The sequence below is a fragment of the Sceloporus occidentalis genome, unplaced genomic scaffold (genome assembly GCF_023333645.1).
Source record: "Sceloporus occidentalis isolate IW3139 unplaced genomic scaffold, rSceOcc1.0.p SCAF_5, whole genome shotgun sequence".
NCBI classification, from domain to species: Eukaryota; Metazoa; Chordata; class Lepidosauria; order Squamata; family Phrynosomatidae; genus Sceloporus; species Sceloporus occidentalis.
Window position 1 is genome coordinate 185,457,900 of NW_028316985.1, and position 143,741 is coordinate 185,601,640.

General features: G+C 43.2%; 6 protein-coding genes across 9 annotated transcripts; 1 reads left to right on the top strand and 5 right to left on the bottom strand.

Moving 5' to 3' along the window:
- Positions 1 to 5,411: 5,411 nt before the first annotated feature.
- On the bottom strand, positions 5,412 to 29,493 carry LOC149313284 (vacuolar protein sorting-associated protein 16 homolog). The gene is made up of 24 exons (XM_089526412.1): positions 29,370 to 29,493; positions 28,048 to 28,136; positions 27,148 to 27,239; positions 26,699 to 26,827; positions 25,052 to 25,196; positions 23,635 to 23,750; positions 22,883 to 23,005; positions 22,354 to 22,409; positions 20,926 to 21,015; positions 20,209 to 20,303; positions 19,768 to 19,844; positions 19,307 to 19,438; positions 18,681 to 18,808; positions 17,355 to 17,390; positions 15,742 to 15,850; positions 15,482 to 15,616; positions 15,150 to 15,258; positions 13,964 to 14,061; positions 12,068 to 12,175; positions 11,776 to 11,853; positions 9,505 to 9,674; positions 8,349 to 8,445; positions 7,366 to 7,469; positions 5,412 to 6,779 (listed from the first exon to the last, which is right to left on the bottom strand). The coding sequence occupies exons 1-24, from the start codon at positions 29,420 to 29,422 to the stop codon at positions 6,644 to 6,646; spliced, it is 2,505 nt and encodes an 834-aa protein (XP_089382538.1). The 5' UTR covers positions 29,423 to 29,493; the 3' UTR covers positions 5,412 to 6,643.
- A 2,826-nt stretch (positions 29,494 to 32,319) lies between these two features.
- LOC149313285 (uncharacterized) lies at positions 32,320 to 75,822 on the bottom strand. Of its 4 annotated transcripts, XM_089526413.1 has the most exons (11): positions 75,681 to 75,822; positions 65,520 to 65,587; positions 56,481 to 56,680; positions 51,670 to 51,825; positions 45,422 to 45,501; positions 43,152 to 43,387; positions 42,741 to 42,909; positions 41,309 to 41,359; positions 38,167 to 38,407; positions 36,226 to 36,969; positions 32,320 to 35,402 (listed from the first exon to the last, which is right to left on the bottom strand). In XM_089526413.1, exons 4-11 carry the CDS (start codon positions 51,782 to 51,784, stop codon positions 35,170 to 35,172), a joined length of 1,869 nt encoding a protein of 622 aa, XP_089382539.1. In that variant the 5' UTR covers positions 51,785 to 51,825; positions 56,481 to 56,680; positions 65,520 to 65,587; positions 75,681 to 75,822; the 3' UTR covers positions 32,320 to 35,169. The 4 variants fall into 4 exon arrangements, with proteins under 4 accessions (XP_089382539.1, XP_089382541.1, XP_089382543.1 ...); XM_089526415.1 differs by lacking the exon at positions 65,520 to 65,587; XM_089526417.1 differs by lacking the exon at positions 51,670 to 51,825.
- A 4,528-nt stretch (positions 75,823 to 80,350) lies between these two features.
- On the top strand, positions 80,351 to 92,177 carry PCED1A (PC-esterase domain containing 1A). The gene is made up of 8 exons (XM_089527142.1): positions 80,351 to 80,411; positions 82,203 to 82,298; positions 83,471 to 83,550; positions 85,090 to 85,322; positions 87,606 to 87,756; positions 88,552 to 88,798; positions 89,946 to 90,182; positions 90,853 to 92,177. Exons 2-8 carry the CDS (start codon positions 82,226 to 82,228, stop codon positions 91,080 to 91,082), a joined length of 1,251 nt encoding a protein of 416 aa, XP_089383268.1. The 5' UTR covers positions 80,351 to 80,411; positions 82,203 to 82,225; the 3' UTR covers positions 91,083 to 92,177.
- Positions 92,178 to 94,240: 2,063 nt separating this feature from the next.
- On the bottom strand, positions 94,241 to 99,801 carry NAT8 (N-acetyltransferase 8 (putative)). Its single transcript, XM_089527143.1, has 2 exons — positions 99,692 to 99,801; positions 94,241 to 96,662 (listed from the first exon to the last, which is right to left on the bottom strand). The coding sequence occupies exons 1-2, from the start codon at positions 99,705 to 99,707 to the stop codon at positions 95,968 to 95,970; spliced, it is 711 nt and encodes a 236-aa protein (XP_089383269.1). The 5' UTR covers positions 99,708 to 99,801; the 3' UTR covers positions 94,241 to 95,967.
- Positions 99,802 to 102,570: 2,769 nt separating this feature from the next.
- On the bottom strand, positions 102,571 to 107,106 carry LOC149313288 (putative N-acetyltransferase camello). The gene has a single exon (XM_089526418.1). The coding sequence runs from the start codon at positions 107,031 to 107,033 to the stop codon at positions 106,368 to 106,370; it is 666 nt and encodes a 221-aa protein (XP_089382544.1). The 5' UTR covers positions 107,034 to 107,106; the 3' UTR covers positions 102,571 to 106,367.
- A 9,124-nt stretch (positions 107,107 to 116,230) lies between these two features.
- On the bottom strand, positions 116,231 to 141,781 carry LOC149313289 (putative carboxypeptidase X1). The gene is made up of 14 exons (XM_089527144.1): positions 141,427 to 141,781; positions 136,555 to 136,653; positions 130,926 to 131,035; positions 129,905 to 130,044; positions 129,156 to 129,240; positions 126,326 to 126,476; positions 124,769 to 124,857; positions 123,324 to 123,447; positions 122,786 to 122,982; positions 121,102 to 121,281; positions 120,213 to 120,510; positions 119,185 to 119,324; positions 117,262 to 117,364; positions 116,231 to 116,806 (listed from the first exon to the last, which is right to left on the bottom strand). The coding sequence occupies exons 1-14, from the start codon at positions 141,779 to 141,781 to the stop codon at positions 116,544 to 116,546; spliced, it is 2,334 nt and encodes a 777-aa protein (XP_089383270.1). The 3' UTR covers positions 116,231 to 116,543.
- Between the last annotated feature and the right edge of the window lie 1,960 nt (positions 141,782 to 143,741).

Sequence of the window (143,741 nt, forward strand, 5' to 3'; positions counted from 1 at the left end):
TCATTGCAGAAGACTTGCCCACAGGGAATCATTGCAGAAGACTTGCCCACAGGGAATCATTGCAGAAGACTTGCCCACAGGGAATCATTGCAGAAGACTTGCCCATAGGGAATCATTGCAGAAGACTTGCCCATAGGGAATCATTGCAGAAGACTTGCCCATAGGGAATCATTGCAGAAGACTTGCCCATAGGGAATCATTGCAGAAGACTTGCCCATAAGGAATCATTGCAGAAGACTTGCCCATAAGGAATCATTTGCAAAAGACTTGTCCATAGGGAGTCATTGCAGAAGACTTGCCCATAAGGAATCATTGCAGAAGACTTGCCCACAGGGAATCATTGCAGAAGACTTGCCCACAGGGAATCATTGCAGAAGACTTGCCCACAGGGAATCATTGCAGAAGACTTGCCCACAGGGAATCATTGCAGAAGACTTGCCCACAGGGAATCATTGCAGAAGACTTGCCCACAGGGAATCATTGCAGAAGACTTGCCCATAGGGAATCATTGCAGAAGACTTGCCCATACGGAATCATTGCAGAAGACTTGCCCATAAGGAATCATTGCAGAAGATTTGCCCATAAGGAATCATTTGCAAAAGACTTGTCCATAGGGAGTCATTGCAGAAGACTTGCCCATAAGGAATCATTGCAGAAGACTTGCCCACAGGGAATCATTGCAGAAGACTTGCCCATAGGGAATCATTGCAGAAGACTTGCCCATAAGGAATCATTGCAGAAGACTTGCCCATAGGGAATCATTGCAGAAGACTTGCCCATAAGGAATCATTGCAGAAGACTTGCCCACAGGGAATCATTGCAGAAGACTTGCCCACAGGGAATCATTGCAGAAGACTTGCCCATAGGGAATCATTGCAGAAGACTTGCCCATAGGGAATCATTGCAGAAGACTTGCCCATAGGGAATCATTGCAGAAGACTTGCCCATAAGGAATCATTGCAGAAGACTTGCCCACAGGGAATCATTGCAGAAGACTTGCCCACAGGGAATCATTGCAGAAGACTTGCCCACAGGGAATCATTGCAGAAGACTTGCCCACAGGGAATCATTGCAGAAGACTTGCCCACAGGGAATCATTGCAGAAGACTTGCCCATAGGGAATCATTGCAGAAGACTTGCCCATAGGGAATCATTGCAGAAGACTTGCCCATAAGGAATCATTGCAGAAGACTTGCCCACAGGGAATCATTGCAGAAGACTTGCCCACAGGGAATCATTGCAGAAGACTTGCCCACAGGGAATCATTGCAGAAGACTTGCCCACAGGGAATCATTGCAGAAGACTTGCCCACAGGGAATCATTGCAGAAGACTTGCCCACAGGGAATCATTGCAGAAGACTTGCCCACAGGGAATCATTGCAGAAGACTTGCCCATAAGGAATCATTGCAGAAGACTTGCCCACAGGGAATCATTGCAGAAGACTTGCCCACAGGGAATCATTGCAGAAGACTTGCCCACAGGGAATCATTGCAGAAGACTTGCCCACAGGGAATCATTGCAGAAGACTTGCCCATAGGGAATCATTGCAGAAGACTTGCCCATAGGGAATCATTGCAGAAGACTTGCCCATAGGGAATCATTGCAGAAGACTTGCCCATAGGGAATCATTGCAGAAGACTTGCCCATAAGGAATCATTGCAGAAGACTTGCCCACAGGGAATCATTGCAGAAGACTTGCCCACAGGGAATCATTGCAGAAGACTTGCCCACAGGGAATCATTGCAGAAGACTTGCCCACAGGGAATCATTGCAGAAGACTTGCCCACAGGGAATCATTGCAGAAGACTTGCCCACAGGGAATCATTGCAGAAGACTTGCCCACAGGGAATCATTGCAGAAGACTTGCCCATAGGGAATCATTGCAGAAGACTTGCCCATAGGGAATCATTGCAGAAGACTTGCCCATAGGGAATCATTGCAGAAGACTTGCCCATAGGGAATCATTGCAGAAGACTTGCCCATAAGGAATCATTGCAGAAGACTTGCCCACAGGGAATCATTGCAGAAGACTTGCCCACAGGGAATCATTGCAGAAGACTTGCCCACAGGGAATCATTGCAGAAGACTTGCCCACAGGGAATCATTGCAGAAGACTTGCCCACAGGGAATCATTGCAGAAGACTTGCCCATAGGGAATCATTGCAGAAGACTTGCCCATAAGGAATCATTGCAGAAGACTTGCCCATAAGGAATCATTGCAGAAGATTTGCCCATAAGGAATCATTTGCAAAAGACTTGTCCATAGGGAGTCATTGCAGAAGACTTGCCCATAAGGAATCATTGCAGAAGACTTGCCCACAGGGAATCATTGCAGAAGACTTGCCCATAGGGAATCATTGCAGAAGACTTGCCCATAAGGAATCATTGCAGAAGACTTGCCCATAGGGAATCATTGCAGAAGACTTGCCCATAAGGAATCATTGCAGAAGACTTGCCCACAGGGAATCATTGCAGAAGACTTGCCCACAGGGAATCATTGCAGAAGACTTGCCCATAGGGAATCATTGCAGAAGACTTGCCCATAGGGAATCATTGCAGAAGACTTGCCCATAGGGAATCATTGCAGAAGACTTGCCCATAAGGAATCATTGCAGAAGACTTGCCCACAGGGAATCATTGCAGAAGACTTGCCCACAGGGAATCATTGCAGAAGACTTGCCCACAGGGAATCATTGCAGAAGACTTGCCCACAGGGAATCATTGCAGAAGACTTGCCCACAGGGAATCATTGCAGAAGACTTGCCCATAGGGAATCATTGCAGAAGACTTGCCCATAAGGAATCATTGCAGAAGACTTGCCCATAAGGAATCATTGCAGAAGATTTGCCCATAAGGAATCATTTGCAAAAGACTTGTCCATAGGGAGTCATTGCAGAAGACTTGCCCATAAGGAATCATTGCAGAAGACTTGCCCACAGGGAATCATTGCAGAAGACTTGCCCATAGGGAATCATTGCAGAAGACTTGCCCATAAGGAATCATTGCAGAAGACTTGCCCATAGGGAATCATTGCAGAAGACTTGCCCATAAGGAATCATTGCAGAAGACTTGCCCATAAGGAATCATTTGCAAAAGACTTGTCCATAGGGAGTCATTGCAGAAGACTTGCCCATAGGGAATCATTGCAGAAGACTTGCCCACAGGGAATCATTGCAGAAGACTTGCCCATAGGGAATCATTGCAGAAGACTTGCCCATAAGGAATCATTGCAGAAGACTTGCCCATAAGGAATCATTTGCAAAAGACTTGTCCATAGGGAGTCATTGCAGAAGACTTGCCCATAAGGAATCATTGCAGAAGACTTGCCCATAGGGAATCATTGCAGAAGACTTGCCCACAGGGAATCATTGCAGAAGACTTGCCCATAGGGAATCATTGCAGAAGACTTGCCCATAAGGAATCATTGCAGAAGACTTGCCCATAAGGAATCATTTGCAAAAGACTTGTCCATAGGGAGTCATTGCAGAAGACTTGCCCATAAGGAATCATTGCAGAAGACTTGCCCATAGGGAATCATTGCAGAAGACTTGCCCACAGGGAATCATTGCAGAAGACTTGCCCATAGGGAATCATTACAGAAGACTTGCCCATAAGGAATCATTGCAGAAGACTTGCCCATAGGGAATCATTGCAGAAGACTTGCCCATAGGGAATCATTGCAGAAGACTTGCCCATAAGGAGTCATTGCAGAAGACTTGCCCACAGGGAATCATTGCTTCAGTTCCTGGAGCAGCAGAAAACAAGCTTGCTCCATCCTCGATGTGGCACCCCTTCCAGTATTTAAGCAGGGTTCTCATGTCCCCTCTTCACCTTCTTTTCTCCAGGCTAAACATCCCCAGCTCCATCAGTCACTCCTCATAGGGCTTCATGTTCCAGACCTCTCACCATTTTGCTCACCCACCTCTGGACACGCTCCCGCCTTGTCCACATCGTGCAGGAATTGTGATGCCCAGAACTGGACATGGGATTCCAGGTGAACAGATTCTCCAGACTCCAACACAGATTTTCTTGCCTGAGCTTCAAAAGAGATTTTGCCTATGCTGAGCTGACCTGGGCAACAAGGTACAGCACCTTGGCAGCTCCTTTTAAGTCTAAAACCCAGAGCAGACTCACTGCATGTGCCAACGCAGACGCCAGCATTGGCTGGAGGGACAAATGCTCTGATGTTCTTAGGCTACCGTTTGTGCCTGAATAACACAGCTGTTAAGCGGAGAGAGGACAACTGTAGAACCCATTTGCAATAAAAGACAGATTGCTTACATAGTTTGCTGCATCTAGCTGTTTCTGGCACCTTGCTGTATTGGAGGAATACCTGGTGAATTTGTTGTTGTGTGCCTCCAGGTTGTTTCCAACTTATGGCACCCTAAAGCCACCCCATCACAGTGTTTTATTGGAAAGATTTCTTCAAAGAGGCTTTCACCTTGCCTTCCTCTGAGGCTGAGAAAGTGTGACTTGCCCACTGGGTTTCCATGGCCAAGCAAAGATTCGAATCCTGATCACCAGACTCCAGGGCTCCAACTGCTACACTATTTTGGCTTTCAAATCCTTGAATACAGGATATGATTAAAATTAAGAACCATCATCCGGAAATAACCTCTTGCACATCCTGAACCACAAAAACATAAATTATACATACATTCCTAGACAGTCTAAAGAGCTGCTCCTGGAAGACATTCAAGCCATTTGGCTTAAAACTGCTAGAGGAAACGAATCCTCTTGTTCATCTCCCAGTCTGCGGAGCGGCAGGAAAAAAACCTCAGAGATATCCAACCTCAGTCCCAATTTTACTAGAAAAGCAGAATAAATATATAAATAAGCACAGTCGGCCTCCCTTATTCATAGATTCAACCATCCATGGCTTGAAATATTAAAAGTATAGATGCAATAGGCTCTTGGTATCTGCTGAGATTTGGTACCCCACAAAATCCATGGATGCTAAAGTCCCGCTGAATACAATGGCATAGTAAGATGGTGTCCCTTACAAAAAATGGCAAAATCAAGGCTCACCTTTTGGAATTCATGTATTTTTTAAAAAATATTCAATCTGTGGATGCTTGAATCCATGAATAAAAAATACAGGGCTGTGGAGGGATGACTGTATATAAATTCCAAATAGGAAAGCTTGATTTTGCCATTTTATATCAAAGACACCATTTTACTGTGCCACTGTATTTAATGGAACTTGGGCATCCATGGATTTTGTGGGGTCCTGGAACCAAACCAATGCAGATGATGATGATGATTTATAGCCCACCCAATCATTAGGAATCCAGGTGGGTTACAACAGTAAAAATAGCCCACTGTAAATAAATAAACAAAACCACCCATCATCTCTTATATCAGAGGCAGGAAATAGAGGCCACAAGTCTTAAGAAAGAAGTCGGATGTCTCCAAGGATCTGAACAGGTTTTTAATGGTTTCCTTCCACAAAGAATGTTCTTGCTTTGCAAATCTACAGGTGACAACCAGTCCTGGAGAGACGTTCCCAGTGCAGTTAGGCTCTGTTTCAAGAGGGCAGCTTTGGTCCAAAACACACTGCAGAAATAATCCAATTTGAGACCACTTTAACTGCCCTGGCTCAATGCTAGGGAATTCTGGGAACTGTATTTTTGTGAGACATGTCAGAGAGCTCTGGTGCTGCAATAAACTACAGTTTCCAGGATTCTCTAGCACTAAGCCTGGGCAGTTAAAGTGGTCTCAAACCGAATTATTTCTACAGTGTGTTTTGGTCCCTTTAAACTCAGCTTTTGCCCCCTGCAAAATCAGGCTTGAGATGCTCCCCACTCATAGCTGAGCATCCTTTCAGCCCCTCCGTTTGCAGATTTAATGCCTACCCAAAGGACAACATTAAAGTCAGAGAAACACCATGTTAGTTCTTCTGCAAAGCAATGCAAAGGCTGCCACAATCCAGGCGCACAAATTTGGGTGCTGTGAGGAGACGCAGGTGGAAGGAAAGTTATGAGAAGGTAAGGGAGGAGAGGCAGATGATTTATTTTCTCTAGACAGGAGGGTCAAGGTGAGAAGAAGGGGACCCAATAATTTGGTGGAGCAGGCAGCAATGCCCAAACTGGCTTCCAGGTTTTGGACTTCAGCTCCCAGAATCCGTGACCATTGGCCAAGATGTCTGAGGCTTCTGGGAGCTGCAGTCCACAACCCCTGGAAGACCAAAGAGCTTGGGAGCAGAGGAACCAAACTACAGTACAACGGTGTGTGGGTTTGGCCCTATTGACTTGGAAGCCATGGAAAGGCGGGGAAATTGGAACAATATGGTGCAAACTGTCACAAGAAGGGGAAAGACATAGGTGATGGAAAGAAAATAAACGAGAAAGGGATGATTGGGAGTTTATAACACTTTTGCACAAAAAGCTGTCCATCTGTAGTCAGTGCAAATCTGAAAGGAGAGGGGAAGGCAGGAAGGCAGTGCCACTGTGGCCAAACTTCTCCCCAGCAATCCTGTCTTTGCAACAAGCCAACGTTTTGTGGCATTTCTGCGTCAATGATCTTGCTTAGAGCTGGGCAGCTGCACAAATCTTTTTCCAATCTCAAGAAGGCAACCCACAACTGAACACCAAGCCAGACAGAGTTCCAACTGAGGATTGTGAGAAGCGTCTGTGAAGTGTGTTACTTCTTTCCAAGCTGAGCCTTGGCATGGTTGATCTTGGCAGTGATGGTGGCATCGTTGCATTTGGACAGGATGAGGTTCATCTCGGCCTCGCTTTTGCGTTCAATGGCAGCCTCTGTAGCTTGGTTTAGGTCCCTGGAGCCAAAATGGAGGGAGAAAAGGCAGAAAAAATTAAGAATTATCAATGAAGGCAACACCAAAGAGTGGGAGGGAGGGGGCATCACTTGGCAAAGGAGTGGCATTTTATATATTCAGAGTTATCTCTAGACAAATTTCAGTAACCTTAATTCAGTTAACCTCACCAGTTGGCATTCAGTGGAGAAAGAATGGGCAAGGTGCATGCAAGGCACTAGGGCCATTCTGATGCTCCCATGCAAAACCAAGGAGGGTTGCCTAGGGGAAATGAGGGCATTTCTGACACACACACACCACTGGACTAGTTTAGGCACAAGAAAGATCCCTTTTAAATCAGAAGGGATTTCTGATCACTTTCAAGCCAAATCCCCTGCACTCCAAGACCTTCATTACCATCTCCTTCTCCTGGGAGCCAGCCTCTCCCTGCCCACAAATTCATGTGGGCAATGGAAACCAAAGAGGAGCCATAACAAGGAACATGTATTGGGGGGACAGGCCATCATGATGGATAACAAAAGTGCAGGCAAACTGAGCAAAGCCCCATGTGAGATGGGCAAAGCAGCTTCTTTGTGGACATAGAACCTACCCAACCAAGAGGAAGGCCTTCACTCTTTGCTCTGGAGCAACACGGGGAGCAAACTTCCTGGCCTCATGGCGGTTGTGGTGCTTCATACAGATCTCAACAAAAGGCTGTGTGAGAGAAAGAGAGTATCACAGACACATTGTTTGCAACTACCATACCAACCCCCCCCCCAAAAAAAACAACCCTGAATCCAAGACCCATGGCACCAATTACTGAATGGTCAGTTGACACTGAACATGATTCAACAGTGTGTTGACTAATGAGTCAACATTAGGAGGAACTTCCTGCCAGTAAGGGCTGTTCAACAGTGGAACACACTCCTTCGGAGTGTAGTGGATCCTCCTTCCTTAGAGGTTTTTAATAATAATAATAATAAATAAAATTTTTATTTATATCCCGCCCTTCTAAAAATCAGGGCGGCTTACAACATGGGTTAAAATACAATCAAAACACATCAAGACAAGAGTTAAAATACAAAACAGTAATCATACAGAAAAAAACCAACAAAAGCCCCATAGCCCATCCTCTTGGCCACGGAAGAGGAGGGAGGCCCACAGGATTTTATTCGGGGAATGCCTGTTGGAACAGAAAGGTCTTTAAATCCTTCCTGAATTGGGCCAGGGTGGTAGACGAGCGGAGCTCGGTGGGCAGCGTATTCCAAAGGGCTGGGGCAGCTGTGGAGAATGACCTCCGTGTAGTGGAGGCCAACCTAGCCCCAGGCACCTTCAGTAATCGCTGCCCAGACGTTCTGAGGGTGCGAGGCGGAAACAAAGGCTGGATGGCCATCTATCGGGGATGGGGTTGGACTGGATGACCCTCGTGGTTTCTTCCAACTCTATGATTCTATGATTCTGTGTGATGCAGCAGTTAAAATGCCAATATGATCCTAGGCTGCATCCAAAGAAGTGTAAATAGTTGTGCAATGGAACCAATTGCCTACAGAAGTGTGGGGCCTCTTTCTATGGACAGATTTCTGCCCTTCTTACCAAGTATCCGATGGGGGACTTTTTTGATTTGGAGAACTTCTCCATCTCTTCCCAATCTCCTTGTTCAGCCAGGGCATTGATCTTCAGCCACCAGAACCTGTCAAGGCAAGGAACGGGGAAGCATTAGAGAGCCATACCAGCTAGAAGCATGGAAGTATCTCAGGAAACTTCTAGTTCCCTATTTGACCGAGCTGCAATTATTGCCAAAATGTGAGTTTTTAAGATGTTTCTCTCCCGATGGATCAAGGTGGGGAACAACAGCAATTACAAAACACACAGCATCAGTTAAAACACATATCAAACTCCTTTAAGATGGCCATCCAAGTTCTGTTTAAATATCTCCAAAGAAGGAGATTTCACCACTCTCCAAGACAATCTATTCTATTGTGTGACGATTCATACAGCTAATTTTAAAATTTAAATTTAAAAAGGACAAATGAGATACACACATATGAAAACAATCCTCATTTAAAATACAGTACATCATTTAAATGCACTGTTCCAGAAAGTTATCAGCAAAGTGGAACATGTCCAGAGAAGAGTGACCAAGATGGCCAAAGGTCTGGAAACCAATCCTTATCAGGAATAGCCCAGGAAGCCAGGTGTGTTTATCTTGGAGAAGACTGAGAGTTGATATGATAGCCATCTTTAAATATCTGAACAAATGTCATGCAGAAGATGAAATGAGATTGTTTCCTGCTGCTCTAGAGACTGGACGAGAACCAATGGATTCAAATTACAAGAAAACAGATTCTGCCTAAACATTAGGAAGATCGTTTTGGTTGTTAAGATTCATTTGACAGTAGACAGACTGCCTTGGAGTGTGGTGGACTGTCCTTCTTTGGGGGCATTAAAACAGAATTTGGATGGACATCTTTTAGGACTGTTTCAGTAGCGTATTCCTGCATGGAAGGAGTTGGACTTGATGACCCTTGAGCTCCCTTCCAACTTTAGGATTCTATGATTCATCGCCCAACTTGGTGAAAACACAAGCACAAAAGTTATGTGCAACTTCATCAAAATAGTGGGTACTTAGCTGCCAAGCCCCCATATTTCAATCAGTTGTCACATCTCTCCATCTCAGGGGCAGAAAACCTCCCTACTACAACCATTAGCCAAGGCCATGCTCCCAACCATCTCCCATATTCCCTCTGACCTTTTGTCGGGGATCTTGAAATCCCGATAAAGCTGATCAGCTCGCTTGTGGTTCCCCTCCAGGATGAGGTTGTAAACAGTGTCATGGAGGGAACAGTCCAGGTACGGCTTGTCAAAGTCATCCTGGAGGCGCCGCTGAAAGCGAAGAAGCTTGATCTGGTCTTCTGTGGCCTGGCGAGGAGGAAGAAGGGGAAAGAAAGCAGTGAGACCTGAAATGGGAGCCTGCTCTTCTGGTTGGCTTGACAGAGCACAGGTTATGCTACTCATAGGGAAACCGTCATATCAGATTCATGCTCCTCAAGGATTAATTGGCAAGGACAAATTCACTTTTCAATGTCAGCCCAAATTACACATACAGGTTGAGTCTCCCTTATCCAAAATGCTTGGGACCAGAAGCGTCATGGTTTTCGGATTTTTTATAAAAAGATTCTGGAATATTTTCATACAAATAATGAGATCTTTTGGAGATGGCACCCAAGTCTAAGCATAACATTCATTTATGCTGCATATACACCTTATAAACATAACTTGAAGGTAAGCATATACGTAATACTTTAAATAATTTTGTACATGAAATAAAGTTTGATTTCACTGAACCATGGGGGGGGGGGGGGATGTTTGGGCCAAAATCCTGATCCTTCTCATGGAAAAAACCCTGCTAAGCACCCAAAGAATGCAAGGCCTCATTCCCACTACCTTTTACATCGGATCATGATTTGGTTCGAACTGGTTCAAATGACCCTGGTTCCCACTTAATCAAAATGCACCAGACCCATTTAACCCACGTCTTTTTGACACTGATTTTTTTCCACTTCTTTTTCGATAAATCAAATCTGCACAAGTCTGAACCAGATGTGGATTGGAATCGATTAAAATTTCCCCTTCAGCTGGCTGAAACCAAATCATTTTGAATCTATTCATTCGTGAATGAGAACCACAAGTGGGTTATTTTAATGACAGAAAATGGGATCGGGCAAATGTAGTGTGAACCATGGTCCACTGTGGAATCAGTCCATTGATTCGGATCACACCCCGGTTTATCTGCATGTGGGAATGGGGCCCAAGGGTTTTTCTATCCCGAGGACCTCTTGGTGCTCAGAATAGCTGCCCTACCAAACCAAGATTTTCTCTGACAGTATGATATTTGCTATTTGAAATGATGCCACATGGAAAAAAGAAGCAAGCTTGTTTTCTGCTGCTCCAGAGACTAGGACATGAACCAGTGGATGCAAACTACAGGAATAGAGATTCCACCAAAACATTAGGAAGGACTTCCGGGTGGGAAAGCTGTTTGATAGTGTAAGATGCTCCCTCGGAGGGTGGTGGAGCCTCCTTCTTTGGAGGATTTTAAATAGGCTGGATGGCCATGGTGGGAATGCTTTGATGGTGTCTTCCTGTACAGCAAAATGGGGTTGGACTGGATGGTCCTGGGGGAGTGTCTTTTCCAACTCTAGGGTCCAAAACATACTGCAAAAATAATCCAGTTTGAGAACACTTTAACTGCCCTGACTCAGGGAATCCTTGGAATGGTAGTTTATTGTGGCACCAGAGCTCTCTGAGAAGAGAAGGGTAAATGTCTCACAAAAGTACACTTCCCAGAATTCCTTAGCATTAAACCAGGACAGTTAAAGTGGTCTCAAAACAGATTATTTCTGTAGTGTGTTTTGGATCTAGGATTCTATGACACTACGGTGTCTTAAAACACCTGTCTCAAAATCCTTACACTGGCTGCCATTTAGCTTCTGGGCGCAATACAAAGTGTTGGTTGTTACCTTTAAAGCCCTACACGACTTGGGCCCAAGTTACTTGAGGGAACACCTCTCCCTACACAATCCGCCCGCACCCTCAGGACAACAGGGAAGAATCTATTAGACTACCCAAGGGTCAGACTAACAGCTACTTCCAAAAGAGCATTCACAGCTATGGCCCCCAGGTTATGGAACAATCTGCCGGAGGAGATCCGTCTCATCACGACCCTAGATGCCTCTAAGAAGGCACTAAAGATGGACTTCTTCCGGAGGGCATACCCACCTGGCCTCCTATAAAGAACTTTAGGAAACCCCACTTTGTCCGCTGCCCTGCGATTACTGTAATTGAAATTTTTATACTCTGATGTTTTTATGATATGTATTTTAGACATGACTGAACCCACTTCGATCCGTTGGGAGAAGCGGGAAAATACAAATAAACAACTTCTTATTCTTATTCTTATTATTAGCCTGAAGGGCAGAATCCTTAGCTCAACACACAGAGAGACGCCTCTGGCACTTGCCTTGGCTGCAAACTCATTCTTCGCTTTGTAATACTCATCCACTGCATTCTGCAAACTGGATACACGGCCCTCGATCCGCTGGGGAAGAAAAAAAATAGGCGTTTATCCTAGGCTGGGAAGAATCACTGGCATCTTTCCTGGCCTTTTGTTACCCACTAAGGGACCGCTTTGGCAGAAAGGTAGTCAGTGCAGATAGTTTCCTACTGTCATTTCTGAGATCTAGTGACGTTAGCTTCTGCCACAGCATCTCCGGATGCCCTCCATCTTCCTGCTATGCTCCGAAAGCACCCACCTTCTCATTGACGTAGCTGGAGCGCACATGAAAGTTGCCAAGTTCTTGATGGTCATCGTCTTGGTTGTAGAGGTCTTTGAGCGTGTCCAGTTCCTGGTGCTTGCAGAACTGAAGGAGAACAAGTAGAGCTGTTAAGACACATGCAAGGGGAAGACAAGGCCTTTCTTGTGGTGATGGGGGGGGAGGTCCCATGAATGATACAGACTATGAGTTCATCACACGGGTGCAGAAACGGGATTTAAAAGGTAGATAAAACCCCCGCAAAAGATGGTTGATTTGCACACATGTCATTGTTAAACTTGTGTTAAACTGAACGCAAAGTAAACAAAAGCTGCTCCTTTTTACTTTTGGGATTTTCCGAAAGTAAAAAGGAGTGGCTTCTGTCTACTTTCCCTCCTCTTTCCATTCAGGTTAATGTTAGTTTAACAATGATGCCACGTCAAAGTCAACCCACTTTTGAAGGGTTTTTTTTACAACTTAAACTCCCAGTTTTGCAAAGGATTTCCCCCCGTGATAAACTCCTGTGTAATTATAACACTTTGATACCATTTTTAACAGCCATGGCACCATCCTATGCAAACCTGGGATTTGGAGTTTGGTGTTACCAGGGTTTGAATCCCTACTTTCCGATGGAGACCTACTGGATCAGCTTGGGCAAGTCATACTCTCTTCATGAGAGAGTATGAGAGCCAGAGAAAGGCAAAGGCAAAACCCCTTTGATCAAATCTTGCCAAGGGTGCATCTATGTTACACTGTAGAAATAATGCAATCTGACATTTAAGTGCTGCAGCTCCATCCTGTGGAATCCTGGGATTTGTAATTTTACAAGGTCTTTAGCCTTCTCTGCTACATATGCATAGAATTACACTATGCAAGCACCATGCAGACAGGGATGGGCAACTGTCAGAGGCTAGGGGTCTTTGTAGGACTGCCCTCTTCAGATGCACCATTTAAGTTGGGGATAAGTGGGACTTTTTTGCTCCCAAATGCCCCAAAACACCCTCCAGGGTGCATGGAGACTATTTTCAGCTATATCCACCCCCCAGCATCATTGTATGCCTAGGAGACACCATTTTTAAGAACAGGAAATTGCTGGAGACCATTTCACATTCACTTATTCTTTTTAAAAAGGAGTCTCCTGCACCTAAAAATAGCTCAGGAATGCCCCAAAACATCCTCCTCCTCCTCTTCCTCTCATTATCCAATGGTATTTCAAATTTGTTGTCTGCTATACTATATTTTATTGTTTGAATGCTAAGATGTATTAATATGTTTCATGTTTAATTATTTTCGTAGAATATATGCCATAGGCAGGTTTACTTATCTATTTTAATTGATTGTATGTACAGTGCTGTCTAAATTTTCAATGCTTTATAAATAAAGCTTAATAATAATAATAATAATAATAATAATACTGCTTCTCCCCCAAAAATTGGGACTTAGAGCAGCTTGCAATTTAAAAGAACAGTACAATAAAAACATGCAAAAGAGAACATTAAAACAGAATTAAACTATTACAGGATTAAAACAGACCATTCTTTCAAAGAATAAAACACAGTGAAAAAAGATAAAAGCATTTAAAATCACTTAAAAACAGTACACTCTAAAACAGTACAACATCCCCAGCCCCATTCTTTAAACATGGCAAATATCATAGAATCACAGAATCGTAGAGTTGGAAGATACCCCAAGGGCCATCCAGTCCAACCCAATTCTGCCATGCAGGAACTCTCCATCAAAGCATCCCCGACATCCCACAATTAAAAACATTTTTATTAACATTGTTTGGGCCTTAGCCCAGCCAGCTATAGGATTGCCACTCATGCTTTTGCTGTTTATTCACCCCACTTTGGGTTTCCTTTTGTTTTCCCAGGAAGAGACAGGACGAAGCCTCACCTGCCGATAGAGGCTCATCGCAACCGGCTGGTTCTGCAGGGTCATGAAGAAAGCGCCACGGTTGAGTTCGTTCTTCAGGTGCAAGATGACGGTGTACACTGGAAAGGAAAAACAGCCACCAGTTAGATGGCTAACAATGTGCCGAATCCTCCGCCTGGGGACAGGATGGAAACTGCCACTGCTATGGCTTCTGAGGAAGAGAAGAGCAGCCAGCATTTGCTGGGCATAATCCCTTCCCATCTTCCATCCCCTTTTCCTTGTCTTTCCTCTATTTTATACTGTAAGCCTGAGGGCAGGGGACTGTCAACTACAGGTTGAGTCTCTCTTATCCAGAATTCCCAAATATCCCAAAACGTTTTTTCCCTGGGTGGCCAAGCTAGTGACACCTTTGTTTGCTGACAGTTCAATGTACACAAACTTTGTTTCATACACAAAAATATTTTTTTAAAAAAATATTGTGCATAAAATTACCTTCGGGCTTTGTGTGTAAGATACATGCAAAAGATAAATGAATTTCGTGTTCAGACTTGGTTCCTGTCTCCAAGACAGTCTTTATCCCAAATATCCCAAAATCTGAAATCCCAAAACACTTCTGATCCCAAGCGTTTCAGATCACGGAAACTCAACCTGTATTTATATACTACTTTGGGAGCTTTTTGGGGTGAAAGGTGGGGTATAAATGCTCTAAACAAACAACAAATAACAAACAAATATGCTCTGAGGTCCCACACACACGGAGGTTAGAAGGCTTTAGGTGATTTTTGCAGGTGCAACTGGCAGTTGTCAGCTGTAGTATTTTCAAAAAGCAAGCAAAGAGGAATCCTATACATCGGGGTTGGGAAAGCACAGCTGGGGACTACAGACAACCCCCACAATCCACTTTTCTAGCCTCCAAAGACCAGTATTGCCCAGCTGCAGCTCTTTTCTTGTCCCACCTGGAAATCTCTGGTCCTCCCTTGTGACCACATCTGCATCTAAGTCCTAACCATGACCAATCCTGCTTAGCTTCTAACATCAGACCAGATATGCTCAGAGTTGCCCACTTCTGACCTGCTCCTCAAATGTGCTTTTTTTTTTAAACCCACAAACACAACTCTGCCAACTTTTACCCCGACCAGAGGAGCCCCATCCCCTGCTGAGACACACAGAAAGGGACATGCAAAACCAAGGAGGCTCGCCTCTTTACCCAAGTCGGTGTCTCCACTCTCAATGGCTTTGCTCAACGCCAGCTGGCTCCTCTTCATCTTCAGCAGCAGAGGGACCTGCTTCCCAGATCTAGGCTCATACTCCAGAAGCTGCAAGAAACAACCACAGTGAACTACAGCACATGGCAGGAAGTGCACACCTTTACTACCCATGATTCCCCTTTGCTGCCTATTACTGTCCCATGCATGATAAAGCATTCAACTTAAGCCTTCAACTTCACATTGTCCCCTCCTTGTTCCCAACTTCTCACCAAGCATCACCCTGTAGCCAAGTATAGATGGCTCTCAGGGCCACCCCAGCTAGGCCTTGTACCTTAATGGCCAGCTCTGTCCGTCCGCAGTCATATGCCCGAGCAGCGATCTCTGAATATGAGATGCCAGGGGTATCACCCAGTTTTTGGTTAATGGCCTGTGCAACTTCTTCATCAGACTTGTCTTTCTGCTGTACCTGTTTTAAATAAATGGTAAAGAAAAGAGGCTAACAGCATTTCTGTATTTGCAGAACATTTTTTTTAAAGGAGAAAGAGCATTTCAGACTTCTGTTGCAAATAAATACTTGATCTCTGTGCTTACCTTGTAACAAGCCCAGTGAGCCAAGATTCGGCTGATGCCTTGGAACTCAGAGAGACGCAGGTACTCACAGATCTTGATAGCAACCGGGTAAAGTCTCCGCAGAACCAGCCTAAGGCATAAAAAAATGCAAAGGAACCAGTTACACTTTTGTGTTATGGGCATCAAAACAGTGGCTGAGTCTTCATGGAGGAGATCCCTATCAACAGCTATTTTCCAAAACAGAGCCTCCATCTTCAGGGGCACTGCATCCCTGGCTTGCATGCTAGCAGGGCAGTATAGACACTCTGCATTTAAAAGGAGCTATCCAAGGTGCTCAACCTATTTGGGGCTTAGAGCTCAGTACCATGGGCATCTACTTAGATGTTTGGACTACGGTAAATCTCAGGGCTGTTTCATGAGCTCACAGCTTTGAAAGCTAGCAACATATATTTTGAGCAGTTTGGTTTGCCGAATAAAGGTATCACTGTTTTGTGGATTCTGGATGATTATTATTATTATTATTATTATTATTATTATTATTATTTTGGAATACCTGTATTTGCATATATGTATATTATTTATTTATTTAGAGTATGTACACCCAGCTTTTCAACCACAAAGGCTCTCAAGTCTTGGAGATGACACCTAAGATGAGATGAGACCTAAGTCGAAACACAAAATTCATATGTTTCATATATACCTTATGCATATAGCCTGAATAATTTTGTGCATGAAACGAACTTTGTGAACACTGAACCATCAGAGAGCAACAGTGTCACTGTCACAGTCACTCATGAATAAAGTTTTGGTTTGGGGGTGATTTTGGATTTCAGCATTCCCGATAAAGGAGTACATACGTGTGCGCGCACACACACACACCATATATACTTGATTATAAATCAACTTCATGTATAAGTTGAGGACAGATTTTGGGGCCAAAATTATGGATTTTGATATGGCCCATCGATAAGTTGACGGTAAAACGTAGGGGTAGGTAATGATGTAAGGGACAAGGCAAAGGAAAACAATGCCAACAAACTTACAAAGTTCCAGCAGGCATAACTATTTGTGCTCATAGTAAAGGCTGGAGGGATGAGAGAGTAGAAGAAGGTAAGTGCTTCCAGGGCGGATTAAACTCTTGCCTTTCACTAGGTGATATGTGTGTGTATAATATGTGTGTGTGTGTATAACACACACACACACACACACACAACCAACTCTGGGTCAGCTTATCCACGGGTCAATGTAAGTACTGTACTTTAAATCATGTGTGTGTGTGTGTGTGTGTGTGTGTGTGTGTGTGAGAGATTTAATGTACAGTATTTACATTGATCCATGGATAAGTTGATTCAGGTTTTTTGGGGTCAATTTTTTAACCTAAATTTCTAGACTAATACATGAGTATATGAGTAATATATACATTCATATGTGTGCGTGCACACACACATATAGAGAGGGGAAGGAAAGAGTAATTCAAACATAAAACTATGTAATACAATGCTTAAACAAATTATCCAGACAGTAATACCAAAATAAAGCAACATAATACAAAACAAACTGACCAAACATATGCATCTAAGATATACAACATTATAAAAACAATATCCAGCTAAAATTCCACATGGAGGGGTTACCTGTCCAGTAAAACCTCAGTGGTAAGCTGTCGGTATCTGCAAGAGCTGTCAAGGGCAAAGTCTGCATGGCAGCGCTGGTGGTGCTCAGAAGTGCTTTAGAAGACTGCCTGGCACCTGTTGCTGTAGCATAGCTATGAAGGGGCATCATAAAGTTTTAATTCTCATCCTAAAAAATTGACAGAAAAGGTTTTTTTTAATTTGTAGTTGTGAACTTATCTCTACATAGTCACCATCCAGATTTACACATTTTTCCCAGTGTTTCCTGACCCTCCGAATACCGTTATAGTAGAAATGTGCAGACTGTGCCTTACAAGGATTTTACACTTTAGTCACATCTGGCACAACCTGTCACAAAAGAACAAAGGACGCAATGAGCTGATTTCCTCAACATCATGCACTTAGGGACCAATGATGACACTGACAAAATGTCATCAAAATACCATAATAACTTCTGGGTGATAATCTTCATTTTATGATACCCGCTGTAAAGCGCAATCTGCAGACTTCTATAATATCAGGTATTTGGAGGGTCAAGGAACACTGGGAAAAATGTGTAAATCTGGATGTTGACTACGTAGAGATAAGTTCACAACTACAAATCAAAACAAACTTTCTGTCAGACTGCTACTCCACTACGAGAGACATTGCAGTCTGGGTCAGCTAGAAAAATCAGCAGTAGCCGAACACGTTATAAACCATCCTGGACATAAGATGTGGTTTGAAAACACTGAAATCCTGGACCATGCCCACAGCTATCAGGTCAGAAAACACAGGGAAGCCATTGAAATCCACAAACACCTGGACAACTTCAACAGGAAAGAAGAAACCCTTAAAATGAACAAAGTTGGGCTCCCAGTCCTGAAAAACACCAAAACCAGGACTCAGTGAATGCAAATGCAAACCACCCAGGGTTAGGGGGATTCCTAGCAGACAATGGATCATGAAGTAAATGGTCACCTTGTAGGCCTTGCCATTCAACAACAGAATAATACACAGATTAACATGTAAATCCCTTTCAACCAACAGTATATATACCCCACTCAATTCCATGCCAGGATTCTCTGAAGATGCCCAGCCACAGATGCTGGCAAAATGTCAGGAATAAACTCTTCTAGAACACAGCCTCATCGCCCAAAAAACCCTCAAGAAACTATGAATTCTTTCTGCAGTGTAAAGGCACCCACCAACTAGAAAAACAATCAGCTGGAGTTAAATGGTGCTACAGTCACAGAGGAAGGGACTCCCAAAGCCCATCCAGTCCACCCTCCTTCCAGGAAAGCAATCCACAGCTGACCTATGATAATACTCTCTGTGAAAGAAGGATACTGGTCAAAGCTGAGAGGGATGCCGATCTGGTAATCGCGGATGGCGTTCAGCACCCGAAGGTCTCGGCACGTCTCCACAAAGCTTTCCGGTGGGAACTTGTCAATGAAGCATTTCCCAAAGGAGGCCGCCTAGAGATATACGGGAGAGGAGAAAGAATGAGGTGATGCTTGCCATTGCCTTCCTCTGAGGCTGAGAGAGTGTGATTTCCCCAAAGGATCTTTTCTTCTCACAATCATCCTGTGAAGTAGTCCAGAAAGTGAAAATGTACGATGGGCCAAACTGACCCCAGGACCTGACCCAATACTGCTCTGTGTAAAAATCCAAGCGAAAAAAGAATCTCTACCAAAGACTGAAGATTAGAAAATGAAAATCTATGCTATGAAAGAAATGGGCAAGTTAACTGCAATATTAAATAAAAAAAGATGTTGACAAATGGGAAAGAGAAGGGAAACCTGTGACAGAGGGAATAGAGGGAAATTAAAGTAAAACTAAGAAGGGGGAAACCAAAGGGAGGAGAAAAAAACAAAGTTAAAATGACCGAAAATGGGGAATTTAATAAAGATTAAAAGATAAGAAGTAAAAATCCAAGAGCAACCCTTGAGGAGAGGCTGTCTTTTCCTTCTTACCCGGAGAAGAGACTTCTGGATTTCTGGCTCGTGTTCGTAGCTGGCGGCTTCAATGCATTGCCTGACTGCTTCAGGGAGCAAATTCTGGTCCTTGATCTCCCGCAAATATTCATCTGCCTTCTGGCTTTCTTTCTGCAGGGAAAGAAGACATGGAATACATTAGGCTTTTTCAGGCTGTGAATGCAGGCAAGATGTAATTATCAGACAGTCAGTGATAATCACACTGAGCTTGGAAGAAACATGTTAATGTGTTATTTAATGTCATGGGTTATTTTGGGGAGTAGCAAGGGCATAATGACATAATACTAATAATTTTTAAACTTCTCTACTCTCTTCTCTATGTAGCACAGCTGGGTTATGAGCTCTACAGAACTCAAAAGCATTAGCCAGGCTGACTGATGGGTTTTTAGAGTAAAGTAACTTTTCCAAGCTCTGCTAACCAGAAAGCAACCCCTTATTACCTCATACTCCTTCTGAGCCTCTAGCAGCAAAGCTCCGGGTGCCATGGAGGCGATCCTGAAGATTTCCTGGCTGGCCTCTGAAACAAAAAAGGAACTTTGTTTTCTGCTGCTCCAGAGAATAAGACCTGGAACAATGGATGCAAGCTCCAGGAAAAGAGATTCCACCTCAACATTAGGAAGAACCTCTTGACAGTAAGAGCTGTTCAATAGGAACATACTCCGTTAGAGAGTGATGGAATCTCCTTTTTTGGAGGTTTTTAAGCAGAGTCTGGATGGCCATCTGGCAGGGGTGCTTTGATGGTGAGTTCCTGCATGGCAGAATGGGCTTGGACTGGATGGCCCTTGGGGTCTCTTCCAACTCTTAGGCTTCTATGATTCTATGAACGTTTGGTTGGAGTAGCTACCTGAAAGCCTCAGGATGGCTTCTAGCCATCAACTCACCTGGAATCTCGTGAAGGAATTCATGGGTCGAGCGGGAGAAAATCCGCACACCATCCAGTTCTGGCACAAGGTATGACTCTTCATCCAGAGGGTACCTGCAATAAGCATTAAGGAATCCCCAAATAACACAAACCTGGCCTATACAACCCCCAGAACCAAGGAAATACAGTAGGCCCTTCCCTTACGCAGGAGGGGGGATCTGTTCTGGAAAAGTAGGGAAATCTGCACATTCTCGCACCCCATTGCAAACAATGGGGTGTCTGCTTGCGGCCTGGGGCAGTGCACATGCCACCGGCGCACACACCAATTGTCGCAGGGCTTCCGCATAAGCTGGAAGCCGTGTATAGTGTGTCCATGTATGGTGCAAGAGCGCTGTATAGGATGATCCCCATTGGATCACACCCAAGACCTGTTTGGACCAGGTCTTCCTACAATGACCAACAAAGTACCTCTAAGGAGCCCTCAGACAGGTAGGAATCTTCTCTTGACAATTCTTTAAAGCAAATAGACCCCACAAGACCCCACATAGAATGTGGAAGCTCTACTCTGGCCATGCTGTCTGGGACTGCTGGGAGTTGCAGTCCAACAGTATCTGGAAAGCTGGATGCTGCCCAGCCCTGTCCTTGGGAATGACTGCTGCATGCAAATGCACACACACACACACAAAACACTCCGCACCCATTCCTCTACCGACAAGGTATTCTTTTGCAAGGATACTGAATGCACTGATCTCCTTTCCCAGCCACCAGGAGCCGTCGATCCCAAGCCATGACCACCGCACGCTGCTTGCTGCGCGACCGTGTACACCTGTCACACAAAGTGTCATGAATTATTAAGAGACACAACACTATCTCCGCAAGGGTATGGATATCCACTGGGCACTGGCTTTCTCCCACATTTCAAGAACCACTGTATCTTTGGGGGCTGTTTTCTTTATCACCATTGCATATTCATGAACAGTGTGCAGTTTTCAAGACAGGAACATAATAGGGATAGAAAGAATACAGGTTGGGTCTCCGTTATTCAAAATTCCAAAATATGAAATATTCCAAAACCCAAAACATTTTAATGGCTGGTTGGGACACTGACGGCTTTGCTTTCTGGATGGTTCAGTGTATACAAATTTTGTTTCATGCCCAAATTATTTTAAAAATTATGTATAAAATTACCTTTAGGCTACATGTTTAAGGTGTATATGAAATATAAATGGATTTCATGTTTAGAATTGGGTTCCACCTGCAAGATATCTCATGATGTATGTATATGCAAATACAGGTATTCCAAAAGAAATTCCAAAATGCTCCTGGTCACTAGCATTTTAGTTAAACAAAATTCAGCCTGTACACATATATGCTCAAAGTGGTCAAAAATCAGGATTTTTATGAGTCTAGCTATCCTGATGTGGAAAATCCTGGACAAGTGAGATTGTTTAGAGTTTGGGACTTAGTCAGCATGAAAAATGCAAAAGAATGATCTGTTTGCAGAAGACAGGATTTTCATGCACTGATGTTTTTCTGTGCAGAAATCAAGTTTCTGGCACAGAAGATAAGATATCTGTACAAATAAAATAACTGTTCTTCTCATTTGTTTTCATAACTTGTTTTATGTGTGGGAAACTAGATTCCAAGCAGAAATGTTATTTTCTGCACGAAAACAAAATGTTTTCTGTGGCGGAGACTTCTTAATTTTTATTTTCTGTTTTCTGCACACGCAAAAATGCTTGAAGGCCAATGTGAGCTCTTGGAAGGAGATACTGTTTTCTCTGGCAGCCGAAGCCCAAGCTGTAGAGCGCTTTATAGGTATGTGTCAGCAAATAATCCAGTAGCCAACAAAGATGCTGCAAAGGGGAGTGATATGCCCCCTATAAATTTGGAATCCAGATGAAGACGCCCGCCATCTTCCCCAAGGATACTCCCACTGCTGCATTGGCTTTGAACCTCCCTGGGTGCAGGCGGATTAAGTTTGGGCCCTCTGGAAGAAATGAGTCAGTTTGCGGCAATATTCCAGCCAACTTGCATCCTAACATGGCAAGGATGGAAGAGGAGGTAGAAATGGTGAATCCTCCCCAACTGTCCCAATGAGGCCCTGGGACCCTGAACAGAGGATAGCAAGCCACAGAAACAAACTTGTTTAAAAAGCACTCACCAAACCATCTGCTTTGGCGGAGCTCGAAACTCACAGTTGAACTCACCCAGTTTTTCCTGTCAAAAGGGAGAGGAATAATAAAAGATGGCCAGTGATTTCCAAACTTTTGGACTTCAACTCCCAGAAGCCCCAGTTAGCTGGGCCAACTGTCAGGCATTCTGGGAAGTGAAATCCAAAACATCTGGTGGACCAAAGTTTGGGAACCACTGAGCTAACCCAAGAAAAGGATGCTCTCCAGGAGGGGACTTTCACATTCCACATTTATAGCGCTACCATTCTGCTTTAATTGCCATGGTTGCAACCTATGAAATGCTGGGATTTATAGTTTGGTGGCAGACTTGGAGTTCTCTGGACACAGGCCCTCTCTCCTGGAAATTTCTCAAGTACTTTGACAAGTAAGATGGAGCCACCCGTCTTCTTCCCAAGCTTTCAAAAAGCACCATTCCCAAATGCTCAAAAAGACTCACTTGGAACAGACATACTCCAGGTGGAATCTGTAGGAGGCTCATCAACCGAATCTGATGCTTACCTTTAAGTGGGACCTCCCCGTCCAGAGGTATCCGGTGTCAGTGAAGAGGGCCAGGAAGCGGTAGTTAAAAGAGACAGCCATCCGTAGATAGGAGCCTGCCTGCGGACTCAGCCCAGGCAAAGTCTGCAAGCATAAGAGGGAGAGAAACAAGCCCTGTCCTTCAGCCTTTTCCGTCCAAATCCCATGTCTCCATTATCTTGAACTCAAACATGCATTAGCTGCCCAGGAGACCTTGGAGAGCAGTAATTCCCCAATCAATCAATCAATCAATCAATCAATCACTGTCAGGAGGCCTTAGCAGGCTGCATGCACACACTGCATAGCAATGCAAGCTGAGTCGCCTTTCTCCAAAATGCTTGGGACCAGAAGTGTTTTGGATTTTGGAGTTTTTAGATTTTGGAATATTTGCATATTTTGTTGTTGGTGTGTGCCTTCATGATGTTTCTGACTTACAGCAGAAGCCTATCATGGGTTTTTCTTGGCAAGGCTGGTTCAGAGGAGGTTTGCCATTGCCTTCTCCTGAGGCTGAAAGAGTGTGACTTGCCCAAGGCCACCCAGTGGGTTTCCATGGCCATGCAAGGAACCAAACCCTGGTCTGCAGGGAACTACAAGCTATGTAAAAGCAGTGGCCATGCTACCAGGGGATTATGGGATTTGCAATCGAACATACAGTTTCCACCAGTGCTCCCCAGGCAGCACAGGGCCTCACAATCCTTCAAGGGTTCTTAAGCACCCCACATCTACTCACGCACCACTAGGGAGCAGGTCGTATTGTCCAAGAGGTACAAATCTTGCCCCACGGCAAGGAGGATGATGGTCACTCTGTCTTGGCACAGGACTGTCCAGCAGGAGGGAGGTTTCTGAAGACCTGGGCATGGAGGTGGGAGAAGAGATTAAACTTCCACTGGCACTCATCTGATCTGCCTGGAGTCAAATTTTAATTTAAACCCACTCTGAACAGTTCAATTAATGTTCTCTGTGGTTTTCATGTTGTAAACTATCATTATGCAAAGGGATCTTGTAGCACCTTTGAGACTGAGAAAAAGATCTTGTGGACATAAGGTTGGTCTACAATGTGTTTAGATGCATGGGGTGAACTCAGGAAGGACCTTTGTAATCAGATTGGATGAGTAGCCATAGAAATGCAAAAGTAGTGGGTATGGTGATGAAATGACCAGTTCAGTTTTAAATATGGTTATTGAGGGACAAAGGCAGAAAGAAAGATGTGGCCTAAGGCCAGGGTGCATAGATGGCAACACAAATGGTCATATGAACGGACCATACGGATTGTTACCTATTTCCCCCGCCCCCTTTTTATTTTTGCAAAAGCTTTTGTGGATAAAAAAGCAGCTTCTTCAGATGCTTGAAGAGTAAACACTCAAGTATATCAGGTGTTATTATTCCTTAGCAAGCCAGCATGGTATAGTGTCCATCACTTCAGGGACAATGGATAAATTGTTGTTACTGAGTGTGTTCAAGTTGTTTCCAACCCTAAGGCAAACCTATCTTGGGGTTTTCTTGCCAAGTTTCTTCAGAGGGGGTTTGCCATTGCCATCCTCTGAGGCTGAGAGGATGTGACTTGCACAAGAGATGATATGGCCAAGCGGGAATTCAATCCCTGATCTCCAGTGTCATAGTCCAAAACTGAAACCACTGCACCACACTGACTTCTAATAAACAAATACTTTAAATAAATGAATAGATGGAGCCCTCTTAGCCAGAAAGAGCTAAAGTTATCATTTTCTGGAGTTAACAACAGTATCTTATAATGCAAGGACAACAGAACATTGCAGGTGCCCTTTCGCGCTGCAGAATTATAACACTACCATTCCACTTTAACTACCACGTCTTCATCCCATGGGATTTGTAGTTTGGTGAGGCAGTAGAGTTCTGTGGCTTGGAATTCTAAGTACACCGCTCTAAACCGCAAACCCCAGGACTCCATACAGTGGACCCATGGCAGTTAAAGTGGAGTGATAGAGCCACAGTTGTGTAGTGAATGAACGATGGAGCTCACTTGCCTATCATTAGTCCACAAAGTTTTGCAAACTTACACATGCTTCCAAAACTTATTCACTATGACAATTAATTAGCATAAATAAAATGCACAGATCTGTGTCTCAAATGATGCAAAACAGGAATGGAAGGGACAGGGCAAGGCAGATTTACCTGGCACCTCGGGCAGCCGGCGGAGCTTCAAATCGGCAATGTTGGTAGTCATGGTGAAGCGGTGTGCCCCCGTGAGAATGGCCACGCCGGTCCCATATTCGGTGTGAAACACTTTGGCCTCCAGCACACGGTTCTGCAGCACTTCCTGGGAGAGAACAAGAAAATGTTTTTTAAAATATAGAAATTCCAAATAGCAAACCTTGATCTTGCCATTTTATACAAAGGACTCCATTTTACAATGTCATTGTATTTAATGGGTCTTCAGCATCCACTGAATTTGATATCCACAGGGAATCCTGGAACCAAACCCCAGTGGATACCAAGGGCCCACTGTATATAACTAAATATATAAAAACCCCTAAATAGGTTAAAAACAGAAACCTAGGATTAAGATGACCATTACACATTGAAATCAACCAGACATAAAATTAAAAATACACCAATTTAAAATTTCAAGTTTAAAATTGACTGGGTAGTCCTGCTGGAACAACTCATAGCCATTAAATAAACTATAATTTGAAACGGTGCAGAATTACAACCAGCTTAAAAGCCTTTAAACGTAAACAGAACAAATAAGGGGGAAAGTACGATCAGCTCTCCATATCCACGGATACTTTATCCACAGATTCAACCATCCAAGGCTTGAACGTACTATGCCAGTGTATTTAATGGCACTTGGCATTCATGGATTTTGGTATTCCTACTTATTATTTTGGGCTTTAACAGGTGGGCTGGGGAGATGAGGTCTTTCCCCTCCAAAACACTGGTAACTTCCAGGTTTATTTCTGTGTATTTTGGTCCAAGATTTGGGGACCATGTGGAACCTGGTGTGGCCCACAGCAATTCCTGAGGGTTCAAATCTGACCCAGCTCTGTTTGTTCTAAAATAGCTATGTTCCAAGGAAGGTCTCAGTCCCAGCCTGACATTCAGTCTTCTTTACAGCTGATGTCCAAAGGAAAAGAGTTGTGAATTGACATTAATCCTTCCAGATTTAGTGGCATCACTAGGGTTGGCATCATCCGATGAGGTAACTCATGGTGTCACCCACCCTCAATTCTCTCCTCCTATCCTACACCACACAGAATCCTTAGTAATGTTTGTAATACTAATGTTACTCATAAATCGTCATTCCTGTACATCGTGGGATGTCAATCTCCTCTGACTAAATCTTGCAAAGAAATCCCCATGGTAAGTTTGCTTTAGAGTTTCTATAAGTCAGAAACGACTTCAAGGCGTTTGTTATTGTTGTGTGCCTTCAAAACATTTCCAACTGATGACAACCCTAAGACAAAACTATTATGGGTTTTTTCCTGGCAAGATTTGTTCAAAGGGGATTTGCCATTGCCATCCTCTGAAGCTGAAAGAGTGTGACGTGCCTGAGGTTACCCAGTAGGTTTAATGGGCAAGCTGGGAATCAAAACCTGGTTTCCAGGATCGTAGTCCAATGTTCAAACTACTATGACATGTTGGCTCTCTGTAATGGCAATTACAGTATTTTAAGGGGATGCAGGCAAATGCCACAGCCTGTTTCTGCCAACATGTAGATGTTTGGGGAGCAATGGTGTCGTAACATTGGGGTGGCACCTGGTGTGGTCCTTACTCCCGCCACTCCTAGTGATGCCCCCATCCGGACAGAGATTTACTCACATTGCCCATGCTGAAGCACTTCTTGAACTCGCAGAAGAGGCTGTAGACAAGGACTGAGCCATCCTCCTGGACGCAAAGGAGGTCCTCGCTGGTCGTCCAGCCAAGGTGCACCGCTGGGCTGTTCTTCCACTGTTGTCAAAGGGAAGACAAACGCACACATGTTTCATCATGCGGCACTCCAACTACACTGTATGACTTTGACACCACTTTCACTGCCATCCAACATAAATCTTGGATTTGTGGTTTGGAGAGGCATCAGCCCTCTTTGGCAGAGAAGGCTCAAGACCTGGCAAAACTGCAAACTCCAGGAGTCTGTTGGACGGAGCTCCAGCACTTAAAGTGGCATCAAACTGCATTCTTTCCACAGTGTAGATGCACCCTCTGAAGACCTTAGCAAAATCTCCTGGCCTTTGACACACATAATATTGTGTTGGGGCGTCTTCACTTACCGGGATGCTGGCTAAGAGGACCCCGGATGAAGTATAGATTTCAAGAGGAGGACGGGAACTGGGAGATTTCTCTTTCTTGGTTTTCAGTAACGCTAAGAGAGGGAAAAAAGACCCACAAAAATTAGGTGAGAAGCCGAATCCTTTAGTGAATATTTATGTGTTTCCTTACTTATAAATGTGCTGTTGTTGCCGGCCTTCAAATAATTTCTGACTTATTTTAAAAAAACAATTTTAATGAGAATTAAAAACAAACAAAACCATGCAAACGCTAATACAAAAACATACACAGATAAGTGACTACATGTTCTTTTGCATTAACTTAGGCCTTTTTTCTAATTATTTCATGTCCATGTACCATCCATCTCTCTAATATATTCCTTCTCTTACTTAACCCATCTTGTTCGTGGAATTTTTCCCCCCAACCTTTCTTTTTCTTTCAAACTTTCCTCCTTTCATATCTTCGCTTTCCTTCCTTCCTTCCTTCAACTCTAAAATCTACCTTCTTCAGATCCCTTTTTCCCACTGACTCATACGTTTCTGTCGACATGCAATAGCCTTCTTTTTATATTTCTTTTCCATTCTGTATTTACTTTCTCTATAGCATGTAGTGTAGTGTTATAGAAAATATATAATAGGAAATGTACATATTTTTGTACAGGTAGGTACTGTGCAGGGAGGCCTGTTAAGTGGAGAAAGAAGATCTATTAAGCGGAGAAAGGCGGGATATAAGAAAATAATAATAATAATAATAATAATAATAATAATAATAATAATAATAATATACATTTTTTTAAAATAACAGACACACAAATATCTCTAAATTCACAAACATATACACCGGCAGTCAAAGTGGTCTCAAGCTGGGTTATTTTTGCAGTGTGGACGCAGACTATACCATACCGATGGGTCCTCCGTAAGGAGCAGCGGCAACCAAGCAGTCCTGCAAGTCTTCCTTCAGGTTCCAGCCCATGCTGTAGAGATCTAGTTTCCTGGAAAGGATTGGAAAAGGAAAACATTAGAGAAAAACCTGGAGGAGGCAGAAAAGGCTTTCCGGCAGGTTTTGCTGGTTTAAACCAGGGGTGCGTCTACTCTGTAGAAATAATGCAGTTTGACACCCCTTTAAGTGCTGTGGCTACATCCTATGGGCTCCTGGGATCTGTAGTTTTGATGTGCCAAAGAGTGCTGGCGCATCTACACTGTAGAAATAATGCACTTTAGCACCACTTTAAGTGCCACATCTCCATCCTACATAACCCTGGGATCTGAAGTTTTACAAGGCCTTTAGCCCACTGTGCCAAAGGCGACTGGCGCATCCACACTGTAGAAATAATGCAGCTTAGCACCATTTTAAGTGCTGTGGCTCCATCCTATAAAACCCCAGGATTTGTAGCTTTGCAAAGTCTTTGGCCTGGTGCCTTGCAAAACTACAAATCCCAAGGTTGTGTATTTATTATTATTATTATTATTATTATTATTATTATTATTAAGCTTTATTTATATAGCACTGTAAATTTACAATTTAGCGCTGTATGTCCAATCAATTAAAAACAGATAAAATAAACCTGCCTATACATTCCACGAAAATAATTAAATATCATACATATTGGTACATGTCAATAAAATATGTTTCAAGCTGGTGCCAAACTGCATACTTTCTGTTTTTGGGGTTGTTGTTGTTGTTGTTGTGGTTGCTTATTTAAAAACTTTTAAGTGGACACATTGTTACCAAAAAAGAAGACAGGCCTGATACAAAAAGGATAAATAAATGAGACATTAAACTAACATGGAATTATCACATTAGATATGACTTTGGGGATTAAATCCCTCAAACCTTCTTAAATTTGAGTGACACATGCCAGAGCCATGATGGGAGTATATAGTTCCTTCTGTGTCATTTAAAGCAACTTCATATCAAGATTTAACTTTAAGGGGGGAATAAACAAACTAATTTTTTGTTTTTGCAACCCTGGATGGTTAATAATAATAATAATAATAATAATAATAATAATAATATAAAGGCCTGGGAGGAGGAATTAAAAAGGGGGAATTGCAAAAAATATCTGCAGACAGAGGGTGAAAATGTGGGATTTGAAGAGGGATGCAAGCCTGGGTGCAGCAATGCAATGCAGATATGCAATCCATAAATGCAATTTAATTAAATGCAATTAAATTTTTTTTAATGCAGTGCAGAAATGGTGGGGATGCATGAGAAGGACCCTGACCTGTAATAAGCTGCTTCCCCCAAAGGATCCCAGTTGGCTGTATAGCAGTCCATCTTGCTTTGGTCAGAAAAGGAAAAATCCCCTTTGCTCTGGCTCCATAGACCCAGCTGGGCTTCTCTTTCTCCTAGGCACTTCCGCCCTTACTGCTCCAAGGCAAAGTGAACAAGGTGAAGCAGTGGTCGCCATCTTGTGTAAGGGCAAAGCGAGAGCTCCTTTGGCTCTCTGCTGCCATCTGGGGGCAGGAGGAAAGGACCAAAAGGCTTAATGCATTATGCAAGTCAATGCAAAAACCTATGTGCATGGGGAACACACATCCTCCTTTTCCCGGACATTGTCCTACATTCCAGATTTCTGCCCGGGGGGGCATTCCAAAATGCCCTCCATTTTGAGAAAGACTAAGAAACATGAATTTATATTTAATACAAATATTAATATAATATAAATATATAATATATAATATAAATATTGTATAAATATGAGTTTTAAGCATGAGATAAAGATAATTTCTGTTCAGGGTAGTATTCCCAGACATTACTCGATTGTTATTTGATGTTTATTTTAGTCTTTGTATATTTTTGTTGCAATGATATTGTGTATCAATTTTGTATTATATTCTGTTTTCTAGAATGTACACCACATTTGTTTTATTTTATGTACAGCCTTTATAAATAAAGTTTAGCAACAACAACAACAATAATAATATTTACAGTGGTGTTTTGAAGCTTTCGTTTTGTAATAATGTCACACATTTTTCATGAACGTCCTACATTTTGTGGCGCCTTGTCCTCCTTCCAAAATGTCCTCCATTTTAAGCAGGACTAAGAAGCACCCATTTATCTTGATGTGTTTTTAGCTTTTATTTTGTAATGCCACACATTTTTCATGAACGTCCTACATTTTGCGGCGCCTTGTCCTCCTTTGCAGTTAGGACACCCGGTCACCTTGACCAATGGCTGCAACCATTGTGCCTCTGGCCCTTGACCTCAATGCAGATGTCCTCCTTTTCCAGGACAGGCCCTACATTTCAGCCTTCTGTCCAGGAGGAATTCCAAAATGTCCTCCATTTTGAGCAGGACAAAGAAGCACGAACTCAATACAGGGAGACCAGACGTAAGACATTCAAGAAAAATGTAGGATGTTACGAAATAAAAGCTATAAACCCTCACTTAAGTGCAAATGCATGCTTCCTTCTCATGCTCAAAATTGACATTTTGGGATTCCTCCTGGACAGAAGGCTGAAATGGAGGACATGTCCTGGGAAAGGAGGACATATCCTATCATCATATTTATCTGTTAATCCACTCTAACTTTAACTTAAATATTGTATTTTATCTTTATAAATACATACGTGTGTTACATTTGTAAATCAAGTTAGTGTTACAACCACCTTCTATATGTGTGTGTTTTGTGCCCTCAAGTCATTTCCAACTCATGGCAACACTAAAGGCAAATCTATCATAGTGCTTTCTTGGCAAGATTTGTCCAGAGGGGTTTTGCCATTGCTGACCTCTGAGGCTGAGAGAGTGTGGCTTGCCCAAGGGCACCCAGTGGGTTTCCATGGCTGTGCTGGGACTTGAACCCTGATCCTCCGGGTGGGAGGATAAGCAAAGAGGATTTGTGTCTGTTTCGAGATCATTGTCTGTCTGGATGGTTTCTCATTTGCATTTGCCGAGTCCTGCTTTTGGTGTTCTTTAGGACTGGTTGCCAAACTTTATTTACTTTGAGGGTTTCTTCTTTCCTGTTGAAGTTGTCCAAGTGTTTGTGGATTTCAAGGGCTTCCTTGTGCATTCTGACCTGATAGTTGTTGGCATGACCCAGAATTTCAGTGTTTCCAAAGAGCATTTTGTGCCCAGGATGGTTTATAATGTGTTCTGCTACGGCTGATTTTTCTGGCTGACCCAGTCTGCAGTGTCTCTCGTGTTCCTTGATTCTGGTTTGCACACTGCATTTGGTGGTCCCTATGGAGACTTGTCCGCAGCTGCATGGCATGCGCTTAACTCCTGCGGCTGTGAGAGGGTCTTCCTGGTCCTTGGCTGAGCGAAGCATTTGCTGGATTTTCTTGGTCAGTTTGTAGACCATCTGGAGGTTGTGTTTCACCAGTTTCCCTATTCTCTCTGAGACTCCTTTTGATGTATGGTAAAAATACCTTCCCTTTGGCTGGTTGCTTGTCTTCTGGGTTTTCCTGGGCCTGGCAGCCCTTCTGATGTCCGAGCTGGAATGACCATTCGCCTGTAGAGCCCAGTCCTGGAAGATGAATTGCAGCACCTGGACTGGGCTCTGCAGCCGAATGGTTGCTCACAATGGGCCTCTTTTTCCTTTCGCATCTCTAGCCATGGGCATTCCCTTATTGTTTGTTGTTAACTGCCCTCAACTTGATCTTGACTCATGGCGACCCTCTGGATGAGACATCTCCAAGACGCTCTGTCCTCCCCTGCTCTGCTTAATCCCTGCAACCCCATCAAACCCATAGTGGCCTCCTTAATAGAGTCCATCCATCTGGTCTGTGGTCTTCCTCTCTTTCTGCTCCCCTCCATCTTTCTCTGCATTATTGTCTTTTCCAATGAGTCCTTCCTTAGATATGCCATCTAAAGAAAAGCTTATAATAGTTTTCCTTTCAATTGTTACCCATTTTGTACATTTTAAATTGTGTTTCCACAATTTTTTTGCCAGCTAGTGATAGGGATTTGTTTCCCCAGATTTTGCATCCATTTTAGCACATTTTCTTTGATGGTTTCTTCATTTAATTCAATATCTAGTAGTTGATTGTTCATTGCTTTTAAATCAATTTCACATGTATTTTATAATTGGGAGTGAAGCACAACCGTTCTCATGATCCCAGCCTCGGTTCTCTACCTGTGAAATGGGCACAAGTGAGTGGCAAGGACAAGCTGATCAAAAGACCCAACCCTCCAAAGAGGCTTTTCTTTACAAACACATTTTTATTCTTTACATTCAGCAAAAGAAACACAACCATCGAAAGCAGAAGAATGTCAATTATTTCAACAAAGGAAGAAGAATATAAATAAACTTCACTGCTTCCATATGGACCAAAAAGGCAAAAAAGATGGTTTACTGGGGCGAAGCCAAAGGAGGATGGGACGGAAATAAGGATGTTTGCCCTCCCAAGGGAAATGGCCTTTGTCCCCAAATTTCTAGCATTGCATTCACTTGAAACTTTAGCCAAAATATAGCTTAGGCATCCAAAGAAATAGGACAGTCAATGTTTCTAAATAGGAACAATCTCTTCTTCTTCTTCTATTTATTCATATCTCGCCCTTTTCCCAAAACTAAAACTCAGAACAGCTTAACCTATTAAAAAGCCATCCAATTAATATCCTACAAAGTGATATGTTAAAATAGAAATAAATTACTATGGTATTAAAACTCCCTTAGTAATTTATTTCTATTTTAACACATCACTTTGTAGGATTTAATACTAAGGTATTAAAACTCTGCAAACAGAAGAGTTTGTTCTAGAGACGAATATGCAGAAATAATCCAGAAGAGCACCACTTTAACGGCCATGTGTCCATGCTGTGGAAAACTGGGATATGTAGTTGGTTGTGGCACCAAAGTTCTCTGAGAAGAGATCATTTCTGAACCTGGATCATTTCTGCAGTGCAGATGCTGCCAACGTCTCACTCTGCAATGCTAGAAATTGCGGGATGAAGGATATTTCACGGAGGAGGCAGAAATCTTATTTGGAGAGCTAACACTGTCATTTTTGACCTCCCCTTGTACCCTAGTGGTTTGATAAAAGAAGGCTGGTTTTTCACCTGGAGGGTGTTAAAATACATTCAGACCTAAGCCTAATATCTATTTCAGGCAGTGGCCACGGGAAAAGGTCACTGGCATGGGACCCACCGGATTGTGGTGAGTCTCTTTTATCCAAAATCTAAAACTTTGGGAGCAACAACATAAGTCGTGCAGTGTCTACATTTGCAAGGTTGGAGAGGCACATGAGGTTGGAAATCTACTGCTATTCCAATGCAACTCTATGGTCAACATCTGCCAGAAGTTGACCATAGAATCATGCTGGAGAACCTACAAATGCCTAGAGAAGTGTTTTCTCTAGGAGCGTCCAAGTTCTCCAGAACAACTCTATGGTCAACTTCCCACAGAATTGCATTGGAGCACTTACCGAGATTCCTAGAGAGAACATATTAATCAAAACCACAATTAGTCAAAGCCGCAAATGTGGAGGGCCAACTGTATTTTTTTCCCCTAGGAGAACACATCTCTAGGGATCCTCCATCACAGCTTTGTGGCAAACATCCATCAGATGTTGACCGTATAATTGCACTGGAAGACCGACAAATGCCTAGAGAAGTGTTTTCTTTAGGAATCTCTATGTCCTCCAGTGTGACTCTATGGTCAATGTCTGGCAGAGTTGGGCTGGAAGATCTGGAGATTCCTAGAAAGAACATCTTGATCAAATCCATGAATAATCAAAGGCGCAAAAGTCAAAGCCTCAAATGTGGAGGGCTGACTTTCGTCAGTTCCCTTATCCAACATAAAATGGTGAATCTCCAGCCACCCATTTTGGCATTTAAGGTGGTCATTGCCTGATCATTTGTTCACCAGGAAGACAGGGACGGCGGGCATATATTCCAAAATCCAGAAATATCGAAAATCTGAAATACTTCTGGACCCAAGCGTTTCAGATAAAGGCGTCTCAACTCATATCTCTCTTTCCCTTGAAGTGTCGTATCTGGAGACTCTAGTGCAAAAGTTCATTTGTGTGTACACTCATGTTTCTCTGCAGGTTGAAAGCCACAGGTAACAATAGAGAGAAGATTAAGGCACTTAAAATGGACTCCTTTCTCAATAGTCTATGCAATGTTTGTACCTGGCCAGGGGCTAGCAGGTGGGTTGCAGCTTGCAAACCAATTCAAAAGGCACCGTGTGTCATGTCTTACCCCCAGGATTGCTTCACTCTTTTCCCATCTCAACTATTAATAATAATAGTATTTATTTATAATGTCCTTTCTGCCAAAGGGCAGAACATCAAACGTGCATCACCAAAAACAGGCAATAAAACACAACACTATAAAACGCTCAAAAATACTCAAATAATATAATATTAAAACAAACTCCTCATCAGTCAACCTATTCCACGTAACTTTTGAACCCATAAACAGGCCTGGACTTGGGTGTCAAGCCACACTGCAGAAATAATCCAGTTTGGCACTGCTTTAACGGCTCTGGCTCAGTGCTAGGGAATCCTGGGAATTGTAGAGACGGTTAAATATCTCACAAAACTGGATTATTTCTGCAGTCTGTTTTGGCACTTAGCTGAAGAGGTCAGAAGAAAGCACAACTCAAATACAACAGGATTAGATTTTTTTGGGGGGAGAGTCTAATTTCTTAGGGCTTATCTCCTTTTTGTTCCAAAACATTTAACCCTTGATAAGGGGTGTTTTCATCCAAGAAAAGCAAACAACAAGGATTTTATGCCACTTGCATAAAAATCCTTCTCTGCATATCTGGACCAAGCCTCCATCCCAAAGAATTATGGCAAAGTGATCTTGCCTCTTCAGATGGGAAAAATCAAGGATAAAAATTCAAGTTTTGCAATGGCACAGGAGCCCAAAGAGTCTTAAAATGAGAGATACTGCAAGTGGCAGACACTGCAAGTCCCATCACCAGAGGCACATCCTTCAATCCCAGCTGTAGGCCAAGGCTTCAAATTTGTCCACTTGGTGAGCTGCAGGGCCTCTATGCCCACAGTCAAGACTGGGTCCCATCTGGTCTTCCCGGCACGCAAGATGATAAGACGTCCATGGCCAATGGGTCACAGCTATGAGTGGTAGGGAAGTCTCCAAGGGGGTTTCGCTGACCGTCGGGGATTTCTGGAGCCATTCTGAGACCTCTTGTAAGGAAGGTTGTTGCGTTGGCGATAGGTGACAAACCTTTCCTGGCGCCCACCTCGGGCTTCTTGAGGTGAGCTGTATGGCGAATAAAGGGAGCCCTGGGCCATCTGATGGTTGATGGGTCCAGAAGAAGGTGGGAGAAAGCCGTTTTGATGAATTTCTGTTGGAGAACAAGAGAGAGATGAGTGAGAAGGTGCAGCAGAAGGCTTGTGCACAAACTGCCCCCATTCCTGGAGATGTTTTCCCAAACTGGGAAAGGGCAGAATGTAAATACAACAATAAAAAAGTAAAGTGGGCTCTCGCTATCCATGGGCTTGCCCTCTGCGAATTTAAGTATCTGCAGACAGCAAGCCCCGCTGCTCTCAACTGGGACATGTATGCGGGGCCATATGCATGCCGCGTCATCATTGGGGACAACAGGACTTGAGGTCCCATGTTTTTCCTTATTTGCAAGGGGGGTCCAGAAAAACCCGCCACAGATATAAAGGGAGGACTGTAGAATCATTGGATTATAATCCCTCCACTAGGGTTAGGGGTGCAGGACCCCTGTGAAAGTGAGAAAACTGCAAAACAAAAAACAAAACAAAACAAAACACAACACTGTTTTATTTTAGAACCAAAGGAAAGCTCCTTTAGGAATAGCTTTAGATCCTCCAGCACAACCCTATAGTCAACTTCTACTAGAAGCTGACCAGAGCTGCCCTGGAGGACCTAGAAATTCCTAGAGAGAACACATTGATCAAACCCACAAATAATCCTCAAGTCAAAGCTACAAACGCAGAGGGCTGACTACAGTGTGAAAGGGAGCTCCTGTTCTGTCCTTTCCTGCTCCGTGCTTTCTGGAGGATTATGATGCCCATTTCCGGCATGTTTCCTGCTAAGCCTTCTGAGAAGACCCTCCACAAAAGCCAGAAATGCACATACCCTCAGCGCCAACATCCTCCTTCCTCTCTCACCTTCTTTGAGAGGGAGCAAGCACTCACCTTCCATAGGGCAGCAGGGGCTCTGTTGGGCTCCGTAACCCTCCGCAGACCTCCTGCCTTGCCAACCATTTTGCCCAGCGTAAGGGGAATTCTCTGGGTACGGCCAAGGGCCAGCATGGGGCTGGAGGCCATGGTTGTATTCCAGTTCCTCAGCCCCTTGGTGAAAGCTAACATCGTCTTGGAAGCTGGGATCATTGCTGGGGGCGTATTGCCCTGGGTGCAGAGGGGCTCCAGGTTCACACGGATATCCCTCCTCGTGATCGTAGCTGGTATCATACTGAAAACTGGAAATGTTGGCTGGACTGGACCACCTAGGATAAGGTGGGGGGCCATGCCCTTTCATGAACCTGTGATTGTAGCTGCCATTAGGCTGGAAACCAGGACCGCTGCCAGGACTGGGCCAGTGAGGATGAGACAGGGGGCTATTCTCATTTGCGTACCCCTCCATGAACCCAGAATCATAGTCACCATTCTGTTGCAAACGGGGATCATTGCCAGGATTGGGCGTGCCATGGTAATGAGGGGGCTCATATCCAGACCAGTCTCCAACCCCGCTGCCATTGGAGTAGTTGTCTTCGTGGCCAGGATCCCACTGTTCGTAGTCATCCATAGGACCATTATCATAGATCACAACATCTTGGTTGAAATAAAGATGGTTGTCGGGACTGAAGCCATTGTTGTACGGCAAGGATGGTGTGAGGGTCACAAGGTGGTGGGGGTAAGCTTTCACCATTCTCTTTTGCGCTGTTCATTGTAAGGACAAGAAAAGGAGGAAGAGAGAAAAGGAAGAGGATATTATTTCAGAGTTGGGGTAGTTCTCCAGTCCTATAGACCATAGCAGCTGGTGTGTCAACCAGGAACGGTAAATCCTGGTTATGGACGGTAAATGAAGGGTACGTATATAGTTTTACTTTTATAGTTTTATTGTATTTTTAGCTATTTTAACATGTACTGTCTTTATGTGATTCTATCTTTTGATTGCTAGCCCCACACAGATGACCACCCCAGATCTAGTGTATGTTATTGGGATATAGTACCATTGTCCTAATATCCAACGGTATATGTCTGTTCTCTCAATAGCAAATCCAGATAGATAAATGGGTTTTACTCCTGTATATACAATTACAACCATACTAGATGTAGCTGGGGGATTGTGGCAGTTAGGGAAAAAAGAAAGATATCCCACAGTCAGGTCTGGACCCTTGGAAGATGGGAGGTCAAGATTTTAGGAGTAGGTCTTTTGTAAGTGGTGGAAAGCATGAATTATACCTCTGAATTAACAGAACAAACACCCAGAAGGATAGACTCAAAATGTGGATGTTTCAGGCAAAAAAAGCTGTGAAATACTGTGTATAGATCTGGTCGTGGTACTTGAGGAAAATAAGTGTAGAAGGTATTATTATAGAGTTTGGGAGCAGTTTCTTCTCAACAAGCCCAAATACTTCACTTTCCTCTGCAGTCCCTCTAAAAACTGGCGACTGGAAATGATGAGATACCATCATCTTGTTGACCAACATAGTCACAATTTTGAGAGGGGCTGCCAAGTAAAATGGAGGTATAAGGGGGGTCATACTCGAGCATTCCTTGCCTTAAAAAGCCCTATGAAATCAATAAGGTGACATACACATGCACAATCTTGGGGGTTATTTTTGCCTTTCCCCCAAAACATTTAGGGGGAGCCTTCTGCATAGTTTGGGGCAAAAAATTAATACCCAATATTAAAAGAAAAATTTGGCAGAGGGGGTGAGGGCTGGAAAACTGAGTCCCAAAGGAATGCAATTTGCCCATGGAGACATTGCACAAGTAATTGTTTAACATCATTTGGAACAATCTCCCGGTTTTGAAAATTTAATCCTGAGCGAAGCATGCCTCCATCCCAGCTTTGAAGCATCCTTCGTCTCCAGCTCTGTTGTTTTTCCATCTGGATCCCCACCAACTCACCTAACTGAGGCCTCCTCTTCTTCAGTTTCACCCCCCAGGCATCAGCCATGTGGGTCAGGAGCAATTTGGTGACCCAGCGGTGGACATACTTGCTCCAATGGATCCCATCTTTGGCATGGTGGTCCTCCAGGAACCGGACAGAGTAGTGCAGGTCCAGGACATCAAATCTGTAGCAACAGGCCAGGCTGGCGCTGTAAAAGTTGGCTTCGATCAGATCCCTGGGAGTCGATACGTCTGAATGCTACGGACAAGGAGAGGAGACAGAAACATGAGAGGTTGCTGAGACAGCTTTGGGTTTTATCAAGTCCAGAAATGGGTGTTCATAGAATCATAGAGTGGAAGAGACCACAGGGGCCATCCAGTCCAACCCCCTGCACAAAGCCCTCAGAGCCTGGTGGAGTCTCCTTCTTTGGAGGTTTTTAAACAGAGGCCTCTGTTTAAACAGAGGCTGGATGGCCATCCGTTGGGGTTGCTTTGATTGAGAGTTCCTGCATGGCAGAATGGGGTTGGACTGGCTGACCCTTGGAGTCTCTTCCAACTCTATGAATCTGTGATTCTACATTTCACACTGTCGATTCCATGTTTAAATATTTGAGTGCTGGAACATGTGAGCAACCAAACTTGCAGAGATGCGCACAGATGTGGTTCTGTTGTGTGAATGACAAACCTGGAATGCGCGAGTGAGGTTACTTGCTAAAAAACAACGACGTCCGAATGACCCCTGAGGCACCACCACGTAACCTGAACCAGAGGGGCAGAAGTGACTGGGCACAATGGGAGGAGTTGTCTAAAAATAAACTGTGCCCCACTGCTGGAAAATTTCATGAATGAAGAAGCAACATTTACTTCAACTGGCTAGAATTATACTGGCAACTGTCACCCAAAGGACATTTTCAGCGGCCGCCCCTGAATTGTGGAATGACCTGCCAGGAGAGATTCGAAGCTAAACATGCTGTTGAATTGAACACAGCATTACAGGCCTTTCTCTTCTGCTAGGGCTACCCAGCTGATTTCCAACTATGGATTTTAAATGGGCATTTTTTACATTTTATTTTACAATCAGCCCTCCTTATCCACTGACTTTTTATCAAGCATCCACGGATTGGAAATGTTTTCTAAAAATATAAATTCTAAAAAGCAAACCTTAATTTTGCCATTTTAAAAAAGCATCACCATTTTACGGTGCCATTCTATTTAATGGGATTTGAGCATCCACGGATTTTGCTACCCCCAGAGGTTCTGGGAACCAAACCCCAACAGATACCAAGGGCTCAGTGTAATTTTACGTCTGGATGATTTTAATAGGTAACCGTCACCTTAATCCTATGTTTATGTGTTTTAGTTTAAATGGTTGCATGTGGTTAGTTCTATATAGTGGGACCTTAGTATCCATCCACTGGGTTTTGGTTCCAGGGATGCCTGTGGATAACAAAATTTGTGGATGCTCAAGTCGCATTATATACAATGGAGTAATTACTACTACTACTTTTACTACAGTGGGCTCTTGATATCTGCTGTGGTTTGGTTCCAGGACCCCCCCCCCCCCCCGCAATGATGAACAGACATACAAACCAGCCAATCACCAGCCAGATTTTAGTATGTAGTTTTTAATCTTATACTGTATAATCTTGTTTTTAAGGGGGGGGGGGTTAGTATGTATATATGGATGTATTTTTTGTTCGCCGCTTTGATTGCCTGGCAAAAAGCGGGATAGAAATAAAAATGTTATTTTAATTATTATTATTATTATTATTATTATTATTATTATTATTATTATTATTATTATTAGCCAATCAGGTGCTGACTGGGGAATTTGAACACTCCATGAGGAGGCACACGGTTTGGGGAGTTGGAGTTGTGAGAGGACAGTTGGGGATCTGTGTGGTCCAAGAGTAGACAGGGTTCTGGGAGCTCCAGAGGGAACTGTTAGTTAGGGTTTGGTTTTCAGAGCAAGAGGGTCTGGCTATATCCAGAGAGGGACCGTTATACTTAAAGCCCAGAAGTGAGGGACATACAGAGGTAGAGTCCAGTGTTGAGGGACTCCATATACACACAGAACTTCAAGAGAGGGAGTTGCCGTGGGGGTCATATCCTGAGGGACATTTAGCCTTGGTGGCTTGTACAGGTTTAGGAAAAGAACCTAAAGATAAGGACAGTGTGAGGGTCCTGGATGTAAGTTTGTTAATTACAGCAGAGAGTGTGGAGAAGTTAACTAAATCTGTAACTGGATAAAACTAAGAAAACAATATCTGAAAGTAACAAATACACACACACACACACACATCTCAATAAGCAAAACACTGTTTAAACCTTCTTATAAATAAAGTTTTATCCCTATTTCAAATAGAGGCTTCTTTGACACCTGAATATTAAACACGCTACTAAACACTAAGAGTCTGGAGTGGGCTGTCACATAATTTGGTGGCAGCAGTGGGATCAAAACCCCCAGGTGCCTGTCATCACAGAAGTGGATTGTGGTGTGGAGTTCGTCACATATTTTTGGTGGCAGCGGTGGGATAAAAAAGGCCCAGGGTTCTGTCGTCAATGAAACTTAGTGGTGTGCTTCCCACACCCCCATGGATACCAAAATCTGTAGATGCTCAAGTCTCATTAAATACAGTGGCATAGTAAAATGGTAAAGTAGCAAAATAAAGGTTTGCCTTTTGGAATGCATGCATTTTCAAAAATATTTTCAAACCACAGATGTATAAATCCATGGATAAAAAAATCCATGGATACAAGGGGCTGAGTGTATTGTATTAAATCTGTTTTGTACCCTGCCTCAAGCCCTCCCTTCTATTAACAATAATAGAAATATCAACAACAACAGGAAAACTCATGTCTGGCTGCACCCTCCTCTCTATTGATAATAACAGAAATAATAATGATTATGGTAACTCTTTAATAATGATAATAACTCATTAATAATTATAATAATAATACCTGGAGCACCCTCCTTTCTAATAATAATAATAATAATAATTGCAGGAAAACCCTTACCTGGAGCATCCTCCTGTTCTGGACTTTCTTTGCCCTGAACCCCACATCAGCATTGCTATATTTGGTACCCCTAACTCCCCAACAATAATAGAAACAACAACAACAGTAACAACAATAATAATAATTGAAGGAAAACTCTTGCCTGTATATTCTTGCCTGTAAACTCTTGCTTGGAATTGCAGGGAGCCTCTTTCTATAAAAAATAACAGAAATAACAAGGGTAATGATAATAATAATAATAATTTATGCAAGAAAACTCTTACCTGGAGACCCTCCATTCTATTAACAACAATAGAAATGATGAAGGTGATGATAATTTATGCAGGAAAATTCTTGCCTGGCAGCTTCCTCCCTTTCTGAACTTACTGTTCCCAGAATTCCACACTGGCACTGCTCCATTCAGAAATAACAACAACCATAACAACAATAGTAATGATCATGATGATAATAATAATAAATAAAAACTTTATTTATATACCGCCCTTCGAAACATCAGGGCGGTTTACAGCAATAAAACTACATTCAATACAATACAATTTACAATTTAAAAACAATACAATTAAAACAATAAAAGAACTTGTGCCAAATTGTAAGTTGCTAACAGAGGGGGGAGGGCTCTCAGGGGAAGTATCAGGGGTAAGCCTGTTTAAAAAAGAACGTTTTCAGCCCCTTCTTAAATTGGGCCAGGGAGGTTGCTGAGCGGAGCTCGATGGGCAGCGAGTTCCAGAGAGTAGGGGCCGAGGTGGAAAAGGCCCTTCTGGTGGTGTTGACTAATCTGGTCTCTGGAACTCTTAGCAGATGCTGCCCATGATGGTGATGATGTATGCAGGAAAACACTTATCTGGAGCACACTCCTTTCTAGTATGATGATGATTATTATTGATAGTAATAATAGTAATTGTAGGAAAGCTCTTGCCTGGCAGCACCTTCCTTCCTATTAATAATATTAGAAAGAAATAACAACAAAAACAACGACAACAAGAACAGAAAGCTTACACATGTGAGCTTACATTGTAAGCTTACACTGTGGCTTAGGTCACGGATAAGTGGCATGAAAATGTACTTGCTTTTGGAATAATAATAATAATAATAATGTTATTATTTCTGCAGGAAAACTCTTGCCTAGCAGCACCCTCTTTTCTATGAATAATGATAGCAATAACAATTTGCCCCGATCGCATTTTCTGCCCTGTAAAATAACCCACTTGTGGTTCCCGTTCATGAATGACTCAATTCAAAATGGACCTGCTGTAGCCAGCCGAAGGGCAAATTTAAATCGATTCCGATCTGCATCTGGTTCACACATGTGCAGAATCGATTTAACCAAAAAGACGCGGACAACATCGGCGTCAAAAAGACGCGGGTTAAATGGGTCTAGTGTGTGCCCCCCTCCCTTGCCGAACCGCTTCAGCAATTTGATTTAAGTGGGAACCAGGGTCATTTGAACCGGTTCAAACCCATTGGGATCCAGTTTAAAAGGTAGTGGGAATGGGGCGTAAGAAAGTCCTCCCCTGGAAAGGATCTCCCCGAGGGACCTCCTGAGCATCGGCCAAGTGCTGGCCCTCCTTGCTTACCGCGAAGAAGCTCCCCCGGGGATTCTTGATAGGCATTGCTGTGTTCCAGATGATAAGGCAGCTGGGAGGCAGGATGGCGTTCAGCCGCTCAAAAAACTTCTCCAGGTTCTGCCGGTATTCCCGGAAGGCCTTCCGAAGAGGGGGCTCCGTGGGATGGCTGTCATGGTACCTGGGGGAAAGGAGAAGCAACCACAGTCTATTAATATTTTACTCTCAGTTCTTTGTTTCTAACATATTCATATGCTTGTATTAACGGACTGTATAAAGCTATGTACAGAGTCTATTTTTGTTAGTCCTTCCTCAAAAGAAGCCACTTATACTCTCATTCTACTTTTCCCTTTTTCTCCCCCTTCCACTCTTTTCTTAATCTTCTTGAGAGCGTTAGCTATTATTATTATCCCGAATCCTTACTTGTTCAGGTCCCAGAGGCAAGAATTCATGATGAGGACATCTGGAACCAGCCCCTTCTCCAGCCCCGTTTTGAAGTCATTCAAGATGGTCTCCATATAAGCCGAAAAAACCCGGGTGATGAAGTAGAAACGCACCAGATGGTGGCTGGTCTGGTACTGCCGAACCTCAAGGTAATTGTTTCCACTGTGCAGCCCTTCAAATTCCATCCGCGTATCATTTGCAAATGTCTCCTCACCCTGCAAGGAAAGTCTTGTGTCATTCACAAAGTCAGTCTTTGATTTCGTATGCAGTACCTGGATGATACCTTGTTATCTTGATATGATAGCCCTGTATATGTGTTTGAAGAGGTGTCCTATTGAAGACGGAGCAAGCTAGTTTTCTGCTGTTCTAGAGAACAGGACCCAGAGCAATGAATGCAAGCTATAGGAAAAGAGATCCCACCTCAATATTAGGAGGAACCTCCTGACAGTAACTGCTGTTCGACTGTGGAACATACTGCTTCCTCAGAGATTGTGGTGGAGTCTCCTTCCTTGGAGGTCTTTAAACAGAAGCTGGATGGCCATCTGTTGGGGATGGTTTAATTGTGAGTTCCTGCATGGCAGAATGGGATTGGACTGGATGGCCCTTGGGGTCTCTTCCAACTCTATGATACCAATCTTATGCTGGGATTCTGGTCATGCCCAGGAGACACTTCAACTACTGTCTCCACACAGCCCAAGGAGAAACCATTTGACCAAGTTGTGCCTCTTCCCCAGTGACCATGGGCAAGCTGCTATTGTCATACTTGTGCAGCGTAAATTAGTACTTATGTGCTTACATGGAATCATTGAGTTGGATGAGCCATGGAGCAGAAACTCCATTGAGTTCAAATCCTCCCATCAGGAAATCCAGCCAGAGAAGAGGTTCCCAAACTTTGATCCTTAAGATACTTTGAACTTCATCTCCCAGATTTCAAGACTGTTTGCCCAGCTGGCTGGGGCTATTGGGTGTTGAAGTCCAAAACACCTGGAGGAACAGTTTAGGAACCAATGAAGAGCATTCCCAGCAGGTAGATGTTCAGCCTCTTTTTGGAGACATCCAAAGGAGGAGACCCCACCACCTCCCTAGGTAACTGGTCACATCACCAATTTAACTTCCACTGTTAAAAAGTTCCTTCTGATGTTCAATCAGAAACTATTTCCCTGTAACTTCAAACCATTAGACCTGGTCCTTCTCTCCAGGGCAATAAGAGAACCAATGTTCTGTGGCAGCCCTGGAAGGCTTTAAAGACTGCAATAAATCATCATCATCATCATCATTTTATATTCTGCCTTTTCTCAATATAAGGACTCAAGGCAATATGTCACCCATTTGTTTTCTCTTCACCAAGCTAAATATGCCCAGCTCCTTCAACTTCATAAATTTTGTTCCAGACCTCTTATCATCCTCACTGCCCCTCTCTGAACCCACTCCTATGTGTCTATAGCCTTCCTAAAATGAGGTGACCAGAACTGAAAACAGTACACCAAATGAAGCCTGACCAATGCAGAATTTAGGTGGGCTATTACTTCCCTCAATTTGGAAATGATGCTTCTACTAATGTAGGCTAAGATAGCATTCACCTCCTGTGTTGCAGCACCACACTGCTGACTCATGATCCACTGTAACCCCAAGGTCCTTTCCACATGTAGTACTGCCAAACCATGTATCCCCCATCCTATATCTGTGTGTTTGAGTTTTGTGGCCTAAATGTAGAATTATGCACTAGTCTCTGTTTAATTTAAATGTATTAATTTCAGCCCAGTTTTCTAGTTCTCAAGGTCCTTTTGAATCCTGTTCCTATTCTGACTTCCAGTGTGTTAGAGACCCCCCCCCCCTCTTCCCAGGTCTATTATGTCCTTTGTCTTGAGCACTACAGTTCTATTCATACTGACTAAAACATTATTTGCCTTCTTTGCCGCAGCATCACGCCATTACATGGTGATGGTTGTGCTTCGCCACCCAACATTGTGTAACTGATGGTTGCCCATGTGCCTGATTCATTTTCCCACTGTGCAATGGGAAATGCACCGTTGCTATTTCTGAAATCCCAGGGAATCAAAGTGGCACATTGGAGGGACTAATGAAGTTACACAGCATCCAAGAAGGTGCAAATACATGGCGGGGATCCTGTTGGGAGATTAGTGTGAGCAACACAATAATAATGGTTGAAAATGGGGCCGTGTTTAGGGAGTTCATGCAAAGGGACTGGTTACACCAGATTAAAGGGGGGGGGGGAATATCTTGCACACCTTTGACTGCAGCTGTTGAAGGCTGAGCATCTCATTTGTCTGCAGGATGTAGACCAGGTCCTTATACACCGATCGGTAATCTAAGAGGAAAGAAAGAAAAGGATGAAGAGGTGGCTGTAAGAGACATTTGCTGCTAAGGAAGGGTTTGTTTCTCTCCTGCGACTCCCATTACTTTGATCTGTGAATGAAACTGTATCAGAGGCTGTTAGGTCTAGATCAGAGGAGGGTGTCTGCACTGCAGAATTATCACACTTTGGTACCACTGTAACTGCCATCATTTCATCCTAGGGGATGCTAGGATTTGTATTTTGGTGAGGTCTTTAGAATTCACTCTCTGGAGTTTATCACACTGAAGCTCATTTTGACATTAAAGAGACATTAAAGCGCACTTAAAGCATCCTGCAAATGAAGCAGAAAGGGCGAGTAACCGTGCACATGATTATCACAAACAATTGCACAAATAAAGTGATACTGGAAATGCATTGTTGCTGAAATCTCGAAAGTAAAAAGATGTGCTTTAATGCTTCTTTGTGACCACTTCAATGGAGGGTTTTGTGCGACGTCATGTGAAATCGTTACGCGTAATTGTGCAATTTTTCTGGGATATTCATGGGATAAACTCCCAATCTGCTTTGTGTGATAAACTCCTCTGTCCTGTGTAAGGCTAACTGCCCCTTTCTACGTTAGAAAACACCGGCTTTCTCAAGATGTCTCTGTATTTATTTTATATATCCATTTCAAGGATTTATATCTTGCCTTTCTCCTACAATGGGATTCAGGGTGGGTTACAATAATTTAAAAAGACAGAAGTAAAAAGGTTAATTACTAAAGCTTAAAATAAGTAATCATGATGAATAATAAAAGGTTAAATTAAAAACACATAGTTAAAACCAGTATAAACTGTAAAAAGCATTTGCAGCACACAGCACAACGCAAGTAAAACGCATCCACCGACAGTATGGCGGGATACAGACGGGCAGGGGAAGATGTCTTGGAGGTGTATTCTGCTGAATACGGAGCGTCCAGACCGCCCGCCCCGGGGGCGTGGCTCAGGAGATGGGGCTTCCACATGGGGGGCAGTGAAGACGCCTCACCTGGGGCCGTTTCAGACCCGGAGTTTCCAAACCGCCGCCTTGGAGGACGCTGCAAAGAGAGAGGCAGCTTCCTCATGGGCGGCCAAAAACGGGGCTTTTTTTTTTCTTTTGCCGGCTGGCGGGTGCGCAGCTGCAGCGCTAAGCAGCGGCGGCAGAAAGCCTATGGGCACATTTAAAGTGCCCAGGCCCCTTTAAAACTTTCCCCCCCGCTCTGCCCAAGAACAATGGTGGTCTCCTGCCAGCTGGTGATCAGCTGGTGTTGGCATCCTTGTCCGCTTGCACTTTGCCAGTGTCACCAGCATCATAGATGCCTCCTCTCCTTTGGTCCCCGCGCTCTTGCTGAATCTGCAATGCACAGCTACAGCTGTCTCTGCTGCCACCGCTGTCCCCCTGCCATCCCCCATCACCTCCCTTGTATATATGTAAATATTTACAGTTTTAGCGTTTTTTATTGTTAGGTGAAAATGGCACAGGAATGTGTGTAGGGGTTCACTTTAAAGTCCAAACTTTCCCCAATTCTAGCAGCGCATGCGTACATGTTGCTCTAGGGTTAGGGTTAGGGTTAGGGTTAGGGTTAGGAGTCTTAAAATGCGCTGCAGCTGTGCTGCAGCTTCCACACCTGCATGGCAGCTGACGCTGCAATTAAAGCCTGACTGCAAACTGCGCGTGTTCCAGGACCCCGACTCATTATGCGACGCAGCAGACACGGAGCTTTTAAATGGGCAACTTAAATTAGCGGCGTAGCAATTCTGGCGTACCGGTGCAGCAGCTTACAGACGGAGCTGCGCAGCTGCGCATCAAAAGGAAAAGAAGCGGAGAAAAGCAGCACCTTTTTAATGCCGCTTCTTCCCGCTTGGGGCGTGCGGGGGGCGTGTTCATGGCGGCATTCAGGTAAGGGCCGTCTGAAGGCTCTACCTTCATGACGCCATGAATACACCCCTTTTTGCCCGTCTGTATCCCGCCTATGTCTCTTACATCTGGAAAAATAAAGGTAAAATTTGAAAATAAACCATTAAAAGAAAACAAATTTTAAAACCAAGCACATTATACAAGGATGTTTCCTTCCTCCCACAACAACAACAACAACAACTTTGTCTTAGTTATAATGTGGCTAACATTAAAGGCAATGATGAAATAACAAATGAAACAATAAAGCTAATTGCATTAACTTATTAATCGTATATAAGGGGGGGGGAAGGAAATTTGGTATGAAACCCCAACTAGGTCTAGCAACTACTCCAGTCTCAGAAACATAAGCATTTCAACATATTCAGCTATGGGAGATCTATCATGGCAATGGATCATTGAGGCTCTTTAGACAGTTGTAGCAGAAAGATTCCAGAAATCAATAAAGTTTTCAATGGATTCTCCAGGCAAACCTCCCAAAGGTTTAATCTAAAACCAACAAAAATAAAGGAGCACATTTAAAAAGAGGTCTCTTTTTTATCCTTTCCTTTAGGACGTAAGCATATTTTAGGCTCCAGGAGAGAAAAGTGTAGTAGGGGGGGGGGGGGAAATGATCAAACTAAGGTTGCATCAGCATTGCAGAAATAATCCAGTCTGACACCACTTTAACTGTCATGGCTCCATGCTATGGAATTTTGGGAGCTCTACTTTGCTGTAACACAAGAGACAAGAGAAGGGTTGTGTCTCACAAAACTACAAATCCCAGAATTCGAAAACACTGAGCCATGACAGTTAAAGTGGTGTCAAAGTGGGTTATTTCTGCAGTGTGGATGCAGCCTAGAGTGAAATTGCATGTCTTTCCATCTTGGGAAAAGGCCCTAAGAACACAATTAAAAAACTGAAATGGTGCAAAGAGAGATAAACAACATTTTCAGCAAGCCTGATCCTGTTTCATACAAGGATATATAAAGCTATTTCTTCCTGGTTACACTCCCCAAACATCTATGCAAGACTCCAATTAAAACTACTGCTTTGATTAATTGCTTTACAAAACATCCTTCAGATGTCTATTTAAAGTCTATCTAGGATAACTTTAAAAGGCATAAATCACTGCATTCGAAAGAGTCTTCTCCTGGGTCTCCTGCTGTGCCTTCATAAATCTGTCCAACCTGAATCAAAACAAAGACTCATGGGCTGCTAAGCTTTCCAAAGGAGGTTGCAAAGACGCGTGACACTTTATCCGAAAAACCACACAAGAAGAGAAAAGTGGCTGGCATGCACTGAAAATTAACAAGGAAAACCGATTGAAAACAAACCTTATTCTCCTTCTGGGTGGAATTTTAGAATTGCAAGAAAAAACAATAAGTTGAAAAAGTTTTAGGTCTTTGAAGACAAAACATTTTTAAAACTCAGGGAGGATTTTTAAAAAATTTTCCTGCCGTTTGTTCTGAACTATTTCATAGAGGGACAATTAAGAGATAATATCTCGTTTTTAAAATATCATTTTAAATGTGGATTTTTTAAATGATGCAGACATTATCTTATCTCCATTCATCCAGATGGAAAAAAGAGTACAGTTGGCCCTGTGTCCATGGATTCCTTATTCACGGATTCAATATATTCCAAAACGCAAACCTTGATTTTTGCAATCTGATTTAGGTTTCATTGTAGGTGCCTACCTTTACTGCTTTATAAGGATTAAGGTTAATATTGTAAGCCGCCGCGATCTCATTGGAAAGGCAGGGTATAAATAAATTTATTATTATTATTACTATTATTACTATTATTATTATTATTACTACAATGAGCCTTCAGTATCCATTGGGATCTGCTTCCAGGACCCACCGTGGATACCAAAATCCAAGGATGCTCAAGTCCCATTCATACTAAACGCATCACTCTGCTACGTGATCCATTCACATGAGTATAATCTATTTATTGCAGATTCCTATGCAGGGAATAAATAAAATAAATAGAATGCTAAATAAATAAATACCACATATACTCGACTATAAGCCAACGTCATGTATAAGTCGAGGGCAAGTTTTGGGGTCAAAATTCTGGATTTTGATATGACCCATGGATAAGTTGAGGGTAAAATCTAGGGGCATGTAATAAAGGATCTAAAGGACGAAGCAAAGGAAAACAATGCCAAAGAACTGACAAAATTCTACATATACACAGTACCTAAAGGCTGTGGATAAGTGACCCGTGAATAAGTCCACTCAGGTGTTTTGGGTCAATTTTTTGACTAAAATTTCTAGAATTATACACAAGTATATAATAATAATAATAATTAATAATTTGTTTTATTTATATACCGCTATTCCTTAAAGATCATAGCGGTGAACAGCAAGTAAGCTAATTAGCAAGTAAGCTAATTTGCCCCCAACAGTTTGGGTACTCATTTTAGCGACCTCGGAAGGATGCAAGCCTGAGTCGAGCTTGGGCCCTTTCGCTGGTCTTGAACTCGCAACCTTGTGGTTTTGAGTGAATGGCTGCAGTACAGGCATTTAACCACTGCGCCACCATGGCTTGAAAAAATATTTTCAAGCCATGGATGCTTGAATCCGTGGATATGGAGGACCGACTGAACTGAAATCGCGTCTGTTGCACTTTTGGTGGTTCTGCCTCCATGCCGCTCACTTGGAGACTGCTTTTTGTGGTGGGAAATGATGCATACATTTAATAAATGAATTTATCCTTCATGTTAAGGGAAGATGCGACACTGGCTTGGGCTCAGATCAGAGGCAGGATGGTGGTGGAACTGGGAGGCAAAAAGACAAGACCCAGTTGAAAAAGAAAATCTTCCAACATCCAGAGGAGCAAAGCTAGAGGACATCATGATCACTGTAGTGAGGCAACAAAGGGAATTCGTTGTAAGGCCATCAAGATAAACATTAAAACTTTAGCCAGCCTAGCCAACAGCGATGAGTGCGGAGAGCCTTAGCAAACAGATGGAAATGAGGATGATGATGAGATAGATGCTGGGCATAACCATACTGCAGAATTAAAGCAGCGCTTGAAAGAAGCAATTAAAGCAACATCTGGAGGGGCACTGAGTGTGTAGCCATACTGCAAGAATTAAAGCAATTTGACACCACTTTAATTGTCATGGCGCCATCCTGTGGAATTCTGGGATTTGTAGTTTGATGAGGTACCAGAGCTGCCTCTGACAGACCAGGCTGCCTACCTTTGTAGTAGTAGTAGTAGTAGTAGTAGTGGTAGTGTGCCTTTGAGTTGTTTCCAATTTATAGCGACCCTGTCATGGGGTTTACTTGGTATGTTGCTTTTGGGGAGGGAAGGACTGACATTGCCATCCTCTGAGGCTGAGAGAGTGGGATTTGCCTCAGGTCACCCAGTGGGTTGACATGGCTGAGCCAGGATTCGAACCCTGGTCTCCAGAGTCGTAGGAGTTTATCACATGGGAGCGAATCAGACAAATCCTGTGCAGAAACAGGATTTAAATCTACAAAAGTGGGATCGTTTTCAGACGCATTGAGCATTAATCCAAAATTAACCTGCACAGAAAGTGGACAAAATTGGCTGCTTTTTACTTTTGGGATTTCCCCAAAAGTAAAAAGTGACTGATTTTGTCCACTTTCTGCGTGGGTTAATGTCGGATTAATGCTCAATGCCTGTGATGTGTCTGAAAATGATCCTGCTTTTGCAGGATATTCCTGGAATTTAAATCCAATTTCTGCACAGGATTTGGGCACTTAGCCTCCCATGTGATAAACTCCATAGTCCAACGCTCAAGCCATTACGCCATGCTGCACAGCTTACCAAACTACAAATCCCAGGATTCCACAGGAGGGTGCCACAGCAGTTCAAGTGGTGCCAATCTGTTTAATTCTTGCAGTGTGGCTACACCCTCATGTTCCTCCAGATGTTGTTGGCATGCAACCACCAGCAGCCCTGCTGGCCAATTTGCAATCTCAACATCTGGAGTACAGGATTCCTATCCTGAAAAAGTTAAATCCACAATTGAACACTGTGTGAAGCTGTTCAATTTGCAACCTACCTCGGATCTCGATTCTGTTTTAGCAGGTCATATTTCTAACGTTGCAAGATTAAGACCTAGAAAAAGGGCAGTGGGGCTGCTTGAAAGAGGAATAAGAGAAAGGGAAGGTTACGCTCCACTGATTGAAGGAAGGGAGGATCCCAGTTCAATCACTTTGGTTGTTGGTTTGGAGACGTGTGTCTAGAAGAGTGAGAATGAAAATTGTTCCCTGCTGAGATACTTACTGGAATCCCCCATAACCACAACAAACTTGTTGAAAAGCAGCTGCTGGGCTTCCTTCGAAGAGAAATCGTGGATGTCTCCCAAGGGGAGGCGGATGTCTGTTGCCTCTACATTCATGGTGCACCAAGCCACGTCTGGCTAGAAATCTCCTCTTCCTCCTGCAAAGAGGCAGACAAGTTAAAGGAAGAAAGAAAATGCAACCCTCCCTTCTTTTGGTGCCCGAAAAAGGACAGTAAAGCAAGCTGACCGATGTCGAGGGCCACAAAAAGAGCTCCGGGGATCCCGCACAGCCCTAAGGCTGCGCTTTGTCTGCCTCCAGCTTAAAAGAAACAACATGCATGCATGCCAAAATTTCACAGATGAAAAATGAGACACATGTGGGCAAGCAACACGAGAATGTGGTCACTTCTACTGGAAACATTTTCTGGGATTAGGGGTGAAGAACCCCCCTGAATATGAAAAAGTGCAAGTTTAAAAAAACACTATTCTTTTTACCTGAGAGAACACCTCTCTAGGAATCTCTAGGTCTTCCAAAGCAACTCTGTGGTCAACATTTGCTAGATGTTGGATCATAGAATCATGCTGGAGGACCAACAAATGCCTAGAGAAGAGTTTTCACGTCTGGTAGAGTTGCACTGGAGGACCTAGAGATTCATAGAGAGGACATATTAATCAAAACTGCAAATACTCAAAGCCACAAAAGTCAAAGCTGCAAATGTGGAGGCCAACTGTACTTTGTCCACCTCTGGCTTAAAAGATACAACTTACACGTATGCCAATATTTCAGAGATGAAAAATAGGATACCTGTGGACACGCAACACAAGAAGGTGGTCAAGGCTCACTTCTACTGGAAATACTACTGAAGGTAAGAAATGTTAAAGAAAGATAAAAGCTCTTTATTGAAGCTGAAAAACTTTTAAGCTGATGAAGTCATCCCTGAGCATGAAAAGAGTTCATTAACTACCGGGGGAAGAACTGTCCTGTGACACTTACACTTCTGCAACTCAACAATCTATTAAGCCTTGCGTCTCTGCAACTGCAGATGTGTTTAGCAGAAGGCAAGAAATACTCTTTATTGCTACTACTATTTCATGTCTACTTCACTATCAAGTCTCTCACTTCTGCAGCTACTCCTTGGAAGAAAGAGTTACCTCCAGGGTTTGGATGCCTTAAAACACTGTTGACTAAAGGTCTATCCTATAATCTCCTACAAACAGAATTTCAGAAGGAGGGGTGACATACAAGTCTATAAACTTTGCAGTTATATGTGAACTATTTCTCTGCAGTTATACATAGTGTTTAGGTTGTTTAACGTGTTATCACTAGTTATAATGGCATTGTTGCACTGTACATCTGATAACAAGGTCATGACAATTTGCTATAAAAGTACCTGTTGCACCAATAGAAGGCTGACTGATTGCTAACTGTATTATAGTTACCATAATCAGGGTATTCTTGTGGTTGCTTGTGTTAATATGGTCAAGTTTGCAAAAAGTATTAATGAGGAAGAATAGACAAAGTTAGGCGAGGCTGCTGCAGTTTGCTTTTGCCTGAGCCTACTGGGAAGAGCAAGATGCTGCCCACTCTCCTTTGTCCCCTGCTGGGCTATCCAAATGCAAAGTACTTTTGCAACCTAAACTCATTTTGCAGCACTGAAAGTAAACTGAGGACAAAGGGGAAAAGTGGAGTGAGGAGAGAGAAACTGGGACATTTTAAAAAGTGGGATGATAGAGGAATAATTGGGACTGTCTCTGCCAATTCAGGACAGTTGGAGGGCATGAACTTGCAAAATGGAGAATCACAGTTTATTGCTTTTTGCTCCCTTTTCCAGTTTCCAGCAAAACACGGGGCCTTTCTGGGTGAACCTTATTTGAAAGTTGAAGGCAGTTAACAACAACAATCTCCAGGCTGAATCTTGGAAGAATAGATAGCAAAATATACTTTCAATTTAGCCTAGTCCTGTTTAGACCCAGGCGTACTGGGGAAAAGGCCTGGCATAGCGCCATGGGATCAAATGCAGGAACATTTCAGCCAGCATTTGTAAGTAGCTGTGATTGCCTGCTAGCCTGGATAGAAGAGAACAGAGGCTCACTCTGTTCTTTGGACTGCCATCCAACTACTAACCAGAGCTGATCCTGTTTAGCTTCCAAAATCAGATGGCAGTTGATGCCTTAAAGTGCAGGACACTTAGGCATGCCTCTAAATAGGGTCTTCCTACACAATGAAAACTCAGAGGTGGTTTTTCCAGTTCCTTCCTCGGAAATATTTATTGCGGCACCTGGCATCCATTGGTAGTCTCCCATCCAAGTACTAACAAGAGCTGACCCCGCTTAGCTTCCAAAATCCCAAGGAATCTGGTACCTTTATGGTATTTAGAGGTACGTTCCAAGACTAGCTTCTCAGTGGCCTTCCATCAATTGCCCCTGCTTAGTTAAAAATTGAAATGTATTTTTTTGTGGATGGGAGGGTTTATGAATTATGATATTTTACTGTATTTTAATGTTGTTTTATTATTGTTAGCCACTTCGATCTGCTTGGAGGTGGATTATTATTATTATTAGTTGTTGTTATTTAGGTCCTATGTAAGGTTCTAAGCTCCCACCAGCCCTCCAATAGCCCAATTTAATTTTTTGCTACAAGTTTTGGGTGAACATTTTTATCATCATCATCATCATCATCATCATCATCATCATCATCATCATCATCATCATCATCAGATATATTTCTACTCCACCTTTCCCCCAAGATTGGGACACCAAATCATCTTACAAATGAAAACAATTCCAATATAATTAAAAATAGACATATTCCTCAATTATATGTCTATAATTGGAGTAAGCCAGAGCTGGAAGAGACCTTAAAGGCCATCCATTCTGACCCCCTGCCATGCAGAAAGACACAGGCCGTCCCCAGAATATAAAACAAGGCTTACCACATCTGAATGAACAGCTGAATTCCTTTTCCCCAGGAACAAAAGCTAGTCAAAACTTTGTTGACTTTGGGCATTACTGAGGCCAAAAGAATGAGATAAGAACTGGGAAGCCTTCTGGCTCAATCACGCCCCTGCCATGAACTTCCTACTTTAACTTTTTGGAGGTTAGCATTTGTTTCTATTTTATTTCTATTCTGCCTTTTTTGCAACATGGGACCCAAGGCAGCTTCCCACGTGGTTAACTTCATGGTTTCTTCAAAGATATAGCGGTTTGAGTCTAAGGAATCAGTGTGCAAAGAGATCTTGCAGCAGCTTTGAGACTAACTGAAAGAAATTGGGAGCATGAGCTTTTGTAGACTTGATCCTACTTCTGCAGATGCTTTTGGTGGAGTGGAAAGCTCAGGGACAGACCTATATAGCAGTCCGAGTATGTGAATGTCCACAGGAATGCAAAACATTGTGGGTGTGGAGAGGAGGTGGCAAGTTCAGTTTTTAGGATGGTTGTCTGGGGACAAAGGCAGGAGGAAGGATGTTGCCTAAAGTCAAAGTGAGTACACAACCACATGAATGAGTATGGGGATGTAGTGTGGGGACCACAAAGAAGATGAACTGGCCAAGAGGGCCTCCATGAGGCTGGGGGATTAGCTAGTGTTATAATGTAAACAGATCTTAGGATCATAGAGTTGGAAGAGACCTCAAGGGCCATCCAGTCCAACTCCTTGCCATGCAGGAATACACAGTCAAAGCACAGCTTATAGATGGCCATCCAGCCTCTCTTTAAAAACTCATTCCACCGTTCTCTGAGGGAGTGTGGGGCTGAACAGACTGCCCTTTCAGTGCCAGATCGAGGCTGTGGAAACTACATGATGTGGTTCCGAGTTGGTTTTTCTGCGGCGCAAAAAGGAGCCACTTTTTGCGGCTCCTTTTGTGGCGTGGAAAAGGCGGAATAGCCACCAGTGCCCATGGCTTTTCGGGGCTCCTTTGGTGCTGCGACATCTGGATGCAGCGCCAGAGGAGCGCCGTGACACTGCCCACCATGTGGTGGGGTGCGCAGTGTCACGCCGGCATGGCAGCACAGTTAGGGTGTGCGCTGTGAAGACACCACGCCCCCACTCCTCCCCAATGCTGGCCTTTATGGCCAGTTTGTCAAGGCTGTGTGTTTCACTGTAGAACAGCTCTTAATGTCAGGAAGTTCTTCCTAATGTTGAGGTGGTATGTCTTTTCTAGAAGTTTGAATCCATTGCTCCAGGTCCTATTCTCTGGAACAACAGAAAATAAGCTTGCTCCATCCTCAATATGGCATGCTTCAAATACTTAAAACATGGCGATCGATCGTATTACCTCTTAACCTTCTCTTCTCCAGGCTAAACAGACCCTGCTCCCTAAGTCTCTCCTCACAGGGCTTGATGGTTTCCAGACCCTTCATCATTTTGGTCACCCTCCTCTGAACATGCTCCAACTTGTCCACATCCTTTTTCAACTGTGGTGACCAGAACTGGACACAATGGCCTAGCAAAACGGTGTCCCTTATATAAGATGGCAAAATCAAGGTTTGCTTTTTGGAATTTGCATTTTCTTGGCTATTCTCAACCCAACTGTACCTCTGGTCTCAAGCATTTTGGAGACAGCAGACTCAAAGGCAAACTCTACAAAGAGGGCCCCGATACCTTGAAACATGGAACTATGCAACAGGTAACACAGATACTGCCTGAAAATGCACTATTAAATACAAGTTGGCAGTGAGACCTTACCCCTGAGTCATGTTTATTTGGCTACGCATTATAAAAAAGGATTTCTCAGGAGGATGCTTAGCAAAAGAGGAGTCAGCATGGTAGAGAAAAACAGCATTTCAAAAGACTTTGGGTTAAAAATGCACATACCTTTCTTTGCATCCGGCTGCTTTCCTTTATTGTTTTAGGGCTCTTTGCACCATTGTGTGACCGTTCCAATGAGAGGCTGGAAGACAGATTTATTGGTGGCTGGGAGGATGCCTTTCTCCACTTGGCACCAGGAAGGAGGAACTCGGGTTACGCACGTCTCCCACTCCTGAGTTTTGATAAGAAAAAGTTCAGAAGGCAGGCTGCAATTTTAGGAGAAAGGAGAAGAAAGAGAAAATGGGAGAGAGAGAGATGTTAAGGTTTGATCATTTGATACAGAGCCAGTTTTAACTGGAGAGAGAATTCCAGATAACCATCAGCAACAACTAATCGAGATGGAATTTTGCTTTTTATCTATATCTGTTTTATCTTTTGTAAGCCGCCTTTGAATCCTGGAGCAGGAAAGGGATGGGATATAAATAGGAAGAGAGAGACGATACAGAAAAGTCTGCGGGTGAAACAAAGATACGCTGGCCAATACGGGCTGGTTATTTTTCAGTTTCGTTTCCATTGCTTTTAACTATTGCATCTGTCTCCTTGTGCCAAAACAGAGAGAGATAGTTCGTTTCAAGCCTCTGCTCTGACTTAAATTTCTCCTTTCTTTCTCTCTGCTTTCCTGAAGCTTTGAAGATGCTTAGCTCCTAAAGAGAGGCTGCGTGGCACAGTGTTTTGAGTGCTGGGCTACGACTCTGGAGACCAGGGTTCAATTCCCAGCTCCATCATGAAACCCACTGGGTTACCTTGGGCAAGCCACACTCTCTCAGCCTCAGGGGAAGGCTATGGCAAACCTCCTCTGAACAAATCTTGCCAAGAAAACCCCACAACAGGTTGTTCTTAGGGTCACCATAGGTTGGCAATGACTTGAAGGCACACAACAACAGTAACTCATCCAGGATGAGTTCTGACCATTAGCCATGCTTTGCAAGTTAATGTCCAATAATATCTAGAGACAAACATTCACCAGGCACTGTTTTTAGACTGGAGCCTGGTTTGATCTGTCAAAACTCAGTTTATGTTCTTCAGTAAAGTGGGCCCTTGGTATCCACGGAGGTTTGGTCCCAGGACCCCCCTTGGATACCAAAATCTGTGGATGATCAAATCCCATTAAATACAGTGCCATAGGGAAATGGTGTCCCTTATGTAAAATAGTAAAATCAAGGTTTGCTATTTTATAATTTATATCTTTCTGGAATATTTTCAACCCACTGATGGTTGGATCCGTGGATACGGAGGGCTGAATATATCAAATCTTAAGCAAAACTCAGGACTACCTACTAGTTAGAGGCACAATCTAATGTGCATTAAAACATACTACAGTCAGCCTTCCATATCCATGGATTTTTCTTCTGCAGATTCAAGCACCTATGGTTTCAAAATATTTTTAAAATATATGAATTCCAAAAAAGCAAACTCTGATTTTGACATTTTATATAAGGAACATCATCTTACTATGCCATTGTATATAATGGGACTTGAGCATCCATAGATTTTTGTATCCATGGAGGGACCTGGATCCAAATCCCAGCGGATACCAAGGGCCCACTGTATATCCAGTTTTGTACATTTAACTTGCCCGTCATGAACCCAAATGGAAACTGTGGTCAAGAAATCAGTAGAAGACTCAGGATGCATCTACACTGCAGAATTAATGCAGGTTGACACCACTTTAACTGCCATAACTCAATGCTACGGAATTATAGGATTTGTAGTTTTGTCATTCAGTCTTCTCTGTCAGACAGCTCTGGCGCCTCAATAAACTACAAGTTCCAGGATTCCTTAGGATGGAGTCATGGCAATTAAAGTGGTGTTGAACTGCATTAATTCCACAGCGTGGCACCAGCCCACATCCAAGTTATCCCTGGGCAACATACAATAAAATCAATTTAAAACACTAATGTTTTCTTAACCAGAACAAAGGCATACTCAGTCATTTGGAAAGATAAAACAAAACCATTTAAAATAGATTAAGACAATCCAAAACCATACACATGAACAGACAAGCCCTCCCTTCAGCCACCATCTTGAGGGAGAGAGAGGCAGGCTAGCTCCACCAGGGCTAGCCTGAAGATAGAGCACCCTCCCTCCGGTCCATCTGCCTTGGTCCAGGCCTCAGAGGGAGAGAAGAACTGCTGGACCTGATTCTCCCCCCCACCATTCCCTTCTCTTTTTGTGTCGTGTCTTTTACCGTCTATTATCCCCTCTGTTGTAAACCACTCCGATTCCCAGTGATTGGGCAGCATATAAATAAATCTTATTATTATTATTATTCAGACAAAATCAATGGTGCTCTCCACTTTATGACAGCCTTGTTTAAATATTTTAAAGGATGTCATATTGAGGATGGAGTAAGCTTGTTTTCTGCTGCTCTAGAGAACAGGACCCAATGGAGCAATGGATGCAAGCTCCAGGAAAAGAGGTTCCACTTAAACATTAGGAAGAACTTCCTGAGAGTAAGTGCTGTTCAACAGTGGAACACATTCCTTCCTTGGAGTGTAGTCGAGTCTCCTTCCTTGGAGGTCTTTAAACAGAGGCTGGATGGCCATCTGTCGCAGGGGATGCTTTGATGGAGAGTTCCTGCATGGCAGAATGGGGTTGGACTGGGTGGTCCTTGGGGTCTCTTCCACCTCTTTTTTTAAAATTGGCTTTAATAATTCTAATACAAAAGGAAAAGACGCAACACATATACTTACATCCTCCCCCCAACTCTTAAAACCCACCCTTACTATCAATACTTAACTGCGTAGAAGTAGCTTATCACTCGTTACTTCCTTAACTATCACCTTCGAGATGTTTTTCTCTAGTCTCTTTGTATCCAGTTTATCTTTTATTTCTCTTTTTCTTCCACGTTCTCCTATCAATGTTTCCGTAACATTTCCAGTTGTATGGCTTACTTTTAATTGACCCCTCTTCACACATATTTTCTATTCTCCGCAGATAATAATGTGTGCATCTCTTCTGACTCCGTGATTCTATGATTCTAATAGACACCCAGAGGTCATCCAGTCCAGCCCCATTCTGCCATGCAGGAATTCACAATGAAAGCACTCCCAAGAAATGGCCATCCAGTCTCTGTTTAAAAACCTCCAGAGAAGGAAACCATACTCAGAGGGAGCATATTATTCCACTGTCAAATAGCTCTTACTAATTCTTCCTAATGTTGAGGTGGAATCTCTTCTTCTGCAGCTTGGATCCGTTGCCCTGCATCCTATTCTCTGAAAACAAATCTGCTCCCTCCTCAATGTGACATCCCTTCAAATATTTAAACATGGCTATCCTGCCACCTTTTAACATACTAAACATACCCAGCTCCCTAAGTCTCGCCTTGTAGGGTTTGGGGGTTTCCTGACCTAATTTATATTTACATTAGTAAAAGTTTGCAAAAAGCAAAAAGAGAGAGGGAGAATTTTCCTTTGCACTTATCTTTGTCCAAGGAGAAAGAAAGCAGATGTGTTACAAAGCCTCAGCTGCTTTCCTGACCTTCGGTTCTAATCTCAAAACTGGAGCAAAAAGTAGTTTGTCTCGCTGGATGTCCAGCCAGAAACAAAGCTAAATATAAGTAAATATCCAGTGAACTTCCAGCAACAAAAAAAGGATTAAAGCAATATAACACAATGCTTTATGGGGGGGTTTCTCCCTCTCCCTCCAGAAGTACATCCCAGAGGCTTGAGTGGGAGGGAGTCCTAGGGAAGCACATCCAAAACTAAAGCCAAAAAGTAAGAAAAAGGATCCAGGCAATAGAAGAATGCAATGGATCAGAGGCTTTGAGGTCTGAGTGACCATTGCAGAGAAAGGAAAAGGTTATCTTAAGCTGGCAGACAAACACAGAGGAGGGAAAGGACTGATAGGATTGGTATGAAGGCTAAGAGAATTGCAGGATCAGAGACTTGGAGGGAACCCCAAAGGTCATCTATTCGAACCTCTGCCGAGGGAGGAAAGCCACAGCTAAAGTACCCCTAAAAGGCGATCATGCCATCTCTGTTTTAAAACCTCCAACAATGCTATTCAAAGGGAGGCTATTCCACGGTCAAAGCAGTAAAAGTTCAGAGCTTGCAAAACTTATCTTTGAGGACTATAACTCTATGGATCCCCTTCCCATTGATGAATTAGGTGTAGCCCAGAAAAGTAACTTGGGCTGCGTCTGCCCTGCAGAAATAATCCAGACTGACTAACCGCCCTGGCTCTATGCTATGGAATTCTGGGAATTGTAGTTTTGTGAGAGATCTCAAGCCACAACAAACTACAAATTCCATAGCATTGTACCATGGCTGTTACAGTAGCACCAACCTGGATATTTCTGCAACGTGGATGCAACCTTATTGACAGCGTAGGGTGGCAAATATGCCCAAGTTACCTCCCAAGACACCACTTTAATGGCCATGGTTCAATGCTATGGAATCCTAGGATTTGTAGTGGCTGACTTAGAAGAAGGCCTGAGAAAAATTGGGGAAAATGCAGAAGAAAAGCCCCACACATTTCCTCCATTCTCTCTTTCTTCCCCACAGAATCATAGAATCCTAGAGTTGGGAGAGACCCCAAGAAGGGCCCTGATCCAGTCCAACCCCCTTCTTCTGCCATGCAGGAACTCTCAATCAAAGCATCCCTGACAGAGGGCCATCCAGCCTCTGCTTAAAGAAGCCATTCTGTCTTTGAAAAATGGGAGGAAATACAATACATACAATGTTTTGGACAAGGTTATTCATATACTGGTTCCCCTGAAATTATTTCTAAACCTGTGCAATAGGAAAACGTTTACATAATGGTTGTTTATGCAATGTTATTTTAATTTGTTGTCTGCTATATTTTCTTGTTTGAATGTTAAGATGCATTAATATGCATTAGGTTTCATTATTTTCATAGAATGCATGCCATAGGCAGGTTTATTTTATCTATTTTAATTGACTGCAGGCACAGCGTTGTGTAAATTTACAGCGCTTTATAAATAAAGCTTAATAATAATAATAATAACAATAATAATAATAAAAGTGTGACTATGCATCTGCACTGCAGACATAATCCAGTTGGACCCTATAAACCTTAGGGTTGTAATAATACAACTTGAAGGCACACAACAACAACAACAAGTTATGCATTGAGTTAAGAGCTTATTCTTTTAAAGTTCCATTTGTTCACCCGCAGCATTGTATGCGGTTCGATCTGCGGTTTAAAAATTAGACAGTAAACTTCCATATCTTGAAGTGTGAGATTAGTTTTGCAGTTCGTTTGCAAACTTTTAAGCAAACATTTCCTACCTAGAGCTTGGGAATCCACTGATCTGACTTTGGGGTGTAAAGGGGGCTCATCCCATTGTCAAGCAAGAGGATTTGAATTGTGTGCCGTGGCTTATTTCAGCAAAGAGGAGTTTGCCATGCCAAGAAAACAGGACTTTGCACTTTCACAAACTCCAACAAAGGAAAACGCATCTGATTCCTCCCTTCTGCTCCCACCAAGGAGTAAGATAATACAAATAAATAAAGAGCCCTGGGCAAGTCCAGGCTTGTCCCTCCGTTGCATAAAGCAAACTACGTTCTCTCTGGCTAGCATCTCTGGGTGCATCTGCACTGTAGAAATAATGCATCTTGGCACCACTTTAAGCACTGCAGCTCCATCTTATGGCATCCTGGGAGGTGTAGTTTTACCAGGACTTTTTTAGCCTTCCTCTGTCAAAGAGTGCTGGTGACTCACCAAACCACAAACCCCAGGATCCCGTTGGATGGTAGTTAAAGTGGTGCTAAAGTGTGTGATTTTGACACTGCGGATGCAACCCAAAAACCAGTAAAGTGGTTTGACTGACTCTGGAGGCCAGGGTTTGAATCCCAGCTCAGCCATTAAACCCAGTGGGTGTCCTTGCGCAAGTCATACTCTCTCATCCACATGGGAAGGCAAGGGCAAACCTCCTCTGAACATACCTTGCCAAGAAAACCCCAGGATAGGTTCACCTTTGTTGCTGTTGTGTGCCTTCAAGTCATTTCCGACTAATGGTGGGTCTTCTTGGCAAGGTTTGCCATTGCCACCCTGAGGCTGAGAGAGTGTGACCTGCTCAAAGTCACCAACTGGGTTTCACGGCTGAGCAAAGAATCGAACCCTGCTCTCCAGAGTCATAATCCTACACTCAAACCATTGAGTGGGACATGACTTGAAGGCACACAACAACAACATGACTTTTCTGGATCACAGCACCCAGCATTCCCCTGCCAACATGGGGATGCTGGGAGCTGCTGGGAACTGTGCACCCCCCCAAAAAAAACGTAATTTTCTACAGGAAGAACGAGGCTTCCAAACCAGACCTTTAATGAAAGACGAAGGAACTGTTGTGAAGGCGATGCTGTTGCATCTCGACAGTTCACTCCACATTGTGGTCAATTGAAAGGAGCAAGCCACCAAAAATAAAAAAGGTGGTTGGGAGAACCTGGAGATATTGCTTTTAAAGACAACACTGCCCAGAATCCCCCAGCCAGTTTTGGCCAAGCTAGCTAGGGCATCTCGATGGTTCATTCCACATTGTGATTGTTGTTGTTATTATTACTAAATTTATTTGTATAGGGCTATAGGCTTTACATAGCGCTTTGCAAAGGTTAACCGAAAGAAGCCACCCCAATAAAAAGATGGTTGGGAGAACTTGGAAATATTACTTTTAAGGACCACTCTGTCCAGAATCCCCCAGCCAGTTTTGCCCATGCTAACTAAGGGGATTCTGCATTTACATGGCAGGGTAGCAAATTAGTTTTTAAAGATTGGGAAAGGAAACAAAGAAGCAGCAATCCATTTACCTCTGGAGTTATCCAAAACTTTCCCGCAAAGTTCTGGCATCCAAGAGCCTTTTTCTCCATCACCTGGAAGGTCTTTGCCAGAAGGTCATTGCAAGAGAAGAAAGCCAATTCTGTGTCTGACGTACATTCACAAACACAACACAAACACACACACGGCCAGCAGAAAGCGTCTTTTTGCAAAGGGATGGTGAGCATCAACAGTTCCGGTGTCAAAGTGACAGGAAGAAAGAGGAGGAAAGGATGTAAAAACTTACAAAACAAATGAATGTGCTCACGTTTTGGGTTTCCATTTCCTGAAATGCAAGGAGGAACCCAACGCAGCGCAGAAGCTATCATGGCCAACGCTGGCTGGGGGATTCTGGGCAGTATTATCCTTAAAAGTAAGATTTCCAAGTTCTCCTAAGCATCTTTTTTTACTTTTTTAAAAGTGCACACTATAAAACCTGGACCTACAGTTTCACATGCGTTATTAGTTCCTATGTCAGGAGATGAGAGGAAAATAAAACAAAGTGTAAGATGTAATGGTTTGGGTGTTGGACTATGACTCTGGAAACCAGGGTTCGATTCCCAGCTTGGCCATGAAACCCACTGGGAGTCTCTGGGCAAGTCACACTTTCTCAGCCTCAGGGTAAGGCAATGGCCAACCTCCTCTGAACTAATCTTGCTTAGAAAACCCCACCACAGGCGCACCTTAGGGTTGCCATAAGTTGGAAACAACTTGGAAGCACCCAACAAATGGTCTCTCGGATCACACTAGGGTTGGAGGGGCTGCACTGGACCTCCATGAAACCTCATAGAAGCATAGGGCTGGAAGGGGTCCCCTTACGGTCATCAGGTCCAGCGCAGAATTTGGGCTATATATCTGTACTCTTCTTTGGGGGTTTAGCCTTCCTTCCATTCTTTATACATGGTCTTTTTCTCTTTTCACGTCCTCCTCAAGTTTGCTGCGGAGCCACATCGGCTTTTTGAGATGTTCCCCATTTGTCTTCTTCCGTTGTATTTTATTTTTATTCTGTTTATGGGATTTATATCCCAAACTGGGATTCGTTGTTTGCAATTGAGCTTCTGGCAGTCCCTTTTCCAGGAAATCCCACTCACGATGGGTCGCTTTTTCCTTTTGCATCTCTAGCCATGGATATTATCTGCCCGGCATTCCCCCCCCCCCCCCCCAGCTTGACAAAAAAAGTTTGGGCTGAGAAAGGCAGCCCCCGAAATGTTTTCCAAAGGGAGGGTTTGCAGTGACCTCGGTGAGGCATCTGCTCAGTCCAGGTGCAGATAAGGCAGACTACAGAGCCATGGAGCCTGGGAATAACATAAACCTTTGAAACTGAGCTGCTTTAACCATTTAGATGCTCAGCCAGTTTCCGTGACACTGACCCTGCCAGGGATTTTTTAATATATATATTTATTTAGTCATTTAGCAGTCATTAACGCATCATTTCCTTATCCTTTGAAACTTAAAAACAGAACATTCCATTTTTTCCTATCTTGAATCAGTCCTTCTTTTGCAATCTTCTTCTCATAAACTATCACAATTTATCAACCTGTTTCAAATACCTTTTCAAATACCAGGAAACAAAAAAGTAGCCTTGCTTCTTCCTTGTTTGCCATCAGATTCTTTCTATCTGGTACTTTATTTCATGTCGCGCCATTATTTTCTCATCGCCATGGTGGAATGACTTGATTTCATGTCACACCATTATTTTGTTATCTATGTAGTGGGATAACATTACAATACTTTCTTATCAACGTAGCGGAATAAACGTTTTGCCTCTAATTCTGGAGCCCAACCCGATAACCAAGAATGTTTAAAGATGACTACAAAATATGCGGGATAACTGTCATGTTATTTGTCTCGTGTTGATAGTCTTCTAACTCTGTAAGAAGAGCAGTTATGTGCTACAAAATGAGACTTTTTCCCATTCCTCTTTCCAATATTTTACTAGTGATTTCTGAAACTGTTGCAGACGGGAAAACCAAGATTTCGGCTCTCTGCTTCTTATGTAAACTTTCCTGCCGTTTACCCTGGAGAAACATAGACCAGCTCTTGTGTAAAAGAATGAGCACAAACACAAATGTAAATTGGATTTGTTTCCTTCTGTAAACTGGATTTCCTAATGCGACAACAGTCAGAAACCAGAAACTGAATGCTCTGCATTTCTCAGCAGTTTTTCGTAATCTCAGCTCTTGGGGTGTTAAATTTGGCACAAATTCTGCGGCAAGAGATCCACCAAAAGGAACCTGTAATTGACCAAGTTGCATCAGATCGTCTTACCTTCAGTGAACAAATGCTTGGCTGATTTGCTCTCTCTGCACAGCAGGACCTGAGCTTTGTTTGTTTGTCTAGATAGGAAAGATAAAGGCCAAAAATGACTTTGTTTGCCTACCTTTTAAACAAGAATTAAGATTGCAGAAAACTGTGTAAGTTTTCACATGTTCCAGAGCGTTTCACCAGGCTAAGAGGTGCAAAAATTGGGTGGGAGAGGTAAAAGCTCGGGAAGTCCCATGTTGTTGGCTACAATCCACAAAACAAAGTACAAAAACGTCCAAAATCCATAAAAGAATGATAGCTTTATTGGGCCACCCAAAATGCAAAAAACACACATTGCAAGCTTTCGAAACTCCACTTGCAACCTATATTTTGTGTGTTTTGGTTGTCCCCATAAAGACATCACTCTTTCGTGGATTCTGGATGCTATTGTACTTTGCTATATGGTCCACACAACTACCCCTGGATATTGCAAGACTGTAGAAGAGGAGTGCAAGTTGTGTAGTAAACTGTAAGCCCCCTGAGACTTAACAATAATAATAATAATGATGATGATGATGATGATGATAAATTTTATTTCTTTCCCTCCTCTCCACAAGGAGCGAGGCGGAGTACAACACGTTAAACACATAAAACCAACAGTTAAAATACAATACTATAAAGTCATTAAAATATATTCCTATAATACATTCTTTAAAATATGCTGATTAAAAAGTCATGATTTAAAATTGACTGGGTCGGCCTGATGGAAGAGATGCGTCTTCAGTGCTGTTTTAAATGCTGTCAGCATATTCAGCTGTCGAATCTTGACTAATAATAATAATAATAGTAGTAGTAGTAGTAGTAGTCTAATTGACTTTTGTCTAACTGACTATTAATCTCATCTAAGACAGCTAGCAGCCTATCTGACCTTTATCACAAAATCCTTTATTTTGCAATGCTCTACTGAGAAAAGACATAGGTGCAGATCCTAAAAGCCCCAAATCCTGTCTGATCTTGCAAGCAAAGCAGGGTCAGCCCTGGTGAGTTCTTGGATGGGAGACCATCAGGGAATCCCAGGTGCTGCAGGCTGTTTTTCAGAAGGAACAGGCAAAACCACATCTGAGTCTTCCTTGCCTAAGAAATCTCTATTTAGGGCAGGTCTAAATACATTCAAGGCACCAGATCCCATCTGATTTTGGAAGCTAAGCAGGGTCAACCCTAGTTAATTTTTGGATGGGAGACCACCAGGGATCCCCAGGTGCTGGAGGCTGTTTTTCAGAGGAAGGAACAGGCAAAACCACTTTTGAGGATTCCTTGCCTAAGAAAACCCAGTGAAATTCATGGGTCACCATAAGTAGCCAACCTGAAGGCAGATCAGCAACACCAAGGGATGCCTCTTTTGCATTGTTTTTCTCCTATTTAAACAAAACAAAACAAAACAAACAAACAAACAAATGGGCTATTTACAACTTTTTAACACTCCAGATTTGCTGGTTGGGAATTTTTTTTGCATTTCAATATGGTTTGGATTGAATGAGAGATGTGTTTAAATACTCCAATAGCTTAATCCTATTTCAATGCTCACTTGTGCATGTTTTTAACTATATTGTGCATTTAAATTGTATTTTATTTAGTTAGTTCATTTTGTAACCGCCTTACTCACAAAGTGGGACCCAAGGTGGCTAACCACACATATAAAACACATTAAATAACAATTTAAATCATACAATTTAAATTGGGGGAAATTTTAAAAAAAACTTAAGCCACTTTGAGTCTCAATGTTGGGGAAAAGCAGGACATTCATAATATTAACAGTAATAACAAAGCCCTCTCCCATTCTGCAGATACCACGGACTACCAAAAAGACAAATACAGTGGTAAAATTAATAAAGACACATTTGTCTTTCCTTTCTGCAATCCTTTCTTTTTGTTATCAGAGCCAGATGCTTTCTTGCAAATGCCCTTGAAGGAGTTTTCCTCCTTTCTGGACTTATCTCAGCAATTCTGTCTGAACTCACAGTTAGAATCACAGGATCCCTGATTTGGAAGAGACCTCAAGGACCATCAAGAACAACCCCATTCTGCCACGCAGGAACCATATTATCACTACTGCATAGCCCATCATTATATTACGGCAGGGCAAGAGTATATGATGCAGCTCCTGATACCTTCATAGCAAGTCTGTTGTAGTTCGCTGCCCTTGATGGCAATGCTGTGGATGAAGCATCTCCAAGAAGCATCTGGAAACCATGGCTTATGATCAGAAATTTAGGGATCTGGGTACATTTAGCCTGGAGAAGAGATGCTTAAGTGGTGGTATCATAGAATCATACAATCACAGAATTGGAAGAGACCGCAAGGGCCATCCAGTCCAACCCTATTCTGCCATGCAGGAATTCTCAATCAAAGCATCCCCGACAGATGGCCATCCAGCCTCTGCTTAAAGACCTCCAAAGGAGGAGACTCCACCACGTTCGGAGGGACTGTTTTCTACTGTCGAACTGCTCTTACTGTCAGGAAGTTCCTCCTAATGTTTAGGTGGAATTTATTTTCCTCTATCTTGCATCCATTGCTCTGGGTCCTATTCTCTGGAGCAGCTGAAAAAATGCTCGCTCCATCCTTGACATGACATCCTTTCTTCTTACCTATTTTTTAAAATATCTTCTTGAATGCTTGAATCCGTGGGTAAAGAATCTGTGGATACAGAGGACGGCTTGCATTGCAGGAGGCTTGATTCAGTCCAGGAAGCCACAGCAGAGCTGCCGATGAATGGAGACTTTGGAGGGTTGCCATAAGTCAAACATGACTTGACAGCAGTTAACAATAAACCCTCTTGCAGTGGACTAAGGAAACAGTCTGCCAGGGTTGGACATGCCAAGGCCTGATTTCCTTGGGGACACAAGAATGTGCCAGACACTTGGTACACCTTGTGCCAACTCTGCCAGGCACCAGTGACTTTCCTGGGGGAATTCCGTAAGTCCTACCTGGACAGGCAGGTGGCTTACCTGGGAACCTTCTGCACAGGAATAAAGGAGGCTACCCTTGCATAGTGGTTTGAGTGCTGGATTACGAGTCTGGAGACCAGGGTTCAATTCTCAGCTCGGCCATGAAACCCATTGGGGTGGCCTAGGGTAAGCCACTCTCTTTCAGCCTCAGGGGAAGGCAATGGCAAACCTACTCAGAACAATCTTGCCATGAAAACCCCACGATCAGTTCGCTTTAGGGTCGCCATAAGTCCAAAACAACTCGAAGGCACACAACAACAACAACAACAACAACACTTTTCTTGAGTCAAACCACCTAGCCCAAAATTGCCAACTCTGACTGGCAGCAACCGTGTCCAGTCTTCCAGGAAGGATACTTAGAAGCTTAGGGGACCTTCCAAATTACAGTTATAGCACTATATTTTTTTCCAATACATTTTTTGGCCTTTCAGTTGCACAAAAAGGAGCCGCAAAAAGCAGCCAATTTTTGCGCCATGGAAAGGGCACCATAGTTGCCGGTGCCACAGTTTTTTGGTGCTCCTTTGGCACTGTGTCATCTGGATGCAGCGCCAGAGGAGCGGTGTTATGTCGCCTGCCGTGTGGTGGGGTGCGCGGTGTCACACTGGCAGAGTTGGACCATGCGTCGCACGAACACCACACCCACACAGCAGGCTTTGATACCGGTCTGTAAAGCCTCTAAAATCCCATTTTGCTCTTGACCACCAGTTTAACATGCTGACCTCAATCAAGACTGCAAAAAAACCTTGCCAAATGCCTGGGTTTCCTGTTCTTATTCTGCTTTGTTATCTTTGTGTGCCTTACACTGCAGTGGTTCCCAACCTGTGGGTCAGGACCCTTTTGGGGGTCGAATGACCCTTTCACAGGGGTCGTCTAAGACCATCGGAAAACACATATTTGCATGTACCAATGAAAATAATTGTATGGTTGGGGGTCACCACAGCATGAGGAACTGTATTAAAGGGTCGCGGCATTAAAAAGGTTGGGAACCACTGCTTTACAGTGACCCTAAGGCTAACTTATCATGGAGTTCTCTTGGCAGATCTTGTTCAGAGGTTTGCCTTTGCCTTCCTCTGAGGCTGAGATAGTGTGACTTGTGCAATGGTATCTGATGGGGCTTGGTTCAAGGACCCCCTGTGGATCACAAAATCCTTGGATGCTCAAGTCCTATTAAATACAATGGCATAGTAAAATGATATCCCTTAAATAAAATGGCAAAATCAAAATTTGCTTTTTTGAATTTCTATTAGTTTTAAAAGATTTTCAAGCGGTGGATGCTGTCAGTAAAATTTTTTAAAAATCCACGTTATCACTATAATTCTTAGATATCTGATGCAAGCGACCAGCAAGGTTGCGCAGTCTCTATCTTGGCTTCCATGGAGAGATCAGATTTGATCTGCCCAAGGACCCATTTGTTTGTCTTTTTGGCCATCCACTGTACCCTCTAAGACCAAACATATACAACTAAGCGTCAAAGCTTACAATCGCCCTGGCCATTGTTTTCCGTGTACGGATGTGACTGCTAGATAGTGAAGAAAGCAGATAAGAAGAAAATTAACCCATTTGAGCTGTGGTGCTGGAGAAGAGTGCTGAGCATGACACGGATGATGGCCAAGAAGACAAACCGATGGGTCCTGGAGCAGATCAAGCCACAAATCTCCCTGGAAGCCAAGACCATCAAATTGAGGTTCTTGTATTTTGGACATTTCATGAGAAGGCACAACTTAATACAAAAGACAGGAAAGGTGGAGGGAAGCAGAAAGAAAGGAAGGGCACATGCTGGATGAACAGACTCTATTAAAAAGGTCACAGACCTGAATTTGCAGGAGCAGTGGAGGTGGAGGACTGGGAGTCTTGGAGATGTCTCATCCACAAAGCTGCCATGAGTCTAAGTCCACTAAGCAGTTAATGGCCTCATTCTCACTATCTTTTAAACTGGATCGCAATTTGGTTTGAACTGGTTCAAACGAACCTGGTTCCCACTTAAATCGATTCCCTGAACCGATTCCGAGAGGGGGCCAATGCACCAGACTCACTTAACCCGCGTATTTTTGATGCTGATTTTTTTCCACCTCTTTTTCACCAAATCAATTCAATGCAAGTGTGAACCACAAGCAGATTGGAATCGATTCAAATTTGCTCCTTGGCGGGCTGGTACTGAATCATTTTTAATCGGTTCATTCATGAATGCGAACCACAATTGGGTTATTTTGATGTCAGAAAATGCGATCGGGGCAAGTGTACTGTAAACTACAATCTGATGTCGAATCGATCCATTGAACTGATCCATCGATTCAGATCACACACCGATTTATCTGTAAGTGGGAATGAGGCCAATAACAACAACAAATATTATCCTCAGCACTCTTCTCCAGCACTGCATCTCAAATGAGTTGATTTTCTTTCTCTCTGCTTTCTTTACCATCTAGCTCTTGCATCCATCCATGGCGATGGGGAATACAATGGTCTGACACAACCTTTGCTCTTCAGGATCTTGCCAAGTTCTTTCATAGCTGCCCTCCCCATCCATAATCTTCTTCTGATGTCTTGACTGCAGTCTCCTTTCTGCTCAATGTTTGATCCAAGGTTTGGGTGTGACAAGACATAGGAGCAACAACACATCTGATAGTACTGTACTCAGGACAAGAGGCGACTGTCAGAACAGAATATGGAGAATCGGAATGGTTCCTAATTGGCAAAGGGCTCAGATAATGCTGCATCTTATCACCCTATCTGTTCAACTTAGATGCAGAACGTACTGTAAGGAAAGCAGGCTTGGACATGGAAGGAGGAGATGTGGAAATAGGAGGAAGAAATATCAACACTCTGAGATATGCAGATGACACCATAATACTAGCAGAGAACCTCAAAGACCTGGAACAACTACTAAGGGAGATCAAGGAGGAAAGTGCAAAGGCAGGCTTATTGTTGAACACAACGAATACAAAAAGAATGGCCACAGAGAACTTACACACATTCAAACTAAACAATGAGGAAATAGCAACAGTCAGAGAGTTCTCATAGCTGGGATCAAACATTAATGGGAACAGGGACTGCTGCCAGGAAATCAGAAGAAGATTAAGAATGGAGAGGGCAGCTATGAAAGAATGAGAAAAGATCCTCAAATGCAAAGATATACAATTGAGCACAAAAGTCAGAATCATACAAGCCATTGTATTCCCTATTGCCATGGATGGATGTGAGAGCTGGACAGTTAAGAAAGAAGATAGGAGGAAAATCAACTCATTTGAGATTATGTGGGTCTGGAGAAGAGTGCAGAGGATCCTATGGATGGCCAGAAGGACAACCAATGGGTCCTGGAGCAGATCAAGCCTAGAGGCCAAGATGACAAGACTTAGACTGTCATACTCTGGACACATCATGAGAAGGAATGAATAACTGGAAAAGACAGTAATGTTGGGAAAGGTGGAGGGAAGTAGGAAGAGAGGAAGGCCATATGGCAGATGGAGGATGGACTCCATTAAAGAGACCACGGATATGAGTTTGCAGGAGCTGGGCAGAGCAGTAGCAGAGAGTGGGGCCCGAAGATGTCTCATCCATAGGGTCACTGTGGGTCGAGATCGACATGAAAGCAGCTAACAAAAACAACAAATGGGTAAAATCATTGAATCATAGAATCCTAGACTTGGAAGAGACCCCAAAGGCCACCCAATCCAACCCATTCCTGTCATGCAGGAACTCACAGTTAAAGCATCCCCATTGACAGATGGCCACCCAGCTTCTATTTTAAAACCTTCGGAGAAGGAGACTCCACCACTTTCTAACTGCCTCTTCTCCTTCTCTAGGATAAATTCATGGTTACTGTTTTTGTTTCTTTAATTTTCAGCATTAAGCCTCCCTTGACACAATCTTCTTTAACCTTCCCCAGTAATGGTTCCAGGTCTTTACTATCTCCCTTCATCTACACTGCATTTATGCAAATTTTCCAAAGTCATTCCATATTTTTGTTTGTCTTAATCTCCAACATTAAGCCTGCCTTAGCACTTTCTGGGGTGCCTTTCCTCTGCAATTCTTCCAAGTCTTTGTAGTTTTCTGCCAGTAGAAGGGTGTCATCTGCATATCTTAAGTTGTTAATGTTCCTCCCTCCAGTCTTCATGGCTCCTTCCTCCCAGACTAATCCTGCTTTTCATATGATACCTTCTGGCTTTTACAAGTTAAACAGATAAGCTTAGATTTGTTCAGAGGAGGTTTGTCATTGCCTTCCCATGAGGCTGAGAGTATGTGACTTGTTCAGGGTCATCCAGTGTTTTGTTATGGCCGAGCTGAGAATTGAAGCCTAGTCTCCAGAAACAGCATCCCTTATGTGCAATGCCAACATCAAGGTTTGCCTTTAAGAATGTATATTTCTGGAATATTATCAAGCCTTGGATGTTTGAATCCATGGACAAAGAATCCATGGATCTGGAGGGCCAACTGCATTTTTCAATAAGTATATAGTTTAAGAAGGATCTGGGAGGTTAAGGAGGGCCAGAAAGACAAACAAATGGGTCCTTGGGCAGATCAAGTCTGATCTCTCCATAAAAGCCAAGACGATCAAGCTGAGGCTGTCCTACTTTGGTCACGTCAGGAGAAGGAGGATGACACCTTAAATTAAACATGTCATTAAAATAAATCCACTTTAACTGCCAGACTCAGTTCAATGAAATCCTTTGGAAAAGTCAAAGGCTTTCATGGCCGGCATCCATAGTTTTTTGTGGGTTTTGGGGGCTATGTGGCCATCTCCTAGAAGATGCCAGCCACAGATGCTGTCGAAACGTCAGGAAGAAACTCTTCTAGAACATGGACACCACACAGCCCAAAAAAACCCACAAAAAACTATGTCTGGGGAAGGTTTGCCAAAAAAGACCAACAAAGAGGTCCTGGAGCGGATCAAGCCTGATGTCTCCCCGGAAGCCGAGATGACTCAACTTTGGCCACACTATGAGAAGAGATCAGCTATTGGCCCAGACAATAAACCTGGGGAAGGTGAAGGGAGGCAGAAAGAGAGGGAGGCCACATGCGGACGACTCTAGAAAGACTACAATGCTAGGAAAGGCAGAAGGTGGTCGAAAGGGGCCTGAATCTGCAGAAAGTGAGCAAAGCAGTTGAGGATAGGAAGACTTAGAAATGTTTCATCCACAGGATCAACATTAGTCATAAAATCATTGAATCCTAGTATCCTGGAATTGGAAGAGACCCAAGGGCCACCCAGTCCAACCCCATTCTGCCATGCAGGAACTCAAAGTCAAAGCATCCCTGACAGATGGCCATCCAGCCTCTGCTTAAAAGCCTCCAATTACTGTCAGGAAGTTCCTCCTAATGTTGAGCTGGAATCTCTTTTCCTGTAGTTTGCATCCATTCTCCTCTGTCCTATTCTTTGGAGCAGCTGAAAACAAGCTTGTTCCCTGCTCAAGGTGACATCCCTTCAAGTATTTAAACAGGGCTCTCATATCACCTCTTAACCTTTTTTTCTCCAGGCTAAACATTTGTAGCTCCCTTAGTCGTTCCTCATAGGGATTCATAGTTTCCAGACCTTTCACCATTTTAGTCGCCCTCCTTTGGACACATGGCTCCAGTTTCTCAATGTCCTTTTTGAATTGTGGTGCCCAGAACTGGACACAATATTCCAGGTGGGGCCTGACCAAAGCAGAATAGAGTGGCATTATGACTTCTCTTGATCTAGACACTATACTTTTATTGATGCAGCCTAAAATTGCATTGGCCTTTTTAGCTGCCGCATCGCACTGTTGACTCATGTTCAACTTGTGGTCTACTTGGACTCCCAGATCCCTTTCACATGTAATTTCATTCAGCCAGGTGTCCTTCATGATCCTATATCTGTGCATTTCATTTTTCCGCCCCAAGTGCAACACCTTACATTCCTCCTTGTTGAATTATATTTTGTTAGCTTTGGCCCAGCTTCCTAATCTCTGAAGGCCATGTTGAATTTTGATCCTGTCCTCTGGAGTATTAGCTACTCCTCCTACTTTGTCAATCCTTTCCACTCCAAGGCAGTTAACAATAACAACAAGAAGGGAAAAAAGCCATTTGGGGAGAATGGCAAGATAAAAGATTGCAATGAAGTAAGTTTTTTTTTTACTGTAGTAAAATGGTGGCTTTGGGGATTTTGGAAAGCGTGCAAACACACTCACCAGCCCATCACCATCATCACCATCATCACCACCACCATCATCATCATTACTGCTGTTGTAGAGAGATGTTGTCCTACCTTTCAGACTAACTGGAAGAAAGAAGTTGGCAGCATGAGCTTTCCTAGACTTGAGTCCTATTGAAAACATTCAAGTGTTGGCCATGTAACAAATACCAACACAAAGACACTGTTTGCATTTCATCCTATTATATACATCATCCTTGCATTTTGTTCCTTTGAATAACCCTTTAATTCTAATGCAAGGCCTCCCAAATCCCGCCTGTTTTAAATTCACTTTATTTTAAAATTGAATTTTGATTTTTCATTTGCGATGCGGTCAGTTTAATGGCTATAATGCTGTTATTTTAGTTTAGGGATATAAGGGATATATAATTTCGGTTATGTCGATATTGTGTATTTTATCTATTTTATGTAACCTGCCTTGATCTTTAGGGAAAAGGCGGGATAGAAATAAATTATTATTATTACTGTTATTATTTATTAATGTTAATTGTACTGTTGTTGCTTTTATAAAATTGTAACCAATTTGGAGAGAAAAAACCACAGGATACAAATAGATATCATCATCATCATCATCATCATTATCATCATCCACCCTGAAAAGCCAATCCAGTCCTGGAGTGTTCACAACAACCCTGCAAGGTAGACCATGGCACCCAAAGTAATCCCTTTATTATTATTATTATTAATTGTACTGTTGTTGTTTTTAATAAAACTGTAACCAATTCTGAGTCCCAGTTTTGGGATATAAAAAGGCAGATGACAAATAGATATCATCATGGCCATCTCTCGGGGGCGCTTTGATGGAGAGTTCCTGCATGGCAGAATGGGGCTGGGCTGGATCAGGGCCCTCCTTGGGGTCTCTCCCAACTTTGTGATTCTATGATTCTAACCCTGAAAAGCAATCCAATCCTGGAGTGTTCACAACAACCCTGCAAGGTAGACCATGGCACCCAAAAGTAAACCCTCCCCCCCAGAACCCCCAAAAACCCCTTCGCAGGAGCTCCTTACCTTGGAATAAAGATGCACTGCTGGATGGCACCTTCCTTCTGCGCTACTTTCACTTTCAGCCTGGATTTGAACTCAGGGCTTCCACCATTTCTCCTCCCAGCTGCCCTCCAGTGCTCTATCCTCCTCCTTTGGGGCTCGAGGGGGCTCCCTGACCCCAAACAACCCCCAAAGTCCCCCTTCCTTTGCCGTCCCCTTCCCTGCTCTTCCTCCACTGACTTCCACTGAGAAATGCCAGGCTTCCCCTTCAAAGGGGAGAAAGGGGTGACCAGGGGGCGGGGCTAAGAAAGAGCCCCTCCCCTCTCATTGGCTCCCTGAGACGTCGCTCAAAACCACTTCCAGGGTTCTGGGCTGGGATTGGGCGGAGGGGAGGCTGGGGGCGTGTCTAGGGCGGGGCCACAAAAGGGGGAGTTGACTCTGGTTTCCCGGGAAAAAGAAACTGTCTCAAATCTTGGAAGCGAAACAAAGTAATAATACTATTGTCAGCTTCTTGCAGGAGAAATAAGAGGGAAAACGGGGGGGAAGGCAATGATTATAAGTATAATAATAATAATAATAATAATTAATTAAATGATAATAAAGGCATTATTATTATTAAATAATAAAGCTACGTAATAATAAAAATATATAATAAATAATAATATAATAATTTTATTATTAAATAATGAAAAGCTATTATTATTTTTAAATAATAAAGCTATATAATAATAGAAATATATAATAATAATAGTTTTATTATTAAATAATAATAGGTATTATAGTTATTATTAAATAATAAAACCATGTAATAATAGAAATATATAATAAATAATGATATAATAATAATTTTATTATTAAATAATAAAAAGGTATTATTATTATTATTAAATAATAAAGCTATGTAATAATAAAATATATAATAATATAATAATGAATTTATTAAGGTATTATTGTTATTATTTAATAATAAAGGTATATAATAATAAAAAGATATAAATAAGAATATAATAATAATTTTATTATTAAATAATAATAAAGGTATTATTATTAAATAATAAAGGAATATAATAATAAAATATATAATAATAATAATTTTATTATTAAATAATAATGGTATTATTGTTATTATTAAATAATAAAGGCATATAATAATAAAATATATAATAAATAATAATAGAATAATAATTTTATTATTAAATAATAATGGTATTATTGTTATTATTAAATAAAAATAAATAAAAAATAATAAAACTTTTATTTTTACCCCGCTTTTCTGTGACAAGACAATCAAAGGGGCTCACAACACATTAAAATCCACATTTACAAATTTATGTCCCAAATTCTCCCCCTTAAAACAGGATTAAACAAGTTACAATTAAAACATCTGTTAAAACACAATAAAATACAGCGAGGACAGAGCGGGGGGCTGATACATGATGCGCGGGGCAGTGATTCTGTGGCCGGGCACTTTATCCAGGAAAGGCCTGCTGGAAGAGATCTGTCTTGGCTGGCAATGTGATGGGTCTCGTCTGTCCGTCCGTTCCATAGTTTGGGAGCCATTGCAGAGAAGGCCCTCTGGGAGGGAGCAGTTAGTCTGGTCTTTAAAGGCTGCAAGAGATTCCTCCCAGAGGACCTAAGGGTGCAGCGGGGCGGATTATATGGAAGCAGGCAGTGCCTCAAATAGGTTGGACCCAAGCCATGTAGGGCTTTAAGGGTGATAACCAACACCTTGTACTGTGCCCAGAAACTGATAGGCAGCCAGTGAAGAGATTTTAAGATGGGTGTTATTTGGTCACTCCTAGTTTTTCCGGCGACCAGCCTGGCTGCCATATTTTGCACTCGTTGAAGTTTCCGGACTAGGCACAAGGGCAGCCCCATGTAGAGCGCATTACAGAAATCAAGTCATGAGGTTACCAGTGAATGTACAACAGTTTCTAGGTCCTTTACTTCCAGGAAAGGGTGCGGTTGGCGTATCAGTCAGAGCTGATAGCAGGCGCTGCTAATTGTCGCATTCACTTGGTTCATCATGTGAAGCAACGGATCTAGGCGCACCCCCAGACTGCGAACACAGTCCTTTGTGGAGAGCGTGACCCCATCTAGAACTGGAGGTTGCAACCCTAGACCTGGTTTGGGGGGCCCTACTGTAAGTACCTCCGTTTTGTCTGGATTCAGCCTGAGTTTGTTTTTCCTCATCCAGCCCATTACCGCTTGAAGACACTGATGGAGGGGAGAAATGCCATCTGTTGTCATAGCTGCATGGAGAAATATATTTGGGTGTCATCTGCGTACTGTCTGCAAATGATTTCCCCCAGTGGCTTCATATAAATGTTGAATTGCATTGGGGACAGTATGGCGCCTTGAGGGACACCACATTTAAGCTCCGTTTTCGAGGAGCAACTGTCCCCGAGCATCACCCTCCGGAATCTACCCGAGAGGAAGGACCGGAACCACTGGAGCGCAGTGCCACCGATTCCTAACTCTCCCAGGCATTCCAAGAGGATGTCATGATCTATTGTGTCGAAGGCCGCTGAGAGGTCTAGAAGCACCAACAGGGTCACGCTTCCTCTGTCAATGCCTAGATGAAGATCGTCAGCCAGAGCAACCATGGCAGTCTCCACCCCAAATCCTGTCCTGAAGCTGGTTTGAAATGGGTCTAGTTAATCGGTTTCATCCAAGATGGCTTGGAGTTGAAGGGCGGCAGCCCTCTCAATCACCTTGCTCAAAAATGGCAGATGGGTATATTAATAAAGGTATATAATAATAATAATAATAATAATAATAATAATAGCTTTCTTCACTTTTTCCCTTTTGTTTCTTATTACTTAATAATAATAATAATAATAGGTTTCCCCACCTTTCCCCCTTTGACTTCTTATTCTTATTATTTAATAGTAATAGTAATAATAATAATAATAGTTTCCCCTTCCTTTTTCCCTCTGACCACTTCTTCTTATGCCTTTTCTTATTCTTATTATTATTGAATAATAATAATAGGTTTCTCCACTTTTCCCCTCTGAGCTTTATTCGTTTTCTTCTTACTATTATTTAATCATTATTAATAATAAATATAATAGCTTTCCCCACCTTTTCCCTGACTTCTTAGTCTTTCCTTTTCTTATTATATAATAATAATAATGATAGGTTTTGCCACCTTTTCCCCTCTGACTTCATATTCTTTTCTTTTTCTCTCTCTATATTATACAGTACACACACACACACACACACACACATATATACACACACACAAAACTTTATGCACACAGACATATATATTTACACACATTAGCAAATATATATGTGTGTGTAAAGTTTTGCAAATATATATATATATATATATATTATACACACACACACAGACACACAGACAGAGTATATATAAAAGTCCTTGCACATTTTCTGGCCCCTTTAAAACTTGCAAAGAGGAAATACAGTAGAATTGCACCCTCCTTTCCTGTTTTTATTTTTAAAGGGAATGAATCATCCTGATTTCTCAAGGATTAGATTATTTAAAAGATTTGCCCTGAGAATGATCCAAAAAAGGAAACCGAAAGCAAAAGGGTTTGTTGGTGGGGAAAGGCTGCCAAAAAATGAGGATTTGCCTGGGCATGATGAAAACCCAAAAAGGCCATGCAGATTTGGGAAGTGTGTGCAATGCAAACCGAAAGACACACTACTCATGCCTTTGCAGTTATGCCCAAGAGATCCAGCTTTAACTCTGTTGCAGAGCCTCTGAAATAATCCAAATAATCAAACCACTGTCTGCACCACGTTGGCTCCCTCTAATATTATTTATTATAGTGGTTGGAGCATTAGATTACAACTCTGGAGACCAGGGTTCGAATCCTGGCCTGGCCATGCAATCCCATTGGAAGGATCCTGGGCAAGTCACATATTCTCAGCCTCAGAAGAAGGCCAACCCCTCTGAACAAATCTTGCCAAGAAAACCCTGTAGCAGACTTGCCTTAGGGTTGGAAATGACTTTTGGACTGGGAATTCGGGAGACCAGGGTTCGAATCTCCACTCAGCCATGAAATCTGGGCAGGTCACACTCTCTCTCAGCCTTAGATTAGATGTAATTAATTAGATTTAATTTGTTGTCCGCCTTATTTTACTGAATTTTAACATGTGGTAATATGCATTGTATTTAATTTAATTATTTTTCGTAGAATGTGCGCCATAGGCAGGTTTCTCTTATCTATTTCAATTGACTGCACACACAGCGCAAATGTGTACATTTACAGTGCTATATAAATAAAGCTTAATAATAATAATAGAGGAAGACAATAACAACCCCTCCTCTCTGAAGAAACCCTTCCATAGGTTAACGGGTCATGTGAAAACACATAAACTTAACAGTGGAAACTGTAAAATACAGTGAACTATATGTGTGTGTGTGTGTGTGTGTGTACACACACACACACACACACACACACACATGCAAGTCACACTCTCTCAGCCTCAGGGGAAGGCAATTGCAAACCTTATCTGAGCAAATCTTGCCATAAAAAACCCAATGATATTGAAAATGACTTGAAAGGCACACCACAACAAAAACAAAGGTGTCCCTTTTTGGGTGTTATTGCACAAAAGGTGGTCCAAGAAAGCACTACAGTACAGTACTTACTACTCAGTCTTCCCTGATTGCTATACCTCACCTGGCCAGCAGGGGGAGAGGAAGCCTTCATAGGGCAACCTGGGAGCAGCTCCGTCCTTCCATCACTGCTTTGCACTTACTTGGTCGTTGGCTGCAGAAAGGTAGGTTTCTTGGAAAGAGAGGATCCCTCCCTGCAAGGAAAAAACCCCCAAAATAAAAAGGGAGATATATATATATATATATATATATATATATATATATATATATATACATACATACATACATACATACATATATTGCATGACTTCCTTTAAAACCCTAGGATTTGTATTTTGGGCAGTGGAGTTTTGTCATATAAAACTTCATAATATAAAATTTAAAAGTAACTTCCACAGTTGCAAAGAAAGAGGGAAGATGGAAGCCAAAATGCCTTATGCAAGCTTTGGAAAATGAGCTTTTCCCCTCTTTTGGATTACAAAGCCCATGGTGCTGTGGTGGGGAGTTGGAGGCCAAAGACACTTTTGCAAAGGTCTGCTTTGCAACCCTTTCTGTATTGAGTGTGAATGGCCGTAAATGCAGTCGAATGCAACTAAAGCCATAAATGCAATTAAATCTGTAACTGCAATGAAATGCAATTCAAGCCATAAATGCAATCAAATGCAACTAAACCCTTGAATGCAATTAAACCCATACATGCAGTTAAAACCATAAAAGCAACTAAATGCAACCAAAGCCATAAATGCAATTAAATGCAACTAAACCCATAAATGCAGTTAAAACCATAAAAGCAGTTAAATGCAACCAAAGCCATAAATGCAATTAAATGCAACTAAACCCATACATGCAATTAGACCCATAACTGCAATTAAATGCAATTAAACCCAAAATTGCAGTCAAATGCAACTAAACCCATAACCACAATTAAATGTAATTCCACCCACAATTGCAATTCAACCCATAAATGCAATTAAATGCAACTAAACTCATAAATGCAACTAGACTCGTAAATGCTTTTAAATGCAACAAAAGCCATAAATGCAATTAAACCCATAACTGCAATGAAATGCAACTAAAGCCATTAATGCAATTAAACACAACTAAACTCATAAATGCAACCAAACCAATAAATGCAGTTAAATGCAACTACCTGTAAACCCATAAATGTAATCAGATCCATAAATGCAGTTAAATGCAACTAGACCCATAACTGCAGTTAAAACCATAAATGCAACTAGATCCATAAATGCAATTAAACCCACACTTCTCTCTAGGCTGATGGGACTTCCAACTACCCATTTCCAAGGAACAGGGCCCTGATCTTGTCATTATTTTTAATCCAAGTAGAAGTAGTTTAGATTGGGGGGGGGGGGAGGGATTTCCCTCTAATTTTCAACTACTTGATGGAAGTATTTTTATTTTTAAATGTGTTGCATTTATACCCCGCTCTTCAGAAATGCTCTTGGAGCGGCTTGCAAATTGTTGATGACTTTTGGGGTTGCAAGCCTGAGAGCAGGGAACTGTCTGATTATCCATTTGTAAGCCGCTCTGAGAGCCTTCGTGGCTGAAGAACGGGGTATAAATACACCAAAGAAAGAAAACTCCCAGCAGCCCTAGCCTACATGGCCCAGTGGCAGGGATGATGGGAGTTTCAGTCCAACAGCGTGACCTGAATCTTATCCAGGGTGACCAGCTGTCCTAACTGCAAAGGAGGACAAGGCACCGCAAAATGAAGGACCTTCTTAAATAAAAGCTAAAAGGGCAGAAAGTTGCAATGGAGGACATACCCAGGAAAAGGAGGACGTCTGGTCACCCCAACCTTATCTCCTCTTAAGCCTCTTCAGTGTTTTGGATGTCTTCATTTGCAACCCAGTTGTGAGTTCGGGTTGCCCTTTCCTTTACGTCGCTTCTCAGATTTCTGTTTAAATGCTGGTTTTATTTCTTTCTTTATTCAGGACAATTGCAGAGCCGCAAGAATATGCGCACTTTTAATTCGAAAGAGGTCTGCCAGCTCTTGCACAACAAGTTTGTGGTCATCTTAGGCGACTCGAGTGAGTGTGACCATCTTTACAGGCTTTGGATGGGGCTGGAATTAGTGTGGGTTCCTTTTATAAGATGTTGTTCTAACCGGCCTTACATGGTTACTCTGCAAAGAGAGAAGACCAGAGGCCTGGGTTACAAAATAATAATAATAATAATAATAATAATAATAATAATAATGCTCTCTATGGATCAAGCTGGGGGTCAACAACAATTAACAAACAAACAACATCAATTAAAACACAAGGCTGAATTATCTTTTCTTAGTGTTTCTACTTATCCTAGGAAAGACTGAACTGAGGCTGTCATACTTTGGATTCATCATGAGATGATGTGTTCTTTTTGGCTGCTGTCACACTGCAAAACTAATGCAGTTTGATACCGCTTTAACTGTTGTGGCTCCATTTTATGGGATCCTAGTAGTTTGTTGTGGCACCAGAGCTCTCCAAAACAGAATAGCTCACAAAACTATAAATCCCAGCATTTCATAGCATTGAGCCATGGTGACAAACTGCATTAATTCTGCAGTGATGATGATTAAAGTTTATTTGTAAAGATGCCTTAAACTCTGTGCAAAAGTTGCTGAATGATTGCACTCAGGGTTCTGACCCTATTTCTAACCTCTTTTATTTTTCCATAAATAAGAGTTTATCACACAAAGCAGATCGGGAGTTTATCCGTGAATATCCTGGAAAAATCGCGTAATTACGTGTAACAATTTCACACGACGTCGCACAAAACCTGCCATTAAAGTGGTCAGAAAAAAGCAACAATGCGCGTCTTTTTACTTTCGGGATTTCAGCAACAAGGCATTTCCGATATCCGTTTATTTGCGTAATTCCATGTGATAATCATTCGTGCGGTTAGTCGCCATTTCCACTTTGTTTGCGGGATGCTTTAAATGAGCTTTAATCTCTCTTTAATGTTGAAATCAGCCCCAGTGTGATAAACCTCATCGTGTCTTTTTGCATTCTTCGCTGACTTCAGTCCAGATTCCTTCTGGCTTCTGGACAATTAGGCCTAATAACGCACATCTTTTATTTTTCCTTTCTTACATTATAGGCTGAATCACCCTTATCTGGAATGCCAAAATCCCAAATACTCCAAAACTGTCCTCAAGGGCGGCTGTGATAGTGACACCTTTGTTTTCTGGTGGTTCAGTTTTATCTTCTTCCTCTTGCAGTCCAGAGGTCTGTCTACAAGGATCTCATTCGGTTGCTGCAGACGGACTCATTGCTCACCAGTTCCCAAATGAAGGCGAAGGTAACAAAAAGCAAAGGGGGTCTTTCTGTCTCTCGGGGGGTGGGGGGTTAGTGTCTGCTTTTGGGGGCCATGGGGTGCAGACCAGCCCTCTCCCCAAGGCCAGTTCCAGGATATGGGATGGTATGGGGAGGCAGTCTCCAATCCAGACACTCTCAAAAGGGCTCCCCCTGTTCACCTGGGAGCCTTTCACACTTAAAATTCCATGTTATGCCTTCGCACAATGCTACTTTAACAGTCATGGCTGCGTCCTGTGGAATTCTGGGATTTTTCAGTTTTGGAAGAGGTATATAGATCATGAAAAACGAAGGATCACTCTTAAAGAAACGGGTGTGCTACAACATTTGATGGTCTTCATGCATAACATGTGCCCAGGACAAGAGGCTACTGTTAGTACAGAATATCTTTTTAGATTGTAAGCGTGAGGGTAGGGAACTGTCTAATTAACAATTTTGTAAGTTGCTCTGAGAGCATTTCTAAAGAGCGGCATATAAATACAGTACAGATGTTGTTGTTGATGATGATGATGGTTTCCAGTTGGCAAGGCAGTCAGGCAAGGCTGCAATTTATTACTCACCCATTTAACTTGTACACTGAAAGTATCATATATAAAGCAAGATTAAACTTGGAAGGTGTGAAAATTGGAGGAAGGAACCTGAACAATTTAATATATGCAGATGACACCATATTTTTATCAGAAAGTAGCAAAGGCTTGGAATGGTTACTGAAGAAAGTCAAGGGAGAAAGTGCAAAGGCAGATGCGCAGCTGAACATGAAGAAAACAAAGATAATGGCCGCAGATGATGTACATGACTTTAAAGCAGATGCTGAAGACATTGAAATAGTTCCAGATTTCCCATATTTTAGCTGAGTCATTAATCCGTATGGAGACCGTAGTCAGGAAAACAGAAGAAGACGGGCTTGAAAGGGCAGCTATGAAGGAACGAGACGAGATCCTGAAGTGCAAAGATATATTCTTGAATGCTGAAGTTGGTATTATCCATGACATTGTTACCTAAATTGCAGGGCATTCAGAGAGGCTACCCATTTATTGAACTGTGGGAGGCAATGAGAAGGCTAAGACGGGACTTTTAGCTTATGTGTATTGATTCCAAACCTGGAGAACCTCTGAGGCATATTTCTATCTATGGTTGTGAAAACCAGACGGTGAAGAAAGCTGATAGGAAGAAATGTGGTGCTGGAGAATTGTGATGCAAAATGGGTAACATATCACATTCATACATTATATATAAACATTTTGCATGTAAAATACTTATTGTATTATCTTCACAATGTCAGTTTATGTAAAATATGTAAAAAAAATATGTACTGTATTATGTTAGATGAAAGACCATATTAGGAAATCATAAAATCTGGATATTGTAAGAGCATAAATCAGGGTGTATAAATGCACAGATAGATATCATATCATAATGATGTCGTTTCGATAATTAATTTTAAAAGAAGTAAAAATAATGACCGCAACGCACAGCTCTGCCAACGCTCTTCTCTCTCTCTCTCTCTCTCTCTCTCCCATTCCAGGGGGAACCCAGCTTCGAAAATGACCACTTAATTGAAGGCGGGGTGCTGGACGGACTTCACAACGGGACAAATTACCGGGAGGTACGGCAATACCGGAGCCGCCACCATCTTGTCCGCTTCTACTTCGTGACGCGGGTCTACTCAGCTTACCTCGAAAGCATCCTGGCTGATTTCCAAGCCGGGCTGCAGCCGGACATAGTCATCCTCAACTCTTGCGTCTGGGATGTCTCAAGGTAAGTCATGCTCGGTGCAGGATTTATTAAACTCCAGAGAAATCCTTGAAGGTGATGCGCCCTCGGATATCCCACAGAGGTTGGTTGGCATGCTCTAGGGCAGTGATTCCCACACTTTGGTCCTCCAGATGTTTTGGACTTCAGCCCCCAGCATTCCTGACAGTTGGCCAAGCTGGCTGGGGCTTCCGGGGGTTGAGGTCCAAAATACATGGAAACCAAAATTTGGGAGGGCAAGGATTGGCAAATTGCGGCCCATGGGCCATATGCGGCCCCAAGGCTGATTTATTATTATTGTTGTTGTTGTTGTTGTTGTTATTAGTCAAAGTAAAATGTAAGACACATTGAAAGCAAACAAAGAGGAATCTTTTAATAAGAACTTGCATGTAGTACATCATTTAAATAAAACCAATTATGTGACGTCGAAGGCTTTCATGGCCGGCATCCATAGCTTTTCTGTGGGTTTTTCAGGCTATGTGTCCATGTTCTAGAAGAGTTTATTCCTGACGTTTCAACAGCATGAGGAATAAACTCTGGCGAAACATCAGGAATAAACATGGACACATCGCCTGAAAAACCCACAAAAAACTACAAAACCAATTGTCTCTTAAACATCATTGACCTTGAATTTTTTCTCTGACATCCTCCAATTATAAAGTTTTATAAAAGATGAATGTTATTCCTTCTATTACTATTTTAATCTTTTATGTTCCTGTTTTATTCCTCTTGCATGTGTTTGCTAGACCACTAGTCTTCTAAGTATGTTGTAAGTTGGTATTAATATCATCATTACTTTTCTTGGGATTCTATTCTTATAATATAGCTATTATCTTCCCTATCGGTTCCAAGGTCTTCCTCGAATCATTTGCTGACATGCTCCAATTTTGTGTTATTAACAACTTAAAATATATAAAGTTTTATGCAAAGACAATATCACTCCTCCTATGGCATAGAAAACTATTTTAATCTTTTATGTTTCTCTTCTGTTCTTCTTGTATGTGTTTGCATATTGGTTTACAGCTATATTGTAAGTCGGTATTAATTGTATTCATATATATCATTATTGCCTTTCTTAGTTTACTATTCTTGTAATATAGTTATTATCTTCTTTATGAATTCCAAGGTCTTCCTTGAATTTGACATTATTTTCCAAAGTCGTCCTCCGCTCTTTCTTAGCCTTTCTCTTTTCTTTTCCTTCTGACTCAACTTCTGTCTGACCCAGGGACTTGTTTTGTTTCTGAAGCCACTCTTTTTCTCTTTTGTTCACTGATTTATTATTAGATAGGCCAAATAACCCATCTCTATCACTTCATACATTTTACGCATCTTAAGCATCTATTTCTCTATAGCTGGTGGTACTTCTGATTTCTAGCCCCAAGGCCCCCATTGAGGTCCCCATTATTCCCAGCTGCAAAAATAATAATAATGTGGGAGTCATATTTTTGCTGTAAGATAAGATTATTGTTGTTGTGTGCCTTCCAAGTCATTTCTGACTTACGGTTCTCTAAAGTGGATCTCTCTTAAGGCCTTTTTGGCCAGAGCTCATCCGAGGTTTGTCATTGTTATTTTACGAAGCTGAGAGAGTGTGACATGCCCAGAGTCACCCAGTTGGTTTCCAAGGCTAAACAGGGATTTGAAACCTGGTTCTTTCAGAGTCCTAGACTGCATCCACACTGTGGAAATAATCCAGTTTTGATATGTTATGGTTAAACTTAAATGTGATTTGAATGATTTGTGTGCTAAATATATATAAACGATTTTGGATGATTGTTATACTAGCTAAACTTTCATGTGGTTTGAATGCTTATGAAAATTGAATGAATATATTTTGTTTTTCTTTTTTTCTTTTTACATACAGTTTTTTATAGAAAGAAAGAAATAATTCAGTTTGGCACCACTTGAACCCAATGCTATGATTTGTAGTTTTGTGAGATACTTAGCCTTCCCTGTCAGAGAGCTCTGGAGCCACAACAAACTACAAATCCTTGGATACCTCAGCATTGAGCCATTAAAGGGGGGGGAGGGGGCAAACGGAATATTTCTACACTGTGAATGCAACTCTAGTCCAACATTAAAACCCCTAAATGGCAGATGCAGGAACTTTTAATCCTTCTGCATGAAGCTTTCCAGAATAACCTGGAAAACCTGAAATTCATAACACTGACCCATTTTTGGCTCAGCTGTCACCCATGGGATGGGAACTGACCTCCTCGGACTTTGCAAGGATGCTCACTCTTGCACTAGAGTCAACCCAGGAGCCCTGATGATTCTTCCCTCTCTTGGCAGATATGGCCCATCCTCCATGAAGGAATACCGCACAAACCTGGAGATGGCTTTCAACAGGTTGGATGCCGTTTTGCCTTCCTCTTGCTTGGTCATCTGGAACATGACCATGCCTCTGGGTCCAAAGGTCAGCGGGGGATTCCTCATACCAGAGGTAAGAGCGGGGTAATCATGCTCCAGCCATTTAGCTTCACAACCATAGATCAACCAGAAGTTCATAGGACCGTAGAATTCAAAGGGCTGACAAGTCATCACAATTCTAGAAGAGGCTATGCCGAGTCTGTTGGGAAATTTGGATTGAGTTCTCTCTTATCCAATTTGTCGTGTCTGATACTGCATCACCCTTTACTTTTTCTATCTGCTCTTCCCTGCTTGAGATTCTCTTCTGCTTCCAATACCCCTTTGCAAATATCAATCTTTTATAGAATCTTTTAAGAAAAGGAGATGGTCCAACTTTTGCTTTTGATATTTAAGAGCAAGTTCATTTTTCTGCATATGGGAAAAGAAAGTATATATAATTAAGTCAAGCTCAACGAAGAGAAGCTTCATGTATAAATTAAGTAACTGTCAGTGATGGGAGGATGGAGAAGGGATTCATTAGTCATGTTAAGCGTTTTCTTCTGTGTATTTGTCTTTTTCGCCCTTTCTGTTGTCTTTGTGGATTTTCTGGGGTTTTCCCTCTGTAATAATGAGACTTTAATAAAAATTTATATTTGAAAAAGTCACCATCGCAGTTCTCTCAAGGAACTCAGCCCATTGCTTCCTGTTCCGTTCCACCAAGGAACTTGTCAGGAACGCATTGCGTTTAATGTTTTCCTGCCAGAATTTGCTTCCTGTTCTGCCAAGGAACTCTGCCCATTGCTTCCTCTTTCCCCAAGGAACTCTGCCTGTGGCTTCCCCTTTTCTCCCCTGAAGTATTTTCTACCCCTTGATTCCTGTTTCCTCCCAGCTCCAGCACTTGACCAAGACCTTGCGCAATGACATCATTGAGGGCAACTTCTATGGTGCAACGCTTGCCGGCTTCCACCTCTTTGATGTGGTGGACCTCCACTACCACTTCCGTTTCGACCTGGGCAACCGGGTGAAGGACGGCGTCCACTGGAACAACGTGGTGCATCGCAGGATCACCAATCTGCTCTTGTCCCATGTGGCAAACGCCTGGGGTGTCTTTATCAAGGAGAAGAAACTTCGGGAAGGTGAGTGGTCAGATCCCAGTCGCCTGGTAGGTCTCGCTTCTTTTGACCTTTTGTTGCAGGTGGCTTCCATCTTGCTTGGGTCTTGTTTATCTCAATGGGGTAGAGCCCTGAGGTCCAATTCCCAGAGAGGTTTTCAGGGGGCCCTTTCCAGTGGAGGAGGAAATATTTTAGCAGATGGTAGTTTAAATTTCTTTCCCTCTGTTGCTAAGCCTTAAGAGAGGCATTTCATCTTGTATCCAAGCTAAGAAATTGCCAAATTCTTGTGTCCAACTGGAGACTGGGTCTCTCTTATCTGAAATGCTTGGGATCAGAAGCCTTTGCGATTTTGGAGTTATTTGGATTTTGGAATATTTGCATATCTCTTGAGGATGGCGCTGAAGTTTAAACATGAAAACCGTTTGTTTTGTTTACAGTGAAAGTAATTTTATGCAATATTTTTAATCATTTTGTGCAGAAAACAAAGTTTGTGCACACTGAGCCATCAGAAAGCAAAAAGGTGTCACTATCTCAGCCAGACATGAAACATTTTTTGATTTGGGGAATATTTCAGAACTCTGGATAAGGGAGTCTCAACCTACACAGGACTTTCATAGAGCAACTTATACTACTAGGATTCTGGCCAAGGTTTTAACTTTTTTAAGGAACACCTAAAAACCAAACAAAACGGTTGCATATCACAGTTAAAGTGATGTCAACCTGGATTATTTCTGCAGTTTGGATTCAGCCTTCAGGGAGATTTAGCTCCATCCAGTGGAATCCTGGGATTTGTAGTGTTATGGGGTCTTTACCTCTCTCTGCTAAAGAGTGCTGGTGCCTTCACAAAACTACAAATCCCAGGATTTGGTAGCAGGGAAGTGATGTCAAAACTACATTGTTTCTACAGTGTAGATGCCCTTGTCTTTAGCTATGTCTTTGTGAAGGCTGGACAGGTGTCATCTCTGTCAGCTGGGGGTCTCCATGTCAGCGAGGCAGTGAATCCAACCCACCTTTGAGTCTAAACCGAAAGGTGCTCCCAAATATCTCTTTTGACGTTTGTACTCAGACCTGGAATAGATTCACTTCTCAGTTCAAATGGAAGTCTACTAGGCAATACTTTTCTTGAGTGCTGCCTGGAAACCGTTTTGGACTCTCTCCTTTGCTTCCACAGGTCCGGTGTGGGATGAGAACCCAACCATGTCCTTCAACCTCCAACCACCTGCGCGGCTGCCACAACCGCCTGGCCCTTCCTGGAGATTTCCAGAGCATTGCAACATCCACAGGCCTAATCCCCCTTCCATATTCCATGATGACTCCCTTTTCATCCCTGCCGACAGGGGATTACCCACACCTTTCTCTGGATTCACCAGCTTTGAGGACTCCCACCTTCCACCATTCCACCTGGACGGTACATCTGTAGGCCAGGTTTTACCTTTCTCTGTTTCCTGAAATCTCTTTAGATTCGGGCTTCCACACTTTCAGAGTACCTGGAATGTAAGCTAGGTCTACCTGTCTCCTGAAACTCTCTCTTTCCCATTTCTGACCTCCATGGTACCTGGATTAACACTCTTGCCCACATTCAACCTTCCTCCTTTCCCTTTGGATGCTGAGAAGCTGGAGCGTGTCCAGAGGAGGGTGACCAAAATGGGGATCAGTCTGGAAAACAATCCCTATGAGGAGTGTCCTAGGGAGCTGGGAATGTTTCACCTGGAGAAGAGAAGGTTATGAGGTGATATGATAGTCCTCTTTAAGTATTTGAAGGGATGTCCTGTTGGGGATGGAGCAAACCTTTCTGCTGCTCCAGAGAAAAGGACATGGAGCAATGAATGCAATCTACAGGAAAGAGATTCCATTTAAACATTAGGGAGAGTGTGATGGTGCTATTCAACAGTAGAATATACTGCCTTGGAGACTGGTGGAGTCTCTTTTTTTTGGGGGGGGGAGACTTTTGGAGAGGCTGGATAGCCATCTGTTGGGGTGCTTGGATTGTGTCTTTCTGCATGGCATGGGGTTGGACTGGATGGTCCTTAAGGTCTCTTCCAACCCTATGGTTCTATGATTCTTTCCTTCTCTCCCAGCTATGGCACTGGACCGCTTCTGCCATCTTGAAAGGGTCGATCCCAGCGTCTTCTCAGCTTACCCTTCCTACGATGAAGAAAACATCCCTCCTGGGCCCAGCCGCCGACAGAGGAGAGCACACGGTGCTGTTGACCACCACCATCGTCTTGTCATGCGGCGGCGGTCCTTCTCCATGAGGGACCATACGCCTTACACGAGGGGCCATGAAGCCTTCTGCGAGCCCTACTGAAACTAGACTGGGCTTGGGTTTGGAAAAGAGATGGGGAGAGATGGGGAGGACTATACCATGTGGGTTCATGCCCTGGTGTCTCTGCTGTTTGTACCAAGGTTGTTTTGGTTCTTTGGGGCAGCATGCAACTGAAAGGGAGCGTGTCCACCATAGGCTTTGTTGCTGGTTTGTAGGGCTAGGAGGTAGCTTACTGGTGTCTTGTAGTTTGCATTAAACCTTTAGTATGTGACCAAATGTTTCAAACGGGTGACTTCTGAGCTTTGGAAGCTCAGAACCTGTGAAGGAAGTGTCCTGTCTAGTTAGGAAGTTTATAGCACTAAAGGCCACTTTTGGGGACTTTCGAGGGAAAGACCTGTCATCCTTTTGGAATTCTATTTGTGCCAAGAGTCTGGTCTTTCAGCTGTCTGGTCCGATTTCTTCATCACACCTGGCTGCCTTGTTGCATGGCTGAGAATGTGCGATGGATATTTAGGTTCTGGTTTTTCTATTTGAAATTTCCTTCTTGGAAGCAAAGAAGCCCCACAGAACAGTGGGAGGCAGATGGCAGGTAGTTGTTCTTCAGGGCAGTTGTGATCTATGCACTTGACCCATTTATAATGTTTTCTTATCTATTGGTACATGCATGACTCAGATGTCTTCCAAGTTTAACGGATCTGGCTGCATTGGCTGTTTGTGTTTTTGAAGGTGTTTTATCATGGAGTCAATGAAGGGTGAGCTTTCTTAGAACGTCCATTTTAAAAGAGAAGCTATTGAAAGCTCTGGTGAAGTGTTCTCCTATATATTGGTTAGGTTTGCCAGATTGAAAACCCAAGAGGGCTCTTTTGCCTCTAAGAGTCGTGCAGAGGAGGAGATTTCAGCAGGTTTGTTTGTCGCACCACCAGGTAACAAGCAGCCAGTTGAATAGCCATCTTCTGCCCAATCATTACAGGTACAGGAGCTGTCTCTGGTTTCAACCTTGGCAGTTGGAGTTGTGGTCATTTTAAGGCCAGTTTTTACAAATTAAAGCCTAATTTTGGGGAATGGGGAATTGCCTTACTTTTATTATTATCTTACTTTAAAGTTCTTTTCCTTTTGTCTTTAGTTTTTCACTTGGAGAAGCTTGGTGAAGCTTTTGTCTGAAAAGGCATTATTAAAAAAACCCCTTTAAATCAAGAAATCTCCTTGTCTTTATGCACTTGTAGTCTGCAGGTGGCAGAAAAACAGCATTCTCTGCTTTTCGCACACCGTCAAAGTCTTATAGCAAAGTGAGGTGATGCGAAAGGCAAGTCACTGCTCAATGGGAACAAGTTCCTCATCATTCTTTATACAGGTATAGCCTGCCTTTCCCCCAAAACGGACAAAGAGGGGCTTGCCAAATTAAAAATAGAGATAAAAACACATACAAAGACAAAGGTAAAAAAATACAAAAAGGCATTGCTCTTTTTTATATATAAAATTACCATCTTGGTAGATGAAGGGAATGCTGTTGATTAGTATATCTTGATTTCAGTAAGGCCTTTGACAAGGTTTCCCATGACATTCTTGCAAACAGCCTTATAAAATGTGGGCTAGACAAGGTTACTGTTACATGGATTTGTAATTGGTTGACTGGCCAAAGCTAAAGGGTGCTCAGAAATGGCTCCTTTTCATCCTGGAGAGAAGTGACCAATGGGGTGTTCAGTGGGGCTCTGTCCTGGGCCCAGTGCTATTCAACATCAATGACTTGGATGACAGGATTTGGAGCATACTTAGCAAATTTGCAGATGACACCAAATTAGGAGGAATAGCTAATACTCCAGAGGACAGAATCAAGATGTCAATAGACTGGAAAGCTGGTTCAAAGCTAACAAAATGAATTTAAACATGGAGAAATGTAAGGTACTGCACTTAGGTAGGGAAAAAATGAAATGCTTAGATATAGGATGGGGGACACCTGGCTTAAGGAGACTTATAAGCGTGAAAGGGATCTAGGAGTCTTAATAGACCATAAGTTGAACATGAGTCAACTGTGATGCAGCAGCTAAAAAGGCCAATGTGATTCTAGGTTGCATCAATAGAGGTATAGTGTCTAGATCAAGGGAAGTAACAGTTCCAGTCTTTTCTGCTTTGGTCAGGCCTCACCTGGAATGCTGCATCCAGCTCTGGCAACACAATTAAAAAAGGATGTTGAGAAACAAGCCTCTCCAGAGGAGGGCAAGTAAAACGGTGATGGGTCTGGAAACCTTGTCCTATGAGGAATGCCTTAGGGATCTGGGGATGTTTAGCCTGGAGAAAAGAAGGTTAAGGAGTGATATGATAGACCTGTTTAAATATTTAAAGGGAGTTCATATTGAGGAGGGAGTAAGCTTGTTTTCTGCTGCTCCAGAGAACAGGACCTGGAACAATGGAGGCAGCTATGAAGGAACCAGACAAGATCCTGAAGTGTAAGATATACTAAATACTAATGTTACGATTGCCCATACCATTGTTGAGAATTGAGATAAGGTGACTTGAACGCAGGCTCTTGCAAACAGTCTGCCCTTTTCAGACTGTATGCCAACTGGCGAATTAATTCATCAAAGCAAAGCACATAGGAGCCCTGGTGGCGCAGTGGTTAAACGCCTGTACTGCAGCCACTCACTCAAAACCACAAGGTTGCGAGTTCAAGACCAGCAAAAGGGCTCAAGACTGACTTAGACTTGCATCCTTCCAAGGTCGCTAGAATTTGTTGGGGGCAAATTAGCTTACAGTTGTAAACAGCATAGACACTGCTTAGGCGGTATGAAGCGGTATATAAATGAAGCTTGTTTGTTTGAACAAAATTCATAACACGCTTGGAAATTTATTATTGGGTGGCAGGGAGAGATTCACTTTTAGAGACAGTGTTTTAATAACATGAACCACTAGCAGTGCGCAGCAGGCATTTTCTAACATGATGCATTTTTAAAAAGAAAGCAAGAATTGCAAATCTGAATAGAGGCAGCCCTATGGCAAACATACAGTGCAATATTTAAAAATTGGTGAGAACCGGCATTGGAGCTGGGGAAGTCCAGCATCAGATCATTTCATTTCATTATGCCAAATAGCCAGCATACAGCATCAAATATTTCCTCATCCCAAGCCCCTAAATGTCCTCAGAGGGTTGCCGTAATGATGAAAGACTGGGAGAGGGGACAAGCACACAGACATTACCTCTCCAGTTAAAATTGTACATATTTATTAATTATATTCATTCACTAACATTACAAATATTAGAAAACAATTTAGCAACTTTTAAAAAATCAGGATTAAAAATTAAATTCATGTTAAAAGAGGGATAGGAAAAGTGTACCCTGTTGGTTACAGGTGGCCCACTGGATGGATATATAGATAATAGATACTGGATAGAGATGTCCTCTTACAGGCATAAAGTGGCTTCGGCTCCTTAAAAAATGGCTCGTATACCTCCAGCGGTACATCTGCACTATAGAAATAATGCAGCTGGACACCACTTTTAACTGCCATGACTCCATCTTACCGTCCTAGGATTTGTAGCTTGGTGAGGGCACTAGCCTCTTTGGCAGAGCAGGCTAAAGACCTTGCAAAATTACAAATCCCAAGATCCTATAGGATGGAGCTACAGCACTTAAAGTGGTGTCAAACTGCATTATTTCTACAGTATAGATGCACTCCTAGATAGAGCTTGAGCTTATTTGGGAGTAATGACCATTGTCCCTCCACATCTGCACCTTTGAATTTTGCAGATCTGATTATTCACGGATTTGATTAATACGCAGTCCTCCAGAATGTCTCTGTTGTCATCTTTTGTCAAAAGTCACACTGGAGGACCTAGAGATTCCTAGAGAGTTGTTCTCTCAGATTTTTTTTAAAAAGTGTTAGTATATTTATTACTTAGTGTGTTTTCCCCACTTTCACATAAGTCCTGTGTTCCTAACCCCAGTGAATGAGGAGGATCCACTGTAAATTTTTCCCCTTCTGCACTGGGGACTCAGGATGGTGTTGGTGATGCAGCCTCTAGCCTTTCACTGTTGCTCATCCCTGACTTAAAGCAATATGCCTGGACATTGAGGATGGAGCAAACTGGTTTTCTGCTGCTCCAAAGAACAGGACCTGGAGCAATGTATGCAAGGCATAGGAAAAGAGATTCCACCTAAACATTAGGAGGAACTTCCTGACAGTAAGGGCTGTTCAACAGTGGAACACATTCCCTTGGAGTGTAGTGAAGTCTCCTTCCTTGGAGGTCTTTAAACAGGCTGGATGGCCATCTCTTGGGGGTGCTTTGATTGTGTATTCCTGCATAGCAGAGGGTTGGACTGGATGGCCTTGGGCTCTCTTCCAACTCTATGATTCTATATTAGAATAAATTAGTTAGCCACCCAAAGGCTTTAATGAAAAGGTGTGTTTTTATATGTGCCACCAATATGGATCCAGGTGGACCTCCAACAGGAAGGCATTTTATAACTAGGCTGACATTGGAACACAAAACAAGAAGGGGAATACCAAGTCAGGAAAGAAAGGGAAGAGGGCAGGTTTGGTGGGAAGAAAGAGGGGTGAGAGGATGATAGAGGAAGAAGCGAATGGGCAGCCTGGTTAGCCCAACCAGAATCAATGAGGCTGAAGGGTGATAGAACGATGGCTGGTATGAGAAACTTTTTAGAGTTCCCTCAAGAGTAGGAATTGCATGTCATGCTGTGTATGATCCTTGGGGTTGTCCACAGCAACCGTCAAAGCCCTCACTGGTATTCTAAAGGCTGTGGCACCTGCCACATGGAACACATTTTGGGTATGTGTGTGTGCAGTTTGGCTCTAGGAACTTTATGTATTCCACAAAGGCTGCCAAAGGTCAGTGTGCTCCCATGCCAAAGAAGCAGGCCACCAGCTTCTCTCCATGCCCCCTCCCTGGCTTTATGGAGAAAGGGTGTGCTGGTCAGTGAAGTCCTGGGACCTCATAACGATAGATGTAGACGTGAAACTGCAGCAGCTTCGCCACAAAGGATGGGTATAACTCCTTGACTCTGCGGAAGCCCATGCCCTCGTACAACCGCTGAGCTGCATATTGCACCATAGAGGTGCCCAGCACGACCTCCTTATACCCCCTCTCCTGGGCAAAGAGGATGACAGTCCTGGTGAGGGCCTTGGAGATGCCACGGCCTCGGTGCGCCTTCTTGACCGACATGCGCTTCAACTCCAGTGCTTGTCCCCGCAGAGAGGGGTCTTCCGGATGGACAGCAGCAACAATCCCCACCACTTCCTCCCCACACTCCGCCACCCAGAAGTGGCAGTCCTTTGGTTCCAAGTAGGTTCTCCGGATGTCCAGCAAGTCTCTTTCCAAGGCTTCCCGGACGTAATCAGTCCAGGCAGCCTTCATGAAAATCAAGCCTGTGGCCAAGAGAGCAGACACCACTCCAAAGGAGAAGAGGAGGGAGGCAGAGACTGTGTAGGTTATGAGGAACACACCCAACAGCAGCAGATGAGTCTGGGGACAGCTCAGAAGATGCCGGCAGCCAGCAGGCACATGCTCGGTGATGCCTTGGGAGAACATGGTGCAGGCAGCCTCGTGGTCTCTGTCCTCATAGCTGCGGATGTGGTACTCGCCCATGGCCAAGTCACACTCTTTTTCTCCTGGAAAATGAAAGTATTTGTCAGTTAATCAATTTGAAATATTGATCTGCTCATTCTTGGTCAGCGACAGACAACTATGCTGACCATGTCAATACTTCCCCACCACAGGCTGCACCAGAAGCGATTTGACGTATGTTTTGTCTGCCATTTTGGACTAAAATGTGCAGGGAAAGGATGGAGAATGGGGAAGCTAAACTACCATCTTTCTGAGTCTGGAATTTTTTTTGGTGGGTGGGGCCTTTGGGGCCAAAGAAGAAAAACCTGGAAAATATTGAGAGTTTTTCTTTGGCATTTGGAAAGTTTTGTGGGAACCTCGAGGGCGTTCTGTGGGGTGGAAATAATGTTTTATACCGAAATGTTTGGGACCAGAAGCGTCTTGAACTTTTTGGAATTTTAGCATATATATAATGAAATATCTTGGAGAAGGGACCCAACTCTAAACATGAAATTCATTTATATTTCATATACATCTTATGTGTATGGTCTGAAGGCAATTTCATACACAACGTTTTAAAATAATTTGTGCATGAAACAGTTTGTGCACACAGAACCATCAAAAGCAAAGGTAGTCACTACCTCAGCCACCCATTTGAACAATTTTGGATTTTGCAGCATTTTGGAATTCTGGACAAGGGAGACACAAGGTGTATGTACCTTCTATAACTCAATGTACCTTCTATAACTCAGTGTGCGCTATACATATGCCAGGGAGGGCTTTCTCTCCATCCCACACCCTTCGCAAGAACTGTTGGTGAGGATTCTGGAGACAGCCTTTTCTGTAGCTGTGGAACTCCCATCCACAAGACGTCCAGCTGAAGACATTTTTATTTAGGAAGTATTTTTTTTGCTTATTACTTTGAATTTTTATTAATATTTAAAAAATTAACACAGTTTACATACAGCAACCTTTTCTAAATCCCATTCCCCATCCTCCAGCATTATTTTGGGAAGTTCGTAATTCCCATAATTGCTGGCTGTTCTGTCTACTTTTTCTTCCTTTGTCACTGTCTATTTAATATAATTTATCTGTGAAATTTAACAATTCTGTTACTGGTAATTTATGTTTAAATGTTTCTTCAAACGTACATAGCTTAAATGTTGCTCTTGAAGAGTTAACATAGATTATCATTCTAGTCTAGTCTTCTTTAGTATTATATTTTACGAATATGCTACAGTCCAGCTTTCCTTAAAATGATCTAAGAGTAAGAATCCATTATTGTTTGTGATTTTCAAAGAGGTTTCCTTCTATGGCACACATCAATTTGTCCATTTCTATTGCTTCTAGCATTCTAGTCAGTCATCCACTCTTCGATGGTCGGAGTTTCTGTTGTTTTCCATTTCTGTGCTAATAAAATTCTGGCCATTGAGGTCATATATAGTACTATTCTCCAATGCTTGTTATTTAGGCAGTGTTTTGAATTTTTAATGTTAATTATGGAACTGTAAGGTTTGTGCAAGTGGTGTGCTGTATTTTTAATCTTTATCGTAACTATATTTTAAATATGTCTTAATTATCTTTAGGTGTCTTTATCATGTTTTTAATAATGCCGGTACTTAATTCTTTTTAACTTTTCTAAATTAATGTTTTAACTGGATCTTTTAAAATACATTACAAGCTGCCTTGAACCCCGTTTTGTGAGAAAGGCAGGATGTAAATCGAATAAATAGGTTTTTTTTGGGGGGGGACTATAACCCCCAACCCAACCCCTGAGCAGAGAGAGTGCCCCATTCTAAATTTTCATTTTGAAGCTCAGAGACTTAATGCTTAATGAAATTCTGGGAATTGTAGTTTGTTGTGGCACCAGAGCTCTCTGACAGCAAAGATTAAATATGGCAGCTAAAGTGGTGTCAAACTGGACTATTTCTACAGTGCGGATGCAGCCTTAGAGATAAACTGGATATAACCCAGTTTCACAAAACTTAACATTTTAACACAAACCGGAGCTGTGTCATAATTTTAATACAGCAAACAAGAGCTCAACAATTCGTGCCAGCAATTTGTGTGACAGAAACCCACCCTCACTACAGCAAGAAGCTATAAATGCAGGCAAAGAACCTTGCACCCTGTTCAAATACCATAATGGTGCTGTTTTGCAGATGAACCACCGCTTCATCTGATGTGTTTTGTGGACTCCGGTCTGCTAATGTATCTGCCATAATGGATGTCGCTGAGCAACGACCATTTATTGCACCCAGGAACTCATTAACTAAACACCACCCTGCTTGCAGCCAGAGGTTCACTGGATTTGCAATGGAGAGTGTGGCATGTTTGTAGAAGACACACATGGAAGCAAATGCTTTTGCTGAAGGAAAAGGATTCAACCTCTTCTTGGGCAAACTCATTCGCAATACCAAGGGTGCATTAGGATCTGACTGCCTTCCATTTCCTTTCCTGCTTTTTTGGACTTTTATGGATGACCAAAGCCATGATGTGACAGACTTCAGCAATGCTCACTTTCCAGCTTTGGCACTGGTCACTTTCCAGCTCGATGGGGGCTCTCTGGAATGACAGAGAAGTATCTTTCTTGAATTATTTAACCACCACATTTCCTGAGCTTGGGAGCAGCAAACTTACGCATGCAAAGCATGTGCTGCGCCAACTCCTCTCTTTTTCCTTGGCTCTTCAGGGTTGCCAGGATTCAGTGTTTTGATCCCACAGATGTCCGAAGAACCTGATTCTCCCTTCTTTTCTTTCCGCATTAATGTCTTGCTCTGAAAGTTTTGGCAAGGGAAGGGGGCCTTTTATTCACGAATGGAGGACAGCTTTTGAGCCCTTGCGCGAGACTGCCTTGTGCGGCCAAGGGTTAGGCAGAAAAAAATAATTATTACTGTATTTCTTCTTCTTTTTTTGCAAAAAGGAAGAGCTGAGAACTCCTGTGTCAGGAGCTGAATCTATTTGGAGATTCAGAATCTGCTTCCAAATCCCCCTGTTTATGCTATAATCCCATGGATATCGGCCTGTTCTTAGCTGAGCTCTCGCTTACAAACCACACATATGAATGGCACAAACCCTCCTTCTTGTGTCTTACCTGCTGCTGGAGGCATGTGGAGGGTCCTCCCTGACTTCAGTCTTCACAGGTGGCCTTCCTGCTTCACTGATGCTGCTTCTCAGGCTGGGTAGATCCCAGTGGATCCCTCCTCTTCCTCCTCCTGGAACAGCCAATCAGAAAGCAACAGATACTTCCAAGCTCAAGAGGCACAAAGCAAGCAGTAATCTCCCTTTGGCATACCTTTTGCTCATGATCCTCCCTTGCCTGTAATTTTCTTGTGGGTTGCTGTGAGGATGAAAGAGGGAACACAGACACACTTCAAGTCTATGAAAGCTCATGCTACCAACTTATTTGCCTTTTGTTAGTGTCAAAGGTGCTACAAGATCCCTTTGCACACATACACTTCTCCAGTTAGAATCATGTATTCGTTGGGTTTTTAACACTATCGCTTGCTGTCCTTCAAACCTAACCGAGAACAACACATATTCATTGTTCTTTAAACGCATTGTATTGTTTGCTGTCCTGGGGATCTTGCCAAGAGGAATCACTGGAAACCATGCTCTATGAAGAGAGGCTTAAGCAGCTGGGTTTGCCTAGCTTGGGAAGATAAGGTTGAAAGATAAGAGAGGCTTAGGCAGCTGGGTTTGTTTAGCCTGGGGAAGGTAAGTTTAAGAGATGTCAGGACAGCCCTGCTTAAATATTTGAAGGATGTCATACTGAGGATGGAGCAAGCTTGTTTTCTGCTGCTCCAGAGAACCGGAAACAGAGCAATGGATGCAAGCTACAGGAAAAGAGATTCCACCTCAATGTTAGGAGGAACTTCTTGATGGTTAAGAGCTTTTTGATAGTAGAATATTCCACCTCAGAGATTGGTGGCACCTCTTTTTGGGAGGGTTTTAAACATATACTGGATGGTCATCTTTTGGGAGTGCTTGGGTTGCATCTTCCTGCATGGCAAGATTGGGTTGGATTGGATGGCCCTCGGAGGTCCCTTCCAATTCTATGTTTCTATGACTGCACATGCAGAGCATCAACAGGAGGGACCTGTGTTCCTGTAAACCTGCACAGTTGTGGACTCCAGATGGGAGAATAAGGAAATCTTCCAAATGTTCATAGAATCATAGAGATGGTAGGGCCCTCCGAGGGCCATCCAGTCCAAGCCAATCCTGCCATGCAGGAATACACAGTCAAAGCACTCCCTGTGACAAATGGCCATCAATCTGTTTAAAAACCTACAAAGCAGACTCCACCACTCTCCGAGGGAGCGTCTTCTATTCCTCCTAATGTTGAGATGGATCTCTTTTCCTTTAGTTTGCATCCATTGCTCCGGGTCCTAGTCTCTGGAGTAGCAGAAAACAAGATTGCTCCATCTTCAATGTGACAGCCCTTCAAATACTTAAACAGGGCCATCATATCACCTCTTAACCTTCTCTTCTCCAGGCTAAACGTCCCCAGCTCCCTAAGTCTGTCATCCACCACCTTATGAATTTTCTGAAACTCCATTCAACCTTCTTTGATTATTATAATGTATAGTTTTTAATTGTTATTGTGCATAATTGATGTTTTAAGGGGAGAGAGGGAATAATTGGGTTACTAGTATGTATTGTCTGGATTTTTAACTGTAAGCCGCTTCGACTGTCCTTGGAAAGAGATAAAGCTTTTGTTATTTTATTATAAGGCATGGTTTCCAGACCCTTCACCATTTTAGTTGCCCTCCTTTGGACACGCTCCAGCTTCTCAGTATCCTTTCTGAATTGTGGTGCCCAGAACTGGACATAGTATTCCAGGTGAACTGAATGACACTTGAAAGCTGTTGAATTGCAGATGCCAGCCACATCTCCCATAAATTGCCCACACTGGCTATGGTGTCACACAGGTGTTGGAAGCCAAAATACGTACAACGGGTGTGAGCAAAGGGTGGCTTGTAGAATACATGTGACCCTTAAATCCCCCCACTGGTCCCCCACCAAGCTTTTCAATTTTTTTTAAAAAATGGCACAATATTCTGGAAACTTTTGCCCCGAAATCATACAGAAAGTCCCCCAATGTGTGAAAATGTCTCTAGAACCAACCCAGAAACCTGTACTTTCACCAAACAGGTTTATTTTCTACTGAAGTCCCTCTCAAAATGGCAACAGGGAGTGATATCCCATCACCATTTTGAGAGGGGCTGCAGAGGGAAACAGAGGTATTTGGGTTTGTTGTGAGTTCGTCTGTGGTCTGGAGATGCCATCTGGCAGGAATCTGGCCCCAGGACCCCATGAAATTAGCCAAAATTAATCTAGGAGACCAGTTACTAACCTCTGCTTTAGAAAGACACCTTCAAGGAATAATGATTTTCTACACGGAATCATCTAAAAAGCAAAACAACACGCCATTCTACCTCTCCTGCCAACATGTTTACTTTCCATTACCCCTTCTTTCCCCTATATAAGTCTACATGTGAGTGTACTGGGGTTTGATTCCAGGATCCCCATCGCTCCATGGATACCAAAATCTGTGGATGCTCAAGTCCCATTAAACACAATGGCTTAGTAAAATTGTGTCCCTTTCATAAAGTGGTAAAATCAAATTTTGCTTTTTGGAATTTATATATTTTTAAATTATTTTCAAGCTGTGGATGCTTGAATCTGTGGATGATCTGTAGATATGGAGGGCTGACTGTACAGTATATATGCATTTTAGATTGTATGCCTTTGGCAGGGTTGCTTGTTTTACTTGGAAAGCACCATGCTATGCAAATAAACGATAAGGCATCATATAAATGAAATAAATAATTATCACGCATGAAACTGGGTCAAATTATTCTTGGAGGCAAGGAGATCAGGCTTCTCCTTCGTCTCACTCTCAAACCATTTTCTGGATGCAGTGTTGCTTGCAGCCCAGGCACAAAGTCAGGCAGTCCTTCAGAAGAAATTTAGTAATTCCTTTATTTCCCTAAGTTTTACAACACTGGTTCACAAAGACAGCAGCCATGGGCTCATGGCACATACAGTAATACGTTTGAAGGGACAGTATACACAAACCACTGGAAAAGATGTGATAAGTAGGCACAATCCCTTAGGGATATCTATGCAGCAACAGCAGCGTCCCATTCCTCCAAGTTAAAGAATATTCTGGAGAATATCTGCATCATTTGCTCTCCCAAGGAAGATTCGATCTTCTAAAATAGTATTTCTTGCTGAGAGGGAATGAAGACCAGGCTGCCTTTTCTAGATCCCTAGGAAAAGCCCTGAGAAAAAAGCCAGAGTGGTGTAATGGTTTGGCGCCAGACTATGACAGTGGAGACCAAGGTTTGAATTCCCACTCAGCCATGTAGACCTGCTGAGTGACCTCAGGCAAGGCCCACTCTCTCAGCTTCTAAGGAAGGCCTGGCAAATGCTCTCTGAGCAAATCTTGACCAGAAAACCCCATGACAGGGTTGCCTATGGGTCTCCGTAAGTCAGAAATGACTTGAAGGCACACAATACCAACAAAAGAAGAGCCCTCCTGGGACTAACTAAAGTCCTAGGTGGCCTGGCACTTGCTTCCCATCTTGGGCAGCCCCCCACCCAAACAGGGCATGAAGGCAAGAGCCCTCACTTGCATTTGCTCCCCTGGCAGGCGGTACTTAGAAGCATCTCCCCTCAATCATGGAAGCAGCACAGACGGATTGTGACTAGTAGCCACTGATCACTGGGCCATCCATAAATCTGACTAGTCCTCTGTTAAAATCATCTAAGTTGTTAGCCATCACACCCTATCATAGAATGATAGAGTTGGAAGAGACCTCAAGGGCCTTCCAGTCCAACCCCATTCTGCCATGCAGGAAATCTCAATCAAAGCATCCCCATTAACAGATGGCCATCCTGCCTCTGCTTAAAGACCTCCAAGGAAGGAGTGTGTTCCACTGAGGAACAGCCCTTACTGTCAGGAAGTTCTTCCTAATGTTGAGGTGGAATCTCTTTTCCTGCAGCTTGCATCCATTGCTCCGGGTCCTAGTCTCTGGAGCAGCAGAAAACAAGCTTGCTCCCTCCTCAATATGACATCCCTTCAAGTATTTAAACAGGGCTATCATATCACCTCTTAACCCTGTCTTCTCCAGGCTAAACATCCCCAGCTCCTTAAGTCATTCATATAGTTTAAAGTTTTCGTAACACCTTTTAGAATAACTGCAAGAAAGAAGTTGGCAGCATGAGCTTTCGAGAACTTAAGTCTACTTCCTCAGATGCATTTGAAGGAAGTAGACTTAAGTCTATGAAAGCTCATGCTGCCAACTTCTTTCTTTCAGTTAGTCTCAAGGTATCTCTACATACTGATTCTACTACAGACTAACATGGCTATACCTTAGAGTTCTTTACAGTCAAAACTCTGCATTGTTTGAAAACCTGCTTCCTCTGGTCAGTTCTCATTCTCTTTACCATTTAGACCATTGGATGACTCTAGGCTTTTGTAATATGAGAAGATACACAGCCACCATGCACAGCTACTTAGGTCCCCCTTCTCATCTTCTTATTTAGACAGTCTCAAGCACCAATGCTTTCTTGAGGTAAACCTTGTGAGCACCCTTGTGCATTCAGACACAAAAGCTGGGAGATAAGGGCAAACAATATTACCAAGAGGCTGAAACCTTTTCCCTATGACAAAAGGATAAAAGCATTCAGGATTCCCTTTTTGTTTGGGATGGGGTAGGAGAATTTGTAAGGGCATTCCCCTTTACACAGTCCTTGATTTATAGTGGGCTCTTGGTATCTGCTGGGTTTTGGTTCCAGGACCTCCTGTGGATACCAAAATCCATGGATGCTCAAGTCCTGTTAGATACAATGCCATAGTAAAATGGTGTCCCTTATACAAAAAGACAAAATCAAGGTTTGCCTTTTGGAATTTATACATTTTTTTTCAAAATATCTTCAAACTGTGGATAAAAAATCTGTGGACAGGGCCAACTGTATTATGGACAGAGTTGGCTGGTTTAAACCACAGTTTAAACCAAATGTATTAAACCATGGCTTAAATCAAATGTTTTAAAAACAAAGCACTCCTGTTTTGGCTATTATTAGTATTTTCTAACCCTGTTACTAGTTCAACGATGACTGTAAGAATTTTAACACTTTAAGTTTATTGGCAGTTCTTCATTGTTAGACCAGTCTCCAGTGTCAGTGGCTTCTTTTTAATCACTTTATTGTATAATGCAAGCAATGCCATTCAGAAACAAGTCCTTCAATTAATGCAAGTTCAAAGCAAAACTCTTTGGTTTAAAAGAGCACTTTTTAAAAAGGACAGTTATTATTTAAGCTGGTGGCCATAATATCTGAAATGTATTTTATGACTTTATTTTCTGATTTTGTGTAGTCCTACACATTAATGCAAAAAGTACTGGTTAAAACAAAACAAAAACTGTGGGGCCGGGGTTTTATTATTATTTTTTAATTTCCCCCTAAACCTGATTATGGGATAAGCAAAACGTGGTTCTCTAAAGTGTGGTTGGATTGCAGCCCTATTCAGCCCTATCCATAAGCCCTATTCAGAAGAGCCATTGGTGGTGAATACTGGGAGTTGCAATTCAACCATGTCCAAAGGGCAGCACTTAGCCCACCACTGGTTTATACAACATAGGCTTTCCCTAACCTGATGTTCTCCCGGTTGCAACTACAACTTCCATCACCATCCAGCATGGGAGCTGCAGTCCAACACATCTACCAGGTCAAGGGTGTTAGAAGGTGGATCGAAAAATTACTAACCATTTCTAGACCTTAATGTGAGGGCTGGAAGAAAGCAATCCCTGGTCTCCATGAAAGCACACCCAACCCACACAATGACGGGGGATTTCTATGTTTATGAGTCATCTGAAAAGATAATGGTGTTGAGAAAGATAGAGGGATGTAGAAAGAGAGGACGACCACCTGCCAGTGATTGGACTCGATTTGGGAGGCCATGGTCCTGATCCTGCAGGGCCTGAGCAGAGCAGTTGAAGACAGGGAATCTTGAAGATGTTTCATCCACAGAGTCTCTTCCAACTCTATGTTTCTATGACCATGAGTCGAGGTTAACTTGAGAGCAGGCGGCAACAACAAATTAAAATTAGGATCATATTTGAGGGGATGCTTTTCCTGTGGGTCCAAACATACTGAGCACAATGCACCACATACCCTGAGGAAACACACAGAAGTTTCTGTAGCAACATCATACGCTGAAAAGGCCTCTGGATATACTGAGTCCATCCCAGTTGGCAAAAAGACCCCAACCCATTGCAAGAGGAGCAAGAGTTGCACCACTGCCTCTGGCTTTAGAGACAGTCATTTGCCACACGCTTCAAGAACAGTTCTCTCAAGAAAAAAGCAGCCAGGCTTGTTTATAGCCATCAAGATGAGGCTGAGGAGAAGATCCATGAATAGAGAAGCCCTCTTTTTCTCAGCAAACAAAACATAATTCTACAAGCCATGTCTGGTTCAAAATCAGGGTTCCCATTAACTTATGAACAAAATAAAAAAGGTGGAAAGAGAGACCTTCTGAAGTTTTGTTTTGGCTTCCTTCATTACAAACTCTTTAGAGCTTGTGAGTGCCTACTGCAACAATCCAAAAGCCTATCGCCACAATGGAGGAATGTGTAAACTTGGCTCAGTGCCCCAAGCCAGCCACTTCTCCTCCTCTTCATTCCACAGAGCCTGATGCACCCAATGTCCAAAGGACAACAATCACTGAAATGTCCAAACCGGCCACCATCCAGTTTTCCTCCTCAGTCCACAGAGGGTATATCATACCGATACTTGGAAACAGTACAGTTGGCCAACCTGCCATAGACAGTGGGGACAACATAGTGGCGATACACATGGAAGCCCACCCCCTCGTACATGGCACGGGCTTCATGTTGAACCATGAGGGTGTTCAGCACCACTGAACTGTACCCATGCTCTTGGGCAAAGGAAATCACTGCCCTGCACAGGGCCTTGGCGATGCCATGGCCTCGATAGTCCTTTCGAACTGACATGCGCTTCAACATGAGCTCATCCTGGTGCTCCTCAGAGGGCCTGGCTCCCACAATGGCCACCACACAATCGTCCACCTCAGCTACCCAGAAACAGGCCCCTCTGTCCGCCAGGTAAGTAGCTTGGATGTCCAGCAGGTCCTCCTGCAGGCAGTGGTCAATGTACATGGACCAGATGTAGCCCAGGAGCTGGCGGCCCACAGCCAGCAGCAGGGTGACAGCAAGAATGGGCAGGAGGAGCGACTTGGAGCTGGTGAGCAGGAGGCAGAAGGTGCAGGCCAGGACCAGGATTAGCCAGGGCTGCTTCAGCATGTGCACACACAAGGTTGGCACATATTCGCTCATCCCTGTGGCAAACAAGTCACGCACCATCTCATAGTCCTCAGGTCGGTATTTCCGGATATGGTAGGTCACCATGGTGCGCAGGGCAGAGATGGGCAAAAAGCAGCCGAAAGCTGGACACCACCACCGCGATAATGTATGTTGGTAGGAGAATACTAGAATCATTGAACAAAGAAATAAAGAAGGCTGTTACCAGAGCAGAATTAACCAGTGCGGTGTAAGGTGCGCATCTCTGGAACAGAGAAACTGCAAATACAACTTTGGCTATATGAGGAAGAATGCCTGGAGGGAGCAATCAAGAGTTTTCACAAAGAAACAATAGGCTACCTCTGTCTCCCTCCCATTGCTGGAAACAGGAGGTCTCCAATGTTGTACTGTTTGGGTAGCAGTCGCAAGTATTCTCATCCTGTCCCCCACATAGGCACAGGTTCGATTGCCTTTGTCTTTGATATCCCAATGAAGTGTCCTTAGTGTGCTCCGCAAGCATAGGACAAAGCCAGAACAATTATTTGTCCTATCCTCCCTTCCCAGCATTATCCTTGGGAGGGGACCAGGGACTGCTAGAAGCAGAAAAGATGGATGTATTTAACTAATGAAGACAAGTGCTAGAATCTTCCTTGTGGGGCCCCTATCTTCTTTATTGACCTTTTCTTTTCCTCAACCCTCACTTTCTCAGGGGACCATCCAGATATTAGCTGTCCATTGATTTCTGGGTGCAGTACAAGGTGTTGGTTATGACCTATAAAGCCCTACATGGCTTGAGTCCAACCTATTTACAGGATCGCGTCCTTCCGTATAATCCACCCCATGCCCTCAGGAAAGAACTTTTTACAACTGGTGAAGACTAGAACAACTATGGCAACCCAGAGGACCTTCTCTGCAACTGCTTCCAAACTATGGAACATCCTCTTGGACAAGATCTGTCACATTACAAGCTTTGATAGCTTTAAGAAAACCGTCAAGAGGGATCTCTTCCGACAGACCTTTCCTGAATAGGCTGCAGCCACCCGTTGAATTGACTATTCTGTAGTCTATCCCATCGATTATCTCGTACCCCATCCTGATGACACCCAAATATGTTTCTCTATGCCTCCAACTGTTTCAGTGACTAAGGATGGCATCTCTCCTCTGAATACCTGCCTTGAGTCGGTAATGGGCTGGATGAGGGAAAACAAACTCAGGCTGAATCCAGAGAAAACGGAGGTACTTGCAATAGGCATCCCAGGTCTGGGGAAGGAAATTTGCCAACCGCTCCTAGACGGGGTCACACTTCCCCTGAAGGATGAAGTTTGCAGTTTGGGAGTTCTCCTGGATCCCTCTCTACAATTGTCACCTCAAATAGATGCGATGGCCAGGAGTGTTTGGTACCAACTTTGGTTGATATGCCAACTGTGCCCCTACCTGGACTGAAAGGACCTTGGGGCGATGGTACATGCTCTGGTCACCTCTCGCCTTGATTTCTGTAATGCGCTCTACATGGGGCTACCCTTGTATCAAGTTCGGAAACTTCAATTAGTGCAAAATATGGCAGCTAGACTGGTCACCGGTTCTTCCAGGTTTGACCATATAACACCAATCTTAAAATATCTTCATTGGCTCCTAATTTGCTTCTGGGCGCAATACAAGGCGTTGGTTATTACCTTTAAAACCCTACTTGGCTTGGGCCCCAGTTACTTAGGGGACTGTATCTCCCTATACAATCTGCCCCGCACTCTTAGATCGACTGGGAAGAACTTGTTGGAAGTAACAACAACCAAATACGCTTCAACTTCCCAAAGAGCTTTTACAATAAGACTGTGGAATAGTCTCCCGGAGGAGATCCGTCTTACTGCCTCCCTGGAAACCTTTGGGGGCAGTTAAGACGGAGCTCTTCCGGCAGAGAGCAAACCCACCGGGCCTTTTGTGAGACAGCAATCCTCCTCCCTGGACCCCAGTGTCGCCAGTGAGGTCTTCTTTAATGTTTAAGGGTTATGTATTTATCAAAGTGCTGTGTGTTAGTCTGTATTGTTTTCAAATTAGGTTGTGATCCTGCCTCGATCCACCTGGGAGGGGGGAAAATACACATTATTATTATTATTATTATTATTCCTTCTGGATTTAGTTGACCTAATCCATTTTAGTATGAATCTTTTAATGTATTTGTAATGTAATTGTTATTTTGTGGCCGGGGGGGGGGGGGGGAGAATTTGGGATTGGTGTGTATTATTTTAGTATTTAGTGGCTTTTGAGGATCTAGGCGGGTAACGACAGTCCATATATACGGAAGAAACTGTTCTGAAATGTCATTGCAATGTTGTTGTTGTTGTTGTTGTTGTTTAATGTGAAGTCGAAGGCTTTCATGGCCGGCATCCATAGTTTCTGGTGGGTTTTTGGGGGGCTCTGTGTCTGTGTCCCAGAAGCGTTTCTTCCTGTCGTTTCGCCGGCATCTTCAGAGAACGATGGCATGGAAGAGAGTGGGGTATAGATACAAAGACTGTGTGACCCTGGGTTGGGAGCAGGCATTCCCATCTCTCTCTCTCTCTCTCTCTCTCCTCTGACTGTTGATTCAGATAAGGCTTAATGTAAAAGTGCTTCAGAGCGAGGAAGCAGTCAGCTCTAGCTCTTCCTCTTCCTGCAGCAGCGAGTGAAGAACCAAAGGGCACGGGCTCCTAATTGCTGCCAGGCTTTAAACAAAGAGGGCCTTCTCTCTCTGGCTGCGTCCGCACCTACATCAACAATCCGCTTTGAGGCCGCTGGAACTGCCCTGGCCCAGCGCCAGGGAATCATGGGAACTGTAGTTCTGTGGGAGTTTCCCCTCCTCCGCCAGGGAGAGTTCTGGTGCCACAGTGAACTACAACTCCCAGGACTCCCTCGCACTGAGCCAGGGCAGTTCAAGCGGCCTCAGACTCCCTTCCTGGCCTCTTTAGGGCTCCATTCTCCCCAAAACAAGAACTCACCTCTCCGCTGCCTCCAAAATTGTAGTCACCAAAGCGGCCCGTTGCGTCACTTCCGGCGCTCTAGGCACGTCTTCTCACTTTCCTTCCCTCCCTGACTCGGCCACGTGATCCCCCGACTCTCACGCTTCCGCCTCAACGGCCAACCCGACCCCTCACAGGGCGCATGCGCAGAGGCCTTCAGTCCTCTAAAGGCCCAGGACTCAATTTCCCATGATTCCTGGCCGACTGAGCGCCGCTAGCCGAATGGAGCGAGGCTTCTGGGAGTTGAAGTCCCCTGTTGGTCTGAAGGGATTGAACTACCCTTTTGTTAAGCTTTGATTGAGTGTTCCTGCATGGCAGAATGGGGCTGGACTGGGTCTCTTCCAACTCTATGGTTCTATGGACTCTGGTTAAAAAGGGCCATAGAATGATAACAGTTAGAAGAGTCCTCAAGAAGTGGAATCCCTTTTCCTCCACCTTGAATCCATTCCTCCATGTCTGAAATCTCTAGAGCAGCAGGAAACAAGTTTTCTCCATCCTGTGCCATGCAGGAACTCTCTGTCGAAGTGTTGCAGATTAAGTTAAAACCAGATTGTTTATTTCACAAAGAACAGGGAGACCTGGAGTCGGTGGGAAAGGAAACATAGCCCTAGAACAGCATGGAACGGTCTCTGTTACAGGAGAGAATACACTGGTTTTGGTGGGGTTTTTGGGCTGTTTGGCCATGCTCCAGAAAAGTTTCTCCCTGACGTTTCGCCAGCATCTGTGGCATCTGCCATCTTCAGAGAATAGCCCGAAAGACCCACAAAAAACTACGAAACATTGTTTATTTCCACCGCAGCAGCGTTCCCATCCCAGGAGGAAACCTGTCCAACTTACTGGGAACCTCCACTACTGAAAACGAACCGGGCTTTCATAAGACTTTGAACAAAGAATACTACAGCTCACATTCCGTTGGTTGCATTTGAATTGAACATTACATTCATTGGAAGTTCAAACCTTACGTCTCTATAAAAATGATAACAATTATTATTATTATTAGCCCACCTCTCCCTGTGGATCCATATAATAATAATAATAATAATAATAATAATAATAATAATAAACCTTCCGGTCTCTTCCAACTCTTCTATGAGTCTGTGGAATAAGGTTAAAAAGAACCACAGAATGATAGAGTTGGAAGAGACCCCAAGGGCCCTGATCCAGTCCAACCTCATTCTGCCATGCAGGAAATCTCAATCAAAGCATCCCCATTGACAGATGGCCATCCAATCCTCTGTTTAAAGACCTCCAAAGAAGGAGACTCCACTCCAAGGGAGTTTGTTCCACTGTCAAACAGCCCTCACTGTCAGGAAATTCCTCCTAATGTTGAGGTAGAATCTCTTTTCCTGCAGCTTGCATCCATTGCTCCATTGAGTCCTATTCTCTGGAGCAGCAGAAAACAAGCTTGCTCTCTCCTCAATATGACATCCTTTCAAATATTTAAACAGGGCTCTCATATCCCCTCTTAACCTTCTCTTCTCCAGGCTAAACATCTTCAGCTCCCTAAGTCCTTCCTCATAGGGCTTCATGGTTTCCAGACCCATGAACAAAACATTTGTTTTCTTGTGTAATGTAATATATATTATTATGTATTTGGACATATATTTGTTTTTGTATATATATTATATTGTATTATGTATTTGGGCACAGAATTATATATACCTATAAGGTTGTGTAGAGGATTGAGGCTGTAGCTGGTTATTGTGTAAACCTATGTGAGATTCACATGCAAATACTGCTGCGTGAATTGGAAGTCCTTGGCAGAAAAGGCTAAAGATCTTGTAAAGCTAGGAATGCATCCGTACTGCAGGAATAATCCAGTTTGACACCACTTTGATGGGCATGGTTCAATGCTGTGGAATTCTGGAAATTGTAATTTGGTGAGGCATTTAATCTTATATTTCAAGAGCACTCTGGTGCCAAAACAAGCATCAGTTCCCATAATTCCATTGCATTGAGTCACGACATTTAAAGTGCTGTTGAACTAGATTATTCCCGCAGTGTGGATGCAGACAAGAAATCCCAGGATTCCATAGGAGGAGACGCCACAGCACTGAAAGTAATGTCAAACTGCATGATTTCAACAGTGCAGAGGCACCCCAAGTCTGCAAAAGCTTATGGTACAACTTCTTTTGGTCACTTAAGTCTCAATTAAGTATGACAATCATTGTGTGACAGTTACAAACTGCAAAATTTGGAGCAAAACCATCCTGTGTAACAATGTGCAATAGTCTGAACAATGCCAAAAAATTACCTTCGTGGCACTGTTTCATTTTGATAATGGCATTAACATATTGTTGTGTTGGGGTCACATTTGTTAACTGATTACATTCATGGATTTTAAAACATGTGTCACCTCTATAGTTCCTCCACATGTGCAGACTGCTCTTCACTTCTTGCTTAATTTCATCTTTATAATTCTGTTTGAAAACAGGGAGATCTTTGAAAATGAAAATGTCTGCAATATTCAGAGCTGTTTAACATATTTTGTTATTAAGTTCATATTATTTTCTTAGCGTTTTGTTATTTAGGTGATCTATTGTGTCTTCCACGTTGCTTAAGAAGCTCCCTTGCTACCCAAACACACAGGTAATTTAATTTACTTTGGGGTTAGAGCCGATAATAATACTAATAATAGATTTATTTCTAGCCCGCCCAATCACGAAGAATCCGGGCGGGTTACATTAATAAAATACAGCAAATTACAATAGAGTTAAAAAATCAAACCCCAGACCTACCACCACCCCCCATTCCCAGTACTAAAACAGAATTAAACAGTAATATTAAAACATTAAAAACATTAAACAAACAAAATTAGGCAGAAACATTGACGGGGGGAAATAGACAGATGAGGGGACAAATATCTCTATATCTGGGGAGGGTAACTAAGTTGGAAAGGCTGCCGGAAGAGATCCGTCTTGAGTGCTTTCTTGAAAGCTACCAGAGTGGAAATGTGACGGATCTCCTCCGGCAGGTCGTTCCATAGTTTAGGAGCAGTAGTAGAAAAGGCCCTCTGGGAAACTGATGTTAATCTAGATTTTTTTGGCTGTAGTAGATTTCTTCCAGAGGACCTTAGTGTGCGGGACGATGGACAATAGGGAAGAAGGCGTTCCCTCAAGTACTCTGGGCCCAAGCCATGAAGGACTTTAAAGGTAATCACCAACACCTTGTACTTTGCCCGGAAACTAATAGGCAGCCAGTGCAGGGACTTCAAGACCGGTGTTATATGGTCATTCCTAGAAGTTCCCGTGATCAATCTGGCTGCCATATTTTGTACCAGCTGAAGTTTCCGAACTTGGCACAAGGGTAGCCCCAAGTAGAGTGCATCACAGAAGTCCAATCGAGAGGTTACCAGTGCATGTACTACTGTTTCCAGGTCCCTCGGCTCCAGGAAGGGGCGCAGTTGGTGTATCAGACGAAGGTGATAGCAGGCGCTCTTGACTGTCGCATCCACCTGAGCTGTCAGTTGGAGCGACGAGTCAAGCAGCACCCCCAAGCTGCGAACAGAATCCTTCAGGGGAAGTGTGACCCCATCCAGAACTGGCTGACACAACTCCATTCCTGGATTCGGGGTTCCTATAGCAAGTACCTCCGTCTTACCTGGATTCAGCCTGAGTTGGTTTTCCCTCATCCAGTCCATTACCGTCCCAAGACAGGCATTCAGAGGAGAGATGCCATCCTTAGTCACTGCTTCAGTCCAAGACATAGAGAAGTATATTTGGGTGTCATCATTGTACTGATAACACCCCGCCCCATGTCTCCGGATGATCTCTCCCAGCGGCTTCATGTAAATGTTGAATAGCATTGGGGACAGAATCGCACCTCGAGGGACCCCCGATTTGAGCTCCCTCTTGGCCAAACAGCTGTCCCCAAGCGACACCATCTGGAACCTGCCCGAGAGGTAGGATCGGAACCAGACTCTCAGGCATTTCAGAAGGATACCGTGGTCAATGGTATCGAAGGCCGCTGAGATGTCCAAGAGCACCAGCAGGGTCACACTTCCCCTGTCGATGCCCAGACGGAGATCATCGACTAAGGCAACCATGGCAGTCTCAACTCCGTATCCTGTCCTGAATCCGGTTTGAAATGGATCCAGAAAATACGTTTCATCTAAGACTGCTTGTAGTTGATTGGCGATCGCTCTCTCGATCACCTTGCTCAAAAATGGTAGTAGTGAGACTGGTCTGTAGTTATTTCTATCCAGGGGGTCCAGGGAGGGCTTTTTTAAGAGTGGTCTAACTACTGCCTCCTTGAGACAGGGAAGCAGGGAGCCTTCCCTGAGGGATGCATTAATTATATTTTTCAGCATCTCCATGATTTTTTCTCCCCCCTGGATAGCCGAGAGGGCAAGTCGTCTTTTTCAAACTACAGAGAAGCTTGTCCACATCCTCAGTACTCGATATACTGTCCAATTTGGGATGAACTAATTCCAGGAAAAGATGTGCGAAAATAAATAAAATGAGCCAACTCTACACAAGAGACGTTTTGGAAGGTTAAATAGCAAACCATGTTTATTTGGAAACACTCTGAATGCCACTTGGCTAGCAAGTGCGCTTCAATGCCAGCATTTGTCACTTGGAAAACGTTTTACAAAACAGGTTCTTCCTCTCCTTCCCAAAGCTTTATATATGGCCTGTTCTGATCAGGGCCTGCCCATCAGAATAAGAGGCGCCATGGGTTTCTATGGGTGTCCATGACCCAAAAAGAGTTGGAAAAGTAACTTTTCCTAGCTCTGATTCTACCACTACCACCACCACCACTTTTGCTTGTACTGGAGAATATAACACAAAAGTTGTATAAAATGCACTGGGGAGAATATTGCAGAAAGCACAGTCAATCTAAAGCGTCTGACATTTTGCTTGCGCATGCTGCCATTTTGAACTGGGTTGCCACCATCTTGGGTTTCTCCTGAAAACACTTAGCAGAGCAGCGCAGTAGTGCAAAGTTCATTAAGGATCCACAATCCTTTCTTCAACACTGCCACTTAAAGAGTTTCCAGAGATGGAAAGCACAGCTTGCCAGAGGATGCTAAGAGTTTCAGTCTAAGGAGTTTATCACACGAAGGAGATCGGGAGTTTATCCTGTGAATATCCCGGAAGAATAGTGTAATTACACGAAACAATTTCACACGATGTCACACAAAACCCGCCATTAAAGTGGTCACAAAGAAGCATTAACGCACATCTTTTTACTTTCGGGATTTCAACGACAATGCATTTCCAATATCACTTTATTTGTGCAATTGCATGTGATAATCATTCGTGCAATTACTCGCTATTTTCACTTTATTTGCGGGATGCTTTAAATGCGCTTTAATCTCTATTTAATGCCGAAATTAGCCCCAGTGTGATAAACTCCTAATTCAAAGGGTCTGGGGAAGGCTGAATTTTGCAAAGAGATACTAGTGTTATTCTGGGTATCTGGTCTTCAAATGTGCAATTGTGCCACTTTGTTTGGGGCATGATTTGAGATCAGAAATTACTAGCCAGGATGCAACATTTATTGTCAGACGCAGAGCACTAGGAGATTGTACTGGGATCTCAATGAAGAATTGTTTTAAGAAAGGGCTTTGTGCGGTTTTCAGCTTTGTTTCGGTTTAGTCCACAAGAGAGTCCCTGCTTCTTTAAGGCTGCATTTGCACTGGAGAAATAATGCAATTTGACACCATTTTAACTGCTGTGGCTTAATGCTATGGGATTCTATGAACTGTACTTTGGTATGACACCATTGCTCTGTGACAGAGAAGGCTAAATGTCCTACAAAACTAGTTTCCAGAACTCCATAGCATTGAGCCACGGCAGTTAAAGTGGGGTCAAACTGGATTATTTCTGCAGTGCAGATGAAGCCTGATGTTTACAGAGGTCCCTTGATATCCACTGGGGTTCAGTTTCAGGATCCCCCATGAATACCAAAATCCATGGGTGCTTGTCCCATTGTATACAATGGCACAGTAAGATGGCATTCCTTATACCAAATGGCAAAATCAAGGTTCGCTTTTGGAAATGTATATATATTTGAAATATTAGCAAACCATGGATGCTTGAATTGGTGGATAAAACAAATGATGGATAGGGCTGGCACATTTTGGTAGGTATTCCTTTTACAACAGAGCGCTAATATCAAGAGTAGCCACAACATAAGAGCATATACTTTTCAAGGCGACTCTTAAAAAGGGACAGGGATGAAAATCCTACATTTAGCAGTGGGGATGTAATGTTTTGCCTGTTCAATTCGTCACCCACCACCATCCTGGAGTGAAAAAGAAACGCAAGTGTGCGCACAGATGGGATGGACCTTCTTTTCTTTCCCCTTTGAGCCCAGACCAGCTGCATTTTCACTGTCTAAAATGATGCCATCTCTCTTCTTCCAGTAAGCAGCAGCTACTACTAGGGGTTCGCAACTACTTGCAGAGAGAGGCAGCAGTTTTGGATGGGATGCAAAGAATTAGAGAAATTGGATTCAACCTGTGCACAACTGTTCCTGCTTTTTCCCAAAGTATAGGAATCATTATTTGTTGACCATTGGCATGTCTGCTCAGTTTGAGGAAGGAAGCTGCTGCGATAAGGGGAGGAGGCTCCCAATGCCACTTTCTTTGCACTGGAGAAATTCTGGGTAAGTACTTTGCCACTCACTGGGCTCGTCTCTGGGCTCGCAGTTTGCGCAGCCGAAGCTGACGCAGGCGCAAAACTAAGTCCTTGGGGACCTTTCCGCCTTTGGACAGGATTTCCCGCAGCCGCTGCTTGGGTGTCTTGGTCAGGCGAAAGTCGCAAATAGTAGGGTTGTCCTCGTAAGAGACCCGGCAGTTCCGGGTAACAGGGTGGTAGCCCTCAGCTGCAGCCGTGACCTCGTACTCTCCCGGGTTCAGCAGGCGCCAGTAGTCACCATCAAAAGCTGTGGGATAGTGAAGAAAAGACGGACATTTATGTTGCACAGTAAGCCTATCTTTGCACTTTCTTCTTTGATCTTTCTTGGTTGTTTTCTCAGTAGTTGTTAGACCCCAGTCTGAGTCAAATCCCGCTTTCCATGGTCACCTCTCCAGGATGGGATTTATCACCCTTGAATTACTGAATTACTAAGGTGGTACTATCATACCTTTGGTTGAACCCTTGCATATTTCTGAATAAAAACGTTTGTGATTCACCCAAATTTGAGTCCTTCTCAGTTAGTACTGGTATACGCAGGTGCAAATAATCCTCAAGTTATCCAGCCACTAATAAGCTTCCTGAGCTAAACAAATTACCCAACTTTTAAGAGATGCTGGTATGGTGGGGATCCCCCAGCCTGCCTTCCTTTGGATAACACCCTGCCAATGGGACACAAAATGGACAGATTGGGTTTTATTTTACCTGTCCTGATGTCATGGTTGATGCCGTCTACCGAAATGATGGCATCTGCAATGCCTTCTTCGGTGTCTTTGTCTCGGACTATCCCCTTAATTCCCCTGCGGGTCTGTAAGGATATGTTGGGTTAGTGCATTACTGGAAGGGAATCATAGTATCATAGAGTTGGAAGAGACCCCAGTGGCCATCCAGTTCAACCCCATTCTGCCATGCAAGAACTCTCAATCAAAGCATACTCGACAGATGGCCATCCAGCCTCTGTTTAAAAACCGCTAAAGAAGGAGGCTCCATTACACTCCATGGGTGTGCATTCCAGTTCCACTATCAAACAGCTCTTACTCTTAGGAAGTTCCTCCTAATGTTGAGGTGAAACCTCTTTTCCTGGAGCTTGCATCCATTGTTCTGTGTTCTAGTCTCTGGAGCAGCAGAAAACAAGCTTGCTCCCTCCTCAATGTGACACCCCTTCAAATACTTATACAGGGCTATCATATCACCTCTTAGCCTTCTCTTCTGCCAGGTAAAATTCTAAAGCATGGATACAGCCAGAAATATGGTGGGGGGAATGAACAAGAAACTCTGATGCCATTTGGTCAACATCAGCAGGTCCAGGGGCCAATTTTCTTCCTCAGAACCCTTTGTGGTCCCCAGATACTTTCGTCAAAAACACACTGCAGAAATAATCCAGTTTGAGACCGCTTTAACTGCCCTGGCTCAATGCTAGGGAGTTCTGGAAACTAGTATTGTGAGACATTCTCTGTCAGAGAGCTCTGGTGCCACAACAAACTGCAATTCCCAAGGTTCCCTAGCACTGAGCCGGGGCAGTTAAAGCAGTCTCAAACTGGATTATTTCTGCAGTTTCGAATCTTTGCTAAATGCCAAATAAAACCCAAATTAAACAATGCAGGGGTATGCTGTGACCCTTTTTAAAGGTTATTTCCGACTCCAGGATGAATCCAGAAGAGGCCACTCATTATTGTTTTTGGCCAGAAAACGGTGATCCACTGGATTTGGGGGCTGCAAAAACAGCCTGGAAGGCTACCTGCAGCCTCTGAGCTGAAAATTTCACAGCAAGAATGGGTCACCTCCAGAGGTGACCAGATCTCTTAACCCCGAAAGACAAAGCAAAATGCAGGATGTTTAAGAAAAATGTAGGACACTATGCAAGCTAAAAACACTAATATAAATTCATTTCTTTGGGCTTATTCAGAGCGATATTACATATGTGTTCTTGCTGTGTGCTTTCAAGTTCTTTCCAACTTATGGGGTTTTCTTGGGAAGTTTCTTCAGTGGGGATTTACCATTGCTATCCCCTGAGGCTGAGAGAGTGTAACTTACCCAAGGTCACCTTGTTATTATTTTATTTATCATTTATTCAATTTCTATCCCGCCTTTCTCCTGAAGGCGTTGCCAAGGTCACTTATAGAACTCAGAGCAAGGCAAATGCTTAAAATTGTACTTTAGTGCCTACAAACTGTTGACCAAACCTACGTTTAAATTATTCCTTTCATAGGTCCACTGTGCTGAAATTAAGGGGGAAAACCCCCTCTGCATAATGTCTTGAAGCAGCCCATTGCCTAACACCTTTGCTGTCCTTTTCCTCTCTGAGGAACAAAGGTGCCCTGGGCTCTGGGTGCAAGTCATGCCTGCTGCTCCTTATAGGAAAAGAAACTTTAGAAGGATCCAGCCTATCTTCCAATTTGTAGCAAGGACAGTCTGCCAAGGAGACACATTTCGCCAAGGGAAACAGCAAATGTTAGTTAATGGGCTTTTTAGTCATGCTCAAAATGGAGGATGTTTTGGAATTCCTCCTGGACAGAAGGTTTCAATGTAGGGCATGTCCTGGAAAAGGAGGACATATGGCCATCTTGCACCTCCAGATGCCCAGGATGGTGGCAATCTGATCCTCAAAGCTCCAGCCATTCCTCCTACCTGCTCCATGTAGAGCAAGAGAGATTCCTTGTTGTTCTCCCATTCTCGGGGCAGCTCCGACTCATGAGGGAACTTGTCGCAGGACAATTCAACTGTGATCTCAAAGCAGTTTGTGTGAAGATAGCTGAAGTCGTTCATACCTGAGGTGGGAAAGGAGAGACCACTGGCAACAACACAGAGCAAGGGATGGTTTAATCCCAACGCAGACCCTCAACAGCTTCCTCCCATATAATCCCCCCCCCCAATAGACTTGGGTCCTCTGGCGGACATTTACTCCAGTCATCCAGGACTAGGTTGGCAACTGTCTGCTAGGGGACTTTTTCTTCAGCCACCCAGAGCCTGCGGAAAGAGCTGCTGGAACAGATTTGACAGCTCAATATGCTGCCTGACTTTAAAAGAGCATTAAAGACCAATGTCTTCTGGCAGGGTTATCCAGGTGAGGGGACGCTTCTGCTTCCTTCCACCTAACTAGCTATGGGCTGTGCTGGCAAAATTCCATGTGTGTGTGTGTGTGTGTGTGTGTGTGTGTGTGTGTGTGTGTATATATATGTGGCAAGGCCTCAGGGTGGGAGGATATGCAAGGAGGATTCATGTTTTCTTAGTTAGTGGTCCATTGTCTGCTGGGAAAAACCCTGACATATACCCCAATCTCTTCCATGCCAGCATTCTCTGAAGATGCCAACCACAGATGCCAGCAAAACATCAGGAATAAACTCTTCTAGAACATGGCCACATAGCTAAAAAAAACCCCAAAACTATGGATGCTGGCCGTGAAAGCCTTCAACTTCACATAATAATAATCCTCTGAGGGTGTGTGACTTGCCTAAGGTCACCCAGTAGGTTTCATGGCTGAGCTGGGAAGCAAACTCTGGTCTTCAGAGTTTTAGCCCAATGCTCAAACCACTATGCCTCATTGCTCAACCTTTTATGTGGCAAGGGCTTGGCAACTTGAATACCTCATTTAAATTTCAGATTAAATTTCATCCCCTCATTCCAGAGGTCAGGAATCACTACGGGAGTCTGCTTACTTCCAGGCACGGTGTGCCAGTTGGCCCCGTTGATGATGTTCCCTTCCCGCATGAAGTCGTCGTAGTGGCAAAGCCGACGGTCATCATCCAGCATGGCCAGGTTCGAGGTGGCGTAAACAGTGGCGAGCCAGCGGAAAACGGCATCGTCGGCTGTGGGCGTGAGCTCTTGGGCTTTCCAGTAGGTGCGCGTCATGTCGAAAGGATACGTTACCACCAGCTCCCCTCCGTGCAGGTTGGCGCTGAGCATGAACGGGTAGCGCTGCATCCAGCTTATGACGGCCCGAGTTTCTGGGGCCACCTGAGAGACAGAGAGGGAGAAGGAGGACATCAGGAAAAAAAATAATGATGGATTGTTTTCACTTTTTCACCCGTTTTTCACCCCACTCGAGCCAAGCCAAACAACATAAGCAGCCATGTTGGAGGAAATGGAGAAAGAAATGCCTCCATGTAATGAATGTGGGCTAAAACTCTGCATGTCTTGAACATGTTTCAAACACATATGCATCACTGACTCCATCTTCATTCGAGTGCTGACAGCTATGAGCAAGCGAAATCGCAAAGATGTGCAGAGATGCAGTTCTATAGTGTGAACAACAAATTGCGAATATGTAAGAGAGATTATTTGCATAGTCGCAGTAAAAACATGTTAATGACCCCCCCCCCCCATGAAATCTGCTGATTTGTAGTTTTACCATGTCACTAGCTTTCTCTGCCAAAGAGGACTGGTGCCTCACCAAACTAGAAATCTCAGGATTCTGTAGGCTGGATCTATAGTTGTTGGTGTCACATTGGATTATTTTTACAGTGTAGATGCATCCCCAGAAATCTGGAATAACCGAAGTCATCAATTTGCTGGCTACCAGGATTTTCCTGGCTGTACCGAACTCACCGTGGCATTAGCAAATGTGTAGAACTCTGGGATAGGGATGTAGTGGTTGGGGAACTTGTGGGGCACCATGTCGTTGTCCTCCGCATCCCACAGGGCAGTGTTGAGGTCTGCGAAGTTGTGGTTGAGGTCAATGCCTTCATATGTCCATCGGCCCATGGCCCAGCCGGACAGCTCAGAGCCCTGCCCAGAGAGGAGAGAAGTGATGTGACTGCATGGATCATTGCAAGCTTGACACAAGTCTTGATCTCCTGCCTTTCTTCTCACAGTGCATTCTTGGCTCCCACCAGTCTTCTTGTCTCTTCCTTCCATCCATCCATCCATAAGTGACATCATTTTACTATGTCATTGTATATAATGGGACTTGGGTACCCATAGATGTTGGTATCCTTGGGGGGGTGGGGTTCCTGGAACCAAACCCAAGGGTAGTGGCTATCACTAGGGGGGTGCAAGGGGTGTGGATGTACCAGGTAACACTCCAAGTTGGGGTGAAACCACTGCTCCTCAAACATCTGCTTTATGGCAGAAACGGGCTGTGGCATTTGCCTGTGCGCCATTAAATGCTGAAGGGATGGTATGAGTGGGGTGAGGCTTAGTGGGTGGAGAAAGGAAGGACCCCAAGGTGTTTTTTTTTTAAATAATAATTAAACCTTAAACATTAAATTTAAAAGGGTGAAAAATACTTTTTAATTTTCAAAATTTTCTTTAAAAACATGACATTTTACTAAATTTTCATTTTAACCTCATGAAACTATGAGGCTTTACAGATGACCCCTATTCTAAGGGCTGGCAGGACGCCTCCCCTTTCCTTGCTGGATCAGGAACGCGACAACCACACTCCATGCCCCCAACCCGGCAGGTCCATGGCACACAAAGAAGCTGTAAAACGTGGCTCCTTTTTGTGCCACATAAAGAGCGCATTAGCTGCCGGTGCCGTGGCTTTTCGGCGCTCCTTTGCTGCAGTGTGTGTGCACACTGCGCCAAAGGAATGCTGTGATGCCTCCTGCCATGTGGTGGGGTGCATGGCGTCACACTGGCATGGGGCAGAGTTGGGGGATGCGGTGTGTGGTTGCCACACGCCCACTCTGCCCCGATGCTGGTGTTTATCGCCAGTCTGTTTAGGGCCCAAGTCTATGTAAACACATTTATTCTGTGCATATTATATTGTAATTTAAACATCTAATTTTAAGGGTGCTAGGTGTTTTACGTCACAACTATTACCATGATTGACATTCAATGATACATGGGAATTACAACTGACAAGTAACATTAGCAGAAAAACACATTAGTAAGGATTTTGTATGGTGCGATATGGGAGGAGGTCAATAGCAGGGATTAAACCATGAGTTACTGCACCGGGGGACGCAAACCAAGGACCCCACTGCTTTTCAGCTGGGATCAACCTGCAGGATTCAGGCCAGGGAGATAATAAGAATAAGAATAATTTTTCCAAGCTCCAGTGAGTTCTCCTTCAAGTCATGCTTTTAAATTTTGTATACGTTTATGTGATTTTATACTGTTCTCAGATGATTTTAATTGTTTTTAATTTTATTGCAATTTTAAAAAAATGTTTTTATGTGTTGGCTGTCTTAGGTCCATTCTGGAAGAAAGGCAGCATACAAATGAAACAAACAAACAAACAAACAAATAGATAGTCTCTAATCCCCTGGGTGACTATTCAACCCACCAGCTTGTAAGCCGTCTCATAGCCATCTGGGTTCATGGAAGGTAAGAGATGGATCCGGGTCTCGGTGACCAGCCTCTGGATGCGAGGGTTGCCCTGTTTGTATTCATGGCAGAGGTATTCCATCAGGTTGAGCAGAAGCTCCCGTCCAAGCGCTTCATTGCCATGCATACCGGCCACATAGCGGAACTCTGGCTCCCCTGCGAGGCGGAAAAAGATTGAGAGAGAGCACCAAGGTAGGCTTTCCGGATAGTACTCTTGGCACCTTCTTTAGTCTATCCTTTCCTTTGCTAAAGGAGAAATACCAGTGCTCAAGCCTCTCTTTGTGGTAGAGTGGTTATTAGAGCTGGGGGAAAGTTACTTTTTTGGATACAACCCCCATAATCTCTCAGCCTGCCTGCTGGTTGCGGGATTCTGAGAATTGTAGTCCAAAATAGTATCTAGTATGGCATAATTTATTAAGACGACCAAAACAGAGGCATTTGCAGAATTGCTATTTTTGCAGAATTGACTGGAACAGGGCTGCTTGGTTATCACTGACCTACTTCATGCTGCCCAGGGTTGTCCGAAATCTCCATGACGTACATTTTCAGGCCCAGGTAGCTCTTCCCAATGCTGTACACCCGAGTGATGTTGGGGCATGCATCGTTCACTTTCTTCATCAGCTGCAAAAAGGGAAATTTCACACATCAGTTGCTACATTTCCATCACTTTCCTGATCTATGCAAGAGTCCAAGGTGAGTCAACCTTCTTTTTAAATCTACCTTCCAGAAGCATTTCTCTGTGCAAATTAAGCTGGAAGAGTCCAACGAAAATTGCAAAGGAGTCCTTAGGGGCTGGCATGGCGCATTATCCCTTTGTTTAGAGTTGCCAAGTCGGATGTATCCAAAGCCTTGAGATTTTGGGGCCCAAACCCTGAGACCTTGGGAAGACCCTATGGATCTTACAAGGGGTATTATTAGTATTATTAAACATGATGATACATTGCATAAGCCTCTGGTGAAAAATTTCAATATTGTAGCTGAATTTAATGTATTTATGGGTGAATATGAAAACCACAAGAGGGATGCCATCCCACATAGAGGTCTTTCTCAAATGCTGTATATTTTTCAATTCAGTTGTTACTCAGCTTTGATTAAGTGTGAACCACGATGTTCCAGTGGAATTTCTGTTTGCAAGCATTAAACAGAATTTTGTGTTTCATATCAGCTAATTAAAATGTTTTGAAAATCTGTTAGAAGATTTTAATTCTTTCCTTAGAGTGCATCTACACTGTAGAAATAATGCAGTTTGACACCACTTTAAGTGACATAGCACCATCCTATGGAATCCAGGGAGTTACAGTTTTCTAAGGTTTTTAACCTCCAAATTATAAATCCCAGGATTCTGTAGGAAGGAGCCAAGGCAGTTAAAATGGGCTCAAACGGCATTATTTCCACAGTGTAGATGCACCCTTAAAGTGTTTTGAAAGTCTATTAGGAGATTTTAACCCCTTTCTTACTCTCTTCAGGATAATTCTTTGTAGGCTTATTTCATGCAGTCATATATTTTCAACACAGATACTTCAAGGCAAGTTGTGAAAAAGCTGTATGTGATGGAGCAAGTCTGAGGTCATTTTTGGATTTAAAAAGCCAAATTCCTGTAAAAACAGCATATACGCTGTTGTTTTTTTAGAAAAAAAGTGTTAATGCAAAAAAGTGTTTTTGCAGGCCTGTGTTATGTGCCAGCCACAGCGGCAGAGCGCATGATATTTAAAGAGAAAACATAAAGGCTAACAAATGAGAAACACACAAATGAAATAAATATACATCCTGAGGTCTGGCAATCCAGAATTTCGGATGTCAGTCTGAAATTAGAAATTAGAAGCCAACCAAGCTTCTATCGTTGAATCCCAGAAGAAGAGACAAGAGAAAAGTGCTACAATTTTGGGATTCTGTATCATGTTTCCTTCCTTGTCCTTTTTTCAAAGCTGCAGAAGTGCCATACCTTCCTCATGTCTTTGTAGTTGTGATGCCGGAAATCTAGTTTATCATTGGTCACCGGCAGATCATCCCACAAATAGATGTTATTGGGGTCTGGAAAGAAGAAAGCGAGAAGAAAGTTAAAAGTAAACTTTTGTAAATGTGTTTTTATTTAATTTGGTTTTTAAAGTTCTTTCATTTTTTGGTTTGAAGTTCTTTAGTCCTTTAAGTTCTTAACGTTAAGTTCTTAAGTTTACTGTATATACTCATGTATACGTCTAGAAATTTTAGTCAAAAAAGTGGACCAGAAAAACCTGAGCCAACTTATCCATGGGTCAAAGTAAGTGATGTATTTTAACTATTATATATAATATTAAAAAAGGAACCATTCCCTGGTGAAAGACAAGAGCATGATTTGTCCTGGAGGCACCAGCTTTTAGAGTGAGCAAAAACACTTATTCCTGATGGAATTTTGCAAGCTCTTTGGCATTGTTTTCCTTCGCTTCATCCTTTAGATCACCTATTACATGCCCCTAAGTTTTACCCTTAACTTATCCATGGGCTGTATCAAAATCCATCATTTTGGCCCCAAAATCTGCCCTCGACTTCTACATGAGGTAGACTTATAGATGAGTATATACGGTACGTTCTTAAATTCTTTAGATTTTAATCTAGTTCTGCCTTGGCCCCACTTTCACCCTTCATCTTGACTTGTTTCAGTTGCTGCATACTGAGTTCAATCTGCAAAAGTAGTTTGCATGCCATTAACTCAGGAGGGGGAAAAGAAGAAGAAGGGGCAGAATTTTGCCTTTCCCAATGTTACCCCAAGGGCTAGCCCCCCTCCACACCCCGTCTTTTCAGATATCAAATCGATATCAGAAAGGATGTTTTAGGCAGGTAGCTAAGAGGTCAGGAAACTAGCTGTGATGCGGAGATCTGCCAGGCTCAACATAGGAGAAGCCAAGGCACTTAGCTGGGTGAGATCCATCAAGATCAGAATCTATATAATCCAGTTCATAATAGAAGTGATGGTGGGCCATAGACCTGGTCTTTACACATGAACAGAAGTCCAAACCAGGGACATTCAAGGTGATTGCCCAACCATTTGCTGACTTCCAGTTCCATTATTCCCTTCTAAAAACTACACCTTAATCCCAGAAACTGCTTTGGGGCATGTTTTGCCCTAAATGTGAACCTGCTAAGGCAGCCTCAAATATCAGTCTTGTTTGAGATTCAGGAGATTACCATACGCAGACGGGACAGGGATGGGATCGCTCCCCTGTCCTAACCCTATCATTGCACTCCCCAACTTTGCATTCGCCTTGTTTCTTGTAACTTCGTCTGCATTCTTTCATTACTTCAGTTACTCTCTCCTACTTTGCATAACTTACCTACATCTTTCTTGTATAATAAAAATTATTATTATTATTATTATTATTACTAAATTCTTTCTTTGACGATCGTCTTGAGCAAATGCTGATGTTGCGCAGCTACATGTGTCCCAGTTTTAATCTGTGAAATGCTTGTGGGTGTGATGTAGGTTGTGCTCAATGAAAAGCAAGGTTCAGTTGCAAGGACTTACCTGGCACAGAACAACCCAGGACCTCCATCCTAAGGCAAATGGTCCCATTCTCAAACCAGGTTTGAGGGTTAATACGGAGGTACCGAGCCACCACTGGGACGGGAAACAGGTTGAGGACTGGGGTCTCAGGGTCTTTATTTCCAGGGAATACCTAATTCAAGAGAAAGAGAACAAAATCAGATGAACACAAACTGATATGTCAAAAACAGAGTCTGATTCTGGGCAGAATTAATGCAGTTTGACACTGCTTTAACTGCCATGGTTCAATGCCATGGACTTCTGTGATTTGTAGTTTTGTGAGATATTTAGACTTCTCTGTTGTAGAGCTCTGGTGTCACAAGAAACTACAAATCCCAGGATTCTGTACAGTGGAGCCATGACTGTTAAAGTGATGTCAAATTGCATTATTTCTTCAGTGAAGATGCTGCCTAAGTGAGGGATTGTGGTCGAGTGGAGAGTGTTGGATAGTGAATTAGGAGATCCCAGTTCTACTCCACACCAATATGTGAAACTCACTGGATGATGCAGGGCCTCTCAGCTTGACCTACCTTGCAGGGTTGGAATGGAATAGAGAAGAAGAGAGCCTTGCATCTTACTCAGGGCTCATTCGATAATAAGCAGGATATAAATCTCAGAAACAGATGAATGTTCAGTGGAAACTATGCCCTACGAGAAGAAGCTTATGGAGCTGAGGATGTTTAGACTGAAGAAGAGATGGTTAGGGGGTGACATGATAACTGTGCCTAAATATTTAAAGGGTTGTCATATTGAGGATGGAGCAAGCTTGTTTTCTGCTGCTCCAGAGAAGAGGACATGGAGCAATGGATGCAAGCTCCAGGAAAAGAGATTCTGCTTAAAAATTAGGAAGAACTTGCTGACAGTGAGAGCTATTTGGCAGTGGAAGGTGCTGCTTTGGAGGCTGTTGGAGTCTTTTTCTTGCTGTGATCGTGGAGGTAGCCTAGGGTGCATCTACACTGTAGAAATAATGTAGTTTGATACTACTTTAAGTGCTCTAGTTCCATCTGTGGGAATCCTAGGATTTGTAGTTTTGCAAGGTCTTTCGCTTTCTCTGCTCATAAAGGTTCTGGCACCTCACCAAACTACAAATCTCAGAATTCTGTAGGATGGAGCCATGGCAGTTAAATTGGTGTCAAACTGGATTATTTCTACACTGTAGACACACCCCTAGATTCCTAAAATCAGCATTGACCTTGCTGTCATTCCTTCAACACCCTCGCCCTTCATCTCCTTCTCTGGGTGGGTTGCCATTTGTCTTGCCCGCTGTGTTATGTCCAAAGCAGGGATCTGTGGTCAAAGCAGGGAGCAAAAGGCCTATGTGCCAAGATGGAGATAGCAAGAACCAATGACCTGCTATGATCGTGCCGGTACCCAATTTCTGCCAGGGCTTATGAAGGGCATCATGTCTGGCTGCTACTCTAAGAGGAAGCAAAACAGAGTTGTTGGGTTGCAGACAGGCACTGAGTTTCCCTTGGCAAGAGTGGCAGAAGCTGTTAATGTCCCCTTGGTTGGCTTGACGTAACCCTATGGTACCTTGAATTGTTGATTTTATCCTGCAGGGTGCCAAGATCCAGCTTAGCTGCACTGTTTATATTGTTATTTTATTCTTATTAAGGGAGGAACAGCAGCCTGGCAGGGTGGGAAAGGGGGAATAGAAGGATGGTGCTCCCAATGTTATACTTTGGACTATGTAAGATTGGCCATTCATAGGCAATGCTTCCAGAATTTGGAAAGAATTAGGGATTGTGAGAAAGTCAACTTTAACAGTAAGAGCATTAAAAATTATTTTTTCTATATTCATGGTTTCCAAGGGAAAGTCAAAGTGGTTGTCATTGTATGCTTTGAAGTCATTACAAGTGGGAACAAGGGTCATATACCCTGATCTGCAATTCGGGGTAAATTGCAGTGGGAATGACCCCGTGAAGATCTTTTACTAAGGTTTTCTTGACAAGATTTGTTCAGAGGAGGTTGTCATTGCCTTCCTCTGAGGCTGAGAGAGTGTGACCTGCCCAAGACCATCCAATGGGTTTCCATGGTGGGGTTTCAAACCCTTTTCTTCCAGAGTCCTGTCAAAGTAGTACCTAAGGATATCTTAATTGGAAAGAAAAGTCACCTTCAAGAACATTATTACAAGTCTCCCTTCTCTGAAATGCTTGGGACCAGAAATACTTTGGATTTTCTTTAGATTTTGGAATATTTGCATATACCTAATGAGATATCTTGGAGATGGGACCCAAGTCTAAACATGACACTCATTTATGTTTTGTATGTACCTTATACATAGCCCAAAGATCATTTTATACGCACTATTTCAAATAATTTTGTGCAAGTTTGTGCAACGTTATGTCCATTGAACCCTCAGAAAGCAAAGGTGTCACTGTCTCAGCCACCCATAATTTTGGATTTCAGAATATTTCAGTTTTTTGGAATTCCAGATAAGGGAGACTCAACCTGAATGTAATACTATATATCCTAAGAATGTTCTATTATTACACAACGCATGGTAAAAACAGCCTTTAAAATAGGCAAGTGCATTCGTAACCCACAACCCCACCAGTTAATCCACTAAAACCTTAGTTGGTTCATCGAGTATGTGGTCCCAAGAGAGCTTGCTTGCTTCCTTCCTTCCTTCTCCAGACTCTGAGAGTACTATTTCTCTGTTGCTATCCAAAATGGGTCCATAGTGCTGTGACTGGGGAGCATGAAAGGACCCTCAATGCCAGCTTGTCCCACATGCCAATAATTCCTTCTGGTCAGAACTGGCATCTTGCATTGAATCCCCATTGATGCATTGAGTCCCCCCTGAACTCACCACCTCTTCACTCCCATTCTTGCAAGGCTGCCAGCGATGGGTGTCATTGCTGAACTGGATCTTGTAAGAGGTCACCCAGTCATACCTGGCAGGGGGAAAAAGAAGAAGCTTGAACCATTGGGAATCTTGTTTTTATGTTCCTTCAAGTTGTTTTTGACATATGGCAACCCTAAGGTGACTATTTTTTATTGGCAAGATTTGTTCAGAGGGGGCTTGCCATTGTCCTCCTCTGAAGCTGAGAGGGTCTGACCTAAGGCCATCCAGTGGGTTTCCAAAGAATCACAGGTTCACAAAATTACAGAGTAGGAAGAGAAACCAAGGACTATCCAGTCCAACCCCATTCTGTCATGCAGGAATACACTATCCAAGCCCTCGCTGTGACAAATGGCGATCCCGCCTGTTTGAAAACCTCCAAAGAAGGAGACGCTCCCACTCCCCAGGACACCATCTTCCACTGTTGAACAGCTCTTACTGTCAGGAATTCATATGTAACCATAATAAGCATAGATTCCTAGGAGTTTACCACACGAAGGCGATTGGGAATTTATCCAGTGAATATCCCAGAAAAATCATGTAATTATGACAAATGATTTCACATGATATCGCACAAAACCCACCATTAAAGTGGTCACAAAGAAACATTATCATGCATCTTTTTACTGTTGGGATTTCCCCAACAGAGAAAATCTTTCAAGTTCTGACTAAACCCCAAAACAGATTCCCCATGACAGCCACTCCTGGGCACTTACGTCCAGATGGAGTTCAGCCCTTGAGTGATGATCCCAGTGAAACGGGTCAGCCGCCGGGCATCAAACTCCAGCCATTGTTTCTTGTCCTTGTGCCCGGCACACCAGCCGCCATCGTAGAAATCGCCATCGTGGATGCCAGACTAGAGGAACACAAACACACAGGTTTAGGAAATTAGCACAACTGGATGTGGTTCCAGTGGAAGGAGGATTTTGGTGAGAAGGTAGGTGCATCAGCAAATGGGTCACTGGGATAATTGCTTGACTCATCTACAGATTTAGGCAGACGGTCACCTCAACTGCACTGCAGAAATAATCTGATTTGACACCACTGTAACTGCCCTGGCTCAATGTTATGTAATTCTGGGAACTGTGGTTGGTTACCTCTGGTGCCACAATGAACTACAATTCCCAGAATTCTTTTTTATTCTATGTTAAAAGAACTTTATTTTCATTATGAAGTCGAAGGCTTTCATGGCCAGCATCCATAGTTTTTTGTGGGTTTTTCAGACTATGTGGCCATGTTCTAGCAGATGCTGGTGAAACGTCAGGAAGAAACTCTCCTAGAACATGGCCACATAACCCAAAACCCCCACAAAATAACTTTATTTTCATTTTATAAAACCCATGATCACATCTTACAGTATTTGCACTTGAGCGTATCATAGTATAACCAGTTAATTTTAAGTAAGAATATCATAAAGTTATCGTGAAGGTCTGTTTTGACTTCCCGTAGATCCTTTGTGTAATGTACCTTAAATATTTACGCTAACAAACTTCTGTAAATTTGCCTTTATCATTTTTGGTTTTCAGTATTTCATTCTTTATGCATTCTGATATGGGGCTTGAATATGCGCGAGCCTCCGTTTTCACGGGGTGCGTGAAAGGGACATTTCACCCAATGCAATCTACACCTCCCACACTCCCCAGGTGATGCCACTGATGGAAAGGAAAGGCAAGAGACACAGGTCCCAAGCTTAGCTCCCCATAATAGCGAATGAGGACAGGGCAAGGCAGGCTTCACCTGGATGTTGAGGCGTCCACGGTGGGGACCGAGTCCGTCGCGTTTGCTGCTGGAGGCACGCAGCTGGGAGTCCCGTATCCTTAGGGACTCCAGTCCTAGCGGAGGGCATTCTGGATTGAGAAGGTGGAGGAAGAGGATGGGGAAAAGGGTGAGACAGGGAGCAAAACAAGACCAGCAAATTATTCAAGTCCTCGCCTTTCTTCTTTGAGTTACCTGGTCTCCCCTAAGAAGAAGCAAACATTTATTTTCTGGCATCTTTACATCAATGTTGGCTGGTGCAAAAGTTTCCAGGCAGGGTTGTTGTTGTTGCTGTTGTTATGTGCCTTCCAGTTTTCCTGACTTATGCTGACCCTAAAGTGGGGTTTTCTTGGCAAGATTTCTTCAGAGGGGGTTTGCCATTGACATCCTCCAAGGCTGAGACAGTGTGACTTGCCCAAGGCCAGTGGGTTTCATGGCCGAGTGGGGATTCGAACCCTGTTCTCCAGAGTCATAGTCCAATGCTGAAACCAGTGTGTCACAATGGCTTTCACAACTCAAGCTAAGCTGATGGTGAGCGTAAGTGGGTTCATACCCACAGATGTTATTATTGTATGCCTTGAAGTCATTTCTGACTTATGGCAACCCTAAGTCACACTCTCTCAGCCTCAGAGGATGGCAAAGCCAAGCCCCCTCTAAAGAAAACCCCAGGATAGGTTCTATATTGGGACTTTTTTTGGCAGGTTTCTTCAGAGGAGGTTTCTCATTGCCATCCTCTGAGGCTGTGAGAGTGTGACTTCCCCAAGGTCACCCAGTGGGTTTTATGGCCGAGCGGGGATTCGAACCCTGTTCTCCAGTGTCATAGTCCAATGTTCAAACCACTACACCAACCTCATCTAGGGAGGTTGGTGGATGCCAAAGAAAGAGGACCATGAAGACTGGAGTTCCCATCACCCCTCATCACTGATTTTGCTGGCTAGAGATAATGGGAGTTGCAGCCCAACACACCTTCTCCACAGAGCCTGACATAGTTACGCTTTTGGACTACAACTCCCAGAATCCCCCTCCGATGTGTAGAAATCCAAAATGTGTATATCCTTTGAAGCTGTAAAGAGGAGGAACTTTCAGCCAGCGCTTGCTGCTTCTCTGTCCCCTTTGTAACTTCAGATTTCAGCTGCCCAGTTGCATTTCCTTTTCTTTCTTCTGTATTTGCATCCGCTCTCACAACAACCCTGCAAAGTAGGCCCTCGCTTGCCCTATTTTGCCGACTGTAAATATAAAGCTGTTGTACCATTAAAAAAATAAAATACAAAATTAGCCGGCTGAAAGGACTGTGAAAAAATTTGGCCGTGTTGGATTTTTGTGGTTGAGAGCAAGGCCTCCGGCGGCTCCAGCCCTCCTGGTTCTGGGTGGCAAACTTGCCAACTGGCATTGCTTCCAGATTTTTAAAAGCTCAGCAAAATCAGAAATTCATCTGAGGAAGCTTTCTGCTTCTCTTCTCTTCCATGCCAGGAAAAATTATAGCGCGTCAGGCTGCTTTTGAAAGCGCAGGAGCCCTTGGCAGTTAAAGAGTTGGCAACCCTGCAGCTTTAAACCCAAATGCACGGCACAACTACCTTCATTCACAATATTTATCCTGAGGGCTTGGCTTATTTCATGGCACTGATGTTCAGGCAGGCGTAGTATCAATAGTTGTCAAGATATCCTGCAGCCTCACAGTTGTTCTGTCTCATAACACTTCCAGAAAGCTTGGGATAGTTACTTTCATGCTTGGCAATTCCTAAAGTTCTCCCCCAAAGTAACATTGGAGTTTATCACACGGGGGCAAACTGCAAAAATCCCATGCAGAAACGGGATTTAAAAACCGGAAGAAAACCCACAAAAGTGGGTAGTTTTTCATGCACGATGGGGTTAATGTGACATTAATGTGACATTTTCCGAAAGTAAAAAGGAGTGGGTTTGGTTTAGTTTCTTTTTAGGATAGTGTTGCATTAATTCTCATTAAGGCTAACATCATCTGAAAAACAATCCACTTTTGTGGGTCTTTTCTTCTTTCTTAACTCCAAATGTCATCTGAAAAGCTACCCGCTTTTGCAGGTTTTTTCCAGTCTTAAATCCAGTTTCTGCATGGGATCTGATCCGTCCCGTGTGATAAACTCCATTTGCAAGGTCTAACCACTATTAGATATGAGTTCTATTAGTGATGAATCCCTTTTAACAAAAGCAATCATATGACACGGAGGCAGGGCTTTTTTTGATCTGAAACCTTTGGTCCCTTGGTCTATTCCCAGCGGCAGATCCTTTCAGAGCCTTGAATTAAAGTGAAAATATCCAGCAGAACCCAATCCCTATTGAATTTAAATATACAGTCAGCCCTCTGTATCCATGGATCCTTTTATCAAGGATGAAAGCTGGACAGTGAAGAAAGGATGACAATCAGCTCATTGGAAAAGTGGGGCTGGAGAGGAGTTCTGTGGACACTATAGATGGCTAAAAAGACCAATGAACGGTTCCTAGAACAAATCAAGCCTGAACGCTCCCTAGAAACCAAAGATGACTAAACTGATTTCCTTTGTATGTACTTTGGACATACATGAGAAGACATGATTCATAAGAAAAGACAATAGTGCTTACGAAGACAGAAGGCAGCAGGAAAAGAGGAAAACTGAACTTCAGATGGATAGATTCAATCAAGAAAGCCTGCAGTCTGCAAGAACTGAGCAGCGCTGTGGATGATGGGGTGACTTGGAGGTCTCTCATTCATAGGGCCACCACAAGTTGAGGCTGACTTGACAGCTGTTAACAACAACAACAACAACACTCTACATGGAAATTGAAAGAGATCCGAACTGCAAGCCCCTCTGCCTGTGCCTTCAATTGTCATAGGAAGTGGAAACCACACAGCTGTTTCTCACATGAGTCTTGCCTGAGTCAGGGCACCAGACAGAGAAATCCTGGGCAGAGAAGGAATGAGAAGTTCAGCCAAGCGCTCTGGGAGGACACTGGCAGGAGACAGCTTTTCTGGGGCCCCTAATCCCTTTCCCCACAGCAGATGTTAGAGGAATTCTGCAGAACAAGCACATCTGGGGAATAAGGCAGAAGCAGCCTCTCACGTTACAAGAAAAGGGATTCTGCTTAAACGTTAGGACTAAACATCTTTACTGAAAGAACTAGCTGACAGTGAACTGCCTCCAAAGGTGAAAATAGAATCATAGAATGATGGAGCTGGGAGAGACCCCAAGGGCCATCCAGTCAAAGCCTGATCTGCCATGCAGGAATACACAATCCAAGCACCCCCAACAAATGAACATTCAGCCTCTGTTTAAAAACCTCCAAAGAATGAGACTCTATCATTTTCTGAGGAAGGAGTGTGTTCCACTGTCAAACAGCCCTTACTGTCAGGAAATTCTTCCTCATGTTGAGGTGGAATCTCTTTTCCTTTAGCTTGCATCCATTGCTCTGTGTCCTATTCTCTGGAGCAGCAGAAAAGAAGCTTGTTCCCTCCTCAATATGACATCTGTTCAAAGATTTCAACAGGGTTATCATATCCCCTCTTAACCTTCTCTTCTCCAAGCTAAACATACAGAGCTCCCTAACTCTCTCCTCATAAGGCTTTATGGTTTCCAGGCCCTTCACCATTTTAGTTGCCCTCCTTTGGACTCATGGCTCCAGTTTTTCCACATACTTTCTGAATTGTGTTGCCCAGAACTGGACACAATATTCCAGGTGGGGCCTGACCAGAGCAAAATAGAGTGGCACTATGACTTCCAATGATCTGTCTATACACTACACTTCTATTGATGCAGCCTAAAATCACATTGGCCTTTTTAGCTGCCCTTAACACTGTTGACTCATGTTCAACTTGTGGTCTACTTGGACTCCTAGATCCCTTTCACATGTATAAATCTCCTTAAGCCAGGTGTCCCTCATCCTGTATCTATGCATTTCATTTTTTCTGCCTAAGTGTAGCCCATTACATTTCTCCGTGTTGAAATTCATTTTGTTAATTTTAGCCCAGCTTTCTAGTCTATTCAGGTGATTTTGAATCTTGATCCTCTCCTCTGGGGCATTAGCTGATCCTCCTAATTTTGTGTCATCTGCAAATTTGATAAGCATGCCCTCTGTTCTTTCATCCAAGTCATGATGGGTTCTCCTTCTTTGGAGGTCTTTAAATAGAGGTTGGATGGGGATTTTGGAAGAGTGTTTTAGTTGTGTATTCCTGCATGGCAGAGGGTTGGGTTGGTCGCCAAAACTCTGGTGCCAAGAAAAGTTCCAAAGAAATTTCATTAAGAAAACAGTAGGAGAGGTTTATCATAAGTCAGAGTGGACTTGAAAACACCATAAGTCAGAAATGACTTGAAGGCATACAACAACAACAAAGCAATCACGAGTCCAACTCTTAAGCATTTTGACAGAGCCCTTAAATACTACAGATCTCACCATAGGAAAATCCATTTTTGGGCTTGCTAGTGTTCTGGGAGCTGTAGTCCAACACAATGGACTTTTTCAAGGTCTAAAACTCAAGCAGACTCTCTTGCCTGGGTTCCTTCTTTGCCCCTCTGTACAAAACAGGCCTTGCATTAAGAAGACACACTGGCACTGTGGTGCCCTCTTATTTCTCTTTTTTACATAAAGGGGACCTTGGATTTCCAAACTCCTGGAAGCCTTTGCTTGGACTTCCTCGGGTTATTCTTGGAAAGCTGGCTCTTGTTATTTTTCCTTGGGCTTTTGAGGTTTAATGTGGCACTAAGAGGTTTGCATTTGTTTGTTCTCCTGGCACTGCGGCCAGGCCAAATGTTGGCAGGACAATTCCTCCCTGGGCACCTGACAGAGCCAGGCAAAAGGTCTGCATTTTTAAGTTGGCTGGTTGGAAATGGGGGCAAGAGATGGATGGTTTTCACTGAATGTGAAGCACAGAGAAAGGGACCATTCACACAACCCAAGTTAGAAAGGAGGCTGACTGGAAATTCACTGCACCAAATACTCTTTGGAACAGCACCTTGCATACACCTGGAATCCAAAATTCTTTGAGGGCCAAAAAACTCCCATTAAGGGTGCAGCTACACTGCAGAATTAATGAAGTTTGACACCACTTTAACTGCCATGGCTCCATCCTACAGAATCCTGGGATCTGTAGTTATACAAGGGCTTTCTCCTCCTTTGCCAAAGAGTGCTGGTGTATTGCGGGATGTACATCAGACATACACTGTAATTTGATGCCGCTTTAATAGCCATGGACCAACGCTGTAGAATCCTAGGATTTGTAGTTTGGTGAGAGAGTTAGCCTTCTCTGTCCAAGAGCTCTGGTGCCACTACAAACTACAAATCCCAGGATTTCACAAAATGGGGCCACGGCAGTGAAAGCAGTGTTCAGCTGCATTAATTCTGTATTGCAGATGCAGCATATGTCTTGTGTAAGCCTCCCTCAATGCTGCCTCCAGAGCCCCCCAGATGTGTTGTTTGGGTAAGATGGGTGCTGTAGTCCAAAGCATCTGGAAAGCTCTTAATTTGGGTCTCAGTGCAGCTACAGATTGGATGCTTGTGTTATGGAACAAATGTGTAGCTGTGCTGAGACCCGAATGGAAGGTTTCGGGGCTCAGCCCGTCTCTTCCAGCAACTCCCATAATAGTGGGATGAGAGTCCAAGTACGTACCTGATGCCTTTTTTGCCATTATTTCCTGGATGGAAGGCTTGGTTTTCTTCTTCAGGACCTTTTTCTTGATTACTTTCACCCGGACAGTTTTTTTCAAGGCTGGAGGAAAGCAAAAAGCACAGAAACAGGTCATCGTTTCTTCCTTCTCTGGGCATATGTAATAGTGAAACGTTTGGCTAGGGACAGATTTGGAGGGCTGTCTGATTGAAGATGGAGCAAGCTTGTTTTCTGCTGCTCCAGAGACGAGAATGCAGAGCAATGGACTGGATGACCCTTGAGGTCTCTTCCACCTCTATAGGAGTTTTATCACCCTGGGGCTAATTTCGGAATTAAAGAAAGATTAAAGCGTATTTAAAGCATCCTGCAAGTAAAGCGAAAATGGCGAGTAATTGTGCAAATGATTATCGCATGCAATTGCACAAATAGAAATTCAGAAACGCATTGTTGCTGAAATCCTGAAAGTAAAAAGATGCATGTTAATGCTTCTTTGAGACCATTTTAATGGCGGGTTTTGTACGTGTGAAATAATTTTCCGTAATTACGCAATTTTTCCGAGATATTCACGGGATAAGCTCCCGATCTCCTTCGTGTGAGAAACTCCTATGATTCAATGAGGCTGGAGAGATGGCAGGAACACAAAGCACAAAACACCCACAGGAGGTGTGTGTGGTGGTGGTGGGGAGGGGAAGTATGCATTGCAGATGGAGATGAGATGCCCTTAGGTGCTAGATTGGTAGCTTTTGAAGATATGCTCAGTTCAAGGAAAGCAGGAATGTTGAATGAAACAGACCAGCAGCAGAAAAGAAACTTCCTCCATCCTCAATATGACATCCCTCCAAATCTGTCCCGCCAACCCTTTCAACTGAGGGTGTGTTCTTCCTAATGTTGAAGGCACGCAACAATAACAACAACAACAACATGTAATGACCCCACGAAGTACTGCCCCTAGGTCTGAGCCTCAGAGTCTGGATGATTCTCCATAATTTTTGACCTAGCATTCTTTGCAAGAGGGTTGGCAACATGGGAAGCACCTCTTGGATCAAGTTCTCCTTAGCGCCATTCCTCCCTGCAGACTAATAGAGGAACTGGTTTCTCTTCTTCCTCGACCAGAACTCGCACTCCCTCCCACATTGCATCACAGCAGGCCCGTTAACATGCTGTGGAACAGGATGCAAAAGCCCCGCTCCCCTGAAACAGTGATCCCTCTGTGTTGGTTTGGCTCGGCTCCATCAACTCCAGCCGCCTTCCTTCCACCTCTGAGTTGAGCAAGGAGCTGAAATGCAGAGCAAAGTGATGTCAATCTAGATCTCCAGCTGCAGCGTGGGAGCCTGCAAGAAACCTGCACGATGCAAGGCTTTCCTAAGGAGGCTAAGGGTGGGACAGAAGATCCTGTAGTAACCTGGACCCAAACCATGTAGGCTTTAAACCATGTAGGGGCGCAGTAGGCTTTAAACCATGTACTTTGCCCAGAAACTAACTGGCAGCTAGTGGAGTGATTTTAATATGTAGTTATTGGCAGGAGAGTTGACTTGATGCTCTGAGTAGGAAAAACTGACTTGCACCCCTTCCATCTCAAGAATCAAAGCTGGGTTTTGCTTCTCTTGAAAGTCTGTATTTGCAGCTGGGAGTCTCCTGGATCCATCTCTCCAAATGTCATCCCAGATAGATACTACAGCCAGGAGTGTTTATTGTCCTCTTTGGCTGATACAACAACTGCGCCCCTTCCTAGAACTGGAAGAGTTAAGATAGCAATGCCCACGCTGGTAATCTCAAGCCTCGACTTTTGCAATGTGTTGTACATTGGGCTACCTTTGTACCAAGTTTGGAAATTTCAATCAGTTCAAAACATGGCAGCCAGATTGATCGCTGGGACATCTAAGAATAAGCATATCATACCGATATTAAAATCACTCCACCGGCTGCCATTTAGTTTGCAGGCAAAGTACAATGTTGGTTCTTACCTTTAAAGCCCTACAGGTTAGGGCAGTAATGGCGAACCTATGGCACGCGTGCCAGAGGTGGCACTCAGAGCCCTCTTTGTGGGCACATGTGCCATCGTCCCAGCAGAGAGTTTGCCAGAGTTTGTTACTAGAAAGCCATAGGGACATGGCACTTTGCAATAAATAAGTGGGTTTTGGGTTGCAGTTTGGGCACTCGGCCTCAAAAAGGTTCACCATCACTGGGTTAGGGTCTAGGTTACCTATGAGAATGCCTCCTCCCATATAATCTGTCCCCTACAATCAGGTCCTCTGGGGGACATTTACTTCAATTGACCAGGACTAGACTGGCAACTGTCACTCAAAGGACTTTTTCATCAGCCTCTCCCAAATTGTGTAATAACCTGCTGGGAGAAATTGGACAGCTAAACATGTTGTCTAAAACAGCATTAAAGACCTATCTCTTCCAGCAGGACTATACAGTAGATTATAAACTATGGATTTTAAATTGATATGTTTTAAATTGTATATTGGATACTTTTAATGTGTTCTAGGTTGATGTGTTTTGATTAAAGGTGTTAAAATCGTTTTAGGTGTTTTAATCTGTTTTGTGCCCTGACTTGAACCTTAGGGAGAGGTGGGTAAGAAATAAATTCATCATCATCATTATTATTTAAATTTGAAAGAAACTCACGTTCTTTCAAAAAGTGCCAGAGAAGTACAGATTGGGTACGGGATGCCAAGATCGGGTAAGCAAAGCCTCTGGACTGGGCACATAGGTGTGCGATAACACCTGTTTTCAAAAGTTTCAGCCCTTGCTGAGGCTGGAGAGAAAGGGAGTGCGATAATCTCCTATTTTAGAAAAACTGATGCGTGGCCTCTGTTACACCAGGGCTTGCATGCTGCTAGTGAGCTACACGTGCATAAGTTGTGCTACACATCAGCCATAGTGCCAAAGATGTAGTTTGCTGACATCAAAGCGCAGTTTTATTCACAAGAAAGTCATGGAGTGCATATTGTGGTTTCACATTGCACAACAGCAGCCAGTCACTGGCACGTGTGGTGCAATGTTGCTTTTCCATGTGCGGGTTGCGTAGTGCTGTTGCGATGTATCTCCACATGCTGATATCTACACTGTGTTGAGGTCATGTTGACTTACAGCTCAGTTTATTATTTTTAAATAACTGCACAACTCTGCACAACTTCGAACTGCACAACTCTGTCCCCAGGCGAAAAGAAATGCGGGGTTCAAGGGAGGGCCAAGGCACCAAAACAAAGGTTCAGGTTGAGTTTCCGTTATCCAAAATGTTTGGGACCAAAAGTGTTTGGGATTTTGGAGTTGTTAAGATTTTGGAATATTTGCATATTCATGAGATATGAGGAGCCAGCATGGTGTAGTGGTTTAGTGTTGGATATTGATGCTGGAGACCAGGGTTCGATTCCTGCTCAGCTATGAAACCCACTAGGTGACATTGGGCAACTCACATGCTCTCAGCCTCAAGGGAAGACAATAGTAAACCTCCGAACAAATCATGCCAAGAAAACCCCATGATAGGGTCACCTTAGCATTGCCAAGAAAACCCCATGATAGGGTCACCTTAGCATTGCCATAAATCAGAAACTACCTGAAGGCATACACACACACAATGCGATGTCTTGGAGATGGGATCCATGTCTAAACATGAAATTCGTTTATGTTTTGCATACACCTTATACACATAGCTTGAAAAAAATTTATACACAGTATTTTTAATAACTGTGTGCATGAAACAAAGTTTGTATACATTGAACCACCAGAAAACAAAGGTGTCACTATCTCAGCCACCCATGTGGACAATTTTGAATTTTGGAGTATTCTGGATTTTGGGATTCCAACTCAACTTGTTCTCCAAAGTCATTTCCAAGGAAGCAACCAAAAGGTTACTTGCCCACAGATGAAGGTGGGAAAAACGAGGGTAAAGGGGGAAGGAGTTTAAATAAAATTTGGGCAGTTTGGTTGGAAACAGAATGCCAAGCTTAGTGAACATTGTCTAGGTGTTCAATAAACCCACTGGCCAGAATCCTGTTGGTGACTTTCACAGGAGTACGTTCCCCTATAGAAGCAGCTGGACATTTTTGTCCAATACACCATGGCCATATTCAGTTCAAGCCTTTGCAAGCAGAGTTGCATATGCAGTCCCACTGCACACTGTGTATCGCACATTGCAACATCTGATGTGCAACGCACATTATGCATGCATGTGCACATTACACACAATAGGTTTTTGCATAATCAGTTCTACAATGTCACAATTTACTAATGAGGTGGCATTATGCAGTTATCATGTAACTCTGTGAGCATATGTTTACACTCTTTCTCCTTGATAACTGGATCAGTCTTAGGCTGAATCTGCACTGTAGAAATAATGCAGTTTGGTACTGCTTTAACAACCATGGATACATCCTATGGGACCTTGAGATTTGTAGACTGTTGTGTTGTCAGAAGAATTTGTGGTTGTGGTGTGCCTCAAGTCTTTTCCAATTTACGGTGACCCTATACATCCCAGAATCCCATCACATTCAACCATAGCAGTTAAAGCAGTGTCAAACTGCATTATTTTTGTAGTGCAGAATCAGTCTTAATAAGATTTTCTCTGAAGATGCCAGCTACAGATGCAGGCGAAACGTCAGGAATAAACTCTTCTAGGACATGGCCACAGAGCCCGAAAAACCCACAAAAAAACTATAGTCTTAATAAGCTTAGTGTTTACTTTCCTTTCCATTTTTTCCCCAAATACACATGATCAGATTTCCAACTGCACATCCCCCCCAAGTGCACACTTAAACAAATAAATACATCCCCATGCACTCCCTCCAACATTGCTAGCAAAGCTCAAGTCACAGGGCCACAGACACCCACGCATCCACAACTGATGCTCCTGTGCCAAAAGGGTACCTTTCTTGTCGGCCGCCTTTGCCGTGGAGAGCTGTGTCCACTTGGTGCTGGTGGTGGTAAGGGGCTCTTCCAAGCCCTTTCGGAGATTGGGGCTCATTGTGGTCTTCAGAGTGGCTGGAAAGGTGGTCCTGGGGTTGACTGTGCCCCTGACCTGTTGGCTCTTGGAAGTGGAAGGGGAGGCAGTGATGGTGGATGCAACTCTGGGCAGAGCTGTGCTCTGGCTGGCAGTGGCAGGGGTGCTGGAAGGCTTTTTGGGCAGAGTTTTGGGGGTGGCAGTGTGGGGGGCTCCATCCACTGAAGGGGACCAGGCTGCATGGCAGAGGAGGACGAGGAAAGCAACCCAAAGAGCCAGCATTTTGGACAGAGAAGGCAGGCCAAGCAAAACACTCCAGCTGGAGGATCAGCCTCTGCCTCCTTCCTCTGCCTTCTTGATACTTCTGCATCAGCCCCTGTGCCTTTATAAGCAGCCATCCCCTCTTGCATTCCATGCCATTTCCATACATGTACCACATTGTCCAGAGTAGCTGTGACCCAGGGAAAACAAAACAAAAACCCAGCACTTGGCTCCTTTCCTTTTCAGTTCTTCTTGGTTTGCTCCAGCAACTTCACATCCAAAACGGTCAATGTTTCAGTGCAGTGTTTGTGCCTAAGAAAGGGATGGGTAGCCTCAGCCAGGACAGAAACAGCCTAGATCTCCAGCAGAGTTACTTTTACTGCAGCTGGTGGAGATTAAAAAATTACTGTCTGCATTTAACGATTTATTAGCTGCTGCCACACTGCTGCAATAAAGGAGCTTGGCACCACTTTAACACAGAATCATAGAATCCTATGGAGTTGGAAGGGACCCTCAAGGATCATCCAGTCCAGCTCCCTGTCATGCAGGAATACAAAATCAAATCACTCCCAACAGATGGGATTCATGGCTTCCATGGCTTCATAAATTTTGGGGTTTGCCTTTCGGAGCCCACAGGGCCAAATAGAGGAGTAGTTTCTGAATGCATGAATACTGCTGCAGACCTTCTTAGCTGACAACAACAAAAACAACATCTTGACAAAATGTAGATTTGTGATTTTAATATCATTGTTTTTTCCCCTTCTCTTGTATGGCATTTTAACACCTGATGCAGAAGCCACTGGAGCCATGAAAGCTTGCATGATGTGTTATGTACATTTTTGATGGCCCAATAGAGGTGTCACTGTTCTGTGGATTTTGGATGTTATTGTGTTTTGCTGTATGGTCAACACAGCTGGCTTTCAGGAATGCTTTGGTAGCGGATGCCACTGGTGGAGGCTTAGTTTGGATAACCAGTGAGATCTCTCCCAGGTCTATGATTCTGTGGCAAGTGTCCCTCTTCAAAACTGTGTCCCCTTTCCACTGTGTCAAACTGGCCAAATTGGCTGCAGTTGCAAACAACGGATGTATTAATGCCACAATCTTCTAAATAAGGGAGAGAATCATCATATGGCCCTCCAGATGCTGTTATAGACTGCAGCTTCCAGCATTCCTCACCAATGGCTATGCTGCCTAGGGATGCTGGGAGTTGCAATCCAACACCATCTTGAGCAGTGGCCCTCAAACTGTGCTCTTTAAGGGATTTTGGACTTCAGCTCCCAGAATCCCAGACTATTGGCCAACATGGCTGAGGCTTCTGGGAACCGAAGTCTAAAATCTCTTAAAGGGTACAGTTTGGGGAGCACTGAAATTCCTAGAGGGTTCAATGATCCCCATCCATGGTAAAGACACTCACCTGAAAATAAAGCTCATTAAATATTGCTGGACTTACTCCTGAATGAACTTGAACCAAATTACATTGTCAATATTTTAGTTTGCCTGTTATTTGTGTATGCATATTTGCATCAGATTCACTTCATAACCTAAACCTTAAAAAGCTTTATTCGTCTGTTTGTTTAGAATTAACAAGCTGTTGCATATAATAAAAAACTTCAAATCTCTAAATATCTGAGTGGGGTGTTTGCTACAAGATTTATGGTAACTTGCAACTGCTAACTTGGCTGCTGTTAACAAGATATTATTTCTCTTCCCTCCTTTGAGCCCAACACACCATGTATCCCAATAAAATAACTGCGAGATTCATTGGCAAGCTGTTCCCAGAAATATCTCGATCCCTCTGGGAATGTTATCTCAAACTTTCTCAGCTGCCAAATATCATCCACTTGCCTATTCACATCTCTAGCAAAGACTGTCTAATCTAGGAAAAGGACCATTAGAACCGAGTGAGTCAAGAATATTGTGGAAATATGTTTTTGCATTTATGTTAAGTTTCTGGAGGAGAGTGATGGAGGGAGACACAGGT

Coding starts and splice junctions, on each gene's coding strand:
- PCED1A (XM_089527142.1), top strand. CDS start 82,226: ATGCGCACTTTTAATTCGAAAGAGGTCTGCCAGCTCTTGCACAACAAG. Junction 82,299..83,470: donor GGTCATCTTAGGCGACTCGA/GTGAGTGTGACC, acceptor TTCCTCTTGCAG/TCCAGAGGTCTGTCTACAAG. Junction 88,799..89,945: donor GGAGAAGAAACTTCGGGAAG/GTGAGTGGTCAG, acceptor TTGCTTCCACAG/GTCCGGTGTGGGATGAGAAC.
- LOC149313289 (XM_089527144.1), bottom strand. CDS start 141,781: ATGCTGGCTCTTTGGGTTGCTTTCCTCGTCCTCCTCTGCCATGCAGCC. Junction 126,477..129,155: donor AGAATGGGAGTGAAGAGGTG/GTGAGTTCAGGG, acceptor CTCTTGAATTAG/GTATTCCCTGGAAATAAAGA. Junction 122,983..123,323: donor CCCTGGGCAGCATGAAGTAG/GTCAGTGATAAC, acceptor TCCGCCTCGCAG/GGGAGCCAGAGTTCCGCTAT.
- LOC149313288 (XM_089526418.1), bottom strand. CDS start 107,033: ATGGTGACCTACCATATCCGGAAATACCGACCTGAGGACTATGAGATG.
- LOC149313285 (XM_089526415.1), bottom strand. CDS start 51,784: ATGAATGTAGAGGCAACAGACATCCGCCTCCCCTTGGGAGACATCCAC. Junction 42,910..43,151: donor TGCCTCTGGGACCTGAACAA/GTAAGGATTCGG, acceptor CCTTTCCCCCAG/GTACCATGACAGCCATCCCA. Junction 38,408..41,308: donor TTACAGGCAAGAATATACAG/GCAAGAGTTTTC, acceptor CCTTGTCCGTAG/CATTCAGACGTATCGACTCC.
- LOC149313284 (XM_089526412.1), bottom strand. CDS start 29,422: ATGGACTGCTATACAGCCAACTGGGATCCTTTGGGGGAAGCAGCTTAT. Junction 23,006..23,634: donor ATACGACCTGCTCCCTAGTG/GTGCGTGAGTAG, acceptor TTATGCTTGCAG/ACTTTGCCTGGGCTGAGTCC. Junction 9,675..11,775: donor AGAATGAGTTTGCAGCCAAG/GCAAGTGCCAGA, acceptor CCTCCTCGCCAG/GCCACAGAAGACCAGATCAA.